This window comes from Myxocyprinus asiaticus, chromosome 48 (genome assembly GCF_019703515.2).
Source record: "Myxocyprinus asiaticus isolate MX2 ecotype Aquarium Trade chromosome 48, UBuf_Myxa_2, whole genome shotgun sequence".
Taxonomy (NCBI): Eukaryota; Metazoa; Chordata; class Actinopteri; order Cypriniformes; family Catostomidae; genus Myxocyprinus; species Myxocyprinus asiaticus.
In genome coordinates this window covers 4,785,953-4,928,190 of record NC_059391.1, presented here as the reverse complement: position 1 = coordinate 4,928,190, position 142,238 = coordinate 4,785,953, and the positions used below count along the sequence as shown (strand labels likewise).

General features: G+C 38.4%; 1 protein-coding gene and 5 non-coding genes across 9 annotated transcripts; all 6 read left to right on the top strand.

The window, feature by feature from the left end:
• The first annotated feature begins 2,182 nt into the window (after nucleotides 1-2,182).
• On the top strand, nucleotides 2,183-2,282 carry trnas-gcu (transfer RNA serine (anticodon GCU)). Its single transcript is given in 2 exon segments — nucleotides 2,183-2,219; nucleotides 2,238-2,282. It is a non-coding gene; the product is annotated as a tRNA-Ser (tRNA).
• A 4,716-nt stretch (nucleotides 2,283-6,998) lies between these two features.
• Nucleotides 6,999-7,098, top strand: trnas-gcu (transfer RNA serine (anticodon GCU)). Its single transcript is given in 2 exon segments — nucleotides 6,999-7,035; nucleotides 7,054-7,098. It is a non-coding gene; the product is annotated as a tRNA-Ser (tRNA).
• A 4,700-nt stretch (nucleotides 7,099-11,798) lies between these two features.
• On the top strand, nucleotides 11,799-11,880 carry trnas-gcu (transfer RNA serine (anticodon GCU)). Its single transcript has one exon. It is a non-coding gene; the product is annotated as a tRNA-Ser (tRNA).
• Nucleotides 11,881-16,591: 4,711 nt separating this feature from the next.
• trnas-gcu (transfer RNA serine (anticodon GCU)) lies at nucleotides 16,592-16,673 on the top strand. Its single transcript has one exon. It is a non-coding gene; the product is annotated as a tRNA-Ser (tRNA).
• A 4,715-nt stretch (nucleotides 16,674-21,388) lies between these two features.
• Nucleotides 21,389-21,470, top strand: trnas-gcu (transfer RNA serine (anticodon GCU)). Its single transcript has one exon. It is a non-coding gene; the product is annotated as a tRNA-Ser (tRNA).
• A 22,747-nt stretch (nucleotides 21,471-44,217) lies between these two features.
• On the top strand, nucleotides 44,218-131,845 carry LOC127437446 (nuclear factor of activated T-cells 5-like). Of its 4 annotated transcripts, XM_051692363.1 has the most exons (14): nucleotides 68,509-68,612; nucleotides 79,128-79,195; nucleotides 79,436-79,498; nucleotides 80,252-80,822; nucleotides 90,735-90,918; nucleotides 91,014-91,204; nucleotides 91,292-91,464; nucleotides 91,564-91,698; nucleotides 95,853-95,905; nucleotides 96,023-96,155; nucleotides 106,201-106,275; nucleotides 106,371-106,480; nucleotides 106,660-108,928; nucleotides 123,126-131,845. In XM_051692363.1, the coding sequence occupies exons 4-14, from the start codon at nucleotides 80,320-80,322 to the stop codon at nucleotides 123,344-123,346; spliced, it is 4,047 nt and encodes a 1,348-aa protein (XP_051548323.1). In that variant the 5' UTR covers nucleotides 68,509-68,612; nucleotides 79,128-79,195; nucleotides 79,436-79,498; nucleotides 80,252-80,319; the 3' UTR covers nucleotides 123,347-131,845. The 4 variants fall into 4 exon arrangements, with proteins under 4 accessions (XP_051548325.1, XP_051548321.1, XP_051548323.1 ...); XM_051692365.1 differs by lacking the exons at nucleotides 79,128-79,195; nucleotides 79,436-79,498 and adding an exon at nucleotides 44,218-44,506 and having other exon boundaries at nucleotides 68,487-68,612; nucleotides 108,544-108,928; XM_051692361.1 differs by lacking the exons at nucleotides 79,128-79,195; nucleotides 79,436-79,498 and adding an exon at nucleotides 44,218-44,506 and having other exon boundaries at nucleotides 68,487-68,612.
• The last annotated feature ends 10,393 nt before the right edge of the window (nucleotides 131,846-142,238 follow it).

Here is a 142,238-nt window from a genome sequence, read left to right as displayed (position 1 = left end):
GTCATTATCTGTGTCATGAGGTAACGCAACCAAGTTAAAAGGGAAGGATAAGAATTATCTGTACTTTTTGAATATTTTAAAAGTATCATTTATTGTTTGAATCATTTCTGAAGGTACTATTAACCAAGTAAATTGCTGTTGAATGAAATATAGTATGCATGTTTAAACTTTGAAAAACACTGGAATTACCACTGGAGGGCCAGAGGATAAAACATCACAAAATGAAGAAAGGATCGACGAGCACCTCAGTGCTTAGCAGCAAGGGCAAGACTCAACTGGTGGTTTAAAAACCCGCTGTCTGCTCCACCACCACCAGATAGCACTCAAGGCTACCGGAAATGTCTGTGAGTTCCTCTGGCACCGTGGGACATATCATATGCTGAGTAAACTGCTGATATTATTTAATCACTGAAGTATGTTAACCTACTGAAATAAGTCATATCACTGATGTACTCTACATAATGCAAGGCTAAATCTGCACACACAGGCTTTTATACAGGAAGTCGATTTGTTGATGATTTGTGTTACCCCCAAGAAAGATTTAGTTAGGGAGATGAGATCTTTTACTTCCTCCTAGCCAAATGTGGGGGCAGATGTTTGGTCTTATTTCTCCTCCGGAGTGCAGATCCATAAGAGAAGTCATTGTTAGAAGAATGTGTGACCTACATTGGTCACTTGGCAGGAATGAAGGATACCGACTTGTGAGGTTGCATTCTGGGTAAGGGCAATAGAGGTGAGACTTTGAGAAGTCTCAAAGGGAGGAATATATAGTATATTTTTATATATCAAACATAGAAAAGGTACTTATGTAGAATAGTCTGGGCATTATGTAATCCAGGAAAAAGAATAGGAGGCTGTTAGGCCTAAGTGCTTATGCTGTGACGTGCACTCAGCTGTGACAAACACAATGGTACAAAGCAGAGAAAGCATTCCTCAAGCACTGGATGGCACAGCCAGCAGTCAAGTTATTACACTTAAACTACTCTATTATGTTTACATAAAATGTATACTTTCATAATAAATGAATTTAAAAGTTCTTTTTATAAAAATAGACTGACTGCCAGAATGCCACCATTAAAAAGAAGCTGGAGGGTCTGTGAAATAATGGTGGCGGACAGAAAAAGTGGAAAAGCACGACCATTGGCTAAAATGACAAGAGAGGTGTGCTTATGAGGTACTTCATGATAACAGAAGTGTATAAAGATGAAAGTTTGGAATGAGAGAGTCAGATGGACAGCTGGCATCTCAGGTTTTGTTGTTTTGCTCAATAAAGCCTAACCGTTGACATCTGGAACTCCTGACTTCGAGAGTTTTCTTGCATAGAGGGAAAGAGACTTCAATATTAAACGACAGTGGCCGAGTGGTTAAGGCAATAGTTTGCTAATCCACTGTACCCTGCACGTGTGTGTTCGATACCGATCCTCATTGACGCACTCCTTTGGTGTCTGAAAGCAACATGTTGAAAAGATAATGTCAATATTTAAATCAAAGCTAATTCCATCAGAGTTTATGCCTTACCTGCAATCTATTAAAAAAACACCACAAAATAGCCAAAAAAAAAAAAAAAAAACTAACCAAAACATGATGAGGTGGTTAAGGCGATAGTTTGCTAATAGACACACAGGTAATTACATCAGAAGTTATGCTTTACCTTTAATCTATTCAGAAAAGCTATCTAACTACATCACAAAATAGCAAGAAAATCATCTAAACACGAAGAGGTGGCCGAGTGGTAAAGCGAAAGTTTGCTAATCCATTGTGCTCTGCTCATGTGGGTTTGAAACAAATCCTTGTTGACGCACTCCTTTGGTGTCTGCAAGCCACATGTTGAAAAGATAATGTCAGTATTTAAATCAAAGCTAATTCCATCAGAGTTTATAGCTCACCTCCAATCTTTTCAAGAAAGCTTTCTAACTGCACTACAAAATAGCAAGCCATCTAACTAAAGATGACAAGGTGGCTGAGTGGTTAAGGTGATGAACTGCTAATCCATTGTGCTCGGCATGTGTTGTTTTGAAACCCATCCTCGTCAACATGTTTCCTTGCTGTTTGAAAGGAACATGTTGAAAAGATAATGTCAATATTTAAATCAAAGCTAATTCCATCAGAGTTCATAGCTTAACGCCAATCTTTTCAGGAAAGCTAACTACTCTACAAAAGAGCAAGGAACTTGCTCAAACATGATGAGGTGGCCGAGTGGTTAAGGCGATGGACTGCTAATCCATTGTGGACTGCTAATCCATTGTGCTCTGCACGCGTGGGTTCGAATCCCATCCTCGTCGAGTTTGTGCATTAGCTGTGTCCTTTTCAAGAGAGCTATCTAACTAGACTACAAAATAGCAAGTCATCTTTCTAAAAGAGGCCAATCGGTTTAGGTGATGGACTGCAAATCCGTTGCGCTCCTCTTGTGTGGCTTTGAAATCCATTTTGCGCTGCACGTGTGGTTTTGAAACCCATCCTCCTCAACGTGTTTCCTTGCTGTTTGAAAGGAACATCTTGAAAAGATAATGTCAATATTTTAATCAAAGCTAATTCCATCAGAGTTTATGCATTACCTGCAATCTATTCAGGAAAGCTATCTAGCTAGACTACAAAATAGCCAAACATTCATCTAAACATGATGAGGTGGCTGAGTGGTTAAGGCAATGAACTGCTAATCCATCGTGCTCTGAATGTGTTGTTTTGAAACCCATCCTCGTCTACGCGTTTCCTTGCTGTTTGAAAGGAACATGTTGAAAAGATAATGTCAATATTTAAATCAAAGCTGATTCCATCAGAGTTTATGCATTACCTGTAATCTATTCAGGATATCTAAATACAGTCTCTCACAACTGACTTCTCAGCCCTTGAGTGGTCTCCCGAATGTTCTCCATAATGCTACTGATTCGACGTGAGGTACTCAAGTAAATAAATCCATTAAAAAGAGGTCTATAAAATTGCCACTAGGGACCTCCTATGACATCTATAATGATACAGACTATGAAGTAGACCCATTATTGGAAAATGAAAGATTACTGGAGAATGCATACCATAATGATTGGATCAAGTGGGCAGAGCATACAGCAAAACAATCAGGAATGTCTAATTGCGTGTTATGTTCACCATCGCCTCTGATCAAGCTTACAGTAGTGCCCAACCAATATGATTATATGCATCGTGCCCAATATTACTCACAAAACTGTGCTAAAAGAAAAAATATCCTTCTGCCCAGCCGAGTGTTTGGCAATCTTAGGGCATCCAGAATTTCAAGAATATTACAGTAAGGAAGTTTGGGGAGATGAATGTAAACGTTTAGACATTCGAATAGATGCGAGAAAAAGAGAAAATCCTTTAAAATATGTCATAAATCCCAGGCTTGAATATGAGTGTTTTAATAAATCCATTGGAGAGGCTAATGTGGGAAAATTTCAAGGCAACTGTGCAACTGGGACAAATATATGATGATCAAGCAAAAGGTTATAATTAACAGAATGATATTGGCAACAGCCACAGTGAAGGACAGTTTTACAGTAATAGAAGCCCCAAGATGTATGGATAAATCTGTGGAAGGATGCCTTGTAGATTGTGAAAACCAAACTTTGGTCTCTCCTGTGATAAAAACATATGAGGAACAAACAGTAGCAATAGCAGACTACTTTTGGATTTGTGCAGGAAAACGATTGTGGGCTATATTAAACAAAGGGTGGAAAGGAATATGTACCAGAGTAAGGCTAGTGCAAGAAATAACGATGTTAACATGGGACCCAAAGAAATCTGAAACTCCAAAAGGATCAAGAGAGATTGCACATAAAGAATATAGAGCAAAGAGAGCATACCAGCCAGACCCTAATGTATATTTAGATGCAATTGGTCAACCGAGAGGAATACCACATAAAATTAAAGCTAGAGATGAAGTCAAATCAGGCTTTGAGTCTATATTTGTATGGATACCAGTTAATAAGAATACAGAATGGATTAATTACATTTATTACAATCAGCAAAGATTCATTAATTACACTGATGAAGCATTGAAGGCCTTAGGAGAACAGCTAGATGCTACATGCAAACTTACACGGCAAAATAGACTAAATTGGCTGTTGGCGGAAAAAGGAGGTGTGTGTGTGTGTGTGTGTGTGTGTGTGTGTGTGTGTGTGTGTGTGTGTAATGTTTGGAGCTGACTGTTGCACTTATATCCCAAATAATACAGCTCCTGATGGATCATTTACTGAAGCAGTGAAGAAGCTGAAAGGTCTAAGGGAAGAGGTGGCTGAATATGCAGCAAGAGACCAACATATTGGAAACTGGTTTGACAAGCTATTTGGATCCTGGAAAGAATGGCTTAAAAAAGTGAGAATAATAATAGCTGTAGCTATTGTTATTTTTGTGTTGTTGTTTTGTTGTGTTGTGCCTCTCTTCAGATCAATGCTGGCCAGTGCTGCAGCCAAACAGATGATCAATGTGTCTGTAAAGCCATCTGGAATTGACATTGGGGCCACCGTGTGTCCCATAGGTCCTGGACTGGATGAACTGGACGAAATAATGTAAAACTTGGTAGGGAAAAAAAAGTGGTAGGGAAGGGGAGCCTTTTATTTTTGACTCTTTATTTTCAAATTTGTATTGTTTTTGGATAGCAAAGGAGTCAGCATACTCATTGTATTTTCTTTTATGCAAAATTAGGTAGTACTTTAGAATGGATAGAGTAGGCAGGAAGATAGAGGGTGTAATGTTTATTATTTTGGCATATGCCCTTTCCTGAAGTTATTATTTCTTTTAAAACGATGTTTGTTGTTTAATAAAGTAAATGAAAGGGGACGATGAAGGTATGTATGGAGCAGGTCATTATCTGTGTCATGAGGTAACGCAACCAAGTTAAAAGGGAAGGATAAGAATTATCTGTACTTTTTGAATATTTTAAAAGTATCATTTATTGTTTGAATCATTTCTGAAGGTACTATTAACCAAGTAAATTGCTGTTGAATGAAATATAGTATGCATGTTTAAACTTTGAAAAACACTGGAATTACCACTGGAGGGCCAGAGGATAAAACATCACAAAATGAAGAAAGGATCGACGAGCACCTCAGTGCTTAGCAGCAAGGGCAAGACTCAACTGGTGGTTTAAAAACCCGCTGTCTGCTCCACCACCACCAGATAGCACTCAAGGCTACCGGAAATGTCTGTGAGTTCCTCTGGCACCGTGGGACATATCATATGCTGAGTAAACTGCTGATATTATTTAATCACTGAAGTATGTTAACCTACTGAAATAAGTCATATCACTGATGTACTCTACATAATGCAAGGCTAAATCTGCACACACAGGCTTTTATACAGGAAGTCGATTTGTTGATGATTTGTGTTACCCCCAAGAAAGATTTAGTTAGGGAGATGAGATCTTTTACTTCCTCCTAGCCAAATGTGGGGGCAGATGTTTGGTCTTATTTCTCCTCCGGAGTGCAGATCCATAAGAGAAGTCATTGTTAGAAGAATGTGTGACCTACATTGGTCACTTGGCAGGAATGAAGGATACCGACTTGTGAGGTTGCATTCTGGGTAAGGGCAATAGAGGTGAGACTTTGAGAAGTCTCAAAGGGAGGAATATATAGTATATTTTTATATATCAAACATAGAAAAGGTACTTATGTAGAATAGTCTGGCCATTATGTAATCCAGGAAAAAGAATAGGAGGCTGTTAGGCCTAAGTGCTTATGCTGTGACGTGCACTCAGCTGTGACAAACACAATGGTACAAAGCAGAGAAAGCATTCCTCAAGCACTGGATGGCACAGCCAGCAGTCAAGTTATTACACTTAAACTACTCTATTATGTTTACATAAAATGTATACTTTCATAATAAATGAATTTAAAAGTTCTTTTTATAAAAATAGACTGACTGCCAGAATGCCACCATTAAAAAGAAGCTGGAGGGTCTGTGAAATAATGGTGGCGGACAGAAAAAGTGGAAAAGCACGACCATTGGCTAAAATGACAAGAGAGGTGTGCTTATGAGGTACTTCATGATAACAGAAGTGTATAAAGATGAAAGTTTGGAATGAGAGAGTCAGATGGACAGCTGGCATCTCAGGTTTTGTTGTTTTGCTCAATAAAGCCTAACCGTTGACATCTGGAACTCCTGACTTCGAGAGTTTTCTTGCATAGAGGGAAAGAGACTTCAATATTAAACGACAGTGGCCGAGTGGTTAAGGCAATAGTTTGTTAATCCACTGTACCCTGCACGTGTGTGTTCGATACCAATCCTCATTGACGCACTCCTTTGGTGTCTGAAAGCAACATGTTGAAAAGATAATGTCAATATTTAAATCAAAGCTAATTCCATCAGAGTTTATGCCTTACCTGCAATCTATTAAAAAAACACCACAAAATAGCCAAAAAAAAAAAAAAAAAAAACTAACCAAAACATGATGAGGTGGTTAAGGCGATAGTTTGCTAATAGACACACAGGTAATTACATCAGAAGTTATGCTTTACCTTTAATCTATTCAGAAAAGCTATCTAACTACATCACAAAATAGCAAGAAAATCATCTAAACACGAAGAGGTGGCCGAGTGGTAAAGCGAAAGTTTGCTAATCCATTGTGCTCTGCTCATGTGGGTTTGAAACAAATCCTTGTTGACGCACTCCTTTGGTGTCTGCAAGCCACATGTTGAAAAGATAATGTCAGTATTTAAATCAAAGCTAATTCCATCAGAGTTTATAGCTCACCTCCAATCTTTTCAAGAAAGCTTTCTAACTGCACTACAAAATAGCAAGCCATCTAGCTAAAGATGACAAGGTGGCTGAGTGGTTAAGGTGATGAACTGCTACTCCATTGTGCTCGGCATGTGTTGTTTTGAAACCCATCCTCGTCAACATGTTTCCTTGCTGTTTGAAAGGAACATGTTGAAAAGATAATGTCAATATTTAAATCAAAGCTAATTCCATCAGAGTTCATAGCTTAACGCCAATCTTTTCAGGAAAGCTAACTACTCTACAAAAGAGCAAGGAACTTGCTCAAACATGATGAGGTGGCCGAGTGGTTAAGGCGATGGACTGCTAATCCATTGTGGACTGCTAATCCATTGTGCTCTGCACGCGTGGGTTCGAATCCCATCCTCGTCGAGTTTGTGCATTAGCTGTGTCCTTTTCAAGAGAGCTATCTAACTAGACTAAAAAATAGCAAGTCATCTTTCTAAAAGAGGCCAATCGGTTTAGGTGATGGACTGCAAATCTGTTGCGCTCCTCTTGTGTGGCTTTGAAATCCATTTTGCGCTGCACGTGTGGTTTTGAAACCCATCCTCCTCAACGTGTTTCCTTGCTGTTTGAAAGGAACATCTTGAAAAGATAATGTCAATATTTTAATCAAAGCTAATTCCATCAGAGTTTATGCATTACCTGCAATCTATTCAGGAAAGCTATCTAGCTAGACTACAAAATAGCCAAACATTCATCTAAACTGGCTGAGTGGTTAAGGCAATGAACTGCTAATCCATCGTGCTCTGAATGTGTTGTTTTGAAACCCATCCTCGTCTACGCGTTTCCTTGCTGTTTGAAAGGAACATGTTGAAAAGATAATGTCAATATTTAAATCAAAGCTGATTCCATCAGAGTTTATGCATTACCTGTAATCTATTCAGGATATCTAAATACAGTCTCTCACAACTGACTTCTCAGCCCTTGAGTGGTCTCCCGAATGTTCTCCATAATGCTACTGATTCGACGTGAGGTACTCAAGTAAATAAATCCATTAAAAAGAGGTCTATAAAATTGCCACTAGGGACCTCCTATGACATCTATAATGATACAGACTATGAAGTAGACCCATTATTGGAAAATGAAAGATTACTGGAGAATGCATACCATAATGATTGGATCAAGTGGGCAGAGCATACAGCAAAACAATCAGGAATGTCTAATTGCGTGTTATGTTCACCATCGCCTCTGATCAAGCTTACAGTAGTGCCCAACCAATATGATTATATGCATCGTGCCCAATATTACTCACAAAACTGTGCTAAAAGAAAAAATATCCTTCTGCCCAGCCGAGTGTTTGGCAATCTTAGGGCATCCAGAATTTCAAGAATATTACAGTAAGGAAGTTTGGGGAGATGAATGTAAACGTTTAGACATTCGAATAGATGCGAGAAAAAGAGAAAATCCTTTAAAATATGTCATAAATCCCAGGCTTGAATATGAGTGTTTTAATAAATCCATTGGAGAGGCTAATGTGGGAAAATTTCAAGGCAACTGTGCAACTGGGACAAATATATGATGATCAAGCAAAAGGTTATAATTAACAGAATGATATTGGCAACAGCCACAGTGAAGGACAGTTTTACAGTAATAGAAGCCCCAAGATGTATGGATAAATCTGTGGAAGGATGCCTTGTAGATTGTGAAAACCAAACTTTGGTCTCTCCTGTGATAAAAACATATGAGGAACAAACAGTAGCAATAGCAGACTACTTTTGGATTTGTGCAGGAAAACGATTGTGGGCTATATTAAACAAAGGGTGGAAAGGAATATGTACCAGAGTAAGGCTAGTGCAAGAAATAACGATGTTAACATGGGACCCAAAGAAATCTGAAACTCCAAAAGGATCAAGAGAGATTGCACATAAAGAATATAGAGCAAAGAGAGCATACCAGCCAGACCCTAATGTATATTTAGATGCAATTGGTCAACCGAGAGGAATACCACATAAAATTAAAGCTAGAGATGAAGTCAAATCAGGCTTTGAGTCTATATTTGTATGGATACCAGTTAATAAGAATACAGAATGGATTAATTACATTTATTACAATCAGCAAAGATTCATTAATTACACTGATGAAGCATTGAAGGCCTTAGGAGAACAGCTAGATGCTACATGCAAACTTACACGGCAAAATAGACTAAATTGGCTGTTGGCGGAAAAAGGAGGTGTGTGTGTGTGTGTGTGTGTGTGTGTGTGTGTGTGTGTGTGTAATGTTTGGAGCTGACTGTTGCACTTATATCCCAAATAATACAGCTCCTGATGGATCATTTACTGAAGCAGTGAAGAAGCTGAAAGGTCTAAGGGAAGAGGTGGCTGAATATGCAGCAAGAGACCAACATATTGGAAACTGGTTTGACAAGCTATTTGGATCCTGGAAAGAATGGCTTAAAAAAGTGAGAATAATAATAGCTGTAGCTATTGTTATTTTTGTGTTGTTGTTTTGTTGTGTTGTGCCTCTCTTCAGATCAATGCTGGCCAGTGCTGCAGCCAAACAGATGATCAATGTGTCTGTAAAGCCATCTGGAATTGACATTGGGGCCACCGTGTGTCCCATAGGTCCTGGACTGGATGAACTGGACGAAATAATGTAAAACTTGGTAGGGAAAAAAAAGTGGTAGGGAAGGGGAGCCTTTTATTTTTGACTCTTTATTTTCAAATTTGTATTGTTTTTGGATAGCAAAGGAGTCAGCATACTCATTGTATTTTCTTTTATGCAAAATTAGGTAGTACTTTAGAATGGATAGAGTAGGCAGGAAGATAGAGGGTGTAATGTTTATTATTTTGGCATATGCCCTTTCCTGAAGTTATTATTTCTTTTAAAACGATGTTTGTTGTTTAATAAAGTAAATGAAAGGGGACGATGAAGGTATGTATGGAGCAGGTCATTATCTGTGTCATGAGGTAACGCAACCAAGTTAAAAGGGAAGGATAAGAATTATCTGTACTTTTTGAATATTTTAAAAGTATCATTTATTGTTTGAATCATTTCTGAAGGTACTATTAACCAAGTAAATTGCTGTTGAATGAAATATAGTATGCATGTTTAAACTTTGAAAAACACTGGAATTACCACTGGAGGGCCAGAGGATAAAACATCACAAAATGAAGAAAGGATCGACGAGCACCTCAGTGCTTAGCAGCAAGGGCAAGACTCAACTGGTGGTTTAAAAACCCGCTGTCTGCTCCACCACCACCAGATAGCACTCAAGGCTACCGGAAATGTCTGTGAGTTCCTCTGGCACCGTGGGACATATCATATGCTGAGTAAACTGCTGATATTATTTAATCACTGAAGTATGTTAACCTACTGAAATAAGTCATATCACTGATGTACTCTACATAATGCAAGGCTAAATCTGCACACACAGGCTTTTATACAGGAAGTCGATTTGTTGATGATTTGTGTTACCCCCAAGAAAGATTTAGTTAGGGAGATGAGATCTTCTACTTCCTCCTAGCCAAATGTGGGGGCAGATGTTTGGTCTTATTTCTCCTCCGGAGTGCAGATCCATAAGAGAAGTCATTGTTAGAAGAATGTGTGACCTACATTGGTCACTTGGCAGGAATGAAGGATACCGACTTGTGAGGTTGCATTCTGGGTAAGGGCAATAGAGGTGAGACTTTGAGAAGTCTCAAAGGGAGGAATATATAGTATATTTTTATATATCAAACATAGAAAAGGTACTTATGTAGAATAGTCTGGGCATTATGTAATCCAGGAAAAAGAATAGGAGGCTGTTAGGCCTAAGTGCTTATGCTGTGACGTGCACTCAGCTGTGACAAACACAATGGTACAAAGCAGAGAAAGCATTCCTCAAGCACTGGATGGCACAGCCAGCAGTCAAGTTATTACACTTAAACTACTCTATTATGTTTACATAAAATGTATACTTTCATAATAAATGAATTTAAAAGTTCTTTTTATAAAAATAGACTGACTGCCAGAATGCCACCATTAAAAAGAAGCTGGAGGGTCTGTGAAATAATGGTGGCGGACAGAAAAAGTGGAAAAGCACGACCATTGGCTAAAATGACAAGAGAGGTGTGCTTATGAGGTACTTCATGATAACAGAAGTGTATAAAGATGAAAGTTTGGAATGAGAGAGTCAGATGGACAGCTGGCATCTCAGGTTTTGTTGTTTAGCTCAATAAAGCCTAACCGTTGACATCTGGAACTCCTGACTTCGAGAGTTTTCTTGCATAGAGGGAAAGAGACTTCAATATTAAACGACAGTGGCCGAGTGGTTAAGGCAATAGTTTGCTAATCCACTGTACCCTGCACGTGTGTGTTCGATACCGATCCTCATTGACGCACTCCTTTGGTGTCTGAAAGCAACATGTTGAAAAGATAATGTCAATATTTAAATCAAAGCTAATTCCATCAGAGTTTATGCCTTACCTGCAATCTATTAAAAAAACACCACAAAATAGCCAAAAAAAAAAAAAAAAAAACTAACCAAAACATGATGAGGTGGTTAAGGCGATAGTTTGCTAATAGACACACAGGTAATTACATCAGAAGTTATGCTTTACCTTTAATCTATTCAGAAAAGCTATCTAACTACATCACAAAATAGCAAGAAAATCATCTAAACACGAAGAGGTGGCCGAGTGGTAAAGCGAAAGTTTGCTAATCCATTGTGCTCTGCTCATGTGGGTTTGAAACAAATCCTTGTTGACGCACTCCTTTGGTGTCTGCAAGCCACATGTTGAAAAGATAATGTCAGTATTTAAATCAAAGCTAATTCCATCAGAGTTTATAGCTCACCTCCAATCTTTTCAAGAAAGCTTTCTAACTGCACTACAAAATAGCAAGCCATCTAACTAAAGATGACAAGGTGGCTGAGTGGTTAAGGTGATGAACTGCTAATCCATTGTGCTCGGCATGTGTTGTTTTGAAACCCATCCTCGTCAACATGTTTCCTTGCTGTTTGAAAGGAACATGTTGAAAAGATAATGTCAATATTTAAATCAAAGCTAATTCCATCAGAGTTCATAGCTTAACGCCAATCTTTTCAGGAAAGCTAACTACTCTACAAAAGAGCAAGGAACTTGCTCGAACATGATGAGGTGGCCGAGTGGTTAAGGCGATGGACTGCTAATCCATTGTGCTCTGCACGCGTGGGTTCGAATCCCATCCTCGTCGAGTTTGTGCATTAGCTGTGTCCTTTTCAAGAGAGCTATCTAACTAGACTACAAAATAGCAAGTCATCTTTCTAAAAGAGGCCAATCGGTTTAGGTGATGGACTGCAAATCTGTTGCGCTCCTCTTGTGTGGCTTTGAAATCCATTTTGCGCTGCACGTGTGGTTTTGAAACCCATCCTCCTCAACGTGTTTCCTTGCTGTTTGAAAGGAACATCTTGAAAAGATAATGTCAATATTTTAATCAAAGCTAATTCCATCAGAGTTTATGCATTACCTGCAATCTATTCAGGAAAGCTATCTAGCTAGACTACAAAATAGCCAAACATTCATCTAAACATGATGAGGTGGCTGAGTGGTTAAGGCAATGAACTGCTAATCCATCGTGCTCTGAATGTGTTGTTTTGAAACCCATCCTCGTCTACGCGTTTCCTTGCTGTTTGAAAGGAACATGTTGAAAAGATAATGTCAATATTTAAATCAAAGCTGATTCCATCAGAGTTTATGCATTACCTGCAATCTATTCAGGATATCTAAATACAGTCTCTCACAACTGACTTCTCAGCCCTTGAGTGGTCTCCCGAATGTTCTCCATAATGCTACTGATTCGACGTGAGGTACTCAAGTAAATAAATCCATTAAAAAGAGGTCTATAAAATTGCCACTAGGGACCTCCTATGACATCTATAATGATACAGACTATGAAGTAGACCCATTATTGGAAAATGAAAGATTACTGGAGAATGCATACCATAATGATTGGATCAAGTGGGCAGAGCATACAGCAAAACAATCAGGAATGTCTAATTGCGTGTTATGTTCACCATCGCCTCTGATCAAGCTTACAGTAGTGCCCAACCAATATGATTATATGCATCGTGCCCAATATTACTCACAAAACTGTGCTAAAAGAAAAAATATCCTTCTGCCCAGCCGAGTGTTTGGCAATCTTAGGGCATCCAGAATTTCAAGAATATTACAGTAAGGAAGTTTGGGGAGATGAATGTAAACGTTTAGACATTCGAATAGATGCGAGAAAAAGAGAAAATCCTTTAAAATATGTCATAAATCCCAGGCTTGAATATGAGTGTTTTAATAAATCCATTGGAGAGGCTAATGTGGGAAAATTTCAAGGCAACTGTGCAACTGGGACAAATATATGATGATCAAGCAAAAGGTTATAATTAACAGAATGATATTGGCAACAGCCACAGTGAAGGACAGTTTTACAGTAATAGAAGCCCCAAGATGTATGGATAAATCTGTGGAAGGATGCCTTGTAGATTGTGAAAACCAAACTTTGGTCTCTCCTGTGATAAAAACATATGAGGAACAAACAGTAGCAATAGCAGACTACTTTTGGATTTGTGCAGGAAAACGATTGTGGGCTATATTAAACAAAGGGTGGAAAGGAATATGTACCAGAGTAAGGCTAGTGCAAGAAATAACGATGTTAACATGGGACCCAAAGAAATCTGAAACTCCAAAAGGATCAAGAGAGATTGCACATAAAGAATATAGAGCAAAGAGAGCATACCAGCCAGACCCTAATGTATATTTAGATGCAATTGGTCAACCGAGAGGAATACCACATAAAATTAAAGCTAGAGATGAAGTCAAATCAGGCTTTGAGTCTATATTTGTATGGATACCAGTTAATAAGAATACAGAATGGATTAATTACATTTATTACAATCAGCAAAGATTCATTAATTACACTGATGAAGCATTGAAGGCCTTAGGAGAACAGCTAGATGCTACATGCAAACTTACACGGCAAAATAGACTAAATTGGCTGTTGGCGGAAAAAGGAGGTGTGTGTGTGTGTGTGTGTGTGTGTGTGTGTGTGTGTGTGTGTGTGTAATGTTTGGAGCTGACTGTTGCACTTATATCCCAAATAATACAGCTCCTGATGGATCATTTACTGAAGCAGTGAAGAAGCTGAAAGGTCTAAGGGAAGAGGTGGCTGAATATGCAGCAAGAGACCAACATATTGGAAACTGGTTTGACAAGCTATTTGGATCCTGGAAAGAATGGCTTAAAAAAGTGAGAATAATAATAGCTGTAGCTATTGTTATTTTTGTGTTGTTGTTTTGTTGTGTTGTGCCTCTCTTCAGATCAATGCTGGCCAGTGCTGCAGCCAAACAGATGATCAATGTGTCTGTAAAGCCATCTGGAATTGACATTGGGGCCACCGTGTGTCCCATAGGTCCTGGACTGGATGAACTGGACGAAATAATGTAAAACTTGGTAGGGAAAAAAAGTGGTAGGGAAGGGGAGCCTTTTATTTTTGACTCTTTATTTTCAAATTTGTATTGTTTTTGGATAGCAAAGGAGTCAGCATACTCATTGTATTTTCTTTTATGCAAAATTAGGTAGTACTTTAGAATGGATAGAGTAGGCAGGAAGATAGAGGGTGTAATGTTTATTATTTTGGCATATGCCCTTTCCTGAAGTTATTATTTCTTTTAAAACGATGTTTGTTGTTTAATAAAGTAAATGAAAGGGGACGATGAAGGTATGTATGGAGCAGGTCATTATCTGTGTCATGAGGTAACGCAACCAAGTTAAAAGGGAAGGATAAGAATTATCTGTACTTTTTGAATATTTTAAAAGTATCATTTATTGTTTGAATCATTTCTGAAGGTACTATTAACCAAGTAAATTGCTGTTGAATGAAATATAGTATGCATGTTTAAACTTTAAAAAACACTGGAATTACCACTGGAGGGCCAGAGGATAAAACATCACAAAATGAAGAAAGGATCGACGAGCACCTCAGTGCTTAGCAGCAAGGGCAAGACTCAACTGGTGGTTTAAAAACCCGCTGTCTGCTCCACCACCACCAGATAGCACTCAAGGCTACCGGAAATGTCTGTGAGTTCCTCTGGCACCGTGGGACATATCATATGCTGAGTAAACTGCTGATATTATTTAATCACTGAAGTATGTTAACCTACTGAAATAAGTCATATCACTGATGTACTCTACATAATGCAAGGCTAAATCTGCACACACAGGCTTTTATACAGGAAGTCGATTTGTTGATGATTTGTGTTACCCCCAAGAAAGATTTAGTTAGGGAGATGAGATCTTCTACTTCCTCCTAGCCAAATGTGGGGGCAGATGTTTGGTCTTATTTCTCCTCCGGAGTGCAGATCCATAAGAGAAGTCATTGTTAGAAGAATGTGTGACCTACATTGGTCACTTGGCAGGAATGAAGGATACCGACTTGTGAGGTTGCATTCTGGGTAAGGGCAATAGAGGTGAGACTTTGAGAAGTCTCAAAGGGAGGAATATATAGTATATTTTTATATATCAAACATAGAAAAGGTACTTATGTAGAATAGTCTGGGCATTATGTAATCCAGGAAAAAGAATAGGAGGCTGTTAGGCCTAAGTGCTTATGCTGTGACGTGCACTCAGCTGTGACAAACACAATGGTACAAAGCAGAGAAAGCATTCCTCAAGCACTGGATGGCACAGCCAGCAGTCAAGTTATTACACTTAAACTACTCTATTATGTTTACATAAAATGTATACTTTCATAATAAATGAATTTAAAAGTTCTTTTTATAAAAATAGACTGACTGCCAGAATGCCACCATTAAAAAGAAGCTGGAGGGTCTGTGAAATAATGGTGGCGGACAGAAAAAGTGGAAAAGCACGACCATTGGCTAAAATGACAAGAGAGGTGTGCTTATGAGGTACTTCATGATAACAGAAGTGTATAAAGATGAAAGTTTGGAATGAGAGAGTCAGATGGACAGCTGGCATCTCAGGTTTTGTTGTTTTGCTCAATAAAGCCTAACCGTTGACATCTGGAACTCCTGACTTCGAGAGTTTTCTTGCATAGAGGGAAAGAGACTTCAATATTAAACGACAGTGGCCGAGTGGTTAAGGCAATAGTTTGCTAATCCACTGTACCCTGCACGTGTGTGTTCGATACCGATCCTCATTGACGCACTCCTTTGGTGTCTGAAAGCAACATGTTGAAAAGATAATGTCAATATTTAAATCAAAGCTAATTCCATCAGAGTTTATGCCTTACCTGCAATCTATTAAAAAAACACCACAAAATAGCCAAAAAAAAAAAAAAAAAACTAACCAAAACATGATGAGGTGGTTAAGGCGATAGTTTGCTAATAGACACACAGGTAATTACATCAGAAGTTATGCTTTACCTTTAATCTATTCAGAAAAGCTATCTAACTACATCACAAAATAGCAAGAAAATCATCTAAACACGAAGAGGTGGCCGAGTGGTAAAGCGAAAGTTTGCTAATCCATTGTGCTCTGCTCATGTGGGTTTGAAACAAATCCTTGTTGACGCACTCCTTTGGTGTCTGCAAGCCACATGTTGAAAAGATAATGTCAGTATTTAAATCAAAGCTAATTCCATCAGAGTTTATAGCTCACCTCCAATCTTTTCAAGAAAGCTTTCTAACTGCACTACAAAATAGCAAGCCGTCTAACTAAAGATGACAAGGTGGCTGAGTGGTTAAGGTGATGAACTGCTAATCCATTGTGCTCGGCATGTGTTGTTTTGAAACCCATCCTCGTCAACATGTTTCCTTGCTGTTTGAAAGGAACATGTTGAAAAGATAATGTCAATATTTAAATCAAAGCTAATTCCATCAGAGTTCATAGCTTAACGCCAATCTTTTCAGGAAAGCTAACTACTCTACAAAAGAGCAAGGAACTTGCTCGAACATGATGAGGTGGCCGAGTGGTTAAGGCGATGGACTGCTAATCCATTGTGCTCTGCACGCGTGGGTTCGAATCCCATCCTCGTCGAGTTTGTGCATTAGCTGTGTCCTTTTCAAGAGAGCTATCTAACTAGACTACAAAATAGCAAGTCATCTTTCTAAAAGAGGCCAATCGGTTTAGGTGATGGACTGCAAATCCGTTGCGCTCCTCTTGTGTGGCTTTGAAATCCATTTTGCGCTGCACGTGTGGTTTTGAAACCCATCCTCCTCAACGTGTTTCCTTGCTGTTTGAAAGGAACATCTTGAAAAGATAATGTCAATATTTTAATCAAAGCTAATTCCATCAGAGTTTATGCATTACCTGCAATCTATTCAGGACAGCTATCTAGCTAGACTACAAAATAGCCAAACATTCATCTAAACATGATGAGGTGGCTGAGTGGTTAAGGCAATGAACTGCTAATCCATCGTGCTCTGAATGTGTTGTTTTGAAACCCATCCTCGTCTACGCGTTTCCTTGCTGTTTGAAAGGAACATGTTGAAAAGATAATGTCAATATTTAAATCAAAGCTGATTCCATCAGAGTTTATGCATTACCTGCAATCTATTCAGGATATCTAAATACAGTCTCTCACAACTGACTTCTCAGCCCTTGAGTGGTCTCCCGAATGTTCTCCATAATGCTACTGATTCGACGTGAGGTACTCAAGTAAATAAATCCATTAAAAAGAGGTCTATAAAATTGCCACTAGGGACCTCCTATGACATCTATAATGATACAGACTATGAAGTAGACCCATTATTGGAAAATGAAAGATTACTGGAGAATGCATACCATAATGATTGGATCAAGTGGGCAGAGCATACAGCAAAACAATCAGGAATGTCTAATTGCGTGTTATGTTCACCATCGCCTCTGATCAAGCTTACAGTAGTGCCCAACCAATATGATTATATGCATCGTGCCCAATATTACTCACAAAACTGTGCTAAAAGAAAAAATATCCTTCTGCCCAGCCGAGTGTTTGGCAATCTTAGGGCATCCAGAATTTCAAGAATATTACAGTAAGGAAGTTTGGGGAGATGAATGTAAACGTTTAGACATTCGAATAGATGCGAGAAAAAGAGAAAATCCTTTAAAATATGTCATAAATCCCAGGCTTGAATATGAGTGTTTTAATAAATCCATTGGAGAGGCTAATGTGGGAAAATTTCAAGGCAACTGTGCAACTGGGACAAATATATGATGATCAAGCAAAAGGTTATAATTAACAGAATGATACTGGCAACAGCCACAGTGAAGGACAGTTTTACAGTAATAGAAGCCCCAAGATGTATGGATAAATCTGTGGAAGGATGCCTTGTAGATTGTGAAAACCAAACTTTGGTCTCTCCTGTGATAAAAACATATGAGGAACAAACAGTAGCAATAGCAGACTACTTTTGGATTTGTGCAGGAAAACGATTGTGGGCTATATTAAACAAAGGGTGGAAAGGAATATGTACCAGAGTAAGGCTAGTGCAAGAAATAACGATGTTAACATGGGACCCAAAGAAATCTGAAACTCCAAAAGGATCAAGAGAGATTGCACATAAAGAATATAGAGCAAAGAGAGCATACCAGCCAGACCCTAATGTATATTTAGATGCAATTGGTCAACCGAGAGGAATACCACATAAAATTAAAGCTAGAGATGAAGTCAAATCAGGCTTTGAGTCTATATTTGTATGGATACCAGTTAATAAGAATACAGAATGGATTAATTACATTTATTACAATCAGCAAAGATTCATTAATTACACTGATGAAGCATTGAAGGCCTTAGGAGAACAGCTAGATGCTACATGCAAACTTACACGGCAAAATAGACTAAATTGGCTGTTGGCGGAAAAAGGAGGTGTGTGTGTGTGTGTGTGTGTGTGTGTGTGTGTGTGTGTGTGTGTGTGTAATGTTTGGAGCTGACTGTTGCACTTATATCCCAAATAATACAGCTCCTGATGGATCATTTACTGAAGCAGTGAAGAAGCTGAAAGGTCTAAGGGAAGAGGTGGCTGAATATGCAGCAAGAGACCAACATATTGGAAACTGGTTTGACAAGCTATTTGGATCCTGGAAAGAATGGCTTAAAAAAGTGAGAATAATAATAGCTGTAGCTATTGTTATTTTTGTGTTGTTGTTTTGTTGTGTTGTGCCTCTCTTCAGATCAATGCTGGCCAGTGCTGCAGCCAAACAGATGATCAATGTGTCTGTAAAGCCATCTGGAATTGACATTGGGGCCACCGTGTGTCCCATAGGTCCTGGACTGGATGAACTGGACGAAATAATGTAAAACTTGGTAGGGAAAAAAAAGTGGTAGGGAAGGGGAGCCTTTTATTTTTGACTCTTTATTTTCAAATTTGTATTGTTTTTGGATAGCAAAGGAGTCAGCATACTCATTGTATTTTCTTTTATGCAAAATTAGGTAGTACTTTAGAATGGATAGAGTAGGCAGGAAGATAGAGGGTGTAATGTTTATTATTTTGGCATATGCCCTTTCCTGAAGTTATTATTTCTTTTAAAACGATGTTTGTTGTTTAATAAAGTAAATGAAAGGGGACGATGAAGGTATGTATGGAGCAGGTCATTATCTGTGTCATGAGGTAACGCAACCAAGTTAAAAGGGAAGGATAAGAATTATCTGTACTTTTTGAATATTTTAAAAGTATCATTTATTGTTTGAATCATTTCTGAAGGTACTATTAACCAAGTAAATTGCTGTTGAATGAAATATAGTATGCATGTTTAAACTTTAAAAAACACTGGAATTACCACTGGAGGGCCAGAGGATAAAACATCACAAAATGAAGAAAGGATCGACGAGCACCTCAGTGCTTAGCAGCAAGGGCAAGACTCAACTGGTGGTTTAAAAACCCGCTGTCTGCTCCACCACCACCAGATAGCACTCAAGGCTACCGGAAATGTCTGTGAGTTCCTCTGGCACCGTGGGACATATCATATGCTGAGTAAACTGCTGATATTATTTAATCACTGAAGTATGTTAACCTACTGAAATAAGTCATATCACTGATGTACTCTACATAATGCAAGGCTAAATCTGCACACACAGGCTTTTATACAGGAAGTCGATTTGTTGATGATTTGTGTTACCCCCAAGAAAGATTTAGTTAGGGAGATGAGATCTTCTACTTCCTCCTAGCCAAATGTGGGGGCAGATGTTTGGTCTTATTTCTCCTCCGGAGTGCAGATCCATAAGAGAAGTCATTGTTAGAAGAATGTGTGACCTACATTGGTCACTTGGCAGGAATGAAGGATACCGACTTGTGAGGTTGCATTCTGGGTAAGGGCAATAGAGGTGAGACTTTGAGAAGTCTCAAAGGGAGGAATATATAGTATATTTTTATATATCAAACATAGAAAAGGTACTTATGTAGAATAGTCTGGGCATTATGTAATCCAGGAAAAAGAATAGGAGGCTGTTAGGCCTAAGTGCTTATGCTGTGACGTGCACTCAGCTGTGACAAACACAATGGTACAAAGCAGAGAAAGCATTCCTCAAGCACTGGATGGCACAGCCAGCAGTCAAGTTATTACACTTAAACTACTCTATTATGTTTACATAAAATGTATACTTTCATAATAAATGAATTTAAAAGTTCTTTTTATAAAAATAGACTGACTGCCAGAATGCCACCATTAAAAAGAAGCTGGAGGGTCTGTGAAATAATGGTGGCGGACAGAAAAAGTGGAAAAGCACGACCATTGGCTAAAATGACAAGAGAGGTGTGCTTATGAGGTACTTCATGATAACAGAAGTGTATAAAGATGAAAGTTTGGAATGAGAGAGTCAGATGGACAGCTGGCATCTCAGGTTTTGTTGTTTTGCTCAATAAAGCCTAACCGTTGACATCTGGAACTCCTGACTTCGAGAGTTTTCTTGCATAGAGGGAAAGAGACTTCAATATTAAACGACAGTGGCCGAGTGGTTAAGGCAATAGTTTGCTAATCCACTGTACCCTGCACGTGTGTGTTCGATACCGATCCTCATTGACGCACTCCTTTGGTGTCTGAAAGCAACATGTTGAAAAGATAATGTCAATATTTAAATCAAAGCTAATTCCATCAGAGTTTATGCCTTACCTGCAATCTATTAAAAAAACACCACAAAATAGCCAAAAAAAAAAAAAAAAAAACTAACCAAAACATGATGAGGTGGTTAAGGCGATAGTTTGCTAATAGACACACAGGTAATTACATCAGAAGTTATGCTTTACCTTTAATCTATTCAGAAAAGCTATCTAACTACATCACAAAATAGCAAGAAAATCATCTAAACACGAAGAGGTGGCCGAGTGGTAAAGCGAAAGTTTGCTAATCCATTGTGCTCTGCTCATGTGGGTTTGAAACAAATCCTTGTTGACGCACTCCTTTGGTGTCTGCAAGCCACATGTTGAAAAGATAATGTCAGTATTTAAATCAAAGCTAATTCCATCAGAGTTTATAGCTCACCTCCAATCTTTTCAAGAAAGCTTTCTAACTGCACTACAAAATAGCAAGCCGTCTAACTAAAGATGACAAGGTGGCTGAGTGGTTAAGGTGATGAACTGCTAATCCATTGTGCTCGGCATGTGTTGTTTTGAAACCCATCCTCGTCAACATGTTTCCTTGCTGTTTGAAAGGAACATGTTGAAAAGATAATGTCAATATTTAAATCAAAGCTAATTCCATCAGAGTTCATAGCTTAACGCCAATCTTTTCAGGAAAGCTAACTACTCTACAAAAGAGCAAGGAACTTGCTCGAACATGATGAGGTGGCCGAGTGGTTAAGGCGATGGACTGCTAATCCATTGTGCTCTGCACGCGTGGGTTCGAATCCCATCCTCGTCGAGTTTGTGCATTAGCTGTGTCCTTTTCAAGAGAGCTATCTAACTAGACTACAAAATAGCAAGTCATCTTTCTAAAAGAGGCCAATCGGTTTAGGTGATGGACTGCAAATCCGTTGCGCTCCTCTTGTGTGGCTTTGAAATCCATTTTGCGCTGCACGTGTGGTTTTGAAACCCATCCTCCTCAACGTGTTTCCTTGCTGTTTGAAAGGAACATCTTGAAAAGATAATGTCAATATTTTAATCAAAGCTAATTCCATCAGAGTTTATGCATTACCTGCAATCTATTCAGGACAGCTATCTAGCTAGACTACAAAATAGCCAAACATTCATCTAAACATGATGAGGTGGCTGAGTGGTTAAGGCAATGAACTGCTAATCCATCGTGCTCTGAATGTGTTGTTTTGAAACCCATCCTCGTCTACGCGTTTCCTTGCTGTTTGAAAGGAACATGTTGAAAAGATAATGTCAATATTTAAATCAAAGCTGATTCCATCAGAGTTTATGCATTACCTGCAATCTATTCAGGATATCTAAATACAGTCTCTCACAACTGACTTCTCAGCCCTTGAGTGGTCTCCCGAATGTTCTCCATAATGCTACTGATTCGACGTGAGGTACTCAAGTAAATAAATCCATTAAAAAGAGGTCTATAAAATTGCCACTAGGGACCTCCTATGACATCTATAATGATACAGACTATGAAGTAGACCCATTATTGGAAAATGAAAGATTACTGGAGAATGCATACCATAATGATTGGATCAAGTGGGCAGAGCATACAGCAAAACAATCAGGAATGTCTAATTGCGTGTTATGTTCACCATCGCCTCTGATCAAGCTTACAGTAGTGCCCAACCAATATGATTATATGCATCGTGCCCAATATTACTCACAAAACTGTGCTAAAAGAAAAAATATCCTTCTGCCCAGCCGAGTGTTTGGCAATCTTAGGGCATCCAGAATTTCAAGAATATTACAGTAAGGAAGTTTGGGGAGATGAATGTAAACGTTTAGACATTCGAATAGATGCGAGAAAAAGAGAAAATCCTTTAAAATATGTCATAAATCCCAGGCTTGAATATGAGTGTTTTAATAAATCCATTGGAGAGGCTAATGTGGGAAAATTTCAAGGCAACTGTGCAACTGGGACAAATATATGATGATCAAGCAAAAGGTTATAATTAACAGAATGATACTGGCAACAGCCACAGTGAAGGACAGTTTTACAGTAATAGAAGCCCCAAGATGTATGGATAAATCTGTGGAAGGATGCCTTGTAGATTGTGAAAACCAAACTTTGGTCTCTCCTGTGATAAAAACATATGAGGAACAAACAGTAGCAATAGCAGACTACTTTTGGATTTGTGCAGGAAAACGATTGTGGGCTATATTAAACAAAGGGTGGAAAGGAATATGTACCAGAGTAAGGCTAGTGCAAGAAATAACGATGTTAACATGGGACCCAAAGAAATCTGAAACTCCAAAAGGATCAAGAGAGATTGCACATAAAGAATATAGAGCAAAGAGAGCATACCAGCCAGACCCTAATGTATATTTAGATGCAATTGGTCAACCGAGAGGAATACCACATAAAATTAAAGCTAGAGATGAAGTCAAATCAGGCTTTGAGTCTATATTTGTATGGATACCAGTTAATAAGAATACAGAATGGATTAATTACATTTATTACAATCAGCAAAGATTCATTAATTACACTGATGAAGCATTGAAGGCCTTAGGAGAACAGCTAGATGCTACATGCAAACTTACACGGCAAAATAGACTAAATTGGCTGTTGGCGGAAAAAGGAGGTGTGTGTGTGTGTGTGTGTGTGTGTGTGTGTGTGTGTGTAATGTTTGGAGCTGACTGTTGCACTTATATCCCAAATAATACAGCTCCTGATGGATCATTTACTGAAGCAGTGAAGAAGCTGAAAGGTCTAAGGGAAGAGGTGGCTGAATATGCAGCAAGAGACCAACATATTGGAAACTGGTTTGACAAGCTATTTGGATCCTGGAAAGAATGGCTTAAAAAAGTGAGAATAATAATAGCTGTAGCTATTGTTATTTTTGTGTTGTTGTTTTGTTGTGTTGTGCCTCTCTTCAGATCAATGCTGGCCAGTGCTGCAGCCAAACAGATGATCAATGTGTCTGTAAAGCCATCTGGAATTGACATTGGGGCCACCGTGTGTCCCATAGGTCCTGGACTGGATGAACTGGACGAAATAATGTAAAACTTGGTAGGGAAAAAAAGTGGTAGGGAAGGGGAGCCTTTTATTTTTGACTCTTTATTTTCAAATTTGTATTGTTTTTGGATAGCAAAGGAGTCAGCATACTCATTGTATTTTCTTTTATGCAAAATTAGGTAGTACTTTAGAATGGATAGAGTAGGCAGGAAGATAGAGGGTGTAATGTTTATTATTTTGGCATATGCCCTTTCCTGAAGTTATTATTTCTTTTAAAACGATGTTTGTTGTTTAATAAAGTAAATGAAAGGGGACGATGAAGGTATGTATGGAGCAGGTCATTATCTGTGTCATGAGGTAACGCAACCAAGTTAAAAGGGAAGGATAAGAATTATCTGTACTTTTTGAATATTTTAAAAGTATCATTTATTGTTTGAATCATTTCTGAAGGTACTATTAACCAAGTAAATTGCTGTTGAATGAAATATAGTATGCATGTTTAAACTTTAAAAAACACTGGAATTACCACTGGAGGGCCAGAGGATAAAACATCACAAAATGAAGAAAGGATCGACGAGCACCTCAGTGCTTAGCAGCAAGGGCAAGACTCAACTGGTGGTTTAAAAACCCGCTGTCTGCTCCACCACCACCAGATAGCACTCAAGGCTACCGGAAATGTCTGTGAGTTCCTCTGGCACCGTGGGACATATCATATGCTGAGTAAACTGCTGATATTATTTAATCACTGAAGTATGTTAACCTACTGAAATAAGTCATATCACTGATGTACTCTACATAATGCAAGGCTAAATCTGCACACACAGGCTTTTATACAGGAAGTCGATTTGTTGATGATTTGTGTTACCCCCAAGAAAGATTTAGTTAGGGAGATGAGATCTTTTACTTCCTCCTAGCCAAATGTGGGGGCAGATGTTTGGTCTTATTTCTCCTCCGGAGTGCAGATCCATAAGAGAAGTCATTGTTAGAAGAATGTGTGACCTACATTGGTCACTTGGCAGGAATGAAGGATACCGACTTGTGAGGTTGCATTCTGGGTAAGGGCAATAGAGGTGAGACTTTGAGAAGTCTCAAAGGGAGGAATATATAGTATATTTTTATATATCAAACATAGAAAAGGTACTTATGTAGAATAGTCTGGGCATTATGTAATCCAGGAAAAAGAATAGGAGGCTGTTAGGCCTAAGTGCTTATGCTGTGACGTGCACTCAGCTGTGACAAACACAATGGTACAAAGCAGAGAAAGCATTCCTCAAGCACTGGATGGCACAGCCAGCAGTCAAGTTATTACGCTTAAACTACTCTATTATGTTTACATAAAATGTATACTTTCATAATAAATGAATTTAAAAGTTCTTTTTATAAAAATAGACTGACTGCCAGAATGCCACCATTAAAAAGAAGCTGGAGGGTCTGTGAAATAATGGTGGCGGACAGAAAAAGTGGAAAAGCACGACCATTGGCTAAAATGACAAGAGAGGTGTGCTTATGAGGTACTTCATGATAACAGAAGTGTATAAAGATGAAAGTTTGGAATGAGAGAGTCAGATGGACAGCTGGTATCTCAGGTTTTGTTGTTTTGCTCAATAAAGCCTAACCGTTGACATCTGGAACTCCTGACTTCGAGAGTTTTCTTGCATAGAGGGAAAGAGACTTCAATATTAAACGACAGTGGCCGAGTGGTTAAGGCAATAGTTTGTTAATCCACTGTACCCTGCACGTGTGTGTTCGATACCAATCCTCACTGATGCACTCCTTTGGTGTCTGAAAGCAACATGTTGAAAAGATAATGTCAATATTTAAATCAAAGCTAATTCCATCAGAGTTTATGCCTTACCTGCAATCTATTAAAAAAACACCACAAAATAGCCAAAAAAAGCTAACTAAAACATGATGAGGAGGTTAAGGCGATAGTTTGCTAATCCATTGTGCCCTGCATGTGTAGTTTTGAAACCCATTCTCGTCGACACGTTTCCTTGCAGTTTGAAAAGAACATGTTGAAAAGATAATGTTAATATTTAATTAAATCTAAGCTAATTCCATCAGAACTTATGCCCTACCTTCAATCTATTAAGGAAAGCTATCTAACTACACCACAAAATAGCAAGACGACTATCTAAATATGGCTGAGTGGTTAGGGCGGTAGTTTGTTAATCCATTATGGTCTGCATGTGTGTGTTAGATACCAATCCTCATTGACGCACTCCTTTGGTGTCTGAAAGCAACATGTTGAAAAGATAATGTTAATATTTAAAGCAAAGCTAATTCCATCAGAGTTTATGCCTTACCTTAAATCTATTAAAAAAAAAAAAAAAACACCACAAAATATAAAAAAACTAACCAAAACATGATGAGGTGGCTGAGTGGTTAAGGCAAACGTTTGCTAATAGACGCACAGCTAATTACATCAGAAGTTATGCTTTACCTTCAATCTATTCAGAAAAGCTAAATAACTACACCACAAAATAGCAAACAGCTACCCTAAACATGACAAAGTGTTTAAGGGGAAGGACTGTTAATCCATTGTGCTCTGCACTTTTGGGTTTGAATCCCATTCTCATTGATGCACTCCTTCAGTCTCTGATAGTAACCAGTAGAAAAGACTGTAAATATTTTAATCAAAGCTAATTCCATCAGAATTTATACTTTATCTTCAGTCTGTTCAGAAAATCTAAGTACAACACAAAAGAGCTGTAAGATCCGAGGAGCTCGGAAACAGAAGAAGAGTAAGAGAAGTTATACAGAGAGGCCCCCGAAATTCCTCAACGTCATAAATTAAAAACTTGTCCCTGCTGACACCCTGAAGTCTACCAAAACCGGGCCTGAAAAGGCCTGAAAAGAGTCCATAAAAGGGGCTCTATTGAGTGTCAACTGTCTTCCAGAACAAAAGAATGATTTTAACCCTCTCAGCTGAAGGAACAACCTTCCCCCAAAACCCCACTCAGAACTAAACCAGTCATATTCCTTCGATACAACCAATTTGCTACACTTAAAACAATAAACTAATAAGGGAGCACGAGACATTTTCTGTGTTAGTCTGACCATCACATGCTAAAACTAATCCAAGACAGAGAGAATGAACAGACTTTCACTGGATCTGAACTTTTGGAAACTCTCTTTAGCCAGACCAAATCTAGTGTTTTTCTATCATCACCAAAGGCACAAAATGAACTTATCTTGGGTTTCTACAATGCATATACATATATTACAAACTATAACACTATCAAAAGACTCCATTGTATCATCATTCTACACTTCACAATGCACATAACCAAGTTTTATTTGCTAACATGCATCACATAATGCCTAACTGTGGTTAGAATCATAGAATGCAATATTCTGACCTTGTGCATACATGATACTCAATTTTACAAAGTATAATAATGTATATTCAAATGTTAATGTAATTGTATGCTTTACTTTCAATCTATTCAGAAAAGCTATCTAAGTACACCACAAAATAACAAGATACTAAACTAAATATGATGATTTTGCCAAATGGTTAAGGCGATGGACTTCTAATCCATTGTACACTGCAAGCGTGGGTTTGAATCCCATCCTTGTAGAGGTGCTACCGTGTTCTCTTAAAGCAACCTATTGAAAAAATTATGTCTATATTTATGATTAATATTTTTTTAGTGATTCATACATATAACAAGGAAAGCAAAACATACATAAACAGAATCAACATTTAACCCCCACTATTACTCTCCCCAATCCCCACCCCCACCCTGACCCTCAACAAACAACCCTGTGGTCACATATAAGTATATACGAAAAAAATTAAAATATATTATAATAATAATAATAATCACACATTTAAAACTATGCTTCTCTCTCCACTGCCCCTCCCCAAGAGCCCTCCAAAACCGCCAAATAGCTGCCCCCTTTCCCATTGAACGAATCCAATATCTTCTACATGACACTTCCTCGAAAGCCGCCACCCTCCCCATCTCTGTGCATCACTCTTGAAATGAGGGCACTCCAGCTGACTTCCATGCCCTTAAAACAATTTGTCTGCCAATCATAACACTGGATAGGACCCAATTTTTTATGTGCTTATCCCCTATATTGATGACCGCCCCATCACCTAAAATACAGTCTGGGACAAAATGAAATCTGAGTGCCCAATACGTCACACATAAAACTCTGAACGTTTGTACAACTAGAAAATAAACAGTGACATGATTAGATATGGTAACCAAAATAATCCTATAACACGAGAGGAAGGTGTGTGTGTGTGTGTGTGTGAGAGAGAGAGAGAGAGAGAAATGTGCGTGTGTGTGTGTTTAAGTAGGGACATGCACAAAATGGCAGATGTGACTCTCGTGGAGAGTACTTCACGCGAGATTTCCGGCCAGAGAATATGGCCGCGAATGTAGGTGGAGAAAAGCCGGTCAATGGCGTTTGCCAGTTTACCACGTGTCTCTGCTTGTACGAGAACTTAGGGACAAAGCTGAGCTTTATCACCAAGTTATCTACTAGCCAAAAGTGTGTGTGAGTATGTTTGTGAGGGGTCGCATGTGTGTGTGTGTGTGTGTGGTTAGTATGAGAGAGAGAGAGAGAGAGAGTAAAGTGGCGGCACCGAAGTCGGTTTCGTGATCGTGGCAGAGAAAGCAACTGTTAGTTTATCACTCAGAGACGCGGTGGATGGCTCGTAAACCATCCTGCGGTCTTTGATTCTTTAATGGATAAACTCTGTGTGCCGGTCTCACACACGATGGCGGAAATACACAACAGTCCAATGTGGTTGGACTACAACACAGCAGATCTCATTCGTGATAACAGTACATTACAGTAATACCTTGAGTATTATTAGCACCAATGAGCGGACTCAGTGGTCCGTAAACTGTACAAGCAATAACCTTGATACACAAGAATAAAACACTATAATATTCTATCTCTGCCCAGATATAAACCTCTTACTTGAATCGTATGAGGACGCAGACGCATGTGTGTTCATCCGTCCTTTAACTCCGACTCGGTTCCTCAAGGCTCGGGTGATGATAGGAGGCCGTTTCCTCACTCTGTCGGTGGGCGGTACGGCTGATGATTCTCGGCGGACGGGAGGAGAAATCAGTGATGTCGACTTGATTGAAGAGGGAAGAGAAATCTTTTCTCTTCACTTCTGCAGGCAAACGGATGAAGATGCGGATTGCTCGGCGATCTCCTTCGGATCCGTTAGAGTGTTCGGTGGAACACAGAGTAATCTCAACTCGTCCAGCGAGATGGAGATTGTATTCGCCACAGTTTCAAGTCGGATGTTACTTCCTTGTGCCACGAGGCTACACCTGAGAGCAGCGATGAGCTGCGACTACACACGGCGAGCAAAGTTGCTGGAAGCAAATCCCTGAAGCATCTCAGAGGTATTTCTACTCCTGATGACGTCATTGTTGAGGGGCGTTCTGTCGTGTGCCTCATCCAATAAGAGTTGAGAGTTCGATCCTTTAGTGAGCAAGGCTTCATGGGATTTGTAGTCTGTTTTGGACTCCCTTTGTTTGATTTTGGTGCGGTTTTCATCAGTAAGATTTATGACGGAGTGTGTGGGCCTCAGTTAGGTTTTACGACTGTGTTAGGCCTGCCTTTGTCTTCTATCTGAATACATGAGGCCCAACACCTTCAACCAAAATTCTTGGATCTTAACACACGACCAAAAAACATCTTCTGATTGGCTTTGCCAGCAGGTGGGTGTGTCTTTAAGTCCAAGCCTATACAATCTAGAGGGGGTCCAATAGAATCTATGTAAAATCTTGAATTGCACAAGGCGCACCCTTGCAACTCTAGATACAGACTTGACATTTTTTAGAATCCTAGCCCACACTCCCTCCTCCAATACCAAGTTTAAATCTTTCTCCCATAATCTTTTGATAGAAGTTAAAGCTCCCACCCCCAGACTCTGAATTATCAGGAAATACCTAAAGAACTGAGATCTAGTGCCTTAAGAGCCAAGAATTTTGGCTGAAGATGCAAAGTTTTGTGTGTGATGTGTTGGGTACTCAGGTCTCGTTCTGCCCCAGACTCTGTATTTTGGGTGATAGGGAGGTCATGGATTTGGTAGATAAGCACATGAAGGACTGGGTTTTGACCGGTGTGATGATTGGTAGACAGGTTATTTTGAGGAGTTGGAAGTCGGATGGAGCACCCTCGTTCCCGGAGTGGTGCGCGGAGATGGGGAGGGTGGCTGCCTTCGAGGAGTGGTCGAGTATTAGGATGGGGGTTAGGGAAACTTACAATAAGAAATGGGGCAATTATTTAGCATTTTTGAGGGAATCTCGAGGTGGGGCGGTATTTTTTTTTATTTTTATTTTTATTATTATTATACTTGATTATTGCATGTTATTTTATGTTGTTGTTTTAGTTTTCTGTGTGTGTGTGTCTATATTCTATTGACCACAGGGGTGTTCGTTGGGGGGTCAGGGTGGTTTGAAAGTTTGGTAGGGGGAGGGGATATAGTGGGGGTTTAATGTTAAAAGTTTTTGATTCATTATATAGATGTTGTTGTGTTTCTTGTGTTAATTTATGAATCAATAAAAATTTTAATAACAAAAAAAAAAAAAAAAAAAAAGAACTGAGATCTAGGAATCCCAAAATGTTGAACCAAATTTTCAAAGGATCTCAACACTCCACTCTCATATAGGTCACTGAGTGTATTAACCTCCCTCACAATCCACTCTGACCAGCAGAAAGGGGACTTATTAATACATAATTTTGGGTTCAGCTATATGCTCAAGGCAACATTTAAATAAATGTCCGAATTAAACACTCTGGACACTTTTGTCCATACCGAGTGCAAATGCAAGATAACGGGGTGTAACTTAACTTCTCCGGTTAGTTTGACAGAAAGGCTTTGCAATGGCGAAATAGGGGCAAGAACTTCCTGTTCAATATTGAACCAAGGAGGGCCTCTCTCAGGTGGAAGCGACCAATGAGCCAAATGCCTGAGACCGAATGCATAATAATAAAACAAAATCTTGGGTAGGCCCAACTTTGTCAATCGGCCTATGCAACTTAATTAAATGTAATCTGGGACATATACCATTCCAAATGAAGGACTTCACTATGCTATCAAATTGCTTGAAATAAGCGAGGGGGACATCTATAGGCAGAGACTGTAGCAGGTAGTTGAATTTTGGAATATAATTAATTTTAATAACATGAACCTTCCCAATCATAGATAAATGTAATGAAGCCCACCTGTCCACATCGCTCGAAAACCTTTTTATTAATGGGTCAAAATTAACTAAATCACTGAAATTTGCTGGGAATAAAATACCCAAATACTTAATGCCCTGTTTGGGCCACTGGATGGCGCCCGGCAGAAAAGCTGTTACCGGGTAGTGCGCTGTCAGAGCCAAAGCTTCGGATTTAGAACAATTAACTCTGTATCCCGAGAACTTAAAAATTTTTTTTTTTATATATATAAATCCCTCATTTCATCTGTTGTTGATTGCTCAACTGGAAACATTTTAGTCTCAGATCATACCCTGGTGTGTTTAGAGGTGTTGCAACATATGGAGAAAAAGAAATCATTTAGTTGGCACTTTAATGTATCCCTTTTGCAAAATCCTGATTTCCAAGAAATGTTAAAGGCTGAAATTAGTGTCTACATGGAGACCATCTGGTCCTCAGTATCCTCTGTGGGCGTGACTTGGGAGGCACTTAAGGTGGTTCTTAGGGGTCGGTCTCATACAGTATGCCTCATTCATCAAAAAATTCAAAACACAAGAACTTGCGGAGATGGAAGGAAATATTAAAAGTGCAGAGGCCGGATGTTGTCTGATGGCCTCAGAGAACTGACCCGATTGAAATACAGATGCAATACTATTTTGTCACGGAAGGTGGAGTTTTGGTTATTCAGGGCAAAACAGTCATACTTTGAGTTGGGGGACAAAGCAGGGAAGCTTTTGGCTAGATATATAAAACAGAGAGAGTCTTTTTCTACCATTCCCTCAGTGAAATCTGCTGGTGGTGAAATATTTACCTCGGCCATTGATATTAATAATGCTTTTAAAGAATTCTATCTTGATCTTTATAGTTCCATGTCTTCGTCTACTGTTGAAGATATTAGAAACTTTGTGGAACCAATAGAACTCCCTAAATTGACGACTGAGCAAAAAAATTATCTTGATTCTAAGATAACCTTGGAGGAGCTTGACGAGGTAATTAAGTCCCTGCCTACTGGGCCCAGATGGCTTTGCCGCTGAATTTTTAGATCTTATGCTACAGAACTGGCTCCACTTTTGTTAGAAGTTTATATGGAATCATTAAAGAATGGAAAGCTTCCCCCAATCACGACACAAGCCCGGATCAGTCTGATTCTTAAAAAGGACAAAGATCCAAGCAATTGTAAAAGTTACCGTCCAATTTCCCTGATTCAGCTATATGTAAACATTTTGTCAAAAATTTTGGCTAACCGATTAAGTAAAGTTATGGCATCTCTTATACATATAGATCAGGTGGGGTTTATTCGGGGCCGTAGCTCTTCTGATAACATTAGGCGTTTCATCAATATCATGTGGTCAGTGGCGAATGATCAGACTCCGGTCGCTGCCATCTCACTTGACGCCGAACAGGTGTTTGATATGGTAGAATGGGATTATCTTTTTAAAATTTTTAAAATATATGGGTTCGGAAATACTTTTATTGGATGGATTAAGTTACTTTATAGACACCCTGTAGAGGCGGTACAAAAAATGGATTAATTTCAGATTATTTTACTCCGGATAGGGGCACCCGGCAGGGTTGCCCTCTTTCCCCTCTATTGTTCTGTCTTGCCCTGGAACCATTAGCAGCCGCGATAAGAAAGGAGGATGATTTTTCAGGGGTGATGGCGGGAGGTGTGGCGCATAAGCTTTTGCTTTACGCAGATGATATTTTATTATTCATCTTCAACCCTACTAGATCTATGCCTTGCCTCAACAGAATTATCAATTCCTTTTCTAAATTTTCAGGATACAGAGTTAATTGGTCTAAATCCGAAGCCTTGGCTCTGACTGCATACTGCCCAGTAACGGCTTCTCAGCCAGGCGCCTTTCAATGGCCCAAACAGGGCATTAAGTATTTGGGGATTTTATTCCCAGCAAATTTATGTGATTTAGTCAGAGTTAATTTTGACCCTTTAATAAAAAGTTTTTCGAGTGTTGTGGGCAGGTGGTCTTCATTATATTTATCCATGATTAGGAAGGTTAATGTTATTAAAATTAATTGTATTCCAAAATTAACTACCTGCTACAATCTCTCCCTGTAGATGTCCCCCTCTCTTATTTCAAACAATTTGATAGCATAGCGAAGTACTTTATTTGGAGTGGTAAGCGTCCCAGGTTATGAAACCAGGGAGGGGCTCTCTTAGGTGGAAGTGACCAATGAGCCAAATGTCTAAGACCGAACGCATAATAATAAAACAAACTCTTGGGTAGGCCTAGCCCACCTTTGTCAATCGGCCTATGTAACTTATTAAAATGCAATCTGGGACGTTTACCATTCCAAATGAAGGACTTTGCTATGCTATCGAATTGCTTGAAATAATAGAGGGGGACATTTACAGGTAGGGACTGTAGCAGGTAGTTAAATTTTGGAATTCAATTCATTTTAATAACACTAACCTTCCCAATCATCGATAAATGTAATGAAGCCCACCTGCCCACATCGCTCGAAAATCTTTTTATTAAAGGGTCAAAATTGACTAACTAAATCAGACAAATTTGCTGGGAATAAAATCCCCAAATACTTAATGCCCTGTTTGGGCCACTGGAAGGCGCCCGGCTAGAAAGCCATTACTGGACAGCACGCTGTCAGAGCTAAAGCTTCGGATTTAGACCAATTGACTCTGTATCCTGAGAACTTGGAAAAGGAATGAATAATTCTGTGCAGGCAAGGCATAGATCTAGTAGGTTCAGAGACAAATAATAAAATATCATCTGCGTAAAGCAGAAGCTTATGCGTCACACCTCCTGCAATCACCCCTGGAAAATCATCCTCCTTTCTTATCGCGGCTGCTAATGGTTCCAGGGTAAGACAGAACAATAAAGGGGAAAGAGGGCAGCCCTGCCAGGTGCCCCTGTCCAGAGTAAAATAATCTGAAATTAATCCATTTGTTTGTACCGCTGCTACAGGGTGTTTATATAGTAACTTAATCCAAACAATAAATGTACTCCCAAACCCATACATTTCTAAAATCTTAAAAAGATATTCCCATTCTACCATATCAAATGCCTTTTCGGCATCAAGTGAGATGGCAGCGACTGGAGACTGATCATTCGCCACTGACCACATAATATTGATGAGACGCCCGATGTTATCAGAAGAGCTACGGCCCCGAATAAACCCCACCTGATCTATATGTATAAGAGATGTCATAACTTTACTTAATCGGTTAGCCAAAATTTGACAATATTTTTACATCTAGTTGGATCAGGGAGATTGGACAGTAACTTTTACACTCACTCGAATCTTTGTCCTTTTTAAGAATCAGACTGATCCGGGCTTGTGTCATGGTTGGAGGAAGCTTTCCATTCTTTAATGATTCAGTATAAACTTCTAACAAAAGTGGAGCCAGTTCTGTAGCATAGGATCTAAAAAATGCAGCGGCAAAACCATCTGGCCCCGGAGCTTTGCCAGTAGGTAGGGACTTAATTACCTCGTCAAGCTCATCCAGGGTTATCTCAGAATCAAGAGGGTTTTTTTACTCAATCGTCAGTTTCGGAAGTTCTAATGGTTCCACAAAGTTTCTAATATCTTCATCAGTAGATGAAGATATGGAACTATAAAGATCAATATAGAACTCTTTAAAGGCATTATTAATATCAATGGCTGAAGTAAAAATATCACCACCAGCAGATTTCATTGAGGGAATGATAGAAAGAGACTCTCTCTGCTTTATATATCTAGCCAAAAGCTTCCCTGCTTTGTCACCCGATTCAAAGTATGACTGTCTTGCCCTGAATAACCAAAACTCCACTTTCCGTGACAAAATAGTATTATATCTATATTTGAATTGGGTCAATTCTATGAGGCCATCAGCTGACATACGGTACTTCAGCTCTGCCTCTGCACTTTTAATATTCTCTTCCAACTCCACAAGTTCTCGTGCTTTGGATTTTTTGATGAATGAGGCATACTGTATGATCCGACCCCTAAGAACAGCCTTAAGTGCCTCCCAAGCCACACCCACAGAGGATACTGAGGACCAGTTGGTCTCCATATAAACATTGATTTCAGTCTTTAACATTTGTTGGAAATCAGGATTTTGCAAAAGGGACATATTAAGGCGCCAACTATATGATTTATTTTTCTCTATATGTGGCATCACCTCTAAACTCACCAGAGCATGATCTGAGACTAAAATGTTTCCAATTGAGCAATCAACAACAGATGAAATGAGGGATTTTGATATTTAAAAAAAAAAATCTATTCTAGAATAAATCTTATGGACTGATGAAAAAAATTTATAGTCCCTGACAGATGGGTTCAAACGTCTCCAAATATCTGTAAGACCAAGATTTTTACACATCCTGTGAAGTGTCAGTGTTGCTCTAAGGGGCTTACACACTTTTGCTTCACTATGATCAAGGACTGAATCCATCAAAAGATTAAAGTCTCCCACCAATATTATATCATGAGCGGTTTCAACGGTTTGCAGCATCCCTTCAAGATCTATAAAAAAGCCCTGATCATCAGCGTTAGGTGTGTAAATATTAGCCAAAATCAAACTTTGCCCTTGAATTTCAACTAACACAATAATGACTCCTAATTCCTAATTTATCTTTAGTCTGTTTGAGACATTTGAATTGTAGATGTTTATTTATCAATATAATAACAACTCCCTTGCTCTTACTTGAGCCAGCACTGAAAAAAAAATGTCCACCCCATATCTTCCCAAATTTTTCAGCTTCCTGCAGGGAGAGATGTGTTTCTTGAAGAAACACTATATCATATTTCTTACGTTTAAGAAAAGTAATAACCTTCCTTCTTTTTATGGGGTGCCCCAACCCATTTACATTCCATGTGGAGAGAGATAGTACACTCATATTAACAACTGACATATTGATATAATAATTAAAAAAAAATTTGTGTGTGAATAACAAAATGATACAGATCACATTCCCCATTAGTGAAACAATCAACCCCCGAACATCCCCCCGAACAAAACAAACAGAAAAAAGAAAAACGTGCGCATTAACCCCGCGCACGAAAGCGCCAACCGGCGACAATCCCTCTAAACTCAAAAGTTCAATGAACGCCCACTAGCCCCCAGGACAACTTTGCCATCGGATTGCTCAATTTTGCAAAAAAATTACATAACAGAAAATACTTTGTAAAATAAACCCAGCAAATAGGAAGAATGAACTCAAAGAACGTGTAGATTCATCCACAGAACTGTCTCAAAGATGTGATCTTCCACAAAACAAATTCCAGCTGATATAAAACCATTCAGATTCCTCGGACAGACAAACGAATGTTCCGTGAGCCAGCTGTTATGAGTTCAGCGGGTGACGTAATCATTCCAATGTCTCGTAAAAAAAATCAACAAAACAAACTACAGCCAGCAGGAGGAATAAGCACGAAGAACAAACAGATTAATCCACAGCTGTTCCAAAGGAGTGTTATTCAGTAGAACAAACTCCAGCCGCTAGGCGGATCCAATACAAAAAGAAACAAAACCGGCATCCCAGTTCCCCGGATGGTCGTGTCAATTCACTCGGAGGCCGCATAAAATATATACCATTACTTACACAATCCGTCAGCTTTATAAAAGACATCGTTTGTGTGAGCATGTAGATATTTTGTGGTCATCCGTAGTGTCCACTCTCAATCTGTCCGGGAACTTCAATGCAAAAGTAATCTTTCATCAATGCAAAAGTTTCCTTAAGGAAAAGTGTTATTCAAAAAACAAGCTCCAGCCACTCGGCGGAGCCAACACAAAAAACCCAAAATGTAGCCCAGCTTCCTCAAGAGTAAGTACAGCGAGTCAGACCCACTCACATGAGAAACATCCAATGGTTTACTCAGACATTGATTCTATAACAGACATTGCCAGATTTGGACATGTAAATACTTTGCGACCGACCTTCGTTTCTATTCTCAGTTTGGCCGGAAACATCAGAGCAAATGAGATCTTTTTCTGATGCAAGAGTTTCTTACATTCCTTGAACCGATCGCATTTCTCTCTCGTCGAGTTCGCAAAGTCCGGGAACAAGAAAATATTATGGTTCTTCCAAGAAAGCTTCCCTTTGATCCTCGCCTGGCGCAACACAAGATCTTTATCAGATGATCTCAGAAATCTGGCCAGAATAGATCGGGGCCTTTCTCCCTCAGCAGATCTGTGAGATGGGACTCTGTGAGCTCGCTCGATTTCCAGCTTGTGGCCTGTTATGTCGAGCAGACTTGGGAAAAGCTCGTCTAGGAATTTCACCATATCTCTGCCCTCCTCATGCTCAGGAATTCCAACAATTCGAACGTTATTCCTGCGGCTTCTATTCTCAAGATATTCAAGCTTTTCAAGGAGATGTTCCAAATCAACTTGATGTTGCGAGCGGATTAGCGGTTAATTCCCTCTCTGAAGATTCCAAAAAATCGATTTGTTTTTCAACATCATTCACTCTTGTAACTAACTGTTAATTTTAGATCCTCCAAGTCAGCAAGAATCTTCGTCAACATCACCGACATGTTGGACAACTGATGCTGGATTCCTCTCCCGCCGCGCCATCCAAATCGAGTCCCCGGTCTGTAGGCCTGTCGGGCTTTCATCCTGAACACGTAAGTGTCTTTTAATGTCTCCAGAGCCTGAGGATTTTGACTTCTTTGCCATGTTTTGCAACAAAGGGCAAATGTGTAACTGGGTGTATCAAAATCCACCAGATTATAACATGAGAATAATCAAAAATTCAGCAAAGTGCGCAGAGCTCGTCGCTCACACATCTGCTCCTTGCATGGCGTCACGTGATCCCCCTGTTAATTCAGAGTCTGGGGGATGGAGCTTTGTCTTCTCTCAAGAGATTATGGGAGAAAGATTTAAACTTGGTATTGGAGGAGGGAGTGTGGGCTAGGATCCTAAAAAGCATCAGGTCTGCATCTAGAGATGCAAGGGTCCATCTGATGCAATTTAAGATTTTGCATCAGTTCTACTGGACCCCCTGTAGATTGTATAGGCTTGGTCTTAAAGACTCACCAACCTGCTGGCGATGCCAGTCAGAAGACAGGGACACAACCCATGTTTTTTGGGATTGTGTTAAGATTCAGGAATTTTGGTTGAGGGTCCAATGCTTTGTGTGTGACGTACTGGACACTCAGTTTTCATTTTGCCCCAGACTGTGCATTTTGGGTGATGGAGGTGTCCTGAAGGTGGGAGATAAATACATAAAAAGCTGGGTCCTAACCAGCGTGATGATTGGCAGACAGCTAATCCTTAGGGGATGGAAGTCAACTGATGCACCCTCATTTCATGAGTGGTGCACCGAGTTGGGTAAAGTGGCAGCTTTTGAGGAGATGACTTCCAGATGGCTGGGGAACCTGGCAATTTATGGCACAAAATGGGGCAGTTATTTGTCTCATTTGGAATGGTCCAAGTGAGGGGCATTTTATTTTATTTTCTATATGTTGAACTGTCTTTATGGACTTATGTATTTCTATTTGTGTGTATGTTTATATGTGGTATGATGGGGGGGGGGTATATGAAAAGGTTTATGTGAAAAGATTAATATTTAAGTATTTTTTAACTCTAAAGTATTGCCTCCGGTCAGCAGCAGTATGTGCGTGTGACGTAATCACGTTGGCATGTTCACATGAAAACTGATGCACTTGCGACACACACGGAAGAGCAGCGCTGTTTACAACTGAGTAGAAGGAACGCTGTACAGAAGCTTTGTTGGTTTTGGTTTAGATCTGTTTTTTTTTTTATCTGATTGTTTACTCACATTGGTGCATTTGTGTGCTTATCCTGGATGTCTCAACCGAGAGAAGAACGTGAGATTTCGTCCATAACATGCCAACGCAAACTCCAAAAAGTTCCATGGAAGAGTGAATGATGTGGATGTGCTTGTGTGTCTTGGTCATCAAAAGTATGAGCATAACATCCATGCAAGAAAAGGGAATCCAATGCAGAAAGGATAACATCCTGGTAGTCAACAAGGAGAAAAAGCACCTCTGTATTTGCACTGCAAAAGCTCACATCCCCCTTGTTCATGCCCCCAATATACTTCAACCACTTCTCATTTAGTCAGTTAACATGACAAGCAAAAATCGTATAATAATAAAAAGTAAAAAAAACAATTATGTATAATTCCAACAACTCCTCTGCATCAGCTGTGACGTACAAGCAGGCTCAAAGGAAAGACACTTTGATCTCTTCACAGATTTCTCCCTTCGACTCAATGGCCACCCCACAGCAGCTTGTTGTACCCATACAAATTAATTATTGGTATGGAAAAGCTGGAGCCAGCTACACAGTGCTGCATAAACATTTCAGGGATGAAGTGAATAAACCAAAATAAGATCTAAAGCCTTGGACCCATGGTCCCTTGTACCTAACCAATGGAGAAACAGAATCATCTCTAGGTTGGGCTGCCTTAGACATTGAACTACATGGGAATGTTGTCAACTCACCCGTGGCTGTAGTTCCATCCAAAGCACTCGCATATGGAATTGAGCTTTGACTTCATTTTCCACAGCCAACTGTAAATAAATGTCACAGACCAAGTATACGGGTTCAGAAACACACCTTCTTTTGTCTGTTCCTTTTAACCTGGCAACGCCCATGTGTCTGGATGAAAAGGACATGAAAAAAAAGAACATCAAAAGAAGTTATGACCCAAAATATCAACTTGGCCTCATCAGCTCAATTCTGCCTCCTATGTGTTCTTTGGATGTGCAAGATTGCATAGACCAGGCTGTGTCTGCTGCCCATCTACATGAGTTTGAAAAACAACAACTGTGTTACATTCTACAATCAAATCCTCAGGTGTGCACACATAAAACTGGTAAAACAAATGCATTACAGCATCATATGTATTCCACAGTCAATGTCCCCATAAAACAAAAACCCTACCGTATGTCTCCACTGAAATAGGCCATTATAAAAGAACAACTCGAGGAGATGCTGTCCACGGGTATCATTGAACCATCTCAATCTGGCTGGTTTTCTCCTGTGGTCTTGGTCCCTAAAAAAGATGGTGGACATAGGTTTAGTGTGGATCATAAAACTCACTCACAAAAAAATTATGCCTATCCTCTTCCATCTATTAAGGAGATTCTAGAGTCCCTCACTGGTTCAGCCATTTTTTCTACTATTGACTTAAACAGTGGGTACTGGCAAGTAGCAATGGACTCAGAAAGAAAACTTAGGACTGCCTTCATAACACCTTTAGGTCTCTACCACTTCAATGTGATGCCATTTTGGCTTGAAAATGTTCCAGTCATATTTCAGAGGCTGATGGAGTCTTAGGAAGCCAACATGGTCAATGCTGCCTCATCTACTTGGATGATATTATAATTTATTCCTCTTCTGTGTCTCTGCATTTTTTTTTTTGGACCTCCAAAAGGTGTTTGACAAACTCTGCCAGGTAGAACTCACTATAAACTTGAAGAAGAGTAGATTCTGCTTGGAGGAAATCAAATTCCTGGGACACATAGTGAGCACCAAAGGTGTCACTGCTGTTTCAGGAAATGTGGAGTCTATTCAGTTGTATCTAGTCCCCAAAAACCTTAGAGGTTCAAGGGTTTCTAGGCTTGTCTGGATGGTACCACCACTTCGTCTCTGGATCCTCCAAGATCACAGAGCCATTGAATGACTTGAAGAAAAAAGGGCATTGTTTCAGTTGGTCTCCTGAGTGTCAACAGGCATTCAATCAGCTGAAGGCATATCTGACCGCTCCTCTGGTTTTAGGGTATCCTAAGCCAGATCTTCCATTCACTGTCTATACAGACGTGAGCGAGACCGGTCCTGAAGCTGTTCTTGCGCAAAATACAGGACCAGACTCTGAACAAGTCAGAGCGTATGCCAGTCGAAAACTGAACAAAGCTGAAGTGAATTATTCTGCAACCGATTATGAGTCCTCGCTGTAGTGTGGGCTTTGGAATAATGGCAACACTACTTGGAACAAAAACTATTCACTGTGGTCACCGATCACTCTGCCTTACAGTGGGTCCTGACTTCCATAAAAAACACAATTTGTCATCTGAGGTGGGCCCTAAAGTTGCAGAAGTTTGATTTTATAGTGGAGCACAGGCAAGGAAAGCTCAATGTTGTTCCAGATGCTCTTTCCCACATTCCTTCCTCTGCTGGGTGTAGTCTGTTCTTTTCACAAAAAGAAATGGATGATCTCCTTTTCACTGCTGATCTGATTTGGGAAGGACAACACAAGAACCCTGAGACTGAAAAAGTGTTCAAGGCTTTAGCAGAAAGTGACAAAGATGCTGAGGAGAAATACACTGTTCTAGAGGATAAATTGTTCAGAAAAACTGCTCATACAACCCACTATTGCATCTATATTCCTAATTTACCTTGAAAATGTTCCAGGCTTATCACAAGAGTCCTCTCAGTGGTCATTTGGGAATTTTCAAAACTTATAAAAAGCTTCACGATTTTGCGTTCTGGCCTGGGATGTCGTCTGACATAAAAAATCTCATCAAATGTTGTGAGAAGTGCCAAGTTCTGAAGGCAGACAACAAAAACCCTGCAGTTAAAATGCAGCAAAACATTGTAAACCATCCTAATGAGATGTTAGGAGTGGACATCATGGGCCCTTTTCCACACAGTTCTCAACAACATGAGTATGTGATGGTGGTTGTGGATAACTATACCCGATGGGTAGAGATCTTCCCCATGCAAACTGCAACTGCACCAACCATAGCACGTATCCTCAGAACTGAAGTCTTCACAAGATGGGGATTCCCAACCTACATCCTATCAGATCGTGCATCCCAGTTTATTTCTACTGTTTTTAAAGAATTGTGCAAGCAATGGACAGTGACTCCAAAGCTTACCACCACCTATCATTCTCAAACCAACATGACAGAATGTGTCAATAGTACCTTGAAATGTATGATTGCATCCTATGTTGAGGACAATCACATGAAGTGGGATGTTTACATTTCAGAATTCAGATTTGCTTTGAACACTGCGGTACAGGAAACAGCTGGGCAAACACCTGCAGAACTTCACATAGGCAGAAAACTCCAGAGTCCTATGGACAAAATTCTTCAGGCTTCTACTCCCGTTCCTCCGGGTGGAGCAGATCACTACAAAATGATGCTGATTCAAAGTTTTCCTTTCAATATCTCTTCATATAACTTATCAAGTTAAATAATATATTTTCTTTTTTGGGGGGTGGGTTCTCCTCCTCTTTTCTTCCCAAATTGGCATGCCCAATTCACAATGCGCTCTAGGTCCTCATGGTGACGTAGTGACTCGCTTAAATCCGGGTGGCGGAGGACAAATCTCAGTTGCCTCCAAGTCTGAGACAGTCAATCCGTGCATCTTATCATGTGGCTTGTTGATCACGTTACCGCGGAGACCTAGCACGTGTGGAAGGTCACACTATTCTCCGCAGCATCCACGCACAACTCACCACATGCCCCACTGAGAGCGTGAACCACATTATAGTGACCACGAGGAGGTTAACCCAACATGACTCTACCCACCCTAGCAACCGGGCCAATTGGTTGCTTAGGAAGCCTGACTAGAGTCACTAAATAATACATTTTCAAACCAATTCATTATCATAATTATCTTCATTATTTATTCAAATGAAAAACTGAAGATTGAGACAAATAGAGGAGGTGTGGTTTTTTAAGGATATAAAAAGATGAGCAAAGGTGAGAGAGTCAAGAGAACCAGGTGAGAGCACTGACTGTTTATACACAGACACTAATTGCAATTTAAAAAGCCACAGGTGTGGGGAAATTAACATTTAATTGCCATTTAAACCTGTGTGTGTCACCTTGTGTGTATGTAACAAGGCCAAACATTCAAGGGTATGTAAACTTTTGATCAGGGCCATTTGGGTGATTTCTGTTACCATTATGATTTAAAAAGGAGCCAAACAACTATGTTATAATAAATGGCTTCATATGATCACTATCCTTAAATAAAAGACAGTTTTTTTGCATGATCAGTCATATTTTCAAAATCAGTGCCAAAATTTCACAATTTCTGCCAGGGTATGCAAACTTTTGAGCACAACTGTATGTACCAGAATGATCTTGCTGTGGATTTACTGAATATTCTGTGCAAGGAGACGTTAGAGCATGAACGAGTGGACTCCAATGAACCAGTGACATGCCAAATGGGTTTGGGGAATCTTTTTACTCCCTTTTTAAACTCTTCTGCATGCATAATTCTCCCAACACACTCTCTCTTGAAACCTGAAAATTAAGAGTGAATTAATCGCCCCATTTCCCACACTTTTCAAGCTTCCTTTTCCATCGATCTCCCATCCATTAGTAAACAAGATATGTATCGCCTTTAAAAACAAACAAAAACTACACCACACCAAAACAATATCTACATACAAACATCGTCTATTTTTGTTCCAGAATTACTTACCCCTCTGAAGATTTCCTATTTTTGAGTTGCTTGATTACTTCCTTTATTTATTCTTTTTCTTAAGTTTATTGATCTGTTGCCGCAAGTGCGCAATCAATCGCTATTGTTTGGAATTTTGAGTGTTTCTTGTTATCTTTGAATGCAACGAATGTCCCAAAGGGTCTTTTTTGCTGTTGTTGTCATTTGTATGTTGAAAACTAACTGAATTATAATCCTTATTTTTGGTGTATCTTGGAGTGTGAATTATTTTGTTTATATGCTACACTTTCTGATTTCATTTGGCAGTTTATTTCCATCAGGATAAATGCACCTGACATATCATGTTCAACTAAAAAGAGAGAAGCCTAATTTTTTGGGCAACAGGTAGTGTAATTCCCGAACTAAATTAACCGGTTATTAACCGGTTACCAGAATAAAAAAAGAATCTTTTAATTCTGGAACAATTGAAGGGACTTTGTTCCCGCTTTCGGTTACGTTCTGCAAATGTTTTTTCTTAGTTTTAGTTTTTTAGTTTTTGTTCCTCTTACCATATCCTTAATTAAACAGTTTGAAGAATATACTATATTTATTGCAATATTATAGAAGTAACCGGAACTGTATGACTATGGTATCAACAGCATCAACAATGTGCTGGGAATGGTTACCATGGTAAATTTTTTGCAAGGGTATATTCCTGTGTGATCTTTGAATAAATAAAAGGTTTCCATATGTTTTCTTATGGATGGTTCATACAGTCAAACAACAATAATCTGATATCGATACAGTAATTTATTAAAAACAGTAGTACTATACAGCAATAATCTGATGTAGATACAGTATTATTACAGTAGTAGCCTACTACACACCAATAATAATCGGATATAGGTAAGCAACAATAAACCGACAGATAAAGCTGAGCAATATCTTATAGATACAGCTGAACAATTATAATTTGACAGCTGACGAACAAAAATCGTGTGGTGTGCACAGACTGCGCATGCGCGGAGAGGGGGGGGGAGGAGTCGCTTAAAAGGTGAATGGCTCTTATTGCTGTCTAGCTAATCAAATGGAGAAAATGCACATTAAACGTTTCTAAATGTGAATTTTACAACTGTACTTGTGCCTGAAAGCCTTTATGAGGATTTTATGATTAAAAGTACATGTCCTTCTCTATCCATTGCACTTTAAGCGGAGTGTGATAGAGTCGTTTCCTCTGCTCTCATGAGGCATTAGCATGCTAGCATGCCCTCTGATTTTATATCTCTCCTGAGCGCCGATATCGACCCTGGTTCACCCAAATCCCTCTATTCCAAAGGTAAGAACGTGTTTTTATAATGCTACACATTTCCCCTCCATTTAGGGCTGCATGCGTCTTTACAAAGACGTTTAGCTGTATATAAACATTAGGTGGTGCTAACGTCAGATAGCATGAGAGGAGAGCACGCGCTAGCTGTGTGTGTACTTTGTGTGTGTACTTTGTGTGTGTAAATATGTGTGTGTAAATATGTGTGTAATAAGAATATTTGTGTGCGTGTATGTGTTCATTGACACACATTCTGAGTGGCTCCGAGACAACCACGATATGCTGTCTGACATCAAAGCAGCATTTCGACATGCACAGCTGGTGAAATAATGTTAATTTTGTGCTCTAAATCAATGATTTGCAACCAGTGGGTTCTTGTGTATGTTCCAGGGGGTTGGCTACTTGGGAAGATGACGGTTTTTCTTTGTTAAACCTACAAAACAGACAAAATTATATATATATATATATATATATATATATATATATATATATTATTTTTTTTTTTTTTTTTTTTTTTTTTTCAGTTCCATTTAAGGAAAGAGAACTGATATGTGACATGATATTATAAAATTATATGTGTAATGTTTTATGCAAGTTTTATACATTTGAATTGATGACACGACATACACCACTGTTCAAAAGTTTGGAATCACCAAGACATATTTGTTTTTGAAAGATATTAATGCTTTTGTTCACCAAAGGTAACATTTAAACTGATGCAAAAATACTGTCAGAAACATTAGGAATGTTGCAGATTATTGTTACTCTTTAATATAACCGTTTTATGCTTTATTTTATAACTCCAGTCAACAAAGGGAACTCCTCATCCTTAAGAAATCCTTGCAATGTGCTCATTTGATACTGGAGAAACATTTCTGGTTGTTAGCACGGTTGAAAACGGCTTTGCTACTTAAAGGAATATTCCGGGTTCAATACAAGTTAAGCTAAACCAACAGCGTTTGTGGATTAATGTTGATTACTGCAAAAATTAATTTTGTCTCGTCCCTCCTTTTCTTTAAAAAAAAAAGTTCCAATCAAAGTTGCAGTGAGGCACTTAGAATGAAAGTGAATGAGGGCCAATATATAAACGTTAAAATGCTAATTTTTTCAAAAATATAGCCACTGGACGTAAACAATATCCGTGTTAAAAATGATTTGTGTAATAAAATTGCTTACTAACCTTATCTGTGTAAAGTTATATTTAATTTTACTACTTTGTTGCCATGACGACTTAACCATAAAGAGGATGATATAAACAACTGTACAGCTCATATATTGCACAATTTGTAACAGAAGAATTAAAGTTCTTTATAAAATTATATGCCACACATTTCTGCCTTTAACACATCCAAAAGTGGGCCCCTTTCACTTCCATTGTAAGTGCCTCACTGTAACTTCTTTAAGAAAAGGAGGAACTAGTTGAGACAATATGTTGGGGAAACACTGCTCTTAATGTTGCAATCTAGTGTTGTGATAGATGATGCTGTATGTTGAAACTGAGAAACAGGGAGAAAATTAATAGGCAGACAGTCAGATTCAGAAATTAAATATTTCATTTACTAGTTATGATGTTTAAGGTCTAAATCTAAAAGAATAATCAAACTTGAGGTGTTTATTTAGTAAAATTTGAAGCTTTTACATTTAAAAAAAAATGGTGGGCTTAAATGGTACACATCGGGGCTCCAGACTGTTTTTCCTAACAGTGCGATTAAACTTTACAAGAGGTCGCACTGGTGCGACTACAAAGTTGCCCAACTCTCTGATTGTGCGCTGTTGTTTTTTGTTGCGAATGAGAAATATCAAATATTAAAAACACGAAAAGAAACAGCTCTACCCGGATCAGTCAGCGCGGCAAAAGGCTCAATGGACAGATCAGTGCAGAGACGTGCATTTACTCATGGACCGGTCTCGAGCGCTCAGGCACACAGATACAGTACAGCGAGTGGGCTGGGTCGTGGATTTGGCATTGATTATGTTTAAAACCTCTATGAAAACCCATAATGTGTAGACGATTAAACTAGTTTAAAATCGTATTAAATGGCCCCAACAATCTAAACAGCAATGAAAAGGAAAAAAGGAGAAATCTGTACCATGAAGAGACCGAAATTGTAGCTAATGCTTTCAATCCACACATCACAGATCTAAAAAATATTTACCATGAACATATCAATAGATCGAGGTAGTGAGGGAATGCAATTTAATTTCGGGATGTGCTTTTCTGATGAAAAATGGCAGAATTTGTTTTATGGTTACTGTCCGTGTTATCATGGTTTTACTTTGACCTTTGGTTACTATAATCTTATTGCAAATACCACATCCTGATGAAAAGAAACCGTGAAAGAAAACGAATTCCCACTGTCTCACCGTGTCCTAACCAGACGCGACACTGCGACACACAAACCTTCTCATAACAGTATATTAAAGCTGGGGTGACACCTGCCGGTTCAAAACAACTTAATTTTCACAGAGGATGTCACAGACGTACGGAATGTTGTGTTTGAGGTCTCGTTCTCTTCAACCGGAGCTCTATAGACACGCACACACATTAGAGGTGTAATGTAATCATCGTGATACAATTCGATTCAGGGGCCTGCGATCGATATTCCGATATTATGTGCCTATTTTACATAATTAAAAAATATTTTTGGCCCTCAGATGTAACCAAAATATTATTTTATTATTTATCTCTCTGTATACACATTGGAACATCCGCAACAAAATAAGGTATTTCAGATGTTGAAAAAATTATACAGAAAAATAATATAAAAAATAAAGTCACACACAAGTGATGATCACTCGTTTGATGACAGCTACTTTTTCAGTTTAGTCCAATTCAAAATACTTACATACCCATGACTTGTTTCCAACTATCTGTGCTATCTGTGGTTTTCTTGGCTACAACTTCACATTTGTAATGAAAAATTCTGTTACAGTTAACTGGGATAAATTTTAGTAAGGGTGTTGATGTGTAAATATGTAAAGACTTACAACTGATGCTGGAGCAGAGCAGGTGTTTCTCTTTCCCTCGTTAGTGCTGTTCAGAATGTCTGCGTTGTCAAGATGTTTCACATAGTTGAATTTCTCCATGGTACTTTAAAATAGCAAATTCTCATGTAAAATTCAAATGGATCGTATGCACAAAGATATCGATGGAAGCCCAAATTAACTGTGCATGTGAGCCGCTCTGTGGTTGTCACGAGAGCTCACATTTTAAGGAGTGCCCGATTGATGTGCTCGCACGGAGCCTGGCAATGGAGCATGCATGTCGCAGGAAGCCCGGTTGACCTGTGCGCACGCCACACGGATAGCAGAGCAGAAGTTGGCTTCAAAAACCCCGCGCACATCCGTGCCCCACATGAAAAGCGTATTTAGCACTCATAAAGTCAAATTAATGTAATAAGCTTGCTTCATCACCTGACGTAAATGCGTACGGACGTGGCTGACACGAGAGTATTAAAATAAAGACATCTTAAAAAAATGTCTATCGATATTTACGCGCTGTATCGATAACATTGGATCGTTGGTCATTGGATCGATGAATCTTGAGATGTCTTGAGATGTTGCTTCAGTATATCCCAGGGTTTTTCCTGGCTCAACATGAGGCAGAGGTGGTACCATCCTGATCATGTGCACACATACACTTGTACCATGCCTTCCACTGGCTGAAGCAAACACTTAAGCAACATATTTTAGGTGTTCTATTAATTAGATGATTGAAGAAAATGACAATTATCAATTTATAGCATATTTAATTAAAAAAGCTAACTTGTTCAACATTTAATTAAATACAACATAACAGCTAATGTGTTCATTTATAGTTAACAAACAGCAAACTTGATTAACCTCTTAAACCGATAATAAGATCATCTCTGATCTCTGTAGAGACCAATCGGCCACTGTTTTACAGCTTGGATTGGACTGATCGCTTAGATTGACAGGTCTTGATTTACCATGCGCACAACTGAAACAGTGCTGGATCTTATTACTTGTTACTTATTCTGTGTAAGTATATTTCTGGTTTATTGTGGCATTTACAAATGTAAGTAGTTCTTAGGTTCAGTAAAACCCTCAGATCACTTGTTTGGAGAGTTTTTTGGACTTTTGATATAAAAGGCTACCTTGGTTCCAAATGCCATAACTTGCTTTGTGATAACAATACAAAATTTTGCCCAGATACAGTTGACATGATTGTAGTCATCATGTCAAGCATGAAAAATTAACAAAATGAATAAATAAACTGCATCACTTTCTCAGTAGTTCTAACATAAGAGCCTCCAAACATGAGATGTACATGTTTGCATTTTTGAGAAAATCAAGATTATGCATGGTTAGTAATTTTTAAGTCACTGAAATAAGGCCATGAAACACATAATAGGTTTTGTAGACTCCAGTTTTCGCTCACAAAATTAACTGTTGTGGGACACTTTTTGTGTTAGGCCATATCGGATCATGCTCTTCTTCTGAGGTAAATTCACTGCGTATCTTCTTCCAAAAACGATAATGAGCTCAAACAGGAAAGACTGTACCTCTCGTTGTTCCATATGGATTACACAATCAGAGAATATTTGTTTTCAATTTAAATTGATTCATTTAAAAGTAGGGCTGCCCCCTGATAGTCGATCAAACGTTAGTCGATGAGAAGAGTTTTGGTCGACCAAGTTTTGATTGGTCAGTTGGTCGCAGAAAAACTCCACACAAAAACGATGAACCGGTATTAGTGCTGGTTGGACACTAGGTGGTACTATGGGGTAATTTTCATTAAGCAGGGTTAGGGTTAAGCCTACACTATAAAGCAAGACACCTTGATTTCAAACTTAGAACTTAATTTTTTATTTATTTTAACAAAAAATTCAAATAACTGAAAAGAAATAAGTGCAATTAAAATGTGTTGTTCAACTTTTTGAAAGATGGTTTAACAACAGTTGTGAACATCTCTCTGGCAAAGAACCTACTTCATCTGTGCATTCTCTACCGGTCGGGTATTTCGTTGTCCAGGAAAATGCATTGTGTGTGAATAAATTTGTTTTGTTCCCTCCTTCACGGTATATATCGCAATATCCAATTACATCGGCAACCCCCGGGCTGAGGGATCGGTGAATATTCTTGCTTTAGTGATTTTGCATTGAAAATTAAATGAAAAACGAAAAACTTAAATCAAATACATTTCTAAATTCAAATTGCGCTCCAAATGAAATGAAAAAGCAATTAAAATAATGAATTGATAAAAGAATTATATACATACACCTTTCCATTTACCGTCAGGCAAGAATCCATCTTAACATCATGGCGGAAAATAACTTACACAAATGAAGACAAAAACAATTATAAATGTAAAAATAATAATTATAATGATGATAATCTCTGAAATATAAATCATAGTTTGAGGTGAACGTGGTTTTGTTTTGTTTTTGTTATTATTTTACAGATGTAAAGGCTGCAGAGTTGGTCACAATAAACTGCTCTGTGCAATAAAGCGAACTGAACTCAAAACACCTCCTGAGCTGAGATGTCTGAGGTCATTTGCAGCACTTATAGACGATACTGTTCTTGCAAAAAAATAAAAATAAATCGGAAGACAGAAACAAAGAGTTTCTTTTACATGCGCGTGTTCCACGAGACTGCACGCTTCCATATCAGCGCGTCATATATGCGCATAGATGGCTTTTCTGTCATCTGTTCTTAATAATATAATAAAGTGTTTCTTCAAGCGCGTGTCTGTGTGTCTTTGATAATAATAGCCTAATAATAATAATTTGATACATGGGAAAATTAGCCAAATATCATCTTGACATCGTCAAAGACATCAGCCATCGTCGATCCCCGAGATCATCGTCTGTCGGAACAACCCTAATGTGCGTTTCTCTCTATAAATTAACAAAATGTTCAGACAGTCTCCTTGCTGGTTTTTCCAACACATTCAGGATTATTACAGCTTTTGCCGGTGTTGCTGCGGCTCACTTCGTGCGTGCACTTGTAAAATGTATATTTTAAAGGCTCGTTATTACGGTTTAGTATTTCTCTGTAATGTAGCACAGTGTTAGCAATGTTACTTATAACATTCTTTCTCAGCCCTGGAACTCAAACCATTTTCTGATGCCCCCCCCCCCCCCCCCCCCCCCCCAAATATATTCAAGTAATTAAATTAATATCATAAACGTGCGACTAGACGACTAATGGCTTAAATTAACTCCTACTAGTCGACTAGGAAAATCTTTGGTCGGGGGCAGCCCTATTTAAAAGTAGAATATTCAAGCTTTCTATAGACATATTTCTCATGTCTGCGAGGCAAGTATACGCTGAGTTTCGTTTCATTTTCATGGTGCGCTCCAGACAGTTGTTCATGGAGACCAAGACGGCAGAAAGCGCATCCTGTATGATTTCTTTATTTTACAAAACCACAAAGTTTTGCTGTTATTGTGAGTGTACACAAATAAAAGTAAACCCTTTATAGTTTCGAATGATGTCTTACTCTTTTCTGTATGACCAAAAATGACAGAGTATTTCTTTCTGCTGTTATCAGGAAAAAAGTCAGGTGATCGCGCCGGCACCTCCAGTGACCACAGAGGATTGACTATGTCATGTTATCAATATAAAAAAAAACAACTCATACAGGAGCAATTCAAATATTGAATTTTGGGGGCATTTCTGACCCTGCACGACGCTATTTTGAGCCAATGCCTGATTAGCTTGCTTGTTGTTAAGCTTAATGGATGGTCAGGTAGACGTCGATGTTGTGTGGAGGCTGTGACAAAGAATGTCAAAAAGGTGGAGGGGCAGGGGCTAGTGTGGTCTCGCAGAATTACAGCTTAAATGCAGATGTCGGGCACATGTTAAATTGAGAATTGATGCCAAGGGCCAAATTTAAATAATAACTAAAATATAAATTAAAAAAAGAAATTACTTGCAAAAAGGGCACTTATCTACAAGGCGGCTGCCTCGTAATTCTTTATGCAGGAAAAACCCTGTATCCACATAACTTTTGTACCTCATGATGCCATCTATTTTGTGAAGTGCACCAGTGCCTCCTGCAGCAAAGCACCCCCACAACATGATGCTGCCACACCCATGCTTCACGGTTGGGATGGTGTTCTTCAGCTTGCAAGCCTCATCCTTTTTCCTCCAAACATAACGATGGTCATTATGGCAAAACAATTCTTTTTTTTTTTTTTTCTTCAGACCAGAGGAAATTAAGTAATTAATTAACCAAAAAGTAAGATCTTTGTCCCCATGTGCACTTGCAAACTGTAGTCTGGCTTTTTTTATGGCGGTTTTGGAGCAGTGGCTTCTTCCTTGCTGAGCAGTCTTTCGAGTTACGTCAGTATAGGACTCGTTTTACTGTGGATATAGATACTTGTCTACCTGTTTCCTCCAGCATCTTCTCAAGGTCCTTTGCTGTTGTTCTGGGATTGATTTGCACTTTTCGCTCCAAACTACGTTCATCTATAGGAGACAGAATGCGTCTCCTTCCTGAGCAGTATGATGGCTGCGTGGTCCCATGGTGTTTATACTTGCGTACTATTGTTTGTATAGATAAACGTGATACTTTCAGGTGTTTTGAAATTGCTCCCAAGGATGAACCAGACTTGGGAACCAGACTTATGGAGGTCCACAATTTTTTTTTCTGAGGTCTTGGCTGATTTCTTTTGATTTTCTCATGATGTCAAGCAAAGAGGAACTGAGTTTGAAGGTAGGCTTTAAAATACATCCACAGGTACACCTCCAATTCAGTACAACTCCTATCAGAAGCTAATTGTCTAAAGGCTTGACATTATTGACATCAGAGACTTCTGACCCACTGGAATTGTGATATAGTCAATTAAAAGTGAAGCAATCTGTCTGTAAACATTTGTTGGAAAAATTACTTGTGTCATGCACAAAGTAAATATCCTAAATGACTTGCCAAAACTATAGTTTGCTAATAGTAAATCTGTGGAGTGGTTATAAAATAAGTTTTAATGACTTTAACCTAAGTGTATGTAAACTTGTGACTTCAACTGTAGACCATTTACAATTAGGGGCTTTGTAAAGAGAGCTAAACTAACTGTTTCTTGATTCATTTTTTATTTATACATTGTTCATACTTAGGGTTTGAGATTAAAAACAAACCCCAGAACCTTAACTAAGTGGCTTGATGAGCAGAGATATGATATATGTTTTCTAAGCAATCAGATTTTCACCTGGTGGATGATAAAACTGATGGGAATTGATGAACCTTTTGCAGAACACCTTGGGAACAGTATAGCCCTGGCATGTTGGCAGCAAGTTTTACACTGGCAAGAATCACTCACGTTTTCTTGTGAAAATGTTAAAATCTAGCTTGTTTATTCATAGCTCACTAGCTGTATGTCCTAGGTTACATGCTTGTCCTTTTGTGTCCAATTTACTTGACCCAAATTTTTAGTGATAAAGAGATATTTCATATTATTAATTAATATTAAAAATGTATTGTTTTTGGAATTACACTTAGTTTAAAAGTTACAGGTAGGCTAATTGTATTCATTATTTGGTTCCATCTGTGTTTAGTGGTGGTTTTATAAAGCCAGGGTCCACAAAGATAAAGTGTGTAATTGTTGTGACACTTTGGCCATTTTTTTCAGCTTCCAGAGCAGTTTTTCTGTCCTTTCTGTTAAACAAATTTAAACCCCAGAAAATAAAGGGTTGCTTGGGCCAAGGAGAATCGGACAGTTCCATTATCTCTCCGTAGTCCAGGGATGCATAGTGTTAAAATAGCAGGAATGCTGAACATGTGGTATGCAGACCTGCTGATCGTGGCTTCAGTTTCACTACAGGCATCAGGGCTTTTATTCACAAAGAATATCTGAAGGGGAGTGTTGATCCAAGTTCCAATTTCCACTTCTCTGTCCTCATCCAAGTTAGTTGGCCAAAATGCTACACAAGTCCTGCAACTGTGCTTGCATAGATGGCACTTTCCATGAACAGGATACAAAGTAGGGCATGACATTTGGAAAAAAAAAATTTTTTTTTAAACAAAGGGTTAGTGAAAGGAGGTGATTAATGTCAAAGTTTGTCGTTTTGAAATTGCAAAAATAACCACTGTTTACAAACAGATTCCAGAAAATGTAAAATAAAAATACCATAAACAGAATGATTTTCATGACGTTTTATTCCATTAATGGTTCTTGAACATGCATTCTTATGGTGATGCAGACAGATAATCTTATTAGTCTAATATACATACTATTTCCTGTAGAGGTGGACCGATATATCTGTTTTACCAGATATATTTATATATATATATATATATATATATATATATATATATACCCAAAAAAATATGTGCCTATAGTTTATGTTCTGTTTTTTGGTTCTGTTGTTGGTGAATTGTGGTCATTACTCAAATGACATAACTACTTGTATATGTTGCAATTAATACTTAGTTACTTATTTATGTTTGTTAAATCAGCAATGATTGATTTTGTTTATTTAAAAAAAATTAATTTCCAAAACAGCCTCATAAATTGTCACCTTTATCCCTCTCGGGCTTGATCAGCCTGATTAGGGGCCGGGTGTGCAGCATCACAGCCCGGCCCGGCACACCACCCTGCCACAGTTTTTATTTTGAATTATTTTGATTTTACTTTTATATAAAACATATCGAATCCTCAAAATAATAATGATAAATCAGTTAGTGCTGCAACAACTATTTGTTAAAATCGATAATGAAAATCGACAATGAATTTCATGATCGATTAGTTAGATATATGCGACGAGCACAGAGAATCTCTGTCAGTGACGTCACTTTACAGCCCAATGAAAAATGTGTTGTATGATAATTCATTTGAAAAGCGACAGCAACAAGTTGAAAGGGGAAAAACACGACCCAAGTTGTCCAGCGCACAAGAGCACTTTATAAACACTTAAAAAAAGGATCATAATAAGCATACAGTTTAATGTGGAACAGTTGCTGTGTTAGGTGCGTTTACAGAGTGATTGTGCTGTTTTGCTCTAGAGGCCCAGTCCAAATGGCACCCTATGCATTTGGAGTCCAGACTTTGGTGACGTAAGCGAGTGCAGACAGATGGGGCACTAGTTAGCAAGTCCATGAGGGTGCATGGCTTATAAAAGTGTGCATTTGGGACAGACTTCAAGACTTCGTTCAGATGATGCTGTTATATCTTCTTGTGTTTGGCTGACCAGATATCAGGCTAGCCAATGGATCAGAGTTCTTCTAATACATAAAGAAGAGTAAGCCAGACCAAGTGCTTATGGGGGAAATAATTTATTGATGTCGATCATGTAGCATAGCTCTTCTGAATTTTAACCCAAAACAGACCTTTATAGCTGATAGCAAATGTGCTAACTAAACACACAGGAGATCCTCTAGGGACAACACTGTAAGTGTGCACCACAGTAATCTTCTGGGAACATCTCAACAAATGTAGTATCACAGAAACCCCCCTCAGGATAACCCAACCATTGTAGGGTGCAAAGTCACATTGTAATTGCATCTGACTAAAGACAGTTAAAACACACAATCCTTCAGTCCTCCCTATGATCAAATCAATCCTCCCAAATCAACATTTCACTAATCATGTACACAGTATTCTGTATACAGGTGTCTTTACTTAAGATTTTAGATTAAAATTATTTCTGAATGGTTGCATTCCATTGGAAGAATGCTTGGGTCCTCTGGAAACATTTATTTTAAAGTTGTGATCATGTGGAATTGGCAAATGTAGGTGAGTTTTGTTAATTTTGCATTCTGCATCTTTCTTGGTGTTTGTCCTTAAACACTGTCTTTCCATAATCCCTTTTAATGTCAGGCAAGGCCCATAACCAACTCTCTGTTTGCATGATGCAGTATTTCTGGCAGATGTCATCATGGCACATCCTTATTCCCAGCCTTTTGTCCAAATATTCATTCAGATTCTCCATCTAATCAATGGTCACATGTGGAGGTTCTGTTCCATACCTTTCTGTTGTTGGCCTCAGTCCTGAACCGTAACCATTGTTTTGCCTAGAACTATGGCAATGCAGGAGATGTGCCCTCAAAGGTTTGTAAACAGAACATAAGGTGTTAGAGCTGTTCAAGGTGCTTATTCAGATGAACAGTTGAAGTCAGAAATTTACAAATGCCAAATATGTTTAAACTCAGTTTTTCACAATTCCTGACATTTAATCGTAGAAAACATTCCCTGTCATAGGTCAGTTAGGATCACTACTTTATTTTAAGAATGTGAAATGTCAGAATAATAGTAGAGAGAATGATTTATTTCAGCTTTTATTTCTTTCATCACATTCCCAATGGATCAGAAGTTTACATACACTTTGTTAGTATTTGGTAGCATTGCTTTTAAATTGTTTAACTTGGGTTAAACATTTTGGGTAGCCTTCCACAAGCTTCTCACAATAAGTTGCTGGAATTTTGGCCCATTCCTCCAGACAGAACTGGTGTAACTGAGTCAGGTTTGTAGGACTCCTTGCTCTCACACTTATTCAGTTCTGCCCACAAATTTGCTATCAGATTGAAGTCAGGGCTTTGTGATAGTCACTCCAATACCTTGACTTTGTTGTCCTTAAGCTATTTTGCCACAACTTTGGAGGTATGCTTGGGGTCATTGTCCATTTGGAAGTAGGGATGCACCGATCTGATACTGAAGCTTTTAGACAGATTGGGTATCAGTCTGACGAGCCTGATCCAAATCCGATACTGTGTGTTAGTCATGTTCGTTACTGTCAAGCTCCAAAAATGACATAAAAGAACCATAAAAGCACCATTAAAGCAGTTCATATGACTCATGCTTTTTATTCAAAGCCACTTGAAGACGTGCGATAGCTCTGTGAATCACAAAAGGCTGTGTTTAATAAGTTAATATATAGTATGCGCAGCGCCAGTGCATTAGTGAATGGTGTGCTGCTCACGCACAGGCTGGTGATGCACTCGCGGCTATTTTTAGCCTTCTCAGCGGTGTGCAATATTTGAACGGCATCTCGGATGTAGATGCTCAATAGTTCGGTTCACTTATAATATGCATTTAGAATGGCACCGGAGGTGCATTTTACCAGAATTTGAATAAGAAGCGAATTAAACTACTGTGAACTTGCCTACAAACAGACACATACAGGACTTCCTGAAGAGTTTAGAATGTCAAAATTAAAGCGCGAAGGTTTAAAAAGTGCACGATTTAAATATATTACTGTTGTATTTAAAATTAAGTCAATAATAATAATATGAATAACAATTTATTATTATTGTCATTAGTATTTGTTTACAATTTATAACAATATTTAAGTTGAATGGGTTTCAAAAAATAACTGTGTGACTGAAAAGTGGACTGATGTCTTACAACTAAATTGAAAACAAAGAGATCTGAATCACTTAAATTCCAGATGCAAGTTGAAACATTTTTGGAAAAAATGGCAAAAATAAAACACTGGTTTCTTTTCTACTGAAGACTTGAAGACTGGAATTACTGTTAATTTTTCTGCTACATTATCCAGTATACTAGTTAATAAAAAAGTGTTTCTTAATAAGCTATACATTTATATTGAAATAATGTGTAGTTAGAGGTTTGTGTTTCTTTACATATTAAAGAGTACTCCCAATTAGTTCCACACAATAATGGAAAGATATTCTATACTGATTATGCAAAAAAACAACACTGGTATCGGCTTGGGATCGGTATCGGCCGATACTGAGATTTCCGATATCGGAATCGGATCGTAAGAAAAAAGTGGTATCGGTGCATCCCTATTTGGAAGAGCTTTAACTTCCTGGCTAATGTCTTGATATTTTGCTTCAATATATCCACATAATTTTCCTTCCTCATGATGCCATCTATTTTGTGAAGTGCACCATTCCCTCCTGCAGCAAAGCACCCACACAACATGCTGCCATCCACATGCTTCACGGTTGGGATGGTGTTCTTCGGCTTGCAATCCTCACCCTTTTTCTCCAAACATAATGATGGTCATTATGCCCAAACAGTTAAATTTTTGTTTCATCAGACCATAGTGACCATTTATATGGTGGTCTTGTAGCAGTGGCTTCTTTCTTGCAGACCAGCCTTTCAGGTTATGTTGATATAGGACTCGTTTTACTGTGGATATAGATACTTGTCTACCTGTTTCCTCCAGTATCTTCAGAAGGTCCTTTGCTGTTGATCTGCGATTGATTTGCACAATCTCTAGGACAGTGTTTCCCAACTTTTTTTCTGCCATGGCACACTTTTTAAGACTAAAAAATTATACGGCACACCACTATCCCACATAGGCTAACCATCGTCAATATTTTTCCTTTTCAAGAACCTGTCCCTGTTTTCTGTCCATCTTAGTAGCGTGTTTACTTGTTTGAAATTCGGCTATGCAAAAAAAAAAAAAAAAAAAAAAAAATCACATAGGTAAGAGCGCTAAACGGGTAATGAAAAAAAAAACAAATTTGCTTCTTTTCTAATTTGTAGATTTGTTCTTGCAAAGCCACAACAAATTACAGGGATGCAAACTCATGAGGGGCGAAAAAGGTAAGACAATCACTGGTCCACGAAAATGTTTTCTGGGGATATTTTTTTTTTAAAGAATAAGCTAAAAGTAGGGATGTGCGCTTTGACTAATTTGACTGTCGTTTAAACGGAAGTTTTGTAACCGACTAGTCTAAAGAGAAACCAACCTTCAGAAAACAGTAAAAAAAAAAATAAAATAAAAAAATTATGCAACCCATTTAAAATACTTAATCTATTCCTTATCCGATGCTAAATTCCACTGAAAAGGAGCATTTATCTGCGACGTGCTCGCCTTGCATTATGATCATTGTACATTAAATATAGAACATGACACACATTCACTGAATCAACGTTAGCGAATATTTAACAGGCATATTTATTGAAAACAATTGAATGAATAGTGCAGGATCAATGGAGCAACCCTAAAAGCCTGTTCTAAATGGAAATGACCAAATAAAAGTTACTTAACATATTAAAACAGTCAGGACATTGTTGAAAATAATTAACAGGTAGACTAAGCCAAATCTAAGAGTGAAAAAAAATTGCTGAAAAGTTGTGCGCATTTCACGACTTGCAGTTATGCATTAGCCATTGATCTAATATGACAGCTGTTCGGTAAAGAACGTTAACAATAACAGTTACTATGTAAAAAGAAAAAAATAGGCCTGTGATGTAGCCTACAATAAATCTAATGTATTCTAAACATGACGTGCACACAGAATAAAAGATAGGTTAAACTGTTAAGTCATTGGCACCTCGTTGAAAATAGCCTTCTTTATCAGCAGATTAAAAAAAAAATGGCATACCTAGTCTAAAACAGTTATTTTCTAGGCTACTTACTCAAAAGAATACATTTTTGGATGAGCAAAATTAACACGTCGACATGGTCCGGTGAAAGTTGGGACTTGACACACCTGAGGCGTCTATCCTGCACTTGAAAAAGCCAGCTCAGTGGAAAAATAACATACAAGCATGCACAGATTTAAAGAAGACTCAAATTTGAAAACATCCATAGGGACTTTCAAACATTTGGAAATCCGGTTCCCGCACCACCGAAGTGATTTCATAACTACTTTGCTGAGTTTGCTTGGCTAGCGAGAGGACATTTTCCTGCGCGTGCCGCGAGTGAGAGGGGGAAGAAGCACGCGCAGCCTGAGGTGAAATTAAACTCTGTATCTGCTCCAGAAATCCTCTTTTTAAATAATATTTGTATAATGAATTCTATTTAAAATATGTAACATTAATATGACAGTAATTTAAGTGCAGCCTCTGTAAAAAAAAAAAAAAAAAAAAAAAAAAAAAATATATATATATATATATAAAGCCAAACGTAACTGTGTAAAAATTATGATCAGTTTAATGGGGGTAGTATTAACCGACTAGTAATTCCAGTGTCGACTAGCAGCATCGGAACCATTTAGTCAACTAGTGTCGCACATCCCTAGCTAAAAGCACCATTTCCAGCTATTTTAGTAATTAAAGTTTATTCAGGTTTACAATTATGCAGAATTAGCTGCAAAATAAAGAGTAATTTGGTGAGGCTTGCTTCTGTTTCACAAATTTGTTCAATTTTATTAACTGATTAGGTCAGTGACCCCTTCTGGAAATGTCACTAGGTGGTGACAAATGAGCCTCTTATGTGCTATGAGTGAGTCATTGAATCATTTTGAGTCATTCATGACTGAAATCTACCAAGAGACTTTATAGTATTTAAGCATTAAAAGAACAAAGCAGATCTATAGTCTTCCTTCAGTCTGAGCATTATTTTTCATCCAAAAAGACAACAATAATAGTCTAATAATAGTGAGTTTCAATAACATCCTTACCTTCTCCTTTATTAAAACTTGCATGGGTACAAATCTACTGACTTGATTATAAGAATTATAAACGCAAAGCAGATCTATGGTATCATTTTCCAACAGTAGCCTATTTAAACTGCTGAGCTTGGCTTTCATCAGAAAAGACCACAATAATAGACAAATAATAATCATTTTGAGTTTCAATAATGTTCTTTCGTCATTGTAAAGCGCATTTCACATGAGTTGAGTTGAGGCGTCAACGCTTCGTTCAACGACAGCGTCAAGCACCGCATTGCCCTCCACATGACAAGATTTGCAGAAAGTGATTTTACGAGTTTCCCACGTAAAAAAGTGGGAGGTGTGCACAATAAACATTGAAAATGTATTTGGAAGAGAGAAAAAAGCTTGCAGTTGATAGCAGAAAGTAATAAAAGGACTCTTATGTTTAGGTCTAAGCATTTTCTTGGTGAATTTAAATCAGTTAAATAACTGGGGTCTCTATTCGTAAACGATAAGGTAGTATTTAATTAAAAGAAATTATGAGACATTCAATGTCTCTTCACAAATTTGGACAGTTTTTAAATATTTCTTGTTGCTTAGTACTCTCAAAGACATTATTGGTGAAGCAAAAACGTGTGTGTGAAAAACACTTTGGTGTAAAGTGGCGTCACTTCATAGACTTCACTGTGACGCGAGTCATGTGAAAGACCCTTAACTTGTATAAATATCAGTCACTTTTGCACATTAATCATTGCTCTTCACAATCACAAAATTGACCGATTATGGTTTCAAAATGGCGAATTTCTTCGAAAGGTGAGTTTGGATCCCTGAAATTATTATAAATGTTTTTTTTTCATGCATTTATTTATTTTGTGGAATTTTATAATTTTCCACGGCACACCTGACAATCTTTCACGGCACACTAGTGTGCCACGGCACAGTGGTTGGGAAATACTGCTCTAGGAGACAGAATGCATCTTCTTCCTGAGCGGTATGATGGCTGAGTGGTCCCATGGTGTTTATACTTGCGTATTATTATTTGTACAGATGTACGTGGTACCTTCAGGCATTTGGAAATTGCTCCTAAGAATGATCCAGACTTCCAGAATTTGTTTTTCCAGGTCTTTGCTGATTTCTTTTAATTTTCCCATGACGCCAAGCAAAGAGGCACCAAATTTGAAGGTAAACCTTAAAGTACATCCACATGTACACCTCCAGTTGACTCCAATTAGCTAATTAGCCTATCTGAAGCTAATTGCTTAAAGGCTTGACATCATTTTCTGGAATTTTCCAAGCTGCTTAAAGACACAGTTAACTTAGTGTTTGTAAAGTTCTGACCCACTAGAATTGTGATATAGTCAATTAAAAGTTAAATAATCTGTCTGTAAACAATTGTTGGAAATACATCTCATGTCATGCACAAAGTAGATGTCCTAAACGACTTGCCAAAACCTTAATTTGCTAATATGAAATCTGTGGAGTGGTTCAGAAATGAGTTTTAATGACTTCAACCTAAGTTTATGTAAACTTTTGACTACTTCTGTATATACACAAGATGAGCAAGTGACCAGCCATTGACAATTATTAAAGTAGTGTCAGACAGAATTTGCAGAATGATTCCTGACAAATAAGGCGGTTTTACATGGGATGCAGTCACCATGCTTTCCCTATTAATTTTCAATAAGAGAGAGGCGGCAGGTGGCAGAAACCGAGGCGGTAGTCAAAGAAGCGCTGCTTTCCAAGCTCGTTTACGAGAATCCTGCAGCTTTGTTGTGCATGACTGCTTGTGGCCAACACCGGGCAAGATTAAAAAATATTTTATCTTTCTGCGGCTGCCGCTTGTCACTGACCAATCAGAGCTGAATTTATTCACAACCAGTCAAACGACATTTTGCTTTTATGTAGTCAAAAACAACGTGGAGACGAATATACTCGCTGTTGCTGAATTTCCTAAGCTATATAAAAATATTTTGAGTGTTTATAGAGACAAAAATAGGAAAACAGCCTCATGGAAAGCTGTGAGTGGTTGAGTCAGTGTACCAGGTGAAAATAGACTAGGAAAAATGTATAGCTTATGTTTGACTGTAGAGGTCACATGACACCATGTGAAGATCGGACGTGTGAACGGCAAGCTCTGCGCACTTTTCATATTTAATACCTTTCATGACATAAACAGGTGAGATTTGATATACTCTGTTTCATAACTGTTCTAGGAGGACAATATATCATCCTCGGGCTCTGGAGTCATTAAAAGACACTTACGTGCTCAAGCTGATGCTCCCGAGCAGGCCCCGAGCCAGGGAGTCGATTTGGTCGGGGAAATGCGGCGAGAGATGCTGAACATGTTAGCAATGCTGACTAAGGTCGTTGCTGACTTGGAGGATCTTGCTGTGATATGGCGCTCGATCACTGCCATGGAGACTAAATTCTCTGAGGTGGTTACAAGAGTGGGGGATGTCGAGAAACAGATCGATTATCTGGAGTCATCGGAGAGGGAATTATCTGCTAATCCGCTAGTGACCAAGGTGGATTTGGAGCGTGTCTGGGAGAAGTTGGAGGGCATGGAAAAGTGTAGCCAGTGGAATAACGTCCGTATCATGGGGGTCCCTGAGGTAGTGGAGGGATGGGATATGGTGGAATTCCTGGATGTCTGCTTGACATAGGCCATAAGCTGGAAATCGAGCAAGCTCACATGGTTCTGGCTCGGCGATCCGCTGAGGGAGACAGGCCCGATCAATTGTGGCCAAGTTTCTGAAATTGTCCGATAAAGATCTTGTGTTAAGTGAGGCGAGGAGTAAAGGAAGGCTTTCTTGGAAGAACTACAGCATTTTCTTGTTCCCAAACTTTGCGAACTCAACGAGAGAAACGTGATCGATTCAAGGAATGCAAGAAATCTTTACATCAATGGAAGATAGCTTTTGCACTGATATTCCCGGCTGAATTGAGAATAGATGCTAAGGATGGCCGTAAAACATTCACATGCCCACAACAAGTGATGTCCTTCATAAAGTCAATGAAGTAAGTCACTTTGTGGTACTTGCGTTGCAGCCGAATGGACCGGCTCACTGAACATTTGCTTGACTGTTTGAAGTTTCTGCACGCTCTCTTTGTGCTGGTTCCGCCTTGCGGCTGGAGTTTATTTTGTAGAGCAACACACCTTCGGGACGGTTTTGTGGATGAATCTACATGCTCTTTGTGCTTAGTCCGCCAGTCGGCTGGAGTTCAGTTTGTGGAGTATTTCTGGCTAAGTCATTGGAGTGAGTAAGTCATTTGCTTGCACTCATGTTGCAGTCGAATGGACCGGCTCACTGAACATTAGTTTGACTGTCTGAAGAATCTGCACGCTCTTTTTGTGCTGGTTCCGCCTAGCCGCTGGAGTTTATTTTGTAGAATAATACACCTTTAGGACAGTTTTATGGATGAAGCTACATACTCTTTGTGTTTATTCTGCCTATTGGCTGGAGTTTGTTTTATAGATTATCTTTTGCTGTGTAATTCTGTCTCACAAAATTTGTATAGAAACACCGGACTTGAGCAATCAGATGGCAAAGTTGCGGGGGCTCTCGTAGGCATACATGGACTGTTTGAGTTTGTAGGGATGGACGCCAGTTGGCGCTGTCGTGTACACGGTTAATGCACACTTATTTTTTCTGTTTGTTTGGTTCTGGGGAATGTTCGGGGTTTGACTGTTGCACTAAAGTTGGAATGTGGCCTTTATAATCCTATTTTGACACACAATCAATTTTTTCATACATGTCAAAATGTCAAATGTTAATATGAGTGGATTGTCTCTCTCCACATGGAATGTGAATGGGTTGGGGCACCCCATAAAATGAAGGAAGGTTATTTCTCTTAAGCTTAAGAAATATGATAGTGTTTCTTCAAGAAACGCATCTTTCCCCGCAGGAAGCTGAAAAATTTGGAAAGATATGGGGTGGGCATTTTTTTATAGTGGTGGCTCAAGTAAGAGCAGGGGAGTCATTACACTAAGTAAACATCTACAATTAAAATGTCTCAAACAGAGTAAAGACAAATTTATTATTATCATTATTGTTTTAGCTGAAATTCAGGGACAAAGGCTTATTTTGGCGAATATTTATGCACCTAACGTTGATGATCAGGGCTTTTTTATAAATCTTTTATTGGATGGATTGTTACTTTGTAGACACCTGGTAGCGGCGGTACAAACAAATGGATTAATTTCAGATTATTTTACTTTGGATGGGGGCACCCGGCAGGGTTGCACTCTTTCTTCATTATTGTTCTCAAATTAGGAACACCAGTAAGAAATCCTTACCTTGTCCACAGGTCAAGCAGACAGCTTCATTGAACAGCTTCATTGATTATAATAGAAGCGATCTAATATTCCCAAGCTCTCCACTGAGGAAATTATTGTGAGCATCTGAACTACAATACAGTGTCATTGCCTTTCTCACATAGATGCCCAAAATCAGCAACACGTCTGGATAAGTCATTTCAGGTAAACGTTTGATGTTATTCGAGGGAAATTTTAACTCGGAGCCTTATTTTTAAGGATCCTTTAATGATGGCAGAAGTCAGGGTTTTTCCTGGGTCAAAAATGGCCTTTGGTGGTGGCCAGTGTAAACGTTCATCATGTTGCATTTTTATTTGTTATTTTTTTTTTTACATAATTGCAATAACTATTTAAGATTTGTTGCATTTCATGTTTGTAATGAATATTTATTTTTGATCATCTGCGCATCTAGAAACTTATGAACTCAACTAAGTAGTTTTGTACTTCAAGGTGCTGTGGGAATCAAACTAAAGTAACACCTTATTTCTATAGGGCTTAGTTATAATATTCATGAGTAAACCACTTTACTGGGACTGTGCTTCTACAGTAAATGTTTGTTTCCTTCTTCATAACAGATATTGTTTTTCTTTTATCAGAATTTTTAGGAATCATTTAGTATATTAGGAATAATTTAGGAATCATGATTTCTAAGAATATTTGAAGCCAAACCAGGCCAGTTTGTTTCCTAATATCAAACATCACTAGAACAGGAAATATATTGCAATATTACACATGACATTCTCATAATTTATATTCTACATTGTAGCCTACTTCCCCTTGTGTTTACCATAGTTGGCTCCTCAGTAGTTAGTTAGGTTGTCTTTCTTAGACAAAGTGTTTATTTGTTTTGAAAAGATAGTAGCCTAAACACATTTAAAAACTTAACTTTAATACAACTGTCACAGTTGTAATGAAAAATCTGTTAAAGTTTACTGTGATAAATGTTAGTAAGTGTGTGTTGATGTGTAGATTAGGGCTGAAATGATTAGTCGACGATAGCGACAAAGTCGACAATAAAAAAAATTGTAAACAAAAATTTTCGTAACATGAGATCACATTGATTCTAATGGTGACGCGCGAGAGAAGCACTGCAGATCACGCCTGACTGAGGAGAGGAAGAAGACAGCTCACAGTCCAGATGCACTCTAAACTTTCCAAACTGCTTCATGTGATGTAGATCGCAAAGTATGAGGGAATTATAATGCAAAAATACAAAATAAGTAAATACAGAAGCACTCTCATTGTGGAATAAGTGGAGCTGAAGCAAAACTTGCGTGTCGAGCATCTTTAAAGGAAACACCCCGGCGTTACATCTTAAATGCAGTTATATTTAATGCGTTATAGCTTAAAGTTAAAATAATATGGAAGCAGATCATGTAAATAACTATAAAATAAGATTCTCGGTGCCAGACGGGCTGGTTAAAGTATTTCTGTATCTGCTGATCTCCTGGAACAGTCTCTAGAATTTTCTCAGAATGGTGCCAAAAATAAAGAAACATCCAGTGAGCGGTAGTTCTGTGGACAGAAACACCTTGTTGATGAGAGAGGTCAACAGAGAATTGCCAAACTGGTTTGAACTGACAAAGTCTACAGTAACCGCTCTGTACAATTGTGGGGAGAATAATATAATCTCAGAATGCTATTCTGAGATGCAGGTTGGCGCTGTTTTGGCAGCACGAGGGGGACCTACACAATATTAGGCAGGTGGTTTTAATGTTGGACTTACAACTCGTGCGGAAGACTTCAGCTCTGATTTCACTGAGATGCAGGTGAGTGACATCACGCAAACATGTCAGCACCGAGGGAGATTTACAGTCAATGATAAACCTTCACTTTTATTAAATAATATACATTGAGTCAAAGTTTCTACATTATATGACAATAAACTTTAGCATACATGTGCAAAGAAAAATGTTCAAAACACAGTGAATTAAACTTTCTTTTGATTATCGTAAACCTGTAGAACAAACGCTAGCATTGCAGCATTGTTTATCAGTTTGGCTGCTATGAGACATCTCTGTTTGCAATCAGGTTACCGCTTAAAATCACAATGTAATCAGTCCCAAAATTTAAAATAAGGCCCCTCTTTGACATGTTTGTGTATAGTTGTCAGGTAGTTGTCACTGAATTTCGAATTCATTGAAAAGTCACGCCATGCATTTTCATTATCAGTCATTGTTTTCATGATCAAACGTTGTCACTTCTGGGTGCTTGAATACTCGTGCCCATCCCTAATCAAAACCAGTTAATGAAATATATAATTTTTGAATCCTGCAAGCTTTAATCGCATTGGTCTCTGCTTATTCATTTTCTCCCTGCAATGAAAATAGATCTAGTATAAAGAGTTGACTGAATTCAGTTAACAATTTTGAATGTGAGGTTCAATGGGTTATTTGCTCAGTGAGCTTATTAGGAACAATTGACCTGTTTCATATGACATCACTGTATGACCTCGCCACCATGTTTGTGACCAATTTTCCATATACCTTCATTGTGCTGAGATGTGACATAAACCTTCATGAGGTAAAAGCAGCTCTTACATTCATAGAGACAGGATCATCACAGATGTTTTTTTAATAAAGTGACTAAATCAGACCAGAAAACAACACAAAAACATTTGTAACTTCTGAATGAGAGATGTTTACGGTGATGAACGGGTGGATGTGTGTACTCACCGGTCACACATCAGAATCGCCAATGTATGGAGATGAATCGCAGATAAAATAGCTGTAAATGTCCTCAGAATTTCAATTTGGCAATATTTGTGCTGTCTTCAGGCCTGAATGAACTTTTCCTGGGACTTGGCATGGATCAAAAGCAATTTTTGATGTTTTTCTTGATATCATTTCTTGGGTGTTTTTCCATTCACTGCCATTGTGTTCTCCCGCTGATGGTCACAAATATGGCGGCTGTGGAGAAAAGTGATGTCACTGAAATAGGTCAGTTGCGGTCTATGGAAAATAAACCATAATAGTTTACCCTTTTTTTTTTTTTTTTTTTTTTAATAAAGGTAACCATATTTTTTTTTTTCATGAATAAAAAACTATTTTACAGTGTAGAGCATGTTTGTTATTGGTGTTTAAACAAATAAAATAATAATTCTGCTTTTAAGCTGTAAGCAGACTTTTCAAAGGCACTGTTCCTTATAAGCCCACATGAAAGCAAAGTTATATTTCTGGATTATAATTGCAGACAGAGCACTTAATCTTTTTTGAGCTCAAGAAGCTTCTTAAATATTTTCATTTAATGTGGTTATTATCAGTTTTTATGTCTTGACATGTACACGTCTGTAAACAGATAGCATGCAATGGCAAAGTAGGCCTGTCTTAAAGCAAGTTGCTGAGAAGTGTATACATACAATAAAGTCACCAATATTCAAATAGTTTTCTGTGAATGGATTTGAAATAATTGTAAAATTAATCCATGTAATAAAAGCAGAAGAATAATCTCTGTGACAAAAATACCATAGGCTCACTCCGGCCCCCCTTGAAAACATAACAGAGTGGCCTGGCCCTGGCAACAAAACGTTTGGAGACCCCGGACTTTAGACAAACCCAGTGTTTACATTAATATCTCAGTGAGACAGGCATTTTGACCAACAAGTGCATTCGTCCATTCATGCACACAGCTGTATTAAGGCCGTACACATGGGGATGCAGAAAGCCACACAGCTACAGCTTTCTCTCGTAGTGGAAGCACTTTGTGCAGTCATGGCGGTGCTCATGTCATGGTTTCAGGGGTGGCCGTTGCCATAGTTACAATCAACAACAACTCCATTGAGCCAAGAATTGCAATGTCTGTGAGAGAAAAATTCTGCAATTATTTTACATCACCTCATTGAAAAGTGCCCTGGCAACACACTATTGTATAATTAAGATGCAGTTGGACCAAACAGATTTTAAACTGAGCTCTCTTTGTTTCTTTCTAAAATACTTTGTGTATGATTTATGACAAGCGTGACACCAGTTCAGTGAACTTATTTTTTTTTTTTTTACTTTTTTTTTTTTTTTTTTTATTTAATTTTGCAATTTATTTTTACCTGGCAAACCAACTTGTACACTCACAAGCTCCTGAGCCCCAAGTGTGTAATGGCCTTTAACGCGGCACGCAAGGCAAGCTTGCATATTTGCATGTGAACGTTCAAAAGTACCCACCTCTTAGTCAAACAGCTCTTGGTCAGCACTCTTTACTGTTGACACTGTAGAAAGACTAGGATTGTTAAACAAATATTTTTTGGATCGATTTTGTACTGAAGTGCCTTTTTTTTTTAAATTATTATTATTCCTAGTGTTTAGCACTGCTTGCTGCAAGATTTTCATTGTTCTTTGCCTTCACAAACAGCCCTTTAGCACATCCAACCTGTCTTTGACTGTGACTCCACACACACGCATACTCATCTTCTGAACTCTCTGTTTCAGAGTCAGTGTATGACCTGCTCCCTAAAGAGTTGCAGTTGCCCTCGGCCGTTCAGCAGGAGAACTCAACTATGAGCCAGAAGAGTGGTGGAGAGGCTGGACATCATCTTCCAGCTGCCCTAGTCTCAGGTACCACACATTTCACATCATTACCACACTCCTTGTTGTATTTTAGGCTGTTATTTTTATTTATCTATTTTTAAGCAAGAAAGTCTCTCCTAATCGATTTCACTGAGTATTTTCTCTTATGTGGTCTGTGTATGTGATGTTTGAGTGACTTCTTTTTGAGATAAATGTGCTTGTCCTTTTAATTGTTCTACAATGTTTGAGTCTCTACTGCACTTTTCTCTAACCAGCGGTATTTTTTATTTTATTTACTTAGTTTGGTTTATTTTGCACTAGGGTTGGTCATTATAGTTGAAAGCATTGTAGATATTTTTCAGTCTTTTTACAGTATTTGATATCTGTCTCAATATTTACGTATTTGGAAAATACAGTAAAAATCTAGTTAAAAATAATCAAGGCATGTTTTTCACAATGTTTTCATTAAATGAACACAAGAAAAGTTGTATCTCACCATTTGGAATTTACACTTACCGAGCACTTTATAAGGAACACTATGGTCCTAATAAAGTGCCCAACATGGTCTTCTGCTGTTGCAGCCCATCCGCCGTAAGGTTCAACGTGTTGTGCATTCAGATGCTTTTGGGCTTACAATTGTACTGAGTGGTTATCTGAGTTACCGTAGCCTTTCTGTCAGCTCGAACCAGTCAAGCCATTCTCGGTTGATCTCTCTCATCAACAAGGTGTTTCCATCCACAGAACTGCTGCTCACTGGATGTTTTTGTTTTTGGCACCATTCTCTATACACTCTAGAGACTGTTGTGCGTGAAAATCCCATTAGATCAGCAGTTACAGAAATACTCAAACTAGGGATGTGCGAGACTAGTCGACTAAACTGTTCTGATGCTGCTAGTCGACACTGGAATTACTAGTCGGTTAATATTTCCCCCATTAAACTGATGATAATTTTAACACATTTACGTTTGGCTTTATATTTTTTCAGAGGCTGCACTTAAATTACTGTCATACTAATGTTACGTATTTTAAATAGAATTAATAAAACGAGGATTTCTGGAGCAGATACTGAGTTTAATTTCACCTCAGGCTGCACGTTTCTTCCCTCTCTCACTCGTGTCACGCACAGGAAAATGTTTTCTCGCTAGACAAGAAAACTCAGCAAAGTAGTAATGAAATCACTTCGGTGGTGTGGGAATTGGCTTTCCAAATGTTTGAAAGTCCCTATGGATGTTTTCACATTTTGAGTCTTCTTTACATCTGTGCATCTGTGCATTTTCCGCTGAGCTGGCTTTTTCAAGCGCAAGATAGCCACCTCAGGTGAGTCAAGTCCCGTCTTTCACCGGACCATGTCGACGTGTTAATTTTACTCATCCAAAAATTTATGCTTTTGAGTTAGTAGCCTAGAAAATAACTGTTTTAGATTAGGTATGCCATTTTTTTAATCTGCTGATTAAGAAGGCTATTTTCAACGAGGTGCCGACTGCTTAACGTGTTAAACTATCTTTTATTCTGTGTGCACATCATGTTTAGAATACATTAGGTTTATTAGGCTACATCACAGGCCTATTTTTTTCTTTTTACATAGTAACTGTTATTGTTAACGTTCTTTACCGAACAGCTGTCATATTAGATCAATGGCTAATGCACGACTGCACGTCGTGAAATACGCAATTTTTCTTTCAACTTTTTTTTTTCTCTCTCATAAATTTGGCTTAGTCTACCTGTTAATTATTTTCAACAATGTCCTGACTGTTTTAATATGTTAAGTAACTTTTACTTGTTGATTTCCGTTTCAAGGCTCGAAATTGCGACCATTTTGGTCGCATATGCTCCCGAAATTTAATCTGTGCGACCTCAAAATATATTTGGGAGCATTTGTGCGAGTGCAAATAATTGTTGTGGTGCGACCTGTTTTCATTTCTCTACAGAACGTTCACTAATTACTGCACTATGTGCCTGCTGTGAGCTGATAGTGACCGGTCCACCGTTCTATTCAACATTACATAACCAATTGAACTTCATCTTTACATTCTTAACTTTAATGCAGATTTTAGATTGGTTAATATTAGCCATCAATCACTCCCTTTCACCACACTCCGTTGTCACGTGACAGGGAGCTAACTAGCATGCGAAATGTAAAGAGCTGAAGAGAGAAGATGAAAAGAACACTGAGCGATTTCTTTCGTAAGCCGCCTAAAGTTACAGATAATGTAACTCCTGGAGTTGGTGATGGCGATCATGTGCTGAATGTGGATCCACCAGTGGAAAAGAAGGCTTACAGTTTTCGGAGAGAGTGGCTGAAAGACTTCGAGTGGCTCCGCTAAGAAAATGGCTTAATGCACTGCGTTCACTGTAAAGCCTGTGGGACAGAGGTTGCAGGTAACACTGCGTTCACCACTGAATCCACACATTTTAAGCGTGAGAGCTTGATTAAACACGGGGAGAGTGCCAAGCACAAGAAATGCCGGGACAAGTGTGTGGCAAAGAATTCAGGATCAGGTTCGATTGTTGAAGCTTTTAATCATCAGGATGCTGCCAGATCAATTGGCAGAGCTGAACATGAAATTTAACACCACCTACACCATCGCCAAAGAAGAGCTCGCCTTCACTAAATTTAAACCCATGTTGCAGCTCATGAAAATTAACGGCGTTGAGATCATCATGACGTACGCAAATGACAAGTCATGTGCCAACATCATCGCCGTGATAGCAGACACCATCTGCGAGAACACCGCAGTTAAAGTATTGTCAGCTCAGTACATCTCATTCATCATTGATGGAGACACCGACCTGTCTGTCAAGGAGTGTGTGGTAGTGTATGTTCGAATCCTGCTGGATGGACAGCCCACAAACTAGTGATGGGAAGATCGGATAATTTTACAGACTTGAATCTTTGAGTCTCGTTCAGCAAAATGAACAAATCTTTTCAAGTCATTTAGTTCATGTCGTTCATTTGAGCAGAATTAAATGTTACATTTTCAATAGCCAAATCCCCCCAACACGTCTACTTATGCAAACTTTGATTATAGTCCCAATAAGGAAACATTTATAATGCAGCCAAGGCCAAATTATGAGAAACAAATTATTAGTTCACCTCTGGATTGAATCTTCTGTTCCGAGTCGTTCGTTCTTCTGTCACGTGACAAAAGAACGAACGACTCGGACCAGAAGACTCAAGAGGTGAACTAATAATTTCTGTTTCCTGTGTGAGCAATACATAGCGTATACGGCTGTCACATGACAAGAACAAACGACTCGGACCAAAAGAGTTGAAATGTGAACTAATAATTTCGTTTGCGGTTTTCACGTAACAAACGAACGAAGGTTGCGCAATGCACATGCGCGGTCAACACAAAATGAACAAATCACTCTCTGAGACTGCTCGTTCTTCTGAGTCACTGATGTTGGGAGCACCAGTGCTACCAAGTAAAGAAGTTAATTTCGAGCCCTGCATTTAGAACAGGCTTTTAGGGTTGTTCTATTGATCCTGCACTATTCATTCAGTTGTTTTCAATAAATATGTCTAAGTATTTGCTAACATTGATTCAGTGAATGCGTGTCATGTTCTATATTTAAAGTACAATGATCATAATTCAAGGGGAGCACGTCGCAGATAAAGGCCCCTTTTCAGTGGAATTTAGCATTGAATAGATTAAGTATTTTAAATGGGTCGCATAAACAATTTTTTATTTACTGTTTTCTGAAGGTTGGTTTCTCTTTAGATTAGTCGGTTACAAAACTTCCGTTTAAACGACAATCAAATTAGTCGTAGCGCACATCCCTAACTCAAACCAGCCCGTCTGGCACCAACAATCATGCCACGGACTAAATCACTGAGATCAGATTTTTTCCCCCATTTTGATGGTTGATGTGAACATTAACTGAAGTTCTTAACCCGTATCTGCATGATTTTATGCCTTGCACTGCTGCCACACATTTGGCTAATTAGGTAATCGCATGAATAAGTAGGTGTTCAGGTGTTCCTTATAAAGTGCTCGGTGAGTGTATATGCACCAGTGTACAATACATTGTACATATATTCATAGTTATAAACTTCTAGTTGTAAACAACTAGTCTGACATGCTCTTTAGGAAACTTAAAGGAATAGTTCACCCAAAAATTTAAATTCTCTCATTGTTTATTCACCCTCATGCCATCCCAGATGTGTATGACTTTCTTTCATCTGCTGAACACACATGAAGATTTTTAGAAGAATTTCTCAGCTCTTTTGGTCCATACAATTCAAGTGAATTGGTGCCAACATTTTGAAGCTCCAAAAATCACATACGTCAGCATAAAAGTAGTCCATAAGACTCCAGTGGTTAAATCAATGTCTTCAGAAGCGATATAGTAGGTGTGGGTGAGAAACAGATCACTTTCACATTCTTCTTGTGTTTTTGGTGATTCACATTCATCATGCATACCGCCCCCTTCTGGGCAGGGAGAAGAATTTCAAGCAAAAAAGGACTTAAATATTGATCTGTTTCTCACCCACACCTATCATATCACTTCTGAAAATATGGACTAAAACACTGGAATCATATGGATTACTTTTATGATGCTTTTATGTGCTTTTTGGAACCTTACATTTTTTGACACCCATTCACATGCATTGTATGGACCTACACAGCTGAAATATTCTTTTAAAAATCATAATTTGTGTTCTGCAGAAGAAAGCAAGCCATACACATCTGGGATGGCATGAGGGTGAGTAAATGATGAGAGAATTTTCATTTTTGCGTGATCTATCCATTTAAGTGACAAACAAAAAGTGCATTAAAATTATCGCGATATTCGCAAAATTGCTTCATTTTAAATTCCCTGCATAATCAAAGCTAATATATCGCATATATTTGATATACTGACCAACCCTAATTTGCACTCTTTCTTGTATGTTAGTGCTACTGACTTGTGCTTCCTGATTCACTTGATGCCACACTTCAATCACAATTTTTTAAAGCCATCTACACATCCTTTTTATTTCCTTTCGGTCACAGATTTTTTCTCTCTTTTTTGGCTGTTTACATACTTTGCAACTTTACAAACTAACACACTTCAAGTGTTTTGCTTGACCTGTCTTTAGGTAGACCAGTTAATAGTTTCCTGTAAGTGGGCTAGAGTGCTTTCCTGAATTTTCTCGGACCATGATCTTGTGTCTTCCCACTGATGGCATGTTGCAGTTGAAGCCAGTCGAGGGAATAAAACCAGCACTTACTGGCTAACAGTGTGGTGCTTATAGCACATAAGTTGAAATCTCAAATAATTTCAGCAGAATTCACTTTTCATCTTTGTCTACAAATATATTTTGAGTTAGGCTTAATTTGGTGCTTTTTGGAAGGCTGTTGCTTTCAACTAATGATTAAATTGATTGTAATCAAAGTAGGACTGGGTGATATATATATATATATATATATATAAGAAATCAATATTTTCTTTTAGACAACATTCAGTATATATCTCAATATTTATGTATTTTCTCTGAAATGGTTTAATGGATGATTTTTTTTATTTTTTATTTTTTTATTTTTTTATTCTAACCGTACAATAATTGTTGCAAAGTGATAAAAAATGTTAAATGCAAGAATTAAAATACAGTAAAATGTATCATAATAATAAAGGCATGTTAACACTGTCTTTTCAAAATTCTGAACAGAAGAATTTTATTTAATAATTTGTATTTAAATGCACCTATATAACAATGCATTAGGGTTGTCACGTGAATGAAATTCGGCTGAGAATTAATTGTCATACATGTGACCACGATTAACGTTTTAATTGTGTTGCAGGGCTTGTCACGATTATTAAATTTTGGCTGTCGATAAATTGTCATACTATTTGTCATACCAAAGCTGTATGTGTATTAAGTGATGTGAGACACATTTGTTGAACTGAAGTTAAACCAGTGAGCTTTGCATTCACTATTAAAATTCTTTTTTTAAGGCCTGTTCACACCAAGCACGTATTATCTGTGTGAATGTTAGTTCCAAATTAGCTTTTCAATAGGAACAATGGATTTCTATGCAGCTATTCACACCGAATCTGACAAATCATCTGCCGACAATCCAAAGGTTTTTTTTATTTTATTTTTTTAAGGAGAGCAGTCAGGTTTTTATTTTATTTCTTTGGACTGTGATTAAAAACTGACTAACCAATGATGAAGTAGCTTTTTGTCATTTTTCCAGAGTCGCTGCTGCAGCACAATCTGCGTTGGTGGTACTTATCAACCGTCAGCATTGGACGGGCAAATGCTGATCAGTTTACACACCCCCGAAAATAAAAACTACAGTAAATAGTTGCTGTTCATGAACCCTTTGTACTGCAAACATAAACCCAGTCTATTTCTGAAAGTTCACTTATAACACATCCATGTCTATGTAATGTATTATAAATGTGCATTAACATGAAGAAAACAGAGTGTGTTCCTGTGCTCTTTTACTCGCCTCACGAACAAAAACACTGAATTCAATGCAAATATGCAGTAAATAAATAATATAGAAGTTGTTAAAACATTCTTCATTTTTAGAATGTTTATGTACTGTGCTGATACCTTATATTTTATAATATACCAGGTGTTTTGTCTAATGTACATTATTTTATATGTATATCCCCGCACCTGTTATATTATACTGGGATTAAAAATAGCAGTGAGGTTTGGCAATTTGTTTGGACTAAACTCGTAGTAAAATATTGCATAAAAAGTTTATTGCATAAAACTCTTTATATGCAATATTTTACTACAAATGTAGACAAATGAATTGCAGAGCCTCACTGCTATTTTTATAGCAAGGATAATAAAACACAAAGTATTCCTGTATGAGCGTTCATTTTCTCACCACGCACAAGAAACCCTGAATTCAATAATGTCCAGTAATTAAAGAACTTGAGCCCATGTTTTATATTATTTATGTTATGCATACTATTTTATTCTATACCTGTTTTTGCTTAATGCACATTATTCCATGTGTATTTATGTCAATGTGCCTTGTGTTATATTATCCAGGCATTAAAAAGAGAAGCTGGGTTCGGGTGTCCATTTGCAATGTACCTTTAGTAAAATACGTGAATAAAATTAATTACACAGGACGTATGCAACAGTGCTCTTAACTCTTCTCACTTGTACAAAAAACGCATTCTATATTCCTCGATATGCATCAAAAACATGGAAAGAACATAATGAAACGGTTATGCCAAATCAGGTAAATAACTGCATTGAATGTATTAATTTCTCACATTGACAGCTGAATGCTTAAAGGTCTGTGCAGAAAAACAGAAAAAATATGTTTGTAAAACAGTGCTGCCTACTGCACAGGGGTGAAAGTTTTTTCATTTTATGCATTTCAGTCTAGGTGTGAATAGACTTTTTGTCATCATTTCATCTTGCAAATTCATTGTGGATTTAGTGTGAACAGGTGTTTATACTTTTGCTGGAGTTTGGTGTGAACCACTGCGGACAGAACGCACAAACCACAGCTAGCATTTAATCTCTATGCGATCTTCTAACGGAGGCTGTTCTGAGTTCGGTGCAGGTAGATGACATTTTCATTTGGAGTGCATGCTTAATGTGCGGTATAGTACCAGAAACACATACAAACATGGCATTTCTATAATTGCTAAAAATCCCTTAATTTAATAGTGCCTTAATTTAATAGTGCCTTAATTTAATTATGCCTACTATTAAATAATAGTAGGCATAATCGCGACAGGCCTACAATGCATGGCAATAAACAGCCATTTTACTTGCAAATATTTTTACTGAAGCATTTTAAAAAGCAAAATACAGCACTGGGACTTCCATGAACATTGTAGAGCTGTGATGTAATGATTGTTTAACCTGTTCATTGAAACAGCAGTGTAGCTAGACCCTGGCTATCTTTTGTTTTCTGGCTAATCTTTTGTTAATAGCCCTGAATGTTTTTTTGTGATGAAAAAAAAAAGTAAGGCTTAATGTTCATTACATCAGGGTTCAAAAGCAACAAGGCAGGCTGCAATTCTGGCTTCATATGTCAATTATTTCTGATCAGTGAGCCCAACTTGCATTAATTGACACTTTGCACTTTGACTTTTACCTGCTCAAGTGGGAGCTTTCTATTTTCTCTCACGGGGGTGCAGCTTTTCTGTATCAGAGGCACTGAGGTTTTATTATGCAAGCCTTATTTCTAAATATATAATCTATAAGCCTCATTTCTAATCTTTTTGTTTTTAACAATTCACACACCAAGTATATTTTAATGCATGCACCAGTCAACTCGTTCGGTTATTCGGGTTTAGTCAGGAGTCAGGACACGGGAATAAAGAATGTTTATTGCAATGGAATTGCCTCAAATGCAACTCAAAATAGCAGCACAGTGAGCTAAAAGCCTAAATAGCACAATACATAGGTCTTAAAATGATAAATCTCATAAAAGTCAAACAAAAATGATCAAACTGTCACTGCCTGTATATTCGCTCTGCTCGGGCTGGTTCACATTTCCATGTCATGTGCGTAGAGTTACACTGCTGCTTTTAAATAGCCTCTTTGGGGTGCCTTGATTGTTTTAAATGGTTTAAAATCAAATGACATTGAACGAATTATTGTACTTAAGTCTGCACACCAGAGCAAAAGGGGAAAAAACACTGTCTTACCGTTTATCAAGTGTTGAAACTTTACTTTTTAAAAATAAACTGTAATCATGTTTAAAGCCCACACAGATGTTTCGAGATGCTTTTATAAAATTAAAGTTATTTTTAACTTTAATCAGTGATCCCACGATGGCGTTTTATTGCCACGGTAAATAAAATGCAAAAAAACCCAAAAAAGACTATTTCAACAATAAAGTCGTAATATTTTGCAAATAAAGTAGAAATTAAGAGAATAAAGTTGTAGCATTAAGAGATTGTTTGAGAATAAAGATGTAGCATTATGATATTACATTTCGTATGAGAATAAAGTAAAAATTATTAGAATAAAGTCGTAGCATTGTGAGAATAAAGTAGTATATTGTGTGAATAAAGTAGAAATATTAGAGGAAAAAAAATCTCAATATTAGGCTAAACAGAGCATCATTACCACAACGATAGAAGAGACGCAGAGCCAGCAGCTTCATTGATGCAAGAGATGGATGTGGAGGATGTAGTTAAATCACAGGCCTACTTTAGTTTTGGATTTAGCAATAAAGAAATCCTTGGTCTTTTGGCTCATCAGCACAGAGTTATTCGTATCCAGACACTGCAGCGGTTATGTAGGAAATGTAATTTATTCAGGAGAAAGAACCAGACAGATTTGCGCAGTCCCGATCGGCGTTGGGTTTTCCTCTCTAAACAATACTATAGCTGAGGGGATGTTACCACATACAGTATCTTGATATGGACATAATTCACAGCAGTTCCAATTATTTTTCGCTTCACTTGAGTGTGAGCCTATATCTCGTGCCTCCCTTGACAGGCGCCCACATTATTGAAAACTCCTGTACTAATGCACACCTCATTCATGAGCAGAGAGCTCGCAAAACCTTTCCACAAATTCAGCTTGGTTGCATAGCCAAGGTATCTCCCTGGTTAGTGGTGTTGTATGTAAAGACCCAGATGCTCTACTTTGCTGTTGTCCAACACATCACTTTCCTTTAGATTTATTCTCAAAATTTTATGACTTTAATCTCATAATGCTTTGACTTCTCGTAATTTGTACTTTATTCTCAAAAAATTATGATAAATGAAAATTGCAAATTTAAATTGTTAAATGACTTTGTATTGTTAACGTTAGTTTCTGCACAAAGAACAGAGTCGACAAGTTGTAATTCTCGCTTTGATCCTCCGCAGTTTTAATTAAAAACGTGTTTGATCCATTTATTTTGTGCTTGACATTTGTTCATATAAAGTTTGAACCGGTGTCAGTGTTGCACTCAATATAAATATTATTTGACCGGTAGTGTAATTTTTTTTAAGTCATGGAAGGAAGGATTATTCTTATTTTTAAATTATAATATGGCCTGTGGGATCAGCACCAGATGACACTGAAGTCTAGCGATGCACCTGCATCGAAACAGAGTTGCAAGAGCTGATTTGCAGAAATTATTGGAACATCTCAAATGTATTAGCCTAGTTCCATCCACTTTTCGCGCTATTTTGTTATCGACAAAAAGTGTTTCCAAACCAGTTTTTCACAACATTTGATGTATCGACATAGAGTTTATGCGCTAGAGTTAAATGGAAAAATATTATGTCGACGCGATAATTTGCATTTCCATCAGCTTAGTTTTGATGCGCTAAAACTTTTTACGCAAAAATTCCTTGGATGGAAACGTAATGACATTTAAATCAGACGCTATTAATATGTCTTCACACTCTTATACCCTAAAGTTGTGAAACATGGAGTGGACATGAAAATGGCTTAACTTGTTCAGTATGTTTAAAATTGTATATTTTATTGAAATTTATATAGAAATTTTGTATCATCAACAAAATAATAATGAATATATCATAGTTATTTGATGTATATTGCCCAGTCCTAATTCAGAGGCTTTACTGTGATTGCAAAATTGCTTGCAAGTAGCCAGGTTGATATTGCACTACTTCCTGTTTTGACAGAAAGCTGAGGAATCTTTAAGCGAGGCTGCCCAGACTAATATCAGTGTTTTTGCAGCAATAAATTTGAGGTAAAAAAATCAACCAATTCCAAATCCAAGCTAAAACTAGGACAGTAAGAAAATTTATTTGATTGTATACAAAAACTGGCCCAATAAATTTGTAATGTCAAAAAAATACATGTTGTATTGCTACTTTTAAATGAAAATTATGATTTTTTGCTCAAATGATTCTGATCCAATTTGCTGATATCTTCATTGGATGACCAGCACTTATTGTTCATTCGATGTCATTTGTCGTTTTTATTCCAGGGAGTTCCCTCTGAATCAGGGAGAGTCTGCATATAAAATGGTCTGCAGTTCTCTGCTTCGTAGGTCAGAAGCTTGTTTATTCTGTCTCAATGGATACGTTCAGTCCCAACCAAATCGCCCATTTGGCATGCATTAATTGACACCTCAGAATTATTATTGGCCAATATTATTTGGCTAAGAGAGGATGTTTTAGATGAGCGCTGGGTTATACAGCACTGATTACAAATGGTCTGTATACCCCATGCATGTTATGTTCGCAATTTTATATGATAGGACTCAAAGTAATTGGACATTTGGGCCATTATTGTAGTTTTAAATAATTAATTGTAAAGATTTAAAGAAGTCCTTATATTTGAACATGTATCATACAAAATCAGGGATCAGATGAGTATGAGCTTGAATTACTTTAATTAGAGATTTCCCTGCTGAAAATAATTCGCTTTAACCAGCCTAAGCTGGTTTTCTGGTCTTAGCTGGTTAAAGCTGGTCTTCCAGCCGGGCCAAGCTGGTGCTCAGCTTGTTCAGGTGGGAGGTCAGCTGGTATCCCAGTCTGATCAGCTTGACAAGTGCACGAAACCCCCCTTAAACAAACCAACAGACCAGTCTATTCAGGCCGGGAGACCAGCTAAGAACAGCAAACCATCTCAAACTGGTTTAAGTTGTTTTTCATTAGGGTTAACATATCAACCAAAGGCAATCAAAACAGATTAAAGGCAATGACCAAATATTATGTCCAATTTCACTGCCTGATTTGGACTGCTTGCCAGGCTTGCATGGACCAGGTTTGTTTGACGTTCTGTATTGTGCACACTACAGATGCTGCCGCCACCTGCACCGTCGCCTCCCCTGGAGGCCTCAGCAGTATACATCCTTCCTGTCCCAGCATGCTCTCTGCTATCTCAATCCAAGAGCAGACCTCCAGGCTCCACAGTGGTCCCGCGGCAGAAGGGATGGGAGAGGAGCATGGACCAGTGGTGGCCATAACTGGGGTTGCTGTGAGTGATGCTGTCGGATCCACACAGAGCCAGGCGACCCCCTCGAAACGACGGACTGTCCTGAGCATCTCTCCACCTCCGGAAGATTTGTTGGATGACAGTCGCATGTCCTGCCAGGATGACCTGCTGCCCAACCCAGACTCGGAGCAGAGCGGTAGCATGTGGATGGACGAGTCTGTGTCCAACTTCAGTTTAGCCAGCAACAGTTCATACAACGACAATACTGAAGTGCCCCGAAAGTCTCGCAAGAGAACTCCTCGCCAGCGGCCAGGGCCAAAACCTGCAGCCCGGGAAGAAGATGGCATGGATGTGTTTGATGCAGACAGTGCCAAAGCACCACACTTTGTCCTTTCCCAACTGGGTTCAGACACCAAAGTCACACCCAAAGCAAGGTTGGTACTCTGGCATGTTTAGATTGCCCCCTTCACCCTTTGTTGTTTATAAGGGGTAGTGTGACAGTGGTTCAAACTTAGGGCTGCTATTTCAATCTATTTAGTAGTGTTTGCTAAGGCAAGCATTACTATTACTACCACTCATACTTCCAGATAGTGATATGTTCAAATATGTAAGCACAAGAATTAAACTTTGGCACTTGTCTCATCCTGCTTGTACTCCGGACATAAACGTTATATCAACATCTTGCAGCTTTTTGAGGAATGGTGTGCTGGTACATTTCTAAGTGATTGGACTTATGATTTCCACCTGGTGGAGATAAAAGGGGTTTACATTGAAGGAGGGATCCGAGCTATCTTGGGACCAGAATATTATAGACACTTGATTATGGTCTAGTAGGCTGATTGGGGTGTCACAGCTTAACCCAGTGTCCCTGTATACCACGCAGTTACGGCGGTTGGCTGGCTCGATATTAAATGATGACTCCCATCCCTTGCACAGTGAATTTCAGCTTCTTCCTTCTGGACGAAAGTTTATAGTTCCAAGGTGCAGTACAAAGGGGTATAAAAACAGCTTTGTTTCGGCAGCTATTACTCAGTTGAATAAGTCCTAGCAACATTGCTAATATGATGATATAGATGCAATGTCTATTTTATTTAACTATTTATATATTGTTTTTAAATGTTGATTGGAACGTGGAGCATGTCCTTTTTTTATTTTTTATGTCGTACACGTTTTTTTTCGTACACTGTTTGTGTTGTTTTGTAAAAAATGTGTAAAAATGTAAGAACTCACCCACTGCAAACCAAATCTACCTATGGGTATAAATAAAGTAACCTGACCTGATTTTTCCAGATGGACACAAAAAGGTGTCCTGTGGGGGGTCTGGGTAGCTCAGCAAGTAAAGACGCTGACTACCACACCTGGAGTCACAAGTTTTAATCCAGGGCGTGTTGAGTGACTCCAGTCAGGCTTCCTAAGCAACCAATTAGCCCAGTTGCTAAGGTGGGTAGAGTCACCTTGGGTTAACCTCCTCGTGGTCGCTATAATGTGGTTCTCGCTCTCAGTGGGGCACGTGGTGGGTTGTGCGTGGATGCCACGTAGAATAGCGTGAAGCCTCCACATGCACTAGGTCTCCGCGGTAACACGCTCAACAAGCCATGTGATAAGATGCATGGATTGACTTTCTCAGATGCGGAGGTTACTGAGATTCGTCCTCTGCCACCCGGATTGAGGCGAGTCATTACGCCACCAGAGTACCTAGAGCGCATTGGGAATTGGGCATGCCAAATTGAGGAGAAAAGGGGAGAAAATCCCCCCAAAAATATAAAAATAAAAGGTGTCCTGTGTAAGATCTTTTTGGTGTGCAGAAATAGTAGGCCTGTCTGTCCTATTCACTCCTCTTCAGCCAACTGAGCACCAGTGAGCGGGCCAAGGGTGAGATGATGAAAAAATAGATGTTGATGTCTTGCTGTAGAGGCAGACATGTTGTGATCTATTCATCTGTGTGACATCACAAGGTATGGAAAATCAAAGTGTTAGTGAGGCCACCAGGGGGGTACTCACCCTGCGGTCATTCATTCATTTTGAACTTATGAGGAAATTGAGTTCTGAAACTTACAGTATGTTTTTATAGTACAACAAACTCTGTCAAAAGATCAAGAAACATTCCTCATGTCATGACCCCCTTAATGCACAGCTGACAGAGGTGTTATATTATAGTTCTTGAGGTAATTGAGCTTGTTTAGATGGACACCAGAAAGCTGTTTACTGCAAGAAATATGCTTGAGGCTAAAAATCGGCTTATGCATTAAAATGACCTTTATTTGATTTCTCTTTACTCCTGTAAACATGCGGTTTAGTCAGTGAGCAGCTTTCTACATAGCAATGTAGTTTCCCCACAACGCTTGTGTAAATAACAAACATGGCATCCGAGGAAGACTTGCTAATTTATTCTCTGTTGCTTGACTTTATTTCAAGTTATTCCAGAGTTGTTGCTGTGTTTGTTTCCTTAACTTTCCATTGCGACCTGTAGCGGAATTGCACTGCAGTAGTGGGGTTTCCCTAAAGTCCCTTTCAAAGCAAGTCAGTCCACTCGGAGGCCATCTTTGGAACCTTTCTGGGCAGCTATTTCTATGGATACAAGCGGCATAAATGTACAGCTTCTATCTATTTGAATGGGGAAAGACCAAAATTTCCAAAACGGTTAGTCAAGTTTGCGATCAAAGAACATAATTAAAATCAGCAGGAAAATCTGACTACAATGGTATCATAAATTGAGCTGCTTTAGCTTCGATCATGCTAAAAAAAATGCTATTTTACAGGCTGGTTCAGCTAATGTGCGTGCACGTTCTCGAGTTGACTGACAAGCGATGTCTGTACCTAAAAGGTGATTGGCTCTTTTACCTGTAAGGCGGGACTTCCTTTTCTATATCCGTTGCCCATTCCAATTTCTCCCATTCATTTTAATACCAGTTGTCTGTCTCTGCTAAAATGGTCTCTGGGTTCCTTCTTACATAAAACTGTGATTCCCCCAGTGTACTTCGTACTTAGGGTGCTTTCACACTTTGCTCAATTGCTTGGACCAAACCCGAGTTCGTTTCCTTCCCCTAACCCTGCCCCCGCTTCTCTGTTCACATCACAAGTTTTTTTGTCCAAACAGCGGTCCAATTACATCATCAACGTCAGTACAAGTGTCAGCTGTTTACCACTGTCACTAGACAACAACTCAAGAAGACATCATTAAAGTATTCATCTCTTTGGATTTACCACCAAAACTTTACATGCACAAAACGGCAATTATGTTTGTCTGCCATGGATGCATTGAATGTGCAGTGATGTGAAGAATATAAGCATTTGTCTGCCACGAGCCCGCAGATGCGTTGCAAGAGATGTGAAGAACGTGAGCTGCTCTCTGAGGGGGATTTATTTGGACACAATCTGGTATGAGAAATTAATGAAACCATAATAATTGCGATCGGGAGCCTGCAAAGATGCAAATTATACATCATCAATAGCGGTTCACTTCTGCAATTTGGTAGAATTGTGTTCATATTAGCAGCGAACCGCACCAGAGTTCACATGAACCATACCCCAGACCACCTTTTCGGAAAACAGTGTTCACACAACCCAAATGAACTGAACTTTGATGTCATTCAAACTTGGGTGTGCACCAAAAGTGCTAGTGTAAAAGCAAATATATTAGTGTACATAAAGTGCATTCAAAGTATTCATACCCCTTCATTATTTTCACATTTTGTCATGTTTGAAGCCTTATGCTAATATGCTTCAAATTATAATTTTTTTCACATCAATCTACACTTCATACCCCATAATGACAAAACAAAAAACAGATTTTTCTTAACTTTACAAATGTATTAAAAAGAAAAAACTGAAGTATCACATTGACATAAGTATTCAGACCCTTTGCTACGACACTACGTCACATTTCTCTGGATCATGAGATGTTTCTACACTTAGATTGGAGTCCATCTGTGTCATATTCAATTGATTGGACATGATTAGGAAAGGCACACACCTGTCTATATAAGGTCTCACAGCTAAAAATGCATATCAGAGCAAAAACCAAGCCATGAGGTCAAAGGAACTGCCTGCAGAGCTCAGAGACAGGATTGTGTCGGCACAGATCTGGGGAAGGCTACAAAAAAATGTCTTCTGCATTGAAGGTTCCCAAGAGCACAGTTGCCTCCATAATTCTTAAATGGAAGAAGTTTGGAAAAAACAGAACTCTTCCTAGAGCTGGCCACCCGGCCAAACTGAGCAATCGGGGGGAAGGGCCTTGGTAAAAGAGGTGACCAAGAACCCAATGGTCACTCTGGTTGAGCTCCAGAGATCATGTGTGGAGAAAGACAACCATCACTGCAACACTCCACCGATCTGGGCTTTATGGCAGAGTGGCCAGACGGAAGACTCTCCTCAGTGCAAGATGCATTAAAGTCTGCTTGGAATTTGCAAAAAAGCACCTAATGAACTCTCAGACTGCGAGAAACAAGATTCTTTGTCTGATGAAATGAAGATTGAACTCTTTGGCCTCAATTCCAAGCATCATGTCTGGAGGAAACCAGACACCGCTCATCACCTGTGCAATACCATCACAACGTTGAAGCATGGTGGTGGCAGCATCATGCTGTGGTGGTGTTTTTCAGCGGCAGGGACTGGGGGACTGGTCAGGGTTGAAGGAAAGCTGAATGCAGCAAAATACAGAGATATCCTTACTAAAAACCTGGTCCATAGCGCTCAGGACCTCAAACTGGGCCGAAGGTTCACATTCCAACAGGACAGTAACCCGAAGCACAAAGCCAAGACAATGCAAGAGTGGCTTAGAGACAACTCTGTGAATGTCCTTGAGTGGCCCAGCCAGAGTCCGGACTTGAACCCAATCGAACATCTCTGAAGAGACCTTACAATGGCTGTCCACCGATGGTCTCCATCCAACCTGACAGAGCTTGAGATTATCTGCAGAGAAGAATGGCAGAAAATTCCCAAATCCAGGTGTGCAAAGCTTGTCGTATCATACCCCAAAAGACTTGGGGCTGTAATCGCTGCCAAAGGTGCATCAATTAAGTACTGAGTTAAGGGTCTGAATACTTATGTCAGTGTGATATTTCCATTTTTTCTTTTTAATAAATTTGCAAATATATCGAACTCTGCTTTTTGCTTTGTCATTATGGTGTATGGAGTGTAGATTGATGTGAAAAAAATAAATAATATAAAGCATTTTAGCATAAGGCTGCAACATAAAGTGTGAAAAAAGTCTGAATACTTTATGAATGCACTGTAAATGGGTGTAGTTTATAGTGTATGTTGTAAACACTTGCTGTACTCCCAGAAATGTTGGATTTTTTCCCACTGTTGACTTGTTGATATGATGTAGGGCTCCATCCTATGATGTTAGATATCCGGTCTGTTCACGCACATGTGCACCCTACAAAAACCTGTAAGAATGCTGCTTATGCATTTACAAAGCCGCATAGGACTCGTTCTCCGGGAGAAACTCAGGTGTGTTAAACTGCTTTATCTTAATCCTTTAAACGGCGTAAGGAAAATGCCATTCTCGTTAACATGACGTTGAGAGGGAAAGAGGGAGTGTATGCTCATCTAAAAGGTACCTTTTAATGCAGATAATATGGCAAAAGTAATTGAGGGATACAAATAATATGATTATATACCATATTTTTCTGAATATCAAATTTTTTGTATTCCAAAAGTTTCTGAGATTTATAGTCCAACGCGGTTTATATAATTTATATGTAATAAATGTCGGTTGGTCGAACACACTGCACACCAAAACACATATGCTTGCACATAAACAGATGAAAACATCAGTCATAGAGAAAGTAGTAGTGTTTAAGTAGCCTAGCCAGATTGTTTTGCCAATACAAAGTATTTTATGCCACTGTGGAGGCGAGGGCATGGCTGAGCGCGTGTCAGGGGAGAGAGGAAGCAGTAAGGGTTTTCACCTGAGATGAATTGCTGCTAATTGGGATTTCTTTGTTCACAGTAAGAGGCGGGGAGAATAAAGGCTGCCCAAAACCCCAGAGAGAGAGAGAGAGAGAGAGAACTCAGCTGACAAGCTGTGTGTGTTGGCCGCTGTCGGCTGTTTTGAAAGCATTACCGTCACGCTTGAGGCAGATGTGTTAAATTTATAAAATAAAAGTGACATACCTGAGTTTGAATCGCCGTTTCCCACTTCCTCATTTCATTGAACCATTACACTGGTGCCAAAAGCCGGGAAAAAGAGGAAGGAGGATATGCTGCCTTGGTGTCATCGCCGCTGGAGGAAGTCTTCAGGTCCATTGCCAGCATCCACCAGCCCAACACCAGGCCATCGTGGACGTACGCGTGGAGCAGCAGCAGCGTTTTGAGGCGTTCCTTCGGGCCCAGGAAGAGGATCGGCGGGTGCTGCGGAGCTTAGTGACCCAGGAGCTGGTGGCCGCCGCCCGTTCCCCAGCAGCAGCAAACCCTCACATGCTGTTCACCAAGATGGGGCCTCAAGATGAACCGGAGGCCTACCTCAAGCTCTTTGAGCACACGGCCAAAGCCCTGAGATGGCCACAGGAACAATGGGGGTACATCTGCCGCTGCTGACCAGTGAAGCCCAGATCGCGGCGCAATAACTTCGGTCACCGACTTACTGGACTACGTGAGGTTGAAGAAGTCCATCCTGCAATGGGTCGGATGTAGCCCAGGAGAACACCGCCAGCATTTCCGCTCCTTGACGCTGAGCGAGGTCGGCCGCCCATTTACTTTTGCTCAGCAGCTCCATGATGCTTGCTGGTGGTGGGTGCTAGCCAAGGATGTCAGTGACGCTGATGATGTCATCAGCTTAGTGGTGCTGGAGCAGTTCATCTCCCAGATGCCGAAGGGGATGGCTGAGTGGGTCCAGTGCCACCAGCCGGCATCGCTGGACAAAGCGGTCCAGCTGGCGGAAGTCCATCTGATGTGTATCCGGGGGCCGGCGCACCCAATGCCCCTTCCCCGTTGTCGTCTTCCCTGTTCTCTCCTCCCTTCGAACAAGCGTGTACCATCCACAAATGGATGGCTTGGTCGAACGATTTAATAAGACCTTAAAAACATCATTCATAAGTTTGTGCACGAAGATGCACGGAATTGGGATAAGTGGCTCGAACCCTTGTTATTTGCAGTGTGAGAGGTCCCGCAAGCCTCCTCGGGGTTTTCCCCATTTAATTGTTATATGGGCGTAAGCCCCGTGGCGTGTTAGATGTCATGAAGGAAAATTGGGAGGAGGGATTTTCACACAGCAAAAATGAAATTCAATACGTTCTTGACCTGAGAGCAAAACTTTACCCACTGGGGTGACTATCACAGGAGAATTTGCTACAGGCGCAAGAACGTCAGTCCTGACTGTATCACTGGGGAGCTCGGCTACAGGAGTTTGCACAGGGAGATAAATTACTTGTATTGCTTCCCACATCGAGCTCAAAATTACTCGCGAAGTGAGGTCACGGTGAGTTGGGGAAGTCGATTATGAGGTAGTGTGTAGGGATAGGTGCAGGGCACGTCAGATTTACCCCCACAACCGATTAAACCCATGGAGAGAGGTGGTCCCCGTAAAAGCCAATCAGTTCACCCCGATCCCTTGTGGAGACCACCTCTCACCGTCACAACGTATGAAGTTTGCAAAAGAATTTCTCTGACATGTTCTCGCCTCTCCCCAGCCACACTAATCTTATAAAATACCAGATTGAGACAACCCCCGGGGTAGTGGTATGTAGTCAGCCCTACCACTTACCAAACACAAAAAACAGGTAGTACGGGAAGAATTAAAGGCCATGCTTGATATGGGGATAATAGAAGAATCCCATAGCAATTGGGCCAGCCCGGTAGTTCTGGTACGTAAGAGCGATGGCTTGGTCCAGTTCTCTGTGGATTATAAGAAAGTCAATGCGGTGTAGAAATTTGACACGTATCCAATGCCTCGTATTGATAAACTGCTTGATCAGTTGGGAATGGCTTGCTTTTATTCCACACTGGATTTAACAAAGGGATATTGGCAGATCTCCTTAATGCCGATGTCTCATGAGAAAATGGCCTTCTCTACACCGTTTGGGTTACACCAATTTGTGACCCTTTCGGTTTGTTTGGGGCACCAGTTACGTTTCAGCGTCTTTTGGACAGAGTCCTCAGACCGCACGCTGTGTATGCCACTGCTTATTTGGAGAATATCATTATTTACTGTAATGATTGGCAGTGGCACATGCAGCATCTGAGGGCAGTTCTGAGGTGTCTGCGGTGAGCTGGGCTCACAGCAAACCCGAAGAAGTGCGCAATTGGGTGGGTGGAGGTATGGTATCTGGGGTTCCACTTGGGTCATGGGCAAGTGCGACCCCAAATTGATAAAACCGCAGCAATTGCGACATGCCCAAGACCAAAAAGGAGGTGAGACAGTTCCTGGGGCTGGCTGGCTATTATCGAAGGTTTGTGCCTAATTATTCAGATGTCACCATCCCGCTGACTGATCTCACTAAAATGGGAGCTCCAGACCCGGCCCAGTGAATGGAGCTGTGCCAACAGGCTTTCACGCCAGTAAAAGCTTCACTTTGTGGCGGGCCACTTCTGCATTCCCCTAACTTCTCTCTCCCTTTTGTTTTGCAGACGGACGCATTGGACAGGGGGCTGGGTGCTGTACTGTCTCAGGTGGTGGAGGGGGAGGAGCGCCCGGTGCTGTACATTAGTCGTAAGCTGTCTATAAGAGAGACTAATTACAGCACCATAGAAGAGTGCTTGGCCATCAAGTGGGCTGTCCTCACTCTCCGCTACTATTTGCTGGGACGAGCATTCACCCTCTGTTTGGACCATGCCCCGCTCCAGTGGCTCCACCGCTTAAAAGATGCCAACACCCGGATCACTCGTTGGTATCTGGCATGCCAGCCGTTTAAGTTCGAGGTGGTCCACAGGCCGGGGCACAGATGGCTGTTGCGGACATCCTCTCTAGAAAGGGGGGGGCGGGGGCTGGTCGGACTGTTCCCCCGCCCCTAGTCGGGCGGTGGGGGTATGTGGAGGCAAGTGCATGGCCGAGCGTTCGTCTGGGGAGAGAGAGGAAGCGGTAAGGGTTTTCACCTGAGATGAATTGCTGCTAATTGGGATTTCTATGTTCACAGTGAGAGGCGGGGAGATAAAAGGCTGCCCAAAACCCCAGAGAGAAAGAGAAAACCCAGCTTGACAAGCTGTGTGTGTGTGTGTGTGTGTGTGTTGGCCACCATCACGCTTGAGGCGGACGTGTTTAATTTATAAAATAAAAGTGACATACCTGAGTTTGAATCGCCGTTTCCCACTTCCTCATTTCATTGAACCATTACAGCCACCAGTTTAAATATTCTGTCCACCATAACATTATTGTGCTAACAAACAGGATTACCTGTTCTCCCGGTGACTCACACAGCTCTTCACATGCCCACAAAATGACAGTTTAGTACACCTCTTGAGAGAAGATTCACCAGTATGTGCCTCATGCCAGAGTCCACTGTATTATGCTGCTTTTAATTCCTTGAGAAAATTTTTTATTCAGATGACACTTTTGAAAAGATTTTTAACAGTCAGGCCTGAATCAGTTAAAGAGTTTTAGCGAAGGTATATCTTAAAAACCATATATACAGTACTGTAGTTTAAGTATGGCGTTAAATCCCAAACAAACAACAACACACCCCAAATAAAAACATTTATTCAGTGAACAGGATAGTTGGTGCATAGCTAGTAGTTGGTTGCACCCATTTCAGAAATGTACTTGATATGAATAGAATACAAGCATATTGTTTCATTTACTGAATAAAGTATTTATTTGTATGTGCAAGCACACGGAGTTTCATATGTTATAGACAGATGTGGATTATTTGTCACATTTTTTTATGAATCAAAAACAAAATATGAAAAACTGTTACCTAATCTATTACTTAAAGCAGATGCTCCTGATTAAAACGAGCCCAAATGTAGTGTGATGTGATGCGTAGATCTTGAGGTAATCTTCACTCAGCGACTTGACAAGTCAACAATTCCTTGGTCCTAATGGCTTCTGCATGCAATCTCTTTCAGGCTATCGTTTCAACTTATAGTTTTTTCTCTCTCTCTCTCAACAATGCAGTTTTGACCAGGCACGTCTTATATTCAGGTTCAACCTTATTTATTTATTTTTTCAGAAAAACGGTAGTAATTATTTGTAGCACAACCTCTGATTGGAACGCACATTCACTACCATGCAGCAGTATGCCAGAATGATTATACTCAAAACATTTTATGAGAGACACATTTCTACAAGTATATCGCCCACCCCTTATCACTTACTGTATATTGTCTTCAGAATATTTGCGTTTCATTGGTGTTTGTGTAGGATAGTACTTAAATCCCAAGTCTTCCTTCTTTCATTTTCACTGTAGCTCCCTGGAAGTGTCGAACAATCTGAAAGGTGGTGTTCTTTCCATTCAGTACCCGCAGAAGAGTGAAGGAAAGGAGCTAAAGATTTTGATTCAGCCGGAGACTCAGCACAGAGCGCGATACCTCACAGAGGGCAGCAGAGGATCCGTCAAAGACCGTACACAGCAAGGATTCCCTAAGATCAAAGTAAGAATTAAATGCACATTATATTATCTAAAGAACAATGCATTAATGAAGGAAATACATTGAAGTGATAACGTTTGCAAATCTGATACTATCAGTTAGAGGGAGTCAATGAACCGGTGGTGCTCCAAGTTTTTGTGGCTAATGACGCTGGGCGTGTGAAGCCTCATGGGTTTTATCAAGCCTGCAGAGTGACTGGGCGCAACACGATGGCCTGTAAGGAGGTGGATATCGAGGGGACCACAGTAATTGAAGTAAACCTCGACCCAAGCAATGCTATGATGCTAGCGTAAGGATCAGTTGGTCTGTGTTTACTGATGGGAAGCCACTATAGTTAATTTGCTAGTTTAAAACACTGTTTATAATGTCTCTACAGAGTGGACTGTGTTGGAATCTTGAAGCTGAGGAATGCAGATGTTGAAGCTCGTATAGGGGTTGCCGGCTCCAAAAAGAAGAGCACTCGCGCTCGCTTGGCCTTCAGAGTCAACATCTCAAGACCAGATGGATCTGTCCTAACCCTCCAGACTCTCTCTTCTCCCATCCTATGTAGTAAGTGCAAATGGTTTCGAAGTATTTGACAAAGACATTCACATTTTCCAGGGTGTTCTCAAAATTCTACATTTTGATGTGTAATATTTTTTCTCACAGCTCAACCTGCTGGAGTGCCTGAAATCCTAAAGAAGAGTCTTCACAGTTGCTCTGTCGCAGGAGGAGAGGAGGTCTTTATTATCGGCAAGAACTTCCTCAAAGGAACAAAAGTTGTTTTTCAGGAAAATTCTTCAGGTATTAAAATTCTTTGGCTTGTACACTTGCCTAGCGGACTACAAGCGTGCAGTCCCGTTTACATGCTTAATGTCTTCTGTTACTGTAACTGTATATCTAATTTGCTCAGCTAGATACTGTTCAATCGGTAACACTTTACAATAAGGTTCCATTTGCTAACATTAGTTAATGCATTAGATATCATGAACAAACAATGAACATTTTTTACAGCATTTATTAATCTTTGTTAATGTTAGTTTTTAATACAATTGTTCATTGTTAGTTCTTGCTAGTTCATTGTGCATTAATTAATGTTAACTTATATAACTTTTGATTTAAAAAATGTATAAGTAAATGTAACATTAAGATGAATAAATAAAAGTATTTATTCATTTGTTAGTTCATGTTAACTAATGTTAACAAATGGAACCTTATTGTAAAGTGTTACCATTCAGTCTGTTGCTCTACCATGACAGTAGTTGACCTGAATGACAAAACAGACCATTTGTACTAAACGACTTTGAAACTGTAACTTCCTAAGCAACAAGCTACTCACAACATAAAGTATTGTAGTTAAACTACGGTCAAGCTGCTAAATTTTTTTAACTACATTGAAGCTGTTTAAAAAAAAAACATTAAACTGTTTTTAGTACTATTAGACAAAATATAAAAAGAAATCGTAAAAAAAAATGTTTGCATCATATTTGATACATTAGGCTTTAATGGTCACTATCCTCCTGAGGCTCAGCAATACATTTTTGTGTGGGACATTTGTTATTTAAGTTTTTCTTAGCCCATACATGCTACAGTGGTAAATCGTGAGGTATTATCAGAGGACTCCCTGGGCTTTTCAGAGAGACCAAATGTTTGAGAGTTTGGCCTTGACAACTTCCTCTCCTTAGTATATATAAATCTGGATTGAAATGTATCACAGTTCAATTCAGCACATCAAATACAATATAAATAAAATACGTTTTTTGTTTTTTTCAATAAACAGTTGTTTTCATATGTATTTTATGGACCAAACACTATATTGACATTTAAAAAAGGGAAATTGTAAAACTTTTTTTGCTGGGTCTCAGGAACTTATGGTAAGATGACATCATATTATCTTTTAATGTAAAATAATGAGATATTTATAATGACAAAGCAGGCTGCATATATGAAAATACTCAGAAATATCAGTTCACACCAGTGGCGTTGCTTCAGTGACATCCGGGTCTTAGCCCACAGGCCATATTATAATATAAAGAATCCTTCTTTCTATGACTTAAATTACCACCCTACCTGTCAAATAACAATTAGGGCCTATATTAAGCGCACAACACTGACACTGGTTCAGAACTTTATATGAGCAAACATCAGGCGCACAATAAATGGATCAAACTTTTTTAATTTAAATTGCGGATCAAAGCAAAAATTACAACTTGTCCGCTCATTTTTCATTATGCAGAAACTAATGCTAACAATCAAATCAAAGTCATTTAACAATTTAAATTTGCAATTGTCACATATAAAGAGAATAAAGTAAAAATTATATGTAGAAAATCGAAGCATTATGAGATTAAAGTCATAATATTTTGAGAATAAATCTAAAGGAAAGTGATGTGTTGGACAACAGCAAAGTGGAGCATCTGGGTCTTTACATACAACACCACTAACCAGGGAGATACCTTGGCTATGCAACCAAGCTGAATTTGTGGAAAGGATTTGCGAGCTCTCTGCTCATGAATGAGGTGTGCATTAGTACAGGAGTTTTCAATAATGTGGGCGCCTGTCAAGGGAGGCACGAGATATAGGCTCACACTCAAGTGAAGCGAAAAATAATTGGAACTGCTGTGAATTATGTCCATATCAAGATACTGTATGTGGTAACATCCCCTCAGCTATAGTATTGTTTAGAGAGGAAAACCCAACGCCGATCGGGACTGCGCAAATCTGTCTGGTTCTTTCTCCTGAATAAATTACATTTCCTACATAACCGCTGCAGTGTCTGGATACGAATAACTCTGTGCTGATGAGCCAAAAGACCAAGGATTTCTTTATTGCTAAATCCAAAACTAAAGTAGGCCTGTGATTTAACTACATCCTCCACATCCATCTCTTGCATCAATGAAGCTGCTGGCTCTGCGTCCATTCTATCGTTATGGTAATGATGCTCTGTTTAGCGTAATATTGAGATTTTTTCCCCCCTCTAATATACTACTGTATTCTAATAATTTTGACATTAATCTCAAAATATTATGACTATAAAATCAAAATGCTATGACTTTATTCTAATAATTTTGACTTTATTCTTATATGAAATGTTATATCATAATGCAACGATTTTATTCTCAGACTATTACGACTTTATTATCAATCGTATTTTTTTATAAAAATTGTTTAAAGTGGCAATAAAACGCCATCGTGGGAGTAAAGTTAAAAATAACTATTTTTTATAAACGCATCTTGAAACACCTGCGTTTCATGATTCCAGGTTGTTATTAACAAAGCAAAGTTTCAGCACTTGATGAACGGTAAGACCGTGTTTTTTTCCCCATTTGATCTGCGGTGCAGACTTAAGTACAATAATTAGTTCAATGTCATTTGATTTTAAACCATTTAAAAATCAAAGCACCCTAAAGAGGCTATTTAAACACAGCAGTGTAACTCTACGCACATGACATGGAAATGTGAGCCAGCACGGGCTGAGAGTATATATACAGGTAGTGACAGTTTGATCATTTTTGTTTGACTTTAATGTGAGATTTTATCATTGTAAGACCTATGTATTGTGCTATTTAGGCTTTTAGCTCACTATGCTGCTATTTTGAGTTGCGTTTGAGGAAATTCCATTGCAATAAAAATTATTTATTCCCGCGTCCTGACTCCTGACTAAACCCGAATAACCGAACGAGTTGATTGGTGCATGCATTAAAATATACTTGGTGTGTGAATTGTTAAAAACAAAGATTGGAAATGAGGCTTATAGATTATATATTAGAAATAAGGCGTATAGATTATATATTAGAAATGAGGTTTATAGATTATATATTTAGAAAAAAGGCTTGCATAATAAAACCTCAGTGCCTCTGATACAGAAAAGCTGCACCCCCGTGATAGAAAATAGAAAGCTCCCACTCGAGGCATTCATAACGTGGCTGATGAACTTGAGCACGAACAGCAGGTAAAAGTCAAAGTGCGAACTGTCAGTTAATGCAAGTAAGGCTCACTGATCGGAATTCATTTATATTTGAAGCCAGAATTGCAGCCTGTCTTGTTGCTTTTGCACCCTGATGTAATGAACATTAAACCTAAAAACATTTGGGGCTATTAACAAAAGATCAGGGGCTTTAGCCCTATCAGCCTAGGTCTAGCTACGCCGCTGGTTCACACTTTAAATATTTCTTATAAAAAGTATATGTCAGAATTTTCAAAGCTCTGTGATTTTTATTTTGTATTTTTTTTTTTTTTTTTTTTTTTTTTTATAGCGAGCATGAATGGAATGGAATAGTGATTAACTGATACCTCAAAAGCCTATTTTCTCATATTTGATACATGTAATTTCAACATGCTTTTTCAACAAAATAATATAAAAAATTTTAACCAAGCATAATTTGCTTATATTCAGCAAATACTCATTTTAAAATATCAGTAACAATATAATCATTACTGTCACTTTTACTTCATTAAAATAAGCTGTAATTTATCACAACATAAATAGATAGATATAAACATTGAAACCACTTTTTTCACAAATAACCACTAGATGGTGCCATAAACATGTGAAACATATAATATGTTTTTCATAACTTTTCAGCTTAAACAGAGAGTGAGACAGGAGCCGTCAAATGTTGTGTATCATATTTGATACATACGGCGTTATAGGGTTAATATTTAACAATCAGATGATATCACTTATAATTAAATAATATCTCTTAATAAATATATTTAATTAGGGTGACAATTTAATTGAATATATAAATTTATACTAAATATAAACTAATAAAACTATGAAACACCAAATATAGTAATTACTCATCACTACGACAATTTTTGCATGTGCTTGTTGCATCATGAATTGAGAACACACATTTCAAAACAACTCGTGAAACAGAGCTAAGTGTATCTATGTACTGTACTTGATTAGAATAGTTTCGGGGCTTAGATGCATTTCTTTTTTTTTTTTTCAGATGAGAGTGGCTGGCAAGCTGAAGCAGAAATTGATATGGAACTTTTCCATCAGGTAAGTGCTCCTGGGCAGGAGGATATCACTTGTCACAGCTTTTATTTCTTTTAATAATGTTTAGTGTTCACAAATGTCTTGGTCTCAAACATCTTTTAAACATATTCTTCAATTCAGAATCATCTAGTGGTGAAGGTTCCTCCATATCGTGACCAGACAGTGACCTCCCCAGTGTCTGTAGGGATTGCCGTGGTGACAGACGCAGGGAGAACGCATGATTTACAGCCTTTTACCTACAATCCTCTAACAGGTTGGTGAAGAGAGCATAAATGTATTATATCAGCAGATAAGCAGCTCTATAATTCATAAAAAATGTTTTGAAGTGGTGCTTGCTGTGTGTTGTGACGATGTCATCATTAAATTAATTGCAATTAATTGTTCATCTGTTTTGCATTTATCAGTCATCATTCATCTGTAAAATTAATCTGTGATCATTATCCACAAATATCACAGATATGAAAATATTCTATGGATCTACAGTCATCGTTCTATATGGCCTGAATCAAGATGGTGACGTTTTTAGTTCAGCCCCTAGTTACCTTTATTTGGCTGACGTGCGTCACTCACGGCAAGATGGCGGTGGCTGTCGGGTGGCGTTGAGTGTACTTCGCGGAGCTCCTGGTGAAGTCTCCCGTAGCGATTTATTGTTTTATCCACGGCAAGAGTGCTTACCGTCGGCATTATACTGCGATCGCGCACTCTGGATTTCGCAAAGGAAAGTATCCTCGTCATTATGTGACTAGCTGACAGTTGTTGAGATGCTGCTGGGAAAACTGTAAGACGAGTGTAAACTTCCAAAACCTGAACTGGATTGACAGAGTGGGAGCCTCCAGCCCTGTACAATGCCTAAGAAGTCCCGGATAATATGGACCAGACTACTAAACAAGGAGTCGTGAGTACAATTGTGGATTACTGTTTGACTTGACTGTTGACTGATATTGTTCTTTCTTTCTTTCCTTGCTAAATAAAAAGGCAATTTTGAGACACTTGAATTTGCTAAATTTTGAATATACAAATTGGAATGCAAATCCTTATCTGAGTCCTGTTGCGTTTAATGTTCTCTCTTTTTTTTTTTTTTTTTTTCTATTTAAGAGCAAGAGTGGTTATTATTGCATTGATTACCGGTGTATGAACCTTCATCTCATTAAGTTATGGGTTTTGTGTAAGACACAAGATCTTTGTACGTTTTTTTTACTTTGAGCTAATGACAGAAATCCTGTCTGGCACCCAGCATACAAAACAACCCAAACTAAGAGTTGGAAAACGTTACATAAAAGTGGCACCCGAACAGGGACTTGAATATTAAAAACTTGTGAGGAGGATAATACACTTAATAAAATAATACCACACTGCATCATTCAAAACGGCTAAAACACAACAACCAATTCTACAAATAAAATGGCTGCATCTCCAAGCAAGTCTTGCCATGAAATGGAGGGAGATCAAAACCAAACCCCAACCAAGGCCTTTAAAGAGGATCTTATGGACATAATGGCTTCGGACCAGGATGGAACTCAATCCCTTCTTCCTAGTACATTGGAAGGATTTCAGGCTCTTTCATCCCAACATACTTTGCTGGATATGGACTTAACAGGAAGTTTTGATCTCAGACCCCCAATATCACCTTCAATTCAGCCCTCATTAGGAGTAACTGGATTCATGGACACTCTGACACTTCAGCAATTGAATGAAATGACCAGAACACAATACCAGAGTCTGAAAGACACCTTTTTTACTGAAATTGGAGAGTTGAAACATGTCATAGATACTTTCCCTTTGAATGTGGATACTGCATCTGCGAAACAAACAACAGAAATAAAACAGCTTATGAGTAATCAGTTTGAGCATTTCAGGAAGGAGTTTAATAACATGTTGCATTGGTGACTAAAGAATCATCATGCGGAGGTACTGAAGGATTTCAATACTGTCTTGGATCCCATGGCTAATTCTCTGGAGCTCATTCAAAAGGCCACTGATAAATGTACTCAACAAATAAACACCTTTGTTGCTCAGACAAGTTCAAATAGTAGTTTACAGGATGAATTCCACCAGTGCACGCAACATTTTCATCAATTAGCTCTGGACATTGAAGCTCTCAAGTCATCACAGCAGAGTTCAGTAAAAGCAAATGCTTCTGTGCAAACAATTACATCCCCATTCCCTTCTACTGTGGTGGAAACTCCGGTAGTGAATACCAGATTACAGCAACTCCATTCAACATTTCAATATGGACTGGGAGATTCTGAGCTTAATCCCACAAATGAATCAGTTACCACCACTGAGGGTAGAGGATGTTTTTTGGGGAAAAAGCCCATTAAAATCCAGTTCCCTTGCTTTGGTCGACTAGATGACTGTGATGATCCTTTGATCTTCCTGGAGAAATTTTATGATTTCATGGCTCTCCACCCCCTTTCAGATGAAGAATTAATAGCAACACTCAGGAATGTGCTCCATGGAACCGCTAGAGACTGGTGGGATGTTGCACGACTTGAAACAACCACTTGGCAAGAGTTTGAATAAGTTTCTTGCTGCTTTCTTGTCAGAAGACTATGAGGATGAGTTAGCGGAGAGAGTAAGAACACGTGTACAGCAGGAAGGTGAGGGCATAAGAGATTTTGCTTACATGTACAGAGCTCTGTGCAAACGCTGGAAGCCACAAATTGAAGAGGATGAAGTCATTAAGCTGATCTTGAAGAACATCAATCCTCAGATGGCAAGTCAACTTCGAAGTAATGGAGTTACTTCTGTTGACGGTTTAGTCCGTCTTGGGCAACAGCTGGAAAAGGACAAGGAAAACCAGCTACAATATGAACAACGAAAAAAACCTTGGAAACTCAGAGTAACTGGTCCTGCTTCGGTTCAGTTTAATAACCCAGTAACAGCTCCAGTACCACAGGACTCCTCTAAAACTCCCTTCTGTTGGAGGTGTAAGGGCCCTCACTCTCCGAATTCTTGCCCTCAGGGTGGTTCTGGTAAGAACAAAAACTATAAAGGTCAGCAAAGTTCACATCCTGTTAAAGATAACCATGGTAATCATCCTACTGTTAGCATTGTCACTCATATGGAGTCTGTATACCCACCTACTCATTCTGTCTCCTCATCTCTACCACAGCAGTTGATTGTTCCTGTAAACATTGACTCTTGGCAAGGCCAAGCTTTGGTTGACACAGGATCTTCATATACACTGCTAAATGAGAAATTGTGGTTAAACATGGGTTATCATACTCAACAGCTCAGACCCTGGACAAAGGGTCCAATTTATCTGGCTGATGGGGGAGCCCGGCAACCATTAGGATGGGGTGAAGTACAACTTGCAGTGCAAACATTAACAGTCACCTTACCTGTGGTTGTCCTTGCCCTACAGATGCTTGCTTTTCCTGTTTTATTGGGTTTAGACTATCTTTTCTTCAGTGGGCTGCAAATGGACATCCGGAACAATGTCTACTGGTTTCAACCTGATCAAAAATATTATTTTCTGAAAAATGATGCTCACTTCCATGACTGGCATAAGTGGGACTTCCCCTCTTGCTCTCTTTTCTGCTCTTCCCCCTGGTACAACAGAGGAAGAACCAAACCATCTGCATGTAGCATGCCAAAACACCTGCCTAGAGGAAAGGAACGTTTTCTAACACAACTCAAACAGAACTCTGATGTCTGCACGGATGTTTTGGGTAAAACAAGTGTTTTGACACACCGAATTTGTTACCCAAGATGTCCCTATAAAACAAAAGCCTTATCGTGTTTCTCCTATGAAACAAAAGGTTATCAAACAGCTCATTGATGAGATGTTATCTGCTGATGTCATCGAGCATTCCTCATCAGCATGGAGCTCCCCCGTGGTACTGATTCCCAAGAAAACTGGTGGATACCGTTTCTGTGTGGACTATCGGAAGGTAAATTCAGTCTCTCAATCAGATGCCTATCCGCTTCCTACCATCCAAGAAATTCTTGAGTCCTTGAGTGGTGCTGTCATTTTTTCCACCCTGGACCTCAACAGTGGATATTGGCAAGTTCGAATGGAAGAGGACAGTCAAGATAAAACTGCCTTCATATGCAGTCAGGGGCTATTCCATTTCAAGGTCATGGCTTTTGGCCTCAAAAATGCACCAGCGACCTTCCAGCGGTTAATGGAGAGAGTCCTGGGAGAGCTACAGGGAAAGAACTGTTTCGTCTATCTGGACGATATAATTATCTACTCTCCATCAATGGAACAGCACTTCCAGGACATCCAGGCTGTTTTGGACAAATTGAAAGAGGCCCGCCTGACTGTTAATATGAAGAAAACGCATTTCTTCCGTACCTCTCTGAAGTTTCTTGGTCACATTGTGACTGCTACAGGAATCAAGGCAGATCCAGAAAAAACCAGAGCAGTTCAAGAATTTCCTGTGCCAAAGAATATAAAGGAAGTCCAGAGATTTTTAGGCATGGCTGGTTGGTATCATCGGTTTGTACCGCACTTTTCTCAAGTGGCTGAACCCCTGAATGCCTTAAAAAGGAAAGGTGCTAGGTTCATTTGGACTTCGCAATGTCAAGCTTCCTTCCAAGCTCTAAAACAGCTCCTTGTGTCTCCACCTGTGTTGGGACATCCTAATCTGAATCTGCCATTTGTTGTCTACACTGATGCAAGTGAGGTCGGCTTAGGAGCTGTCCTGGTGCAGCAAACAGGACTTGGCACTGAGGAAGTCTTGGCATTTGCCAGTCGTACCTTGAATCCGGCAGAAAGAAATTATATGACCACCGAGCAAGAATGTTTGGCAGTCGTGTGGGCTCTCGAAAAATGGAGGTACTACTTGGAAGGAAAAGTCTTCACCGTCATCACTGATCACTCTTCCTTGATGTGGGTCTTCAAAACACAGAAACCTAACACTCGTCTAATTCGGTGGGCACTTCGACTCCAGGAATTCAACTTCACAGTGGAGTACAGGAAGGGGAAGTATAATACGGTTCCTGATGCTTTGTCCCGAGCCCCTGTGGACGTTAATGAACCGGGCCTTCTGACTTGTTCCACTGCTCTATCTCTGAAGTCAAATGTGAAATCCAAAAAAACGGAAGATCTGACAATCACCGATTATGACATCTGGAAAGCACAGCAGATGGATCCAGACATTCATCATCTGTACGAACAAATAGTAGAATCAGGAGAAATCACTGTTAATTCCTCTACAAAATTTTCCATATTGGAGGACAAAGTCTACAGAGTTGTCCAGTTTCCACACAAAATTGTGTACCAAGTATACATACCAAAATCTCTCAGATCTCAACTACTCCAGTCTCTTCACGAAGACCCTCTTGCTGGTCATCTTGGCAGATTCAAAACTTTCAAAAGGTTGCAAGCTTTGGTGTACTGGCCTAACTTGGACCAAGATGTCAAAGAGTTTGTACAAAACTGTCAAATTTGTCAGCGTTACAAGCCTGAATGTCGTCGACTTCCCGGCACCCAGCAACAAACTATTGTACGACGTCCATGGGAAATGTTGGGAGTGGATTTGATGGGTCCATTTCCCAGGAGCTCATCTGGGAATGTTTTTCTGATAGTTTTTGTGGACTACTATTCTCGATGGGTGGAGCTTTTCAGCCTATGCAAAGCCACAGCTGAGACTGTCTCACAAATACTCATCAGAGAAATACTTACCCGATGGGGGGTCCCAGATTACATCTTGTCTGATCGAGGATCACAGTTTGTCTCCTCCGTGTTCCAGGAACTCTGTAAACATTGGAACATTGGACACAAAATGACAACTGCATACCATCCGCAAACAAATCTCACTGAAAGTGTGAACCGCACACTCAAAACAATGGTGGCCTCGTATGTCAGTGACAATCATAAACATTGGGACAAGCTCCTACCAGAGTTCAGGTTTGCTCTTAATTCTGCCATCCATGAGTCCACAGGAGTAACACCAGCAGAGTTAAACCTCAATCGCTCACTCAGAGGGCCCATGGATGTGCTAATGCAACCACGAGATGTTTCTCCTGATAATTCCTGCTATGACAAATTGACAGAATTAAATCAAATGAAGGAGTATGTTGAGAAGAAACTACATACTGCTTGTCAACGTCAAAAACGCAACTATGACAAAAATCGGAGAGAAGTTGTGTTTGAGGAGAAGGACAGAGTCTGGATGCGGACTCATCCTTACTCCAAAGCAGAGAAATTTTTTTCCGCAAAAATTGCTCAAATGGCAAGGGCCCTACAGGATAGTCCAGAAGTTAGGACCTCTGAACTATGAAATTGTCCTGGAGGACAATGGAGAAGACTTAAGAGTGGTACACGTCTCCAGGCTCAAACCCTGCTTTCCCTCTGCACAAGAACTTGAGGCACAACAACAGCGTCGATTATTAGAAATCTTTAACAGGGAGGACAGTGATGAGGAAGAGTTTCTTGGATTTACTGAGAAAAACATTTGAAGACATCTGATTGGCACCTTTCCCCTAATGGCCGGTTTTTCTTAAGGAGGGGGGGAGTGTGACGATGTCATCATTAAATTAATTGCAATTAATTGTTCATCTGTTTTGCATTTATCAGTCATCATTCATCTGTAAAATTAATCTGTGATCATTATCCACAAATATCACAGATATGTAAATATTCTATGGATCTACAGTCATCGTTCTATACGGCCTGAATCAAGATGGTGACGTTTTTAGTTCAGCCCCTAGTTACCTTTATTTGGCTGACGTGCGTCACTCACGGCAAGATGGCGGTGGCTGTCGGGTGGCGTTGAGTGTACTTCGCGGAGCTCCTGGTGAAGTCTCCCGTAGCGATTTATTGTTTTATCCACGGCAAGAGTGCTTACCGTCGGCATTATACTGCGATCGCGCACTCTGGATTTCGCAAAGGAAAGTATCCTCGTCATTATGTGACTAGCTGACAGTTGTTGAGATGCTGCTGGGAAAACTGTAAGACGAGTGTAAACTTCCAAAACCTGAACTGGATTGACAGAGTGGGAGCCTCCAGCCCTGTACAATGCCTAAGAAGTCCCGGATAATATGGACCAGACTACTAAACAAGGAGTCGTGAGTACAATTGTGGATTACTGTTTGACTTGACTGTTGACTGATTTTGATAGGGGCAATATTTTTTCCTTTTCTTCCCTACTACTTTGACTATTTGAACTGTCTTTTACTGCTGATTATTTACTGTTTGGACTAACTAATTGCCTGGTGAACTGGACCGATGTTTTTTTTTTTTAGCCTATTTTGTGGCTGGACAATTTTGAATTGATTTTTGTTTTTGTTTTTTCTTTCTTTCCTTGCTAAATAAAAAGGCAATTTTGAGACACTTGAATTTGCTAAATTTTGAATATACAGATTGGAATGCAAATCCTTATCTGAGTCCTGTTGCGTTTAATGTTCTTTTTTTTTTTTTTTTTTTTTTTCTATTTAAGAGCAAGAGTGGTTATTATTGCATTGATTACCAGTGTGTGAACCTTCATCTCATTAAGTTATGGGTTTTGTGTAAGACACAAGATCTTTGTACGTTTTTTTTTACTTTGAACTAATGACAGAAATCCTGTCTGGCACCCAGCATACAAAACAACCCAAACTAAGAGTTGGAAAACATTACAAATGCAAGACACAGTTGAGACCAATCAGATTATGGAGTTATCACTGCAGTTAGGGACTTGAATCATACTTTTCAACCAATCATTTGGGTCTAATTTTAGAGGTGGTGTTTTGTTTTGCGGTTAGAATGGTGTTTGGCCTATGATTCTTTGATAGAAATGTTGTTGCAGACCAAATAAGGATGTTGAACCAGGGGAGTTCTTTTTGGTTAAATCACATTAAGACAGCAGATTGAATCTTGCCAACTTGGTATTAAATTACAAATTCTACTGCAGTGTAGACCAGGTAGTTGTGGGATAGGGCTGAACTAATTTGTAAAGTGGTATTTGGGGCTCAGACACTGCAGTAACAGCATGTATCTGAGCGCAGTGTTGCAATTGGGGTTATTAAAACAAGACTCTAGATGGAGTACATTGGAACAAAATGTGGGAATCAAGGCATGCTTTCGAAATTGAGCTCCTGTCAACTTGACACATTGCTTGTGGTGCGAGATACTGATTAGAGAGCAAGACACAACAGCCAAAGACATTTATCTGATGTATATGCACATAGACAATTAACAAATAGCTCAGAAGGAATATAATAATGCTTCCTTTGTTTTTCTGTGACAGGCTTTATTGAATCGATTACATAATGGATGTTTTGATAGTGTACGATTGGAGATGAGACATACTGGATGTTTTTAATGCGAGGATGCTTTTAATGCAATATTGTATTTTATTTATGTAATACAAGTATTTTAAAAAAATAACATTTAATTGGCCAAAAATAATAAAACTTGTCAAGCAAAGTTACGATTAAGCTATATGCCGTGCTGATAACACTAAATAATACAAAATAATAATTGTTTTAAGTTGTAAAGCAGCTATAGACTGGCCATCAGGAGCACTGGGACTTTTCCTGGTGGGCCAGTCGAGTAGTGGGCCACCCTCCCCCCGTCGGACCGCAAAACAATCAAGGGTCAGATGCTTGCCCCACTCTTATTTTTTATTAAGCTCTACTATTTTCTGCAGTGCATGTGAAACACCAGAAGTGTGATGAAATGGTGCAACCTGATTAAACGGTGCAGTGCATCTGATCAGTATCAGTAAAGAAGTCCTAAGGTCAGAATGTTTGAACATAGCTCTACATAAATTTGGTGTTAAGTAAACTTTTTACAGATATTATTGGTTAATATCAGTAAATGTACATTTGCATCCCAACTCAAATGTTGCGTTGGCCAGATGGTCTATTTTTCCTGGGCTGATTTTTATTCCCAGTCCAGCCCTGTTGTGAAGAGAATGTAATGTAAAATGTAGTTGTGTGCATGGACATTAAAACATCCCGTATGTCATTGAACCCACAAGTTGATTTCCATCTAATATGTCATCATGCTACATTTCCGGGATCAGCTGTCACGTAACCAATCACTTGTCAACAGATGGCAACAGATGAGGAATTTTAGTCCTTTATTCCATCTGTCACTGGAAAACGATATACTATACTGTTATTAAATAATTGCAATTTAAATGTTTATTGTAAACATATAATTGTTTGTCAGAAGACACATCTATTTTTGAATGATTATCAATGGAGAAACTTGTTAATGATAATAACAGTAGTATGAAACTGTAAAGAATTAAAACAACAGAATAGCTGAACCATTCATCACTTTATACAAACAACATGCTGGTATAGTACCACAACACAGTATAAAGATACATTAACCTTACCTAGTATAAAGATACTGTGACAACCCTCCTTATTGGTATTAACTACAAAATTTTTGCTGTGGTGACGACCAGGGATTCATTTTTTTTTTCATTTCAGTTCGTTCTGAGCAAAAACTGTATTTTTTCGCTGCGGTTCAGAAGTTCCGCATCCTCCTTTCCAAATAGTAACCAGTTAGAACAAAATAAAAGTACAGTTAATAACATTCTTTTTAAAATGACAGTACTCTGCTCTAAGGGGTGGGTGAAATACCAGTTGCAGTGTTGCCAGATCTCGCAAGAGAAACAAGCGACCTGGTCTGGATAAACAAGCCCAAAATAAGCCACTTGCCTCACCTAAATAAGCTAAAATAAGCAATAAATTATTTTCCTTTGTGGTGGATGAGTCAGCATAGAAATCTTGTCGAGCATACAGTGAATTAACAGTTAAATATAATTTTAATTACAGATCTGCTTCTCAGTCAAAACCCAGCAGCATCAAATCTGTTTTAATCATATCTAACAATAATTCAGTGAAGACTTTGAAACAACTGAGAAATATACTTTTTACCTCTAATAATGTTTATTTTATTTTTTTGTATCTGGATTAGCCGTACATATATATGTAGTAATTATACACACTTGTTAAAAAAGACTTCATTCAGATAATGTGACATCCGCAATGGGCAATTAGGCAAAGAAATGTGTGATGCGGCAGTTTCCTTCAGGATTAAAGCACGTTTAATTTTTAAATTGAATAAACCCTTTGTTCTTTGGTTTCATGAAAAATTATTGGAACGAAATTAACCTGTTATAATTGGTTACCAGCATTTAAAAATGATGTTTTCACTCCAGAACAATTAAAAATCACTTTGTTCCCATTTTCGGTTACGTTCTGCAAAAAATTTGGTTGCGTTCGGTTTTCGTTCCTTGAAACGTTTTTAGTCCCTGGTGACAACCCTATATCAAGCAGAATTTAAGATTGAATTTCTGTATTAGCAGATGAAGCCATAACACATTATTTAAACTTTTTTCCTACAGAGAAAGTTGATATCCCAGTGAAGTCAGAATTGCCAGCCACAATCAAGACTTGCACTTTTGAAGAACAGATAAAAGGTGTGGTTCTCCTGCTCCTGCTAATCATTGAATTTCATACACTTTTATTGTGATACTCTTAAAGTTTGAGCTTATGTGTTTTTGGCTGTTTGCAGCAATGCAAACTGAGACCAGATGTCTAAACACTGTTGTAATGTTACCTGTGGTCAAACGAGAAGAACCTATGGAAGTCTCCTGCAACGCAACACCTTCAAACATTTTCAAGGTACTGTAATATAAGGCCAATACCTTTTGATTCAGTGTTTTGACAGGCTAGCCTAGGGTTGTCTAAAATTCCAAACTTTGTCTTACTATCCTTTACTTAAGACAAGTAGTGACTTGTACTTATTTTATGAATGGGTCATGAAAATTAAACTTTTTACCTTCCCTATTTTCGCAATCCAGCCTGTAGAGGCCCTTAGTTCAACCCAACAAATCCTGGAGATAAATACCGTCCTGCCCTCTGGCAGTAAGTCTTTTCCGAGCCCTGTGCCACTGCAACCTGTTGACTCACAACAGCCTGCGGCTCAAATTTTTACTCAAGAAACCTTGTCCACCATTCCGAAGCAGGACATTTCTTCACCTGCATCATTCCAAGTGTCCTTATCTGAAGACACAACAGTTCTTCAGCCTGTTTCTCCACAGGTCCCTCAGCAATTCCTGCGAGAAACCCCGGAGACTTTGTCTCCAGAAGACAACAGTTCAGATGGAAGTGGAATGGTATTAGTGGGCATAGAGTCTCAGTCTACTTCATCCCAGCAGCCACAGGTTCAGACACTTTTGCCCCAGGAAGGGGTTACACAGCTGGAGAGAGCAGTACGAGAGCTGCAAGCACAGCAGCAGCTAAATTCTGTGCTTTACAGCTCAGCACTCTCAGCAGAGAGTCTCCAGCAACACGTCCAGGAAAATATGAACAGTTTAAGACTGGGTGGAAATGAGAGTACCTTAATCAACCAGCAACAGCAGCAGCAAGAGCAGAATATATTGGAAAATCTGCAACAGCAGCAACAGAAGGCACTTGTGGATCTACAACATCAACAGACAGTCCTTGAAAATTTGCAGCAGCATCAGAAAGTCCTTGAAAACCTTCAGCAACAGGCTCTTGGAAGCTTGCAGCAGCAGCAAACACACAACAAAGTTTTAGAGAGCCTGCAGCATCAACATCAGCACCAGAAAGTTCTTCAGAACATTCAGCAACAAAGTTCTATAGTCACTCTGCAGCATCAAAAATTTCTCGATAATCTCCAACAGCAGCAACAGCATCAGAAGAATCTAGAAACACTTCAGCATCAGGTAGTATTAGAGAACCTAAAGCAGCAATTGCAGTCGGAACTTTTGCAGACACAAATTCAAATGCAGTGCACACCCAGCTTCACTAGCAATCCACAAAGCTCCACACAGGCTAGTGCTTTATCACAACCCTCTGAAGGTTTTCTCCAGAATCCACCCCAGCAGCAAATGCAGCAGCAGACTGCGCTATTCCAACAGACAGGCGGTCTTATGACCATTCAAACATCCAGCTTTCTGCAGCAACCTTCGTCCCAACCCTCGCCTCCACAGCAGCTTTTTCAGAGTCATAATCCCTTGACTGAAACACAAGACTCACAAACAGTACTCTTTGGAACCACAAAGGCACCACAGGTCCAAGCAAACTTATTCCCTGGTACTATGACAATGCTAACAAGTACCAATCTACAGTCAGAGCAGCAGGCTTCCTCAGCTAGCGTGTTTATTGCGCAAAGTGTGTTGCCTAGCCAACTACCATCCGATAATAACCAGAACCAGCAGCAACAACAGATAGCTTTTCTCACACCCATGCAGACTTCTGGAACAGAAGCCCAGACTGTCTCACTTTTTCAGGGACAAGCCCAGTTGTCCACCCCAATGGAACAACAACAGTCCCCCCAACAACAACAGATGGCTACACCCGAACAAGCTTCTCTTTTCACAAATATTACGACAATATCTCAAAATCAAGCACAGCAACAAACACAGACTGGCATATTGTTCTGTACCACGACCATTAACCCCCATGATCTGCCCCAGGCTCTGCTATTCAGTGGTCAGAACCAAGGTCCATTAGGAAGCGATCGCCTCCAAGAGAATATTTTTCAGGAGCAGCAACCCATGCAAGTTGTCCCCATTCCTGAAAATGTTACTGTGAACAATTCTTCAAACCAACCCACAGTCCCTCCTGCCCAACCAATTCAGAATCCATCAATTATGTTTCCCCAAGCCAGTGTTGTAAGTGTTGCCCCACAAGACTCATCAGAGCCCATGTCTTTTCAGGATCAGACTTCGATCGTGAGCGACTCATCTGCCAGTATGCCTTCAACACAGTCAGAACTTTTTCAGGACCAGCAACCTATGCAGGTTGTTCCGAGTACCACCAGCATAACCCCCGTCTCCCCTACGGACCAACCATCCATCAACCTTTTTTTGCCTCAGTCAGCCATTTCAGCTCTTCAAAGTGGAGTTAGTGCTCAAGAGTTACCTCCAACTGCCACAGCAGCCACCATCTTTAGTGGACGTGGTGGTGTGGCACTGGGTGGTCTGCAGAACACCACACCTACACCCACTCAGCAAACTCCCAGCCAACTCTTTCAGACAACTATTGGGGGAACTCTCAGCCAGCCTGGACAAGCAGGCCTGTTTCTCTTTGAGATTCCCAGTGGTAAGTGCTTTTCTTAAAGTCAGCTTTCAAATAAAAATGGACCCTATTTACTTTGCATGTTCCTGATCAGTGCATGTTACTGTAAAGAAAACATTTTTGAAGTATGATAATGAGAAATGTATGATATAATTTGTATCAAAGATATAAGAAAAATATTAAAAAGGCATGCTGAATTGAAATATAAACGCATTGCATTAACAGCAGTTGCATTTTCTGAGGCTGCAATTTGTCTTGGCTGTAAAGCAGTGAATGTTTCAATTGAAAATATTTTATATAATAAGTTTTTCATTAAAAAATTTAATAAATATTCACCTTCCAAAGTTCAGTTCTAATATATATATATATATATATATATATATATATGTATTAGGTATATATATAAAGATAATTATATCTTTATTATTGGACAGGTAATATTTGTGCGTTTTATTTCATTTTACAAATTCTCCTCTAACATTTCAGTGATTCAAATTCAGTTAAAAAATTCAACTTTGCATATCCTGGCATTGCAGGAAAAGCAGTAGAGGGCAGATTCACAATCTTTACTTTCTGCTGCTAGGCTTCACGATAATGTTGGGTATTTATATGTAAATAATTACTTTGTTTACGAATCTTGGCCACATTCGACCACCAATATATGTAGGAAATTTGGTAGTATAAATGTACACGGGATGGGTTAAAGTGCCCGCGTACCCCCACCATTATATGTCTGGAAACAGTATGTGTGAGCTAGGAATTAAATTAAACTGTCCTTATTCTACATTATTATGTAAGGAAATTTATAATGGAATTAGTCGCGTTCGACAGCCATTATAAATTAGATAAATGACAAATAACTCGATTATTTGTCTGAATAAAATTCTCCACCATTAAAATCGTAATACAACATCTCGTTGTATCCACTCACAATTTCTATTGAAAGGAATTAGCATTAATAAGGGAATTATGATTAATTCTCTTATTGGAGTAATATTATTCTCATGGCTTATTGAAAATAATATTACACATATTTAGGTACAGTTTTGAAGCAAAATCTTTTAAAAACAGGGATGAGATTATTTATCATAATATACCATAGTCAAATTATCTTTGAATACAGACAAACTTTATTGCTATTCTAAACATAATATAATCTAACACATAAAACATGAAACAGGTTGGTGAGTATTGACAGAATGTGAAATAAAAGATCAATACAGAGAAAAATGAACTTTATGGAGTCTGGTGACAATGCCTTAAGAACCATTTATCCTTCGAGTCTACATCGATTTGCTATCGGATTACCCAATGTATTTAACTAATACACCAGCACTTTCAAAAGTCTGGAGATGTACTTGCGTGTCGTTGCGTTTCTTTGCGTTGCATTCTTTGTGTTGCTTGGTTCTTTGGCTCTTGTAGAAAGTGCGTTCCGTCGATGTTTTGGACTTCTGTAATGATTGGATAGTTATTGTCTGGAATAACTTTCTGGTGCTGATGCTGATTGCCTTCTGCAAGAAGGACTCGTGACTCCCGTTGGATTTCTGAACCGTAGAGCAGAGAGTGAGAGGCTTCCTCTGGACTTTTGTGTCCCGAGTTTTTCTTGGACTATACATGGCACGGAGGATTAGGAAGAAGCAAGAGAGCCGAAGAAGGGGAGACCACGAGGGAGTTCTAGAGAGCGTTGCAAGAGAGAAGCCTGAGTTTTTTCTTGGTAGGAAAGTTTTGAACTGACATTGGCCGCACCCCCAAAGGTGTCCTGAGCCAATCAGAAGTGACTTTTCAGAGTCACATGGTCGACTGGTCTGTCCTTTTCAGAGTTAATTTACGATCCTTTATGTGCAAAATTCCCACTCAAAAATAGTGAATGTTTAATCATGAACTTTTATATCTTGAAAGCGTTGCAAGAGACATGACATTCGTTGTCATCAACATTCTCTACGTAAACAAGCAAGCATTTACATACTAAATGTGACATACTTTCATAAATATTACACGTGTAAGTAACAAAACATGAAAATCCCTGATTACCAATAATACTGGTTAATTCATTTGTTTTACAACATGGTTAATACATTACACATTATGAGAAACCTGATTGTCGGGGTATTTTAACAGGTGCAGACTTGAATAGTACAAGATTTAAAGATTATAATCATCGATATGTTAGTTAGAAGTGATTACAAATCACTACACATTTTAAAAGGTACATTGGCTATAATCATTAATTCGTAAGTTATAAAAGTAATCACAGGTCAAAGTAATTTTCAGAATTATCTAGCAAGGCTAGGTATTGTGTACATTGTGGATCTAAATGCATTCTGTACATTTTACAGGGTTGACTCAGTGAAAGTACAATGTTCATGGATTCCTTCACGAGTCTCCGTTTCCTGATGTGGCTGTGGAATTATGCATTTAAGGTCACAAGGTCTTACTTGGCCATTTGGTCTTACAGAGGGTTTAAGTTTGTGGAACAAAGAAGGGTTGTCCATATGGGTTAGCTCTGTCATTACAAACCCTAGTTTGAGATTAAGCAGGAATGGTAGAGACGGTCTCCTTCAGCAATTTAGGCACCATGGATTAGTTTTATGACTCTCTAATGGCTTCGTGGGGGCTCTCTCTGATCTGTGGAATTTGGTGTTGTGTTCATTTGAAGGCTTCGTTCGTGGATAATCCTACAATAAGGTGGTGCAGTCAGATGTTAATGAAGACCAAGAGCGGCATGAAGAGGTCTTTACCAAATAATGGCCTTGGCACACCAAATTATGAGAGGTGAATCGCCGATAAAAGGCCCTTTAACATAGTAAGCGACACGAATGATCACGAAAATAGGTGCCGCTAATCGACAAGCAATTTTACACTGGTAGGGTAGGTGACGCAAAGCACCTTTCAGCTGGTCTGCCTTGCCCTCTGCCCGTCACTGATGAGAAGTAGTACTTGGCAAGTTTGCAAAACAACAAGCAAAGAGTTATTTAGCTAACAGATTAAGAAAAGAAAATGGATTTCTCTACAAGCTGCAGAAGTGAGTTTGCTGTTGATTTGCTCAACGAGAGACTCTTAAAAACTCTTTCAGTTCACCTGCTGGGCAAGTAGACTGGCAGGCTTAACATGGTTACACACAGTAGGGATACCGCGGTGTAAGATTTTGACAGATTACCATATGAGAAAAAAAATCACGGTTAGCCAGTTTTGCGATTATTTGCACATTTTCTTATGCTACAGCACTGAGGCAAAAAAGGCATATATCACAGTTGAACATGTTCATGGATGTGTTCCTTAGGGATATTTGGATTCCAAGTGCAGCCATCCAATAGGACAACTAATAAATACAAGAAGTAAATAGAAGGTATAATAAGAGACACTCCAATGTAGGGCACAACACCATTTATCTGCATCCCGGGCGCAAAATGATGCGCTTCAATGTAACCGGAGCTGTGACGTGTACAGAAGGGGGGCAGCAGGGGCGCAAGCAATCACAGATCTAAACGTGCCCTTTTGGTCATCCAGGAAAAGGAGAGAAATGTTTATAATTAAAGTAGAATATTTAAACTAAAATCGTATAATAATCTCACAATAACAGTAATAATGTGTTATTGAGATTTCTTTGTAAATTGCGGGTGTATTAATGAAAAAGAGGTGCCTTTAAGAGCACGCGGTATAGCAGATCGGGGGGCAGATTCCAATTGCAAGTGATCCTCCCTATGCCCTGATCACTCCGAAATGCAGAGCCCTTGAAGTGTGTACTCTGAAAGAAACATGGCATTACTGTATGAATGTACCATCCGCTAACAGTCTTGTGGAATGGCCCTTTGAGAAAATTATATTTTTTTTTCACTTTTTAAACTAGCTTTCAAGGGGCATCCCCTCCCTTAGCAGTGCCCTTAGAGGAAGCAAAAATTGCAGTTTTGAATTCGCCCCGGAGCATCGAAGTGCCGTTACCTCAGATGAGTAATAGGTCACATAAAAAGTCCACTCCACATAAAGGAAAACAGACATTGGACAAAAGATAATTGTAAAAGCACAACAACTTTTGGGCCAGTTTCTATGTAAAATCCCAGGCTGATTTCTCTTCCCAGTCCGCCCCTGTACAACAGTAAAGAGAAAACTCAGGGGTGCAGGCCTTCTGGGAAGAATTGCAAAGAAAAAGCCACTTTTGAAACCGAAAAACAAAAAGAAAAGGTTAGAGTGGGCACAGACATTGGACAACAGGTAATTGGAAAAGAGTGTTATGGATCTTAACCCCATTGAGCTTTTGTGGGATCAGCTAGACTGTAAGGTGTGTCAGAAGTGCCCTACAAGACAGCCACATCAATGGCAAATGCTACAGGAAGCATGGGGTGAAATGTCACCTGAGAATTTGGACAAACTGACAGCTAGAATGCCAAGGATCTGCAAAGCTGTCATTGCTACATGTGGAGGATTTTTTGATGAGAACTCTTAGAAGTAGTTTAAGAAGTTCTGAATATTTTTTTCAAATTATAATAGTAATTTTCCCACGTTATTAATGTCCAGACAATACATTGTGATTTGCTGAATGCCACTTTGGTGAATAAAAGTATGAAATTTCTTTCCATAAGAGCCAGATCTTTATTCCAAACTTTTGGCCGCCAGTGTACATTTAAACATATATACATATAGTGACATAAAAAAATACGATATAACAGATAAAAAAGAGAAATATACAATAGCACAATAATGTTGTTAGAATATTTTATATACAGTTATGTGCAGGTGATGTACTGAAGAAGAGGTAGGATATATTTTATGGATATAAGTAGGAATGGATGGATTGAATATTGCACATGGTTGTATTGACTAAAGGAAAGTATTTGGGGGCAGTTTTAACTGTTCAAGAGGTTGAAGGCCTGAGGGAAAAAACTGCTCCTGTGCCTGGCTGTTCTGGTGTTCAGTGCTCTGTATTGCCAGAGGGCAACAGTTCGAAAAGGAAGTGTGCTGGGTGAATGGGGTCAAGAGTGATTTTGCCAGCCCTTTTCGTCACTCTGGATGTGTACAGTTCTAACAGGGTGGGTAGACATCAGAGCGACGGGTCTGTAGTCATTAAGTCCTTTGATCTTGGGTTTCTTTGGAATGGGGATGATTGTGGAGCTTTTGAAGCAGGAGGGAACTTCACACTGCTCCAGTGATCTGTTGAAGATCTGTGTGAAGATGGGGGCCAGATGGTCAGCACAGGATTTTAGACAAGTGGGTGAAACACCATCTGGGCCCTGTGCTTTTCTTGTCTTCTGTTTCCGGAAGACACATATCATCTTCGCAGATCTTAAGTGCATGTTGAGTAGCAGGAGAGGGGAGGAGGGTGGTGGCAGGAGGTGTAAATGTTTGTGTGCTGTGAAGGTCAAAGCTAGTGTGGGGTGTGAGAATGGACTTTTCAAATCTACAGTAAAACACATTCAGGTCGTTAGCCAGTTGTTGATTCCCTACAGTGTTGGAGGATGGTGTCTTGTAGTTGGTAAAGTCTTTCAGGCCTCTCCACACTGATGCAGGGTCGTTAGCTGAAAACTGTTCGTAACCATAGCAAAAGATGTAGGCTTACACCGAAAAACACTTTATTTTTATTATATATTTGTTTACATAATATTTTTGCCACATTTCACTGTTTTTATCCGTAGATTCTGAATTATTGTGCTTAAATTTACAGTGACATTTTTAATCGCGGTTAATAGTGCATCCCTAGTCTGAGGGGTGATTAGCAAAAAAAAATCTAATGTAAAAAATTATATTAATGGTTAACATGTTATCAATTGGAACAATACTGATCATATGCCAGTGCCACGCATACTACATATTCGTGTGTTAAGTATATTTGATTAAAATCACTGCGTAATGCACACATGTATAGACTGTTAAAACAGTCATTATCAATCGGAACAATATTAATTGTATCTTATTTGGCACACTGTTAGGGGTGGTCATGAATAGCCCCCATACCAAATGTGGGGTCTCTAGGACATACTCTATAGTGCCACCACCATGACAAAGATTCACTTTTCTTTTGTGTGTATCTTTTGAACCGTTTGCGCTAGAAACAAAATTATTTTTGCATCTGATTAGTCTCCTGATTAAAACCCCACTCATTACAGTGGCCACCATCTTGGATTGTGTCATTTACATTCAAAACAGTTCATGCCCTTCAAACTTTGCCTAATTTTGCCAAACAAGGCAAAATAATCTCCAGACTGAGCCGCACAGAAATGGAGCACAATTTTGATTTTCGTCTTTGTGACAGAAGCGCCAAGTTAACAAGGTGAACTTAAACTGGATGTGAGGCTGTAACTTGGCAATGATTTGTCGTATTGAAACAAAACTTGGTATACTTTATCAGGACCGTGATCTGAGGATACATTCAAAGTTTGGAGACGGCGCCACCTATAGGTCAAATATTTGAAAAATTGCTATTTTTGCCCATAACTTTTGAACCGTATATTCAAAAACCATGGCGTAAATGGATTCCATGGGTCATGAGGATTTCAACAATATCATGTTTCCCCATATCGGCTATACTGTCTCTCCGTTATATTGAATTTTATAAAAAAAAAAGAAAAAAAAAGTGATAAATCTTAAAAGAAAATTGGTATGCATCATCGAAATCATGTCCTGAGGATACCCGAGCAGTTTGGAGACAGCGCCACCTATAGTTTGAAAGATAACCCACACTTGTGTGCTGACTCTAAACAAAGTTTGATCCGAATGGTGTACATTCACATGAGTATGGCCTCACTTTTTATAGAAAACTATTATGAGTACAGTCTTCATACTGTACTCAATAGTTTTCTATAAAAATGTGTTTTATTCTACATGGTACGGGTCACCCCCTTCAATGTGTTTCACCATGTTGAAATCACATGACTCGCAGTGTTTCACTAAACGTTGAAGAAGGGAATCCTTACGCTTATTGGCTGCCGCCTATGTAGATATGCTTGGCTATGCTTATGTTGTTGTTTGGTGATGCGAAGAGCGAAAAGAACACAAAGGAACATATTTATTTATCGTGCTTTAGCAGTGGAGACAACGGGAGATGCAGTAGCTGTACTGCTGATGAAGCAAAAAAGGTCTGAAGCAAGAAGAGAGAAAGACCAGCAAAGGCAAAAAACTAGAATAAACATCAGTAACGGTAAGGCATTGGCGTCTTCAATCGTTTAGTGCAAAGTAGCTTAGCACAGTGATTGTTGTGGATTTTGTGTAAACCATGACTTTGGTTGCTTGGAAACAAAATGAGTTAGTCAAAAATGAGTTCATTTAATGCTAAGCAGTTCTCTAATAAAGGTAATAACGGTCTTTAGAAATAACGTGAAACGTAGACAATCTCCAAAGATTATTGATATGAGGGACAATAATAATCTGTTCTTAGCAGAAGCATGCTCACTTGATTTCTGTTGTTTGTTTTTAGGCAAAGCAATTATATTATAGTAGTAATAAATGACTTCAGAAATTACCTCAAACTCCGACATTTTCCAGATGCAAATGATATTCCACAGCTGGCTGGGGCAGCAGAGATGATCATGCTTATCCATGTCGAAAGATGGCAGTACAGCGTCTAACACCACTGTCACATCGGTACTAAAAGTACACGAAGAAGAGCAATGCTAACGCTAGCTAGAGAACTACTGAATGCCCCTTTAAATGTTGTGCTTCCGTTGTGCTGGAGCTCTTTGTATAGTGCTTGGCCCAGATCATTGCTGCTTGCAGCTATGTTTATAAATGTTATTGTTTTCCATTTGTTTTAGCATGTTGGATAGTTCATCCTATTGTACTTTAAGCATAATGCAGTTGTAGACACCATGACCTTTTCATTCTTTTTATTTATTTATTTTTTTTTTTTAAAACAAAATTATTTATATTGCATTTCAAATCAGTTGTGGACCAACAAATTCAAACTTGGATTGCAATTTATCTTATGATCATTTGGTCGCTAGTGAATACTTCCCCAATCATTGCACTCAACCCATTATTTTGAGTAATTGGACTCTCGGCTAGATATATTGCTTTATTTAATTAATGTATCATTAAGAAACACTGAAGAAACAGTTTATACTGACTTTATTGTCGAGTTAATTTAATTGATTTATCAAACCTTACAACCATCCTGTGACAACAATGCATGTGGAACTTCGATAACGCTACTAACAGAGCCAAATGTAATGACAGATTGTGATTAAAGTTTATTTGAGGTCCTCTCCCTGTTGCCCTTGGTTATCTTATCTTTAACATCCAATTACCTAGTGGTGAAGCCTAGAAGCAGCAAGTAAAGACTGAGCATCGGCACTCTACTGCTTTTCTTGCAAAGCCAGGATGTGCAAGGTTGGATTTCCAACCGAATTTGAACCACTGAAACTTTAGAAGCGAGTTTGTAAAGCAAAATATAATGGAATGATTATTACCTGTTGAATAATAAAGATGGAATTTTAAAACAATGAATATTCTGAAACTGAACTTTGGAAGGTGAATATTTATGACAAAATTTTGTACAAAATGTATTCAAGTGAAATATTTACAGCTTGAATATGCATCCATGTTGAACTGCATCCCCAAAAATGCAAGCACTATTAATATAATGCATTTATTTTTCAATTAGGGTTTTCAGCATGCTTTTTTGTATCAAAGACATTTGTCATTCATATACTTCCATAAATATTTGTCCTCATACCTAAGGATCCGTGGGAACCCCGATTAAGTCTTAATGTCTTAAATTCAGTTTTCCAAAATTTAAGGTAATAAGTCTTAAATGATACAACAAAAGTCTTAATTTTTATTTAAAGAGGTCTTAAATTTGGGTGTGGAAAGACCGGAATCGTGATGACTCAGAATCGGAATGTGATTATCAAGCTTCAAAAGAATACAATTTAATTAAATAAATGCATGCGCTGCGTCCTTCAAAGTAAAAACGTGACACTGTTGTATTTTCTCCAAGCACACGGGGGTTGTGAGTGCTTCCAGCTGTTGCGGAGCAGTTTGCAATCATTAGGCCATATCGGAAATTTATGACAAGCGATTACTAATGATCAACTGTTGATAATGATGTAGTGTTGATGAAATATGACAATGTTTACTTTTAATTGTTTATATTGTTATACATTGTAGATTATTGTAGGAGTGCACATTTTATATCCCTTATTTGTTTGAATGAGCAGTTGGAAGTAGTGAAGTACAAACATTTCAAAATAAGATTCCCCGGTGTATTTTAAAGTTAAAGTGCCTTTAAAGTTCATAAAGTGCATATGGAATGTAATTAAATGTGGACTCTTGTAGCCTCTGTCTGGCCCTCCATCACAGGAAGGAAAGAATAAGAAAATTTTATATAGGCTACCAATTTTAAAAACTATTGGCAGATTAATTGCCTTTCAACACATTATCGAATCAGCACAATCCAATATCGGTCGACCTCTAATTTGTATTTATTTATATAATGGTGCATAAACCAGTTTTAATGTGATATATGTGGAAAACATGTCTGGAGTATTTTAAACTTGCATATACAGTTGAAGTGAGAAGTTTACATACGCCTTAACCAAATATATTTAAACTCAGTTTTTCACAATTCCTGACATTTAATCATAGAAAACATTCCTAACTGACCTAAGATAGGGATCGCTACTTTATTTTAAGAATGTGAAATGTCAGAATAATAGTAGAGAGAATGATTTATTTCAGCTTTTATTTCTTTTATCACATTCCCAGTGGGTCAGAAGTTTACATACACTTTGTTAGTATTTGGTAGCATTGCCTTTAAATTGTTTAACTTGGGTCAAATGTTTTGGGTAGCCTTCCACAAGCTTCTCACAATAAGTTGCTGGAATTTTGGCCCATTCCTCCAGATAGAACTGGTATAACTGAGTCAGGTTTGTAGGCCTTCTTGCTTGCACATGCTTTTTCAGTTCTGTCCACACATTTTTTATCAGATTGAGGTCAGGGCTTTGTGATGGCCACTCCAATACCTTGACTTTGTTGTCCTTAAGCCATTTTGCCACAATTTTGGAGGTATGCTTTGGGTCATTGTCCATTTGGAAGACCCATTTGCGACCAAGCTTCAACTTCCTGGCTGATGTCTTGAGATGGTGCATCAATATATCCACATTATTTTCCTTCCTCCTGATGCCATCTATTTTGTGATGTGCACCAGTCCCTCCTGCAGCAAAGCACCCCCACAACATGATGCTGCCACCCCCATGCTTCACAGTTGGGAAGGTGTTCTTCGGCTTGCAAGCCTCACCCTTTTTCCTTCAAACATAACGATGGTAATTATGGCCAAACAGTTCAATTTTTGTTTCATTAGACCAGAGGACATTTCTCCAAAAAGTAAGATCCTTTTCCCCATGTGCACTTGCAAACTGTAGTCTGGCTTTTTTATGGTGGTTTTGGAGCAGTGGCTTCTTCCTTGCTGAGCAGCCTTTCAGGTTGTGTCAATACAGGACTTGTTTTACTGTGGATATAGATACTTGTCTACCTGTTTCCTCCAGCATCTTCACAAGGTCCTTTGCTGTTGTTCTGGGATTGATTTGCACTTTTCGCACCAAACTGCGTTCATTTCTAGGAGACAGAATGCGTCTCCTTCCTGAGCGGTATGATGGCTGCGTGGTCCCATGGTGTTTATACTTGCATACTATTGTTTGTACAGATGAACATGGTGCCTTCAGGCATTTGGAAATTGCTCCCAAGGATGAACCAGACTTGTGGAGGTCCACAATTTTTTTTCTGATGTCTTGGCTGATTTTATTTTTATTTTCCCATGATGTCAAGCAAAGAGGCAATGAGTTTGAAGGTAGGCCTTAAAATACATCCACAGGTACACCTCCAGTTCAGTACACCTATCAGAAGCTAATTGTCTAAAGGCTTGACATTTTCTGGAATTTTCCAAGCTGCTTAAAGGCACAGTTAACTTAGTGTATGTAAACTTCTGACTCACTGGAATTGTGATGGTCAATTAAAAGTGGAACAATCTGTCTGTAAACAATTGTTGAAAAATTACTTGTGTCATGCACAAAGTAGATGTCCTAAACGACTTGCCAAAACTATAGTTTGCTAATATTAAATCTGTGGAGTGGTTAAAAAATGAGTTCATCCTAAGTGTATGTGAACGTCTGACTTCAACTGTATTTAAGTCCTTCTCACTATAATTGTTTACTTCTGGTCACTCTCCCATGCCTGTCTACAGTGGGACTCGGTTCCCTCCACCTCTCACATGACAAAAGCACATTGGCATGTTCACGCGAGAACTGACGTGATACAACCGGAAGTGCAGCTCCATTTGTTTACAAGAGAACACTTTTCACAAGCTTCATTGGTTTAGCTTTCATTTGAATATGGCAACTCACGTCATGTGAGAGGCAGTGTGAACTGATTCCCCTCATGGACGTGCATTGGAAATCGATCGGAAATAAGCAATTATAGTGAAAAGGACTTAAATATTGATCTATTTATCACCCAAAGCGATCGTATCACTTTAAAAGACATTTATTTAACCACCAGAGTCGAATAGATTACTTTTACTAAGATTGTCTGTGCTTTTTGGGGCTTTAAAGTGCTGACCCCCATTCACTGCATTGTATGGACCTACAGAGCTGAAATATTCTTCTAAAAATCTTCATTTGTGTTCTGCTGAAGAAAGAAAGTCATACACAGCTGGGATGGCATGAAGGTGAGTAAATAATGAGACAATTTTCATTTTTGGGTGAACTTTACCCTTTAATGAAACTGTTTGACTGTGTTGCTAACGAGGTTTTTATTACATATACAAAAAAAAATGGTAACCATTGGATCTTGGATGTTCACGAGTCAAAGCTGGGGTCCGAGTCAAGTCTTGATTCTTTCGTCACGAGTCCGAGTCGAGTCTCAAGTCACTAAACGTTACATCTAAGTTTTTTTTTTTGTTTTTTTTATATCTCAAATATTATAAATGCATGATCTTTGGAAAATCTGGGATACTAATAGGATTCTACCTAAACTTGTAATATATTATTTTATTTCATTTTTATTTTATAATTAATTAACTTATCCTGTACGTTTTTTTTTTTTTTCTTTTTAATATAGGTGCCACAGTTTTTCTCCCGGTCAGTTCAACAAGGCTCAGAACATGCACACAAGCAATGCTTATAACATATGCAATGCAATGTAATGCGATATCATTAGGTATAATTTTGACAAAACCTGCCAGCTGTTTTAAGTTCACAAAAAACTATGCGTGCTGATTGCTAGATGCTAAAATACGAGATCTCTCTCTCTCTCTCTCTCCTCTGTGTGTGTGTGTGAGAGAGAAAGAGGCAGCATATATACTACAAAAATATTGATTAAATGAAGTGCTAGGTTTAAGTTGATGCAACCTCTGGTTGGCAATCATAATAAGCCCAATGTTTGCGACAGTACAGTATTAGCTAGCTGTGTGTGTTAATTAATGTGACTAACCTTTGAGAATGTGTTCTTCCTGAAGTTTCTGCTTCTGAGGGCGCAGCCAAATGCGAAAATACAAATGGCACGCTGGGTGCCACCATGTTTAATGGGACTCTTATCACATTTCAGGTTTTAGGCAGAAATACATATTCAAATTCTATGATAATTCTATGTGATTCAGATGCAATTAAACCATACAAATAAAACACAAATTCTTCCATTAAGATATTAATATTTAAGTGTATTAAAATATTCACCTTTTTGTCGAGACAAGCCAAGTGTGAAGTCAATTTAGATAGTCTGGAGTTGAGTGTGTATTAAAAAGTCTATTAAAATGCGACGTGTGTGCGTCACGAGTCCGAGTCTCTAACTTGAGTCCCCATCTCTGGTTGGTAGCATGGTGATTTGGCCTTCACACCTCAGGATTTAATTTTTAACAATTCAACGATCGGAGTCTGACTATACCACAGTTACCGCATTAGTATGCGGGAAACACTAAAGGAATATGACACATTTGGATGAATATCTATGTTTAAATACACAATTAATCAAATTAAAATTGTGATATATCCTAGTGTGATAAACTGCAAAAGTCTGTAATTTAATTGAATAAATATGTTATATAAGTGCATCAAATTGAACATGTGAAGGTGGCCTCTTATACATTGAAAACAACTCATCATGATCATCATGCATGCTCTTGTATGCGAGATGACAGAGAGCAGAGCACTCTGAACTCTGAAGAGGCTCCTGCTGTGTTGGTTCTTTTTACATGATGTCATGACTGTCAAGGCTTTCATAGAATTCTTAGTTTATAAATCGTTTTCTGGTTTTACCCCGTAAAATCTCGTAATGATGGTAATTTTGACATGGTGTAAACAACACACCATAAACATCATAAGAGCTGGTAGAGTTTTGTGTAAGTGCCTCAATATTTGCAAACCTTTAGATGTAGTGTTAACGTCCTACATAATGAAAAAGATTAAGTACTTTCTACATTAAATAAGTTAGTTTAAGGGTAAACTTGAAAATAGAAAATTCTACATTTGTACTCCGGTCTAATATGTATAAATTAATGCTGTAGCTTATAAGTAAGCATTTTTATGGTTGTTTATCTTTACAATGTGTCATCATATATCAATCCTGAAGTAGAAAACCTTGTCATTTATTTGCTAATTTGAGTACATTTCACAGGTAAATTTATTAAGTTAATTTTACTTACATTTTCAAAGTTGGTGTTCCCATCATGCACTGGGCTTGAATAATTAATGAGCTGATTGGTTTGTTGTTGATTTTGTTGTTTCTTTTTGTACCTTCCTGTTTTGTGAAAGTCTGAAGTTCATTTTCTACTCTAAATGACCAGTCATGATAAAAACAAATATCTGTTGAATTTTACTGACATTTGTTTTGTGCACCAAGTGTCCAAGTCTGTGTGCGCAGCTCTGGATATTGTTTTCTTAGCCATTAAAGGAAGGTGGTGATGTCTGATAGAATACATAGCATGCATTAAGCTTCTCTGCGGAAGTCTTCTGTGTGTAATTTGGTACATGACTAAGTATATAAAAAAAAAAAAAAACATTGAAATGTGAGTATACATTTAAAAGCATGGATTAATGCGGTGGTACATTGCTCGAGTAAAATGTGCAAACAAAGAGTGAGTAAAATTTACTTGAAACAGAGTATTGCAACGTAAACTTTACATGAGAATTTCTAATCAATGCTACCAAGAATTGTGTAGCCTTTTGAATGTAGGTGTTAACATTGTAGGCTAGATGGGCCTTTCTGAGTCTCAAAAAGCTTATTCCTTCTCTTTTTTTATTAGAATGTGGACAGCTAATCAATTCTCCTGGTCCGACATTATCAGATCAACTTGTAACCATGGGGCATGCTGGATCCGATCAGAACCAGAGCCAACTTCAGACTAGTGCACAGATTCAAACTTTATTGGACCAGACCAGCAACCTTGACGATAAGATAGATGAACTTTTGGAACAATTTCAAGAGCAAGGCACGACGCTCCCTAGGGATTTCTTGGACCATTAAAGATAAGTAGTGTGAAACTTCACTCCAGTAGACCAATGTCTCCACTGCTTTTTCAGTGTTTCTTTACATTTTATGTAAAATCCCTTTATTCCTTTATTGTCACTCAACCATATACACAAGTGCAACAGTGGGTGAAAGTCTTGAAACAGTGGGTGAATGATTTGAGTCGGAGCTCGCAACGCAGCAGCTATACTCTGTGCCATCTTGAGCATGCAAGAATGTAGGCATTGTCCAAACTTGCAACGGTCAAATAGGTGTTTCCAGTTATCTCTATTTCTGAAATCTTATAATGTGTTGTTTCGGTGGGATGTTACCTTCTCTTGATGGACATTTAATGGGCCACTTCATTGAAGCCAATGTGTGGCATGTCAGCATATCATTTGACCCATTAAGTATATTGGCACTTTGCTACTTTGGATTATGTGCTTAACTTCTACTTAGTTTTTTTTTTTTTTTTTATTGTTTTGGTGCAGTTTTCACAAGCAAGTGGTACATTTTCAAAACTCTTAGTACAAAACTTTAAACTGATCACACTTGTAACACCGCTAGTCATTCTTTCAAAACCTGATCTCATGCTTTCATTCTAGTTGCACATATTTTCATTCCACATAATCATTGTTTCAAAACACAAGATCATCGTAATATGTAATGAGAACATTTGGTTTAATCACCAAAATACAACAGTAAGATCTTCTTTCAACGTAGTACTTTTAACAATCAGTTAATTCAGTAGCAAACAATACAAGGTACAGGTTTCAAATCACCCTTGGTGCTGAATGAATGTTACTTTACTGTAAAACTGTATACACAGCCATCACAATGGATGTTACACTTACGTTCGTACAAACAAACAAAAGCCATATAAAAAAAAACATGTTTATATAACATGATCAAAGAACACATCAAAAGTAGTTTACAGTTTTTACAACAATACTGTGGTTGCATTGTGAAAAAAAAAAAAAAATGTAAATGGAGATCTGAAATACACAAAATATTAATTAACATCAAGCCGGTCTAAAACATTTGGCCATACATTTTCATCAACATCACAGTGAATGTCCTCATTGTTCAGGCACCGTGGGAAAAACCTTCCGGCATGACGAATCCAGGCTTGACATTGCTCTGCAGTTATATTATTGCAAGCTTCATCCATGGCTTGAAGAAGGGTGACATGCTCATGGGGATGGCGATCATACACGTTCCACCTCCATGTAGAGAAGAATTCCGCAATTGGGTTGAGGAAAGGGGAGTATGGGGGAAGGTACAAGCTCATGAACCGAGGATGTGCCTGAAACCATTCCCGAACCAGCTCTGCATGGTGGAAACTGACATTGTCCCACACAATAACATAGATGACATCTTCACCCTGACATGCCTGCTCAAGCTCATTTAGAAAAGCTATCAGGTGTTCAGTGTTGTATGATCCAAGAACTGGTCTACGGCCTACCATACCATCTTCAGATATAGCCGCACACATTGAGATGTTTCCCCCACGTTGGCCGGGCACTTGGATGGTTGCCCTTTGGCCAATAAGGTTACGTCCACGGCGTCTGTTTTTTGCCAGATTGAAACCCGCCTCATCAACAAAAATATACTTGTGATGATTCACAGCAGCATCCAGCTCCATCACCCTCTAAAATAATAATTTGGTTAGCTCTTTTACAAATAATAGTTGACTTTGTTAGTCTGTAGTACATTACTGTAAATTTCATGTCTGTCACATACAGTAAAAGCTGAACATACAGTACACCGATTTAGTGTTGTACCTGAACATATTCTGAACGCAGTTGTTTCACCCGGGCATTGTTTCTCTCAAAAGGCACCAGGTAAATTTGTTTCATAGAAACCTGGTGCTTCTTCAAAAGGCAATAGTTGGAAGGCTAATTGTTGCCACATTGGAAAAGGTGTCATTGCTCTCCTCGATAGCCTGCTTGATTTCAGACAGCCATATGTCATTCCTTGCCCTGACCATTTCCACCACAGCCAACTCCTGCTGGTCAGTCAGAACACGTGGGCGACCACCAGGTTGTCTCCTGTTAATTCTGAGAGTAAAACAGTATGCTGTCAATATTTTACTACTGTAAATGACATAAAACTGTGACAATTACATGTTGATCTTCTATACAGTAATGCCATTTACAGTACTATATTGTAAAAGTATAGTGAATAGTTACTGAAGCAGACTTACCGGTTTTCTTGGCAAAGTTCTGATGATAGCGCTGACAGTTGACCTTTTGTAAGTTAGGCTGAACTAACCTGGCAGCCTCTGCCGTGGTAAGGCCTCTGTTAACCACATGGTCAACAATGATGGCCCGGACTTCATTTGGGATGACAGTACGCTGTCTTCTGCCTACATTTCTCTGAAGACCACCTCTTTGTTGAGGAGCACCACCACCTCTTTGTCTAGGCCCATGGCCGCCTCTTTGTTGAGGAGCACTACCACCTCTTTGTCTAGACCCATGGCCACCTCTTTGTTGAGGAACACCACCACCTCTTTGATGCAGGTTTCCTCTCTCTACAAGTCTATCCTGCTCCATGTTTGAACATTGCAAATTCTCACACACAGTTCTACTTATATGGTATCTAATTGTGTTCATCGGGTGAAAGTAATTAGTAATTTTGAATTATTATAATTGGTCTTTCTTGACTGAAAGCTGTTACAGCAATTTGTAACTTACAAATTATCAGACAACAATCAGACCAGTTGAAAATCTATGGACATTAATAAATGATTCATTGATTAAACATTAAGATCAGTTGAATTAAATGATAGACAAATGTATTAAACTGAATGATAAGAGATGCAAATCAAAAGTATGATATTGATAAGATTATGAAAGGCAGTTACTGTGAATGAATAGTTGATATAGATGAAACACATTGTGTATTGAAAAGGATACTTTGTGATTTTGTGTTTTGTACTAACACAATTGAAAATATGCTGAAATGTTTGAAAAAAGTGTATTTTTGATGATCTGTTGTGAGATTAGTACTAAGAGTTTTGAAAATTTACCACTTGCTTGTGAAAATTGCACCAAACCAATTAAAAAAAAACTGTAAATCTTCTCCATTTAATGGAACTAAAACAGTGTACAACTCAAACTCTATCGTTGTCGAGATAACTAATACATTGTGAAAGAATTTGAAATATATTTAGCACTTTAGGGAGTTTTCTACAGTAGATGCTCCCTTTTAGCTTTGTATCCTATACTGTTGAAGTTAGAAGTTTACACACCTTAGCCAAGTACACTTAAACTCAAGTACATTTGTTTTTCACAATTCCTGACATTTAATTGTAGAAAACATTCCCTGTCTTAGGTCAGTTAGGATCGCTACTTTATTTTAAGAATATGAAATGTCAGAATAATTGTAGAGAGAATAATTTATTTCAGCTTTTATTTCTTACATCACATTCCCATTGGGTCAGTAGTTTACATACACTTCGTTAGTATTTGGAAGCATTGCCTTTAAATTGTTTAATTTGGGTCAAATATTTTGGGTAGTCTTCCACAAGCTTCTCACAATAAGTTGCTGGAATTTTGGCCGATTCTTCCAGACAGAACTGGTGTAACTGAGTCAGGTTTGTAGGCCTCCTTGCTCACACACTTTTTCAGTTCTGCCCACAAATATTCTATCGGATTGAGGTTAGGGCTTTGTGATGGCCACTCCAATACCTTGACTTTGTTGTCCTTAAACCATTTTGCCACAACTTTGGAGGTATGCTTGGGGTCATTGTCCATTTGGAAGACCCATTTGCGACCGAGCTTTAACTTCCTGGCTGAAGTCTTGAGATGTTGCTTCAATATAGCCACATAATTTTCCTTCCTTATGATGCCATCTATTTTGTGTAGTGCACCAGTCCCTCCTGCAGCAAAGCACACCCATAACATGATGCTGCCACCCCCATGCTTCACGGTTGGGATGGTGTTCTTTGGCTTGCAAGCCTCACCCTTTTTCCTCCAGTCATAAGGATGGTCATTATGGCCAAACAGTTCAATATTTGTTTCATTAGACCAGAGGACATTTCTCCAAAAAGTAAGATCTTTGTCCCCTTGTGCACTTGCAAATTGTAGTGTGCCTTTTTTATGGTGGTTTTGGGGCAGTGGCTCCTTCCTTGCTGAGCGGCCTTTCAGGTTATTTCGATACAGGACTTGTTTTACTGTGGATATAGATACTTGTCTACCTGTTTCCTCCAGCATCTTCACAAGGTCCTTTGCTGTTGTTCTGGGATTGATTTACACTTTTTGCACCAAACTACATTCATCTCTAGGAGACAGAATGTGTCTCCTTCCTGAGCGGTATGATGGCTGCGTGGTCCCATGGTGTTTATACTTGCGTACTATTGTTGAACAGATGAAAGTGGTACCTTCAGTACCTTGAGATTTTTTCCTGATGTCAAGCAAAGAGGCACTGAGTTTGAAGGTAGGCCTTAAAATACATCCACAGTTACACCTCCAATTCAGTACACCCAGAAGCTAATTGTCTAAAGGCTTGACATCCTTTTCTGGAATTTTCCAAGCTGCTTTAAGGCACAGTTAACTTAGTGTATGTAAAATTCTGACCCACTGGAATTGTGATACAGTCAATTAAAAGTGAAATAGGGGTGCACCGATTGATCGGCCACCGATCAAAATTGGATGATATTCGTCTTAAATCCATCTGAATGCCTACAATCAGGGCTGATCTTTTTTGCAGCACGCAGGGAATCACACATACACTGCTACTCTAATGAATGAGTGCTTGCTCATCCCTTGAAGCATGACAGATTGGCCTTTGGAGGGTGAGATGTTGGCAATTCTAAGCATTCACGAATGTAAACTTTCAGACATGATGTAATTCGCATAAATATGCCGTTTTGTTTTTAAAAATGTGTAAGAATTACACATGTATGAATATTAGTTGCCCATTTTCTAGAGTCATTACGGTAGTTATTCTGACTCGTTGCACAGTGAGCAGGAAGAAAATAAAGAGGCTGCTAACAGGTCTAAAAATGAATTAAACAACAAATAAACATGCGAATACAAATCTGAGTACATGTGATGTAGCACAAGTTGTGACAATCAGACGTGTGGAGCGATAGAGACTGTTTGAGCGATCATGAGCGCTTTTAGCTTTACTCTCTTTAACATGAGTGCTCTCTGTGTCAATCAAACATGCGGCTCTCCAGGTGCTCTCAATATCTCATCAGTCACTCATCCCAGCGCTATTATGTGAGGATCCCAATTTAAATCATATTAATGTTGGTCACAATACCACTAATAACAGATGTAACCATATATAACCTTCAATAACGGCACCGCGTCTTCACGCATTTGTTTAATAATTAGTGATTTGTGTTGCAACAAGACGCCAAAGACAGTAAACAAATCATAGATATTAATAATTTCTCACTGGAACAGTTTTAGAGCTTGTAATGGATATATTTTTCTTATTTTTGAAAGTATCTCTGCTGTGTGTGATGCTCTCATGGTTTTTACTGGTTGCCAGTGTCACAGTTGCCTTTTAATATTGACAACAGAACTGTTCATAACTGTTTCAAAACAAATAAATGTTAGCAATTCACAATTAATGTAATTTTAATGTAATTTTGGTAACATTTAATAAAAAGGTTTCATTTCTTTAACATTGGTAAATGCATTAGGTATCATGAACAAACAATGAAAAATATATTTTTACAGCATTTATTAATCATAATGTTAGTTAATAAAATACAATTGTTAATTGTTAGTTCACCGTGCATTAATGTGCATTAACTAATACAACTTTTGATTTTAATAATGTATTAGTATATGTTGTAACTAACATTAAGTTCATTAGTTCATGTTAACTACAGTAATGTTGTTAATGTTAACAAATTAAACCTTTTTGTAAAGTGTTACCGTAATTTTACTGAGTTATAAACATATAACTGCAGCATATAACTTGCAAAAAGTGTGGCAAAGAGAAATAATTATTATCGATATCGGCTGATCTTAGTGTTCAAAAAAATTGGAGATCGGTATCAGTCTCAAATTTCTTGATCGGTGCACCACTAAAGTGAAACAATCTGTCTGTAAACAATTGTTGGAAAAATTATACCACATGTGTCATGTACAAAGTAGATGTCCTAAACGACTTGCCAAAACTATAGTTTGCTAATATTAAATCTGTGGAGTGGTTAAAAAATGAGTTTTAATGACTTCAACCTAAGTGTATGTAAACTTCTGACTTCAGCTGTATGTGTCTACCAGGCTTGTCAAAGCTTTTTAAGTTTTGATCATCATAATGCTTTTCTAAGCGATGTGTTTTGTGTGTTTAATTTACTGTTTGTGATTTGTTTAATGTTTGTTTTAATGTTTTAGATTGTTTGCATACATGTTCTTCTAATCCATCCTAAATTCACATCTTAACAACTATGACCTGTCAAAAATTATCACTCCTCCACACTTTTTTGTTTTATTTTTATTTATTATTATGTTTTTTATTTAAATGAACCAGAGGTCCAACCTTAAGATATGAATTAATATCAGGGATGTGCACATGTGCAACATGGTTGTTGAGATATGAACATCTGATTGTTTGATCACCGTATACACACCAGACTACAATTTATTTGTTTGTGTACTCAGCAGAAAGAAATGGATAATATGGCTTTGTGAGCTATATAAGGAGCAGCTCATTTCTTGATTTTTGAGGTAGTTGGAGATTATTCAATAAGCACAATCATGATAGAGGGTTTTTTCAGGTGGGCACGTATGCATCCCATCAGTACTTTAAAAGTACATATTATGAGAGTTTCTTAGGCATCTTACAGTGGCAGTTAGGTCCAAATTACCTTAGGGTTCAAAAAGGGATTGGTTTGTTTTTGCCCTCAAGTTACAATATACCCTGAGTTCTGTGTTCAGATCCATCTGTTATTAAAAGTCTTTCATGAGCAATGCAAATTCTGACAGGCTACACTAGAATCTGTAGTGTAATGGTTTCTTGATTATATGACTCAGCTATTTCAGATTGGGAAAAACAAATCATCAAATTATTGTTTTAGAACAAGCTACAAAGAGCTTCATGACACCACAGCAAGACAATCTTTTCCAAAAAAAATTTAAAAGTAAAATTTTGGCAGATAGGATAGCTCATACAACTCAATCATTTTTGTCATGTATCCTAACTGGAAGGTTTCTCTTGTCCTACACGGTTTATTATTCACATTGACAGAATGCCGATACATTTAGTCATAACTGATACTAATGTATTGTTTACATCAGTCTTCATTTTTTATATTTTCAGTGGTTTATTTTAGTGTTTGATTCGTTACAATTCAGTTTTGTAGGCTTCTTCCCCTTTGTGGTAGAATATAGCTCAAATTTGTAATTAAATGACACTTATATTTACATTTTGCACATTCAGAGACACCTGCAGTCTTTAATACCTAACATTTTCAGTGTTCTTGATTCAAAGAAGCAGCTTTGTCTTTGACAATATTCTCAAGCAGACATAATGTGAGTAGTTTTATTTAAAGTCTTCATAAATGTTTTTGCTTTGATACTTCAGTTATATTTTATAACACAACCCTTTCTTGCCTTTTATATTATTATTATTATTTTTTTTTTTTTTTAAATAATGTGCTTTTATGTAAAATTTGCATAACAAATTGTAAATAATAGACCAGCTGGTTTAAGTGTGCTGTTCCTTTGTGAGGTAGCAGTTTGTTAAATGCGTGCTCTCTTTGTAGTAAAACACAATTTCTCACCTGCAAGCGAGGCATACATTATTTTTGTAAGACTGAATTTTTAAATGTACTATGTACATTTTAAACATTTTAAAAAGTGAATTTTGTCCCTTCTGCAGTACTGTCCTTTTGTCAATATTCAGAGCGGTGAAAATTATGGTTTTGTCCCAGTCACTGTTACAAAATAGTTAGTTATGTGTTTGGTAGGTGTAAATTCAAATACTGTCAAATTATGAGTTATTACAAAAAAAAGTGGGTTTACAAAGAGTGCAAAAGGGAGAATCTCTTTAAAACTGTCAGTGAATCTCCAGGTCATATTTCACCCCAACACCAAAAGAAAAAAAATAAGAAAATGAGCAAATTTCTTTATACATATACCCCACCTCCAACATTTTATGACCCTAATGTAAAAAACAAATCTCAATGTTAAAGAAATACTTGCATATTGATTATATTGAAAAGTATGCAAAAATAACAATAAGTATACGTCATGGTGGTGTTTGTTGTACTGTATTCAATTTATGCTGTTTTTTGTTTTGTTTTCGTTTTTTACCCCCCATTCTGTCCAAACAGAATAATTGTAACAATTCATGAAAATAATTTCAGAATGCAAAAAAAAAAAAAAAAAAAATGGCTTCATTTTCTTTATGCAAATTTTCATTTCTTATTTTGTCTTTTGATTTTGGGGTGATTATGAGCCAGACATTTGTTCTTGTAATATGATATGTATATAGGCTAATGTGCTGGAACTTGCGTTCCATACGAAGCCATAAAAAAAAAAAAATAAAGAATCTCAGTCAAAGAATATGTGTGCTTCACCTCATGGTGTAGGGCATATATAGACTCACACATGAGATGGTTCTAAGGACCAATTATGAAGACTAATGTTATTTTCTCAAAACAAGTTGGCAAAACTGCTATCTTTTTAATTAGTAATTGTGTGTCCAATCTTGCTTTTTTTGGTACTGATGTTCCAGCTTAAGTCAGAAATCAAACTGTATGTGCAATGAACAAAATCATTACTGCACAAATCCATCATTATATGAACTTTAACATTTTAAGAGGTTTTTATTCTTTTACTTTCCATCATATTGTGCTTTTAGAAGTACTTTGTGCCTTTTGCAAGACTTTCCTCTTATTTCTAAAGGACCTTTGTATATAATAATATACTTCAATGTTAGAATTAGTAGAATTTCTAACTTAATACAGAAGTAAAAAAAAAAAAAATAATGGGTTTTTTTTTTTTCTTTTTTTTATTGACCTTGTTTTGTCTGGTCAAGGTGTCGCTAACCAGTCCATCAGTGTAGTCTTGATTACATCTGAACATTTATATCATGAAACTGCTATGCAGCCTCAACTCACTTTTTATTGTTCTTGTACTTTTTATCATTCTCATGCACTGGTGGTTATTGCCTCTTTAGATTTCTCTAGTCCAGAGGTAAAAAGAGGGTAATTGATCTCAAAGATAACTGATTGTTCGGGCAGCAGGTTAATGTAATGATATTTGTAGAACTTTTTGTAAAATGTTAAATGAAAACAAGGTTTGGGAGAGCGCTTACCCCCAATCACCAGCAGCTATTTGTGCTCTTATTTTATGTATGTATGCGTTAAAAAGGAGTGTATTGTAAATACACTCTTGCACAGTTTTGAGTTTGATTTGCTTTTGTTTGATGTGATTAATGTCCATGGCTTTCTTTTTTTTTTTTCTTCTTCTTTTTTGTCCTTGGGATAACAACAGTTTACTCATGAGTGTGTAAGAATGAGATTAAGTATTGTGAAGTATGAACTAATGGAGTTTTGCGTAAATAAACATGTATTTTGCTTTACTCAGTACATTTGTATACACGCAGTTATATTTCTGCAAGATGTGCTGCTATATGAATAAAGATAGATATGAAGATCATTCTCTTGTGTCTTGTATATTTTTTTATATAAAGTATTTGTGTGTGTGTGTGCTTTTCCAAATTTCTATTAATTTATTAAATACTAAAAATACCTTTTATGATGCGAGTTATTTCAGGTTGTCAACCTAAAGAAAAGTTAAATAATCGATAAATACATGTATGTGGTAAGGATGTACAGAAAATCTAACTTTTAATGGCATTTTTTCATCATGAAAACATTCAACAACAACTTTGCTCATACAGTGCATTCAGAAATTCAGACCCCTTAATTTTTTTCACATTTTATGTTGCAGCCTTAAGGCCCAAACATACTCTTAGCAAGTACGTGAACACAGACGCACCTTGCTACGCAAGCTCTATTTCACCCGTCGTTGTGTTGTGAAATATGTCGGCGCTCGATTCATAACACAACGCAAGTATGCGCTGCATTCTCAGCGTTGCCGCAAGGGGTGCTAGAGCAGATTTTCTTTTAATCAACAACTGTCATGGCGGACTTGGGCAGCAATTTGAGTTGAATCTTTTCGAAAAATAGAAATGACTTTGTCCCCAGTTCATTCAAACGAACTTGTTTTTTCTCCCTGTCTATCCCCACTCCTCAACTATTGACTCATCTACCACAACCGGGCTGCATCTAAAAATGTAGGCAGCTGACTTGCTGCCTACTCAGTTAATGGCTTAACTGACAGCTGTTTTGAATGAATGGAACTCTTAAGGAAACTGGTCTCCGAACAGTTTGAAAAAATGCCTTATTTTCATCCTGCCTCCTTAAACCGCATCTGAAGGCAGATTTTTCCTGGTTTCGGACACCGCACCGGTTTCGTGGACACGCCTAAAAAATCTATTGCCCTCTTGTGGTCTGATGTTTGAAACCGCCAGAGAAATGCAAGAGCGCACGTAATGTATGCACAACGGGACCACGCGTTGGCAAAGCGCTCGCGTCTGCGTACTTGCATGAAGTATATTTCGCCCTTTATGCTAAAATGCTTTAAATTATTATTTTCACATCAATCTGCACTCCATACCCAATGACAAAGCAAAAAACAGATTTTTGATAACTTTGCAAACTTATAAAAATGATATCACATTGACATAAGTATTCAAACCCTTTGCTATGACACTTGAAATTTAGTTCAGGTGCATCCCATTTCTCTAGATCATCTTTAAGATGTTTCTACACTTTGATTGGAATCCACCTGTGGCAAATTCAATTAATTGGACATGATTTGGAAAGGCACACACCTGTCTACACTACCGGTCAAAAGTTTTGAAACACTTGACTGAAATGTTTCTCATGATCTTAAAAATCTTTTGATCTGAAGGCGTATGCTTAAATTAGAAATTAGTTTTGTAGACAAAAATATAATTGTGCCACCATATTAATTTATTTCATTATAAAATTAAAATGTAATTTTTTTCTGAATGCACTGTATGTGGGATAAACTATATTGTTATAGATGCATTTACAGTGTGTGTGTGTGTATATATATATATGTATATGTAAGTATGTTATCGTTAAGCAGAATAAGACAGATGTTTTCATGTATTAATGCCTCCTGTCATATGTTTCCGTTAAATATGTATACTGTATACACTATGCATGATACAGATATCAGTTAGTTCGCACTCTGCTGTCTTTTGATATGCGCACACATGATGTCATCATATCAGCGTTATCGCCAACCCGTGACGCTAGCAGTGCATAGATAAGGAGAGGGTTGTGTTTTTTTTTTTTTTTTTTTTTTTACAATTTCAGGATCAATAATACCAGATATACATAAAAATAAAAGAGTTATTAACCCAAATTAGGATACAGGAGTATTTAAAAAAAAACAAAAAAAAAAACAACAACAAACAGATTTAGGGAATTAAGGACAAGACAGAGAAACACAGATGATGAATATACATACATAAATGTACAGTGTATATAAAAGGAAAGCATCTAGTTACTTAGAATTCCTTTAAAATATTCTTTATTATATTTCTAAAACCTTTTTTTTAATTTATTTTTAACAAAACTGAGGGATGTTAAGAGAGATCTTAATTCAATAATAAAATGGGGAAAAGAAAGAGGGCAGCTTGCAAACTTGTTTATGAATAAAACAGTTTGGCTTGCAGGATAATGAAATTGACAATATATTCAAAAGTTTTGTTTGTGGAATTATTATAGTAAAAAATAATGTCTTTCATGCTAAAAGAATATGTAGTACTGGCAGGATCAAATAAGTGTGAGCCCAGATCTGACCAAATTTTTTTAGTTATGGGGCACTCAAAAAACAGATGGGGAGATGTCTCATCAACATTTCTACAAAAAGAACAAACTATCAATATTCACGAATTTGGAGATGTCAGAGTTAACAGGATATATTTTGTGTAGAATTTTGAAATGTATTTCTTTGACCTTGTTGGAGATCCATTATTTACCAGGTAAAAGCCAGGCCCTACGCCAGTCTATGTCCTCTACAAGAGATAATTTTTGTTCTTTGCTGAATTATCTGGCAGACATGTTTATTAGTACACTTCTTATCTAAAAGATCAATAACTTCCAAAAGCAAGGCAGACCGCATTATGTCAGTATTCCCAGGACAAAAATTAAGGTGATTTTTAATTGAGGGTTAATCCTGACGGAACTGCTCTAATTAAAGTATTAAATTCTTTGAAGGGAACTGGGAAGTTATGGTAAGTCATAAATTGTTTGTAAGTTAACAAATTGCCAGAGTCATCAAATATGGAAAAAATACTTTTAATATTAATCTGGAACCACCTAGAGAAAAAGAGATTTGTTTCTGACAGTAATGTCTGAGTTGTTCCATAGAATTGTGTGACGAGAAACTATGGATAAAACAGAGCTTCCAAGCTAGGAGGCACTGCTGATGAAATCTGGACTGAGCAATAGGTAGTTTATAAGGTGAATAGTTACATCCTAGGAGGAAATAAAGGCCACCAACTTTATCAAATAAGGAATTAGGGATGAAGGACCAAATAGATTTTGGGTTAGCTAGACATCTCTTGAGCCAATTAATTTTAAAAACCATTATTATATCAGAAAAATCTATGACATCGAGACCACCGACCGCTCTGCTGTTAGAAAGAACCTCCTTTTTAACTTATGAGATTTATTTTTCCAGATGAAATCTAAGAAGGTCCTATAAATTTCTTTAATAACCTTGTCATCAATGAATAAAGTCAGGGCTGGGTACACAAAATGAGATAGCCCTTCTGCCTTGGTTAAAAGAACTCTACCATATAAGGAAAGGTCCCTCTGTAACCATATATTAAGGATGTTTTTAGATTTATTCATTTTGTCCAAAAAATTCAATTGCTGTCTCGCTACAGGGTTTTTAGATATGTAAATACCCAAGTATTTGACAGTAGATCTAACTGGGAAGTTTCCTATAGAGTCATGATCCAAGTCATGAAGTGACAATATCTCACATTTTGAAACATTCAATCTTAGACCTGAAGCAGTCAGGCAATTGGTTTCTGTCCTGTAAGAATAATGTGGTGTCATCTGCTAATTGTGAAATTTAGATTTCCCTGCCAAAAATAGAGAGAACTTTCAAACTATAATCTTGTATAATACTTAGGGATAGTAACTCTGTTACAAATAAAAATAAAAAAGGTGAAATTGGGCAGCTCTGCCTGACACCACGCTGTATATCAAGTCTTGGGGAGGTATCAAAGTTAACAATAACAGAGCTGTTGATTCCTCTATAAAACATAGTGATAATATCAATAAAGGACTCACCAAAACCAAACAATTTAAGAGACTGATTTAAGAGAAAATTCTGTTCAATGGTGTCAAAATCCTTGTAGAAGATTTTGAGAATGAACAGACTCGGCATAATCTAACAAGTCCATAACTAACCTTATATTATCAGAAATATGTTGACCCTTTAAGAAGCCTGACTGTGTTTCGGAAATAATAGAATTAAGATCAGTTTTTAACTTGTTGGCATACACTGAAGCCAGAATTTTATAGTCAATAGTCAAGAGCGTAATAGAGCGCCAGTTGTCAATTAAAAGAATATCTTTTCCGAGTTTAGGGATGAGAGTAATGATCCCTTGTTTCATGGTTGCTGTCATCTCACCTTGACTAATGCATTCTCTAAACATGTTAAGTATGGGGATTTTAATAAGTTCCCAAAAATGAATATAAAATTCTACAGAGAGTCCATCGATGCCGGGAGATTTCCGTTTTTTCACTGAAAACAGTGCTTTCCTAATTTCATCAGCTGTTAGCTCAGCATCACAGTGGGATTTGAAATCTTCATTAATAGAAGGGATATGATGTTGGATTTTATCAATACATTTTTAACTTCTGTCTCCATTAAAGTTAGAAGTGTAAAGATCACCATAAAATGTGGAAATAAACTTGGAAATCTGATTAGACTCTTTACAATTAAATCCATTAATATTAAGAACAGTCAGAGCTTTCCTCTTGCCATTTCTTTTTTCAGTGCAAAAATTAGCTAGAATTCCTTTCCCCTTCCTCAAGCCATTTAGCTAAAGACCTTATGAAAGCACCCTTAGCCAAGTCCAAAAAAAAAGTTTCATTAATTTGTAAATGAATGCGCTTAATTCTAGCTCCTCATTTTCTGAAATGTTCTTTTTAGAAACTAGTAAATTCACTCGATTAATCTGTTCAGAATCAGCTTGACATCTAGCAGCATTTATTTCTTTACATCTCTTTATAGCAATGATTCTTGTTTTGTATTTAAATTATTCCCAAGTATCTTTAGAGCAATCATTTAAGTCTTTAAATAATTATTTTACAAGGCTGTTTATACTATCATTAAATATTTTATCTTTCAATAAAATGTTATTACATTTCCAATAACCCCTCAATTTGGAATTATGCTGCATACCACCCAATTTGATAAAAATCTGTTTATGGTCTGTTAAAGGAGCAAAAGAATGAGAAACATCTTTAACAAGATGAAGGGTCAAAGAGATAATTAGAAAAAGGTCAGTTCTAGATTTTAGGGACAAATTCTTGTTAGACCAAGTAAAATCCTGGGCATCTGGGTTGAAAAAACATCAGGCATCATTCAAAGAGAGATCAGAGCACAAGTATAAAATTAAAGAATTTCTATCAGCATCAAGACCAGGGGGGAATCTGTCCAGAACATTATCCATGCACTCATTAAAGTCCCCACCTAAAATAATATAAGAACCACTAAATTTACTAAGTAATTCTTTCACCTTAGCTGTAACCTGAGAAAGGAGTGTCTTATTGGAAGAGTGAGAATTAAAACCATAAACATTACATACAATAAAGGGAGAGTTATTAACAGAAATGATCCATCTGCCATCATCAGATCCTACCACCTTATAAATCTCCCCTTTAAACTTGTACAAAAAAATTGAGACCCCTGCAGAATGATTACTTCCATGACTACAGTTAATTGTATTTCCCCACTGTGTCTTCTAAAAGTTAACATCTGCTTCCCCTGAGTGCGTCTCTTGAAGAAAAATCAGATCAGCTTCACTTCTCTTACAGAATAGGAAAATTGCTTTCCTTTTAACCACATCACATATTCCTCTAACATTCAAAGACAGGACAGATAAAGATGTAAACGTGATCCATTACACAGCAGATAGAAAAATAAAAATTACAAAATAAAATATATATATAAAAAAAGAAAAAAAAAGATTAGAAGATTATTCCCCTAAACTTTCAGTGATTGTGAATAAACTTGGAAATGAACTTTAACATGAAGGGAGAGGTGGCTTACAACCTCTAAACATTTTAAACACACTTTGGTAGAACACCGCTATGGTTAAGGCAAACAAAATATTACATTGGCTCTTAGATTGTAAATACAATATTTCTCTTAAAGGCAAGCAAATCCAACAAACAGGATCTTCCCTGTGAACAAATTATTGGACAATAGAGGGATTGGACAAAAAAAGCAGTACAAGGTATGATCGCGGTCCCAAGAGCACATAGTCCCCCAATGTTCTTCAGTTTTGTCATGGTGTAATTAGGGATGTGTAGAAAATAAAACTAAAATGTGTCTATCATGATTACTAAGGTATGTCAGATATTGTATAGGAGAGACAGTTTATAACCATGGAGATCAATGAAAGGGAACCATGGTTAAGTAAGTCTCAAAAGGAGGATTAATTAGTTGAACATATTAACTAGAATGGGTAAATTAGTTCTACACGAATATACAGGTGCATCTCAAATTAGAATGTCGTGGAAAAGTTAATTTATTTCAGTAATTCAACTCAAATTGTGAAACTCGTGTATTAAATAAATTCAATGCACACAGACTGAAGTAGTTTAAGTCTTTGGTTCTTTTAATTGTGATGATTTTGGCTCACATTTAACAAAAACCCACCAATTCACTATCTCAAAAAATTAGAATATGGTGATATGCCAATCAGCTAATCAACTCAAAACACCTGCAAGCCTTCAAAATGGTCTCTCAGTTTGGTTCACTAGGCTACACAATCATGGGGAAGACTGCTGATCTGACAGTTGTCCAGAAGACAATCATTGACACCCTTCACAAGGAGGGTAAGCCACAAACATTCATTGCCAAAGAAGCTGGCTGTTCACAGAGTGCTGTATCCAAGCATGTTAACAGAAAGTTGAGTGGAAGGAAAAAGTGTGGAAGAAAAAGATGCACAACCAACCGAGAGAACCGCAGCCTTATGAGAATTGTCAAGCAAAATCGATTCAAGAATTTGGGTGAACTTCACAAGGAATGGACTGAGGCTGGGGTCAAGGCACACACAGACGTGTCAAGGAATTTGGCTACAGTTGTTGTATTCCTCTTGTTAAGCCACTCCTGAACCAAAGACAATGTCAGAGGCGTCTTACCTGGGCTAAGGAGAAGAAGAACTGGACTGTTGCCCAGTGGTCCAAAGTCCTCTTTTCAGATGAGAGCAAGTTTTGTATTTCATTTGGAAACCAAAGTCCTAGAGTCTGGAGGAAGGGTGGAGAAGCTCATAGCCCAAGTTGCTTGAAGTCCAGGGTTAAGTTTCCACAGTCTGTGATGATTTGGGGTGCAATGTCATCTGCTGGTGTTGGTCCATTGTGTTTTTTGAAAACCAAAGTCACTGCACCCATTTACCAAGACATTTTGGAGCACTTCATGCTTCCTTCTGCTGACCAGCTTTTTAAAGATGCTGATTTCATTTTCCAGCAGGATTTGGCACCTGCCCACATTGCCAAAAGCACCAAAAGTTGGTTAAATGACCATGGTGTTGGTGTGCTTGACTGGCCAGCAAACTCACCAGACCTGAACCCCATAGAGAATCTATGGGGTATTGTCAAGAGGAAAATGAGAAACAAGAGACCAAAAAATGCAGATGAGCTGAAGGCCACTGTCAAAGAAACCTGGGCTTCCATACCACCTCAGCAGTGCCACAAACTGATCACCTCCATGCCACGCCAAATTGAGGCAGTAATTAAAGCAAAAGGAGCCCCTACCAAGTATTGAGTACATATACAGTAAATTAACTTACTTTCCAGAAGGCCAACAATTCACTAAAAATGTTTTTTTTATTGGTCTTATGATGTATTCTAATTTTCTGAGATAGTGAATTGGTGGGTTTTTGTTAAATGTGAGCCAAAATCATCACAATTAAAAGAACCAAAGACTTAAACTACTTCAGTCTGTGTGCATTGAATTTATTTAATACACGAGTTTCACAATTTGAGTTGAATTACTGAAATAAATGAACTTTTCCACGACATTCTAATTTATTGAGATGCACCTGTATATGTAGCTAAGTGTCTGGAGAGATCACAGACTACTGTCAAAGCCATAGAGACATTGGAAAAACAATGACAAGAGCCTAGAAAAATCTTGGCTATTTAACATCTGAGTAATTGTATTTCTTCCTGTCAATTAAGGCAAAAGAGTTCTTACACTTATCCCTTGCTGCTTTAACAAGCGGCCAGAGTTTCTCCTGTCCTCCAGAGATGGGCTCGGAGAGTCGTAATCCGTTATCTTCCAAAAACCTGCATCTCCTGGCGGCGCGCCAAGCAGCATCACGCAAGTGGCGAGCGGAGAACAAAATGATGATATATTTCGATTTCCAATCTTCTCTTTTCGGACCCAAACGATGGACAATGTCAACGTCTTCGTTGAAGCCGTCGCAGATGTCTGGAGCCACTCTTCCAAGAATGTTAATCGCAACATTCCTGACGTCTTCCCCTTCTTTCTCTCTCACGCCGTGTAGTTTCAAAAGCCATCTCCAACTGTAACGTCTGCACTCGTACAAACCGGCTTTCAGTGACTTGTTTTCTTCTCTTAGACTGTAACTTGGCATCCATGATTTTCAGTGCCTCTTTGTGCTGTCCAACATCCAATACAAGTTGGTGAACCGTAGAGGACAGACTTTCAATTTGTTTAGAAGTTGCTGCTGTTGTCGTTTCATTCGTGGCAATCTTTTTGAAGGTTTCATCCTGTTTAGCAGAATGTTCCCATATAGCAGATAGTATGTCTGCATTTCCATCACTTTCTTCATGTTTTGTTTTTTTGGGTAATGGTTTTTGAGGTGTATTGGGAAGAGGAAAGGCACTGGCTTCTGTTTCAAAATGTGGACTTGAATCGTGCCACATTGGCGTTTCACTTTCAGTTGGAGCATCCATCTGCGTGAGGTCTGCGTGGAGCCAGCACCTGGAATTTCCCCTGAGGGAGTCTTCTGAGACATGTTGTCCAGAACTTGCCTTTCTCCCTTTTTTGTTTGACCCGTGCAACGTTGATGCCAGTGTAGGCTGTATTATTAAGCACCACAAGTGTGAATGAACTACAATCACCCAAAAACAGCCACGGACCATGCATTTTAAGTCAAGGCCTTCAGTGTGATTCATGCCATTAAGAAAACACAGTTTCACAATGAATAAGACACTATGCCTATCATACATTACGTGGCAGTCAACTAATAATACCAACTGACATTTTAAAAACACGTCCATGCACGAAAGCCAGAACTTGAAACGACACTTAACGCTCAAGCAAGCCTAATTTTAACTGCAGCATGACTGTTTTGTGAAATGAACGTCAAAAATCATAATTTTTCATATGAATCTACCAAGGAGGTCTATAATACCTGGAAAAATATATCTAATAATATTTGTGATTTAAATGTTGCTTGCAATACATTTCGTTTCGTCAGGGTACACAGTTATGCTGCGTTCCATTCAAGTGGGATGTGGGATATTCCTACTTGATATCTCCGACCATAAATGCATTCCATTCCCCGATATTCGGAACTGCAATGCTCCCGTTAGCTTAGCAGGGGTATGACTCTCATTAGA

Bases quoted from the DNA above. Each gene is read 5' to 3' on its own strand.
- LOC127437446 (XM_051692361.1), top strand. From the start codon at position 44,434: ATGCCCTCTGATTTTATATCTCTCCTGAGCGCCGATATCGACCCTGGT. The intron at 68,613-80,251 runs GTACCACACATT...TGCACACTACAG, and splicing joins TCCAGCTGCCCTAGTCTCAG to ATGCTGCCGCCACCTGCACC. The intron at 96,156-106,200 runs GTTGGTGAAGAG...TTTTTCCTACAG, and splicing joins TACCTACAATCCTCTAACAG to AGAAAGTTGATATCCCAGTG.